Consider the following 144,179-nt stretch of genomic DNA (forward strand, 5'->3'; position numbering starts at 1 on the left):
TTAAAGGTTACCAAAACATTTCTGAACAATGTGTTGAATAGACAAGACTAAAACTGTGGTTTAGTTTCCTGAAAAGAATTCCTGACAAGCTAATTTGTTATAAAGTCCTTGATATCGCTGAGGGTAAGTGGAAAAAAATAAAGGACAAGTGTTTCCAATATGTATGTGGCTTTGCGCATTAGTTTTATTTGTTATCTTTGAGCGAGAAATGAAAAAAAAAAAAAAACCTAAATCAGAATCCTGGGTCATCATGGCCCTTGGGGTTGAGTGAGTTTCCAGGGTGGTTTTATTTTCCCTAGGTTTTTTAAGGTTATCGATTCTTCTTGTGGGCGAGCCTTATAACTAGTTTGTAAGAATAACAGTTTCTTGTGGGAACAAAACAGAACAAACAGGCAGCCGATAAAATAAAAAATTAAAAAAAAAAAAAAAAAGTGTTCTGGGCATTTTTCAGTTTTGTTCTCTGCAGTTCTTTAGGCTTAGCTGATTTTACAAAGGCCCTTGCTTGGGGGAGGGGTCTTGTTCTCAACCTCTTGGCCAGAGCCGCCCCCCAGTCCTCCAAAAGGGCTCAGGTGCAGAGTCACACTGTGTAGCTTTTTGGGGGAAAGGTGATGCCTTCCCACAATGTTACCCTTCTAGAGGTGTTAACATCACTTCCTGAGAACCTTGGCTACAGTTTAAACATTCAAACACACAGGTGATGATTCCCTCCCCCGCACCTAGGCACCCCCACACACAAGTTTCCTTGCGTCTGGTAGCAGTGATAACCACAATAATAATATTGTCATAAAAACCTCAACATAACAAACACTTATTCAGCACAAGGTGGCAAAAGCTTCTTCTAAGTTAGTGCTTGCTTCCTTCACCAACTTGTCCCAACTTGCTACTTGTTCTTGCTAGAAATGGGAACCTCGACAACATCTTCTGTGTTAGGAAATCTGTAGATCTCAGTGGTAAGGCAGGCAGAGCAGAACTGACTGGACACAGAACCGTGATTTTCAATGATTATATTCTGCCAACCCTCTCAGCATTCCCCAAAGCTCCTGATTCTAATTCCACTACTTAAAGCTACTGTAGTACAGGTGCCTCCCTGCCCAACTTCTGCAGAGGAACTCAAAGCCAAGGACGTGCTAGACCAAACCCAAGGGACTGTGAAATTTACCATGTCCACGGGACTATAGCTCTCCTGAATACTGATCTATTGATTCATTTTTATTAATTGCTACCATTATTAACTACCATTGCTACATTATTAAACATTGCTACCATTATTAACTACCATTGCTACATTATTAAACATTTTACACATTTTCCTATTCCCCTCTCACGGCAACTGTATGAGGTAGGTAATCTTATTACCCCATTTTCCAGGTGAGGAAACTAAGGTTAATTCATTTTCCAAGGGCACACGGCTAGCGAGCAGCAAAATACTTTAGAATTCTCTTCCTTTGTCCATTGGAGAAGCTCTTCATGCTACTAACAGAACTGTTACTAATCGTGACTACTCCATTCCTGGAATTAGAGTGTGTCAGATCTGAATTTAAGAGTAGACATGTGATGGGTGGACACCTGTATCACATACACAACCAGGGTTCCCAGCCTCTGTCTGACAAGCTCCTGTCCCCACCTCCCCTTGGCAGGCCCTGCATGGCATTTCTTTAGCACACACCATTGAGGGCTGGGAGGGCACATGGCTGCAGGCTCTGAGAGTGCTGTGGGCATTCCACCTCCCTCTGGGCCACTAAGGAGCATGAGCCAATGGTACTAACAAGGGGCATCTGGAATTTGTCCAATTTTACTCGCATCCTGTGTTGTTTGTGAATGAACCTAACTGGGGAAATGGAGACTGGAATCTCAGCTGTTCAACAAACAGTCCCTTCCCTTGGGTTTGCCAACCCATGGGGTCTTGGTCATTGTTACTTGGCCACCTTCATGGGAATCTTTGAGAGTTTCTCACTCTAGGTCACCAGCCAAGAGGAACTGGGAAACGTTCTACATCATCATACATCAGATATATGTGCTTGGAACTGGAACGAGAGAGGTCTCTTTCCAGAGGTCCTGGAATCACTGCATTTGGCTCCCGATGGGATAGGGATGGGAGCAGTCTTTATTCTTTGCAGCTCAGGAGTGTTTGGGGTTGGAGAATTTCTTTATGCTGCTCAGCATATAAAATATGAAGCCTACTACATATCTCTGAAAACAAACTGGGGAAAACACACTGGAAAAGAGATGAGGCAACTCAAGTCCACTTTGTAAGTATCACCTGCTTCAGGAGAAGGAGAAGGAAAGACAGAGACCTGCTCTTGAGGAACAAACCCAAAAAGCAAGGAGCTACTACCTTGAAACCATTAAGAGGTGCTCCTGCTCCAACGGAAAGGGGACGCAGGCCAGGCTGGTTTCAGGTTCCTCCTTGCTACATAGATAAATGGCCAAAGGAAACATTATCTAAGCAGTTTCACATCAAAGGCTACATGGCAAGCTGGTCTTCCTTTTAATCTGGCCAATAACCAAGTGAGAATGAGACAATGTGCGTGTTTAGAAGAGGGCTCATGCGGTTCTGGAGCGGACTTTCCCATGCTCTCATTCCCAGCCATCTCTGCCGAGGGGTGGTTGTTGTGCAAGACACTCGGCGCGGCACCGAGCCCGTGGACCTCATCATCACCCCACGCGGCGTCTGAACAATGTGTTGAATACACAGCACCGAAACTGGGAGAACGGTTGGAGTTGCATTCACCCCCCTGGCTCCCAGCCAGCTCGAGGAGGCACGAGTGGTCTGCCTCCAGGCCAGGAGTCCTATCTGAGAGTCAGGGTCTACCTGATGGCCTCAGAGCCGGGTGAGAGAGGACAGATTCCGGGGTCCTAGTAACTGATCAGCAAAGCAAGAGTCACTCTATTATGATTTTTTGTAGGTCAGAGCTGCGTGTGTGGCATGATGTCTCGGAGCAGCTGAAGAAACAGATAGTCCATGAGGTTTTGATCTGCTCACCGCACTGCGGGGTAGGCGGGCCGGAATGATCATCTCATGGATCCCACAAGGAAGGGGAAGGCCCCTCCCCAAGGGAAGTGACTTACCCAAAGACACACAGCGCACAAAGGCACTCCAAGTGATTAGTGCTGACCCCTTCTCTGGCCCTTGGAGGCGATGTGCTTTCCACTCTTGCCGCACCGCAAGTCAGGTGGGTCTGTCACTCCGGATGACCACCAAGAGGACAGGGAAAAGGGCCTCCAGGACCCTTCCACAAGGAGGAAGAGAGAGCAGAGCAGTGGGCCCCCAGTGGGGAGTTATAGCATTGGCCTGTGCCCTGTGCTCCCGTATCCGTGCCAGCGCCTGGTGTGAGAAATGTTCTGGGGGGAGGGAAGAGTAGGGGGCGCGCTTCTTAGGTCACTGGTCGGCAGCGCTGGCTCTTCCCTGACAAGCTCACGGCGACCCCTGTGAACAGTGACAGGACTTTGCGGAATGTGTATTTTCCAGTGTCGTTCTGGCCGCCTGTTTCCCACCTTTGTTTTCTTCTTTTCTCCTTCCGTTTTTAATTCATGCCATGTTGTTGTTTCTGTTATTCCTGTTACAGTTTAAGCATTGTGATTAACTTAAAATATTTGGGGGATGTTAGCCAACAACAATTAAAAAAGCAACCTAGAAAAACTAAGAAGTGACTTGTATAAATACATGTAACTGGCAATGAGCATTTCCATTCTGCCCCCACAGAGAATGCAGCCAACAGGGCAATTAAAGGCCCGAAAGATTTCCCCAGCAGTCCTGCTGTCCCTCCTCTCTGCACCTTCCCCAATCCTACCCATGTTTTGATGCTTATTCCAAGGCCAGTTTCCTCCTCCTGACCTCTGCCAGCTAATGAAACTCTAGTTTCTTCTAACTGAAGGTGTCGTGTATTGATGGGGAGCTCAAGTCCTCTCTCTTTCCATGGGGCTCTGGAAATTCAAAATCCGCTAATGCAGGGCTCCTCCAACGATCCCTGTCCTCTCAGCCTCTCAGCGGCCTGCCCTTCTTGAGCTCTCTGCCCTGGATTTCTGGGGGGTACCTCTGACAGGCTTTCCTCCCAGTTCTCTGCCCACCACGTCTATTTTTTTCACTCAGTTCCTCCTCCTCAGGACAGGAGGGATTTGCATTCTCTGTACAGACAGCCCTTGCTCTTATGGTCGTGGCCCTGTCCAGGCACCGGAGGCAGGTTTCAATTTCTTAACTCCATCTGCCAGATATCTGTCTGGGTCTGTCCAGATATCCCTCCATCACCCCCAAAATTACATGTCCAAAGCCAGAAGTCAAGATCTCTCCCTAGAACTCTGTTCCCTGTGTTCAGCTTCTCCGTTCCACTTCCTTCTCAGCCAGGCTTGAAGATATACTCATTTACGTTTCATTTGTTCATATTCAGTCATTGGGTTCTGGTGACATCCCCACTGGTTCCCTCTTCTCCAGCCTATGACCAGGCAGGGTCACACCGAACTCATCCTGTCATCAGTCTGCTTCTCCTGTTGTGACAGAAGCTGGACTGAGACCTGAAGGAAGAAGCAAGCAGCACTTGGAAACTTTGGAGGATCAGAGGTTTATTTAACACTGGTGGGGGCGGAGAAGAGTGATCTCCAAAGGTCTGAGCCCCGAGCACAAGCAGGGAGGGTAATTGACACCTTTCTACTTCTGCATACTTGGTACCTTTGGTGCGTGTGGGAAACAGGTAGGGAAGAAGAACCTGTAAGGGCTTTGAGACAGGGACTGGAAATTCCCTTGCTGGTTTGGTCAACTATCTTAGAGCACAGTTTTTTGCTTATCATCCCCCCCCCCCTTTGATGCCCCTTCAAACACCTAGTTCAAAGGACATCATTGTCATCTACTATGGGCCAACAGCCCTGCAAGGCTAATATCTGGATGGCGGTGTTTTCTATGAACTTTGCAATCCATCCTAAGGTTCCTTCCTAAGGTTGCCCAATAAGCAGTAACAGTAACAAGTTTCTGGGAGAAAGCCCAATCAGAAAGGGCAGTAGCGTAAAGTCTGACTCATTAGGTGAGGGGTATCTTACTGATGATAGCCAGGGACCATGACGAACAGACATTCATCAGTGGGTGGGGTCTCGCCAGAGGTGGAGCTGAAGTGGGTCCATAGGGTCTGGTTGGGCTTTCCACTGGTGTGATTCGTACTACTGGTGAGCCATCTTTACTCTACACTGGTGGGCCCGTGGGTTCACACCTGAGACCTTGAGGGCAGTAGGGGTAGTTAGAACAACTAACTAACTAGTGTGGTGCCCAGTCCACTGTGGTTTGAGGGGGTCCTTTCTAAAGCTTCTTGGAGATGTACCTTAAGAGTTTTCCCCAAGGATTGGAGGTATTGGGACTCATCTAAGTCTCCAATCTGTTCGAGGTCTCCTCTAAGCCTCCTTATTATAGGGGTGGCTGGCCATAGAGCCTTTGAGGTGAATTGTAGTGAGGTAGGTATACAGCCGTGAGAAGACTAATAATTTCCAATTTGCTCCATGAGCATGTTGGGCTAGGGAAGCATATTTAGAGTTGGTATAAATATTAATTCTTAAGACTCTGGCAATTGCCAAGCATGAGTAAACACTATAGCATACCCAGATTTTTATTTCCTTTTTCATAAAACTACTACCATCAGTAAACCAATTGTCATCTGTATTTTTGATTGGGGAATCTTTTAAATTGACTAGAATAAACAAGATCAATGACCTCCAACAGTTATGCTCTATAGAAGCACAATGTTCAGGTCCAGGTGCATGGGTAGCTGGGTTTAAAGTTTGACAGCTTTTGGGTGTTATTTTAAGCATTGCCTGGTATTTAATAAGTCTGCCTCCCATCTATTGGGGCCTTTGATCTCTCGTCTGGCTTAGGTAAACATTATTCAAAGACAATCAGAACTAAATTTAACATCCACAAAGGTGTGTTACTGAAACATATTTTTTTTCTCTGTAATAACCCTCATTTCCAGAGATAGCCAAATAAGATCAATTTGTTTGAAAATTTGTTTGAAAAATTGTTTGAAATTTTTGTTTGAAAAAATTGTTTGAAAATTGAAAAAAACTGTTTGAAAAACAAGTCCAGTTTTAACAGACAGCATCATTATTTATATAAGCTCAGCAAGAATGATTGACCATATAGATCTTTTAAAATCTGCTTTGCTGGAACTTCCATAAGGAATCTATAGGTCAAACATTTAGTAGCCTCTCCAGGCCAGAAGCCAAGCCAAGTACTTGCCATCAGACATGCCTGCAATGCCTGTAGCTTTAGGTGGCTTCGTCTTCATGATGTCCCCAATATGTCTTGAGGTTCCTTCAACTGCCAGGGAGTGACATTCTTTACTCACCTGGTGAGGCTGCTGGGAAGTCTGTAAGCAAAGTATCAAGCCAACATTTCCAAGGGACTTTATGGTTCCACATTTCATAAAGTCAATCTTAGTTCATTAAAACTGTTTGGTCGTATCTGAGTCTACATGTTTCTCAAATAAGACATTCCAGTCAAAGCCTTGGTAAAATAACCAATATTTTCAATGGTGTCCTGTTACAAGGAGAACAAATCCTTTTTTTTTTTTTTTTAAAGATTTTATTTATTTATTTGACAGAGAGAGAGATCACAAGTAGGCTGAGAGGCAGGCAAAGAGAGGGGGGTGGGTGGGAATCAGGCTCCCTGCTGAACAGAGAACCCGATGCTCGATCCCAGGACTCTGAGATCATGACCTGAGCCCAAGGCAGAGGCTTAACCCACTGAGCCACCCAGATGCCCCACAAGGAGAACAGATTCTTATTGAACTTACACAAAAAACTATGACTGCCATGGAAGAAAGAATACTTATTACTGAGACCTTTTGAATTTTAGAGGGTTCAGGTATAGAGAAAAGTTAAATGCTTCAATTTGTTTACAGATGAATACTTCATCACATTTTTTTAAAGTCACAGATATCTTAGGAGAACTTTTTCTTAATCTGGTAGAGTAAACATTAGAGACCAGCAATGTTTCCAACCAGAGTCACGACACTATAGTCATCCTTCCAGTTCATTAAGACCCATGTTACTGATTCTTTTTGAATGAAACTTTTGGTTAGTTCTGGAAATTTTTACTCATTTCGGTTTTGATCTTAAAGATACTGAATACCTGTTTTTGTCCTAAGTCCTGAACTTCCTTGAAGATGAAACTCATTTTGCAAGACAATAAGAACAATTATAAATGACAGAAACTCAGAAATAGACATTGCCAATGATCTAGCATGAGAGTTCACCATGATACAGCTGACGAGGAAGCTTAGTGATTCTGTAACACACAACGCTTCAATAGTCGGAACACTGAGTGATGCTCTTGTATTAGTACATTAAACTTTAGGAACTGCACACTACCTCCAGCATAGTTCTAGCACCCACCCAAATATAACCCAAGTCTTGTCATTTGTTTAACAGTACTTCCAGAGTGACTTAGCATACCAAATAAAAGGCCTCATAAGAAGACTTAACTTATAATTTAAATCTTGGGAAATTTGTTAAAACCTTATAAAGTCTTAAAGAAAATTCCCAAGTAGAATTAGGGATGTTAAAGACCTGATAAAGGCAAAACATAGAAACTGGTATTTGGGACAGCAAAGAGATAACAACTATTTACATTTTCTTATCAAGAGCACTCCAACAACTGGAGAAAACTTTGTCTTTTTGAACAGAGAGAAAACAAAATGTCAATCTTACAGCAATGTACTTTGAAACCCATTCATTTAACTCTTAGTCTGTCCAGACCACATCTGAAATTCTGTTCCAAAGTTTTCCCTCCACAAACCTTCTACGTCTTTCCTTTGCATTTAGATTTTGTCCCAAGCCATTTCTTTCCAAAGAACCATCTCATTTAGGACAAAATTACCTTCTTTTACCTTCAACAGAAATACGTTCCCATTCCTTATATCTTTTTTAAGTATCTCCTACTTTTGCGCATACAGAATTGTTTCCCTTATTTCCATCAGTCTCAGTTACAGTCAGCAAAGTTTTGCATTTTTGCACTCTTAGAAACCTTAGTTGCCAGTAAAAACTTAGTAACCACTTGTGAACTGTTACACCAAAATTCTTTAGATGGCAAATTTAGGAATCAGTTAAGCACAAAACATGTTTACCAACAGATTTAAATATCCTTACTTTCCCTGCAATAAGAAGTCAAAAGCACAAACCCATGTCTAGTTGTCAGTGTTCAGCATTTCATCTTATTTGGAAAAGACCAAGATGCCCAACGAATACCATTTACCTCCAAGCAAATCTTTAACGTTTCAGGTCATCAGAGACTTTGAAAGCTATCTTAATAATTACCCATGAACATTTTGATGAGACAATTAACCACCATTTTGGTCATCTTTTTGCTGACAAATTGCAACAGAGATAACTTGAGGTTATTTGACCTTCAGTAAACCTTGACAGAATAAAAGTTTTACATTTATTGCTGATAACTTAAAAGACATGACGGCTTAATTAAGCCCACAAATTTAACTTGGTTTAAATACTGAATTATGTTCCACCTGGATCCTTCCCATGGCCAATTTTCACCTGAGACACCTGGGGAAATCTGGAGTGGGCGGTGTTAGGTCCAGGGGGTGCCCTTCCTGCTCCTTGACAGTGAAGGGAGGAGCCACAGTGCCTGAGGCACCCAGGATGGTCTAGAAGCCAGTAATGCAGGCTGTGCCCAAGGTGGTGCAGAAACTGGAGTAGGGGGGATGGGGAGGCAGAAGAGACCAAGTGCTGCCAGAGGGCAGAGAAAGGGTTCCTGGTTCAGGAGCTCATCAGTTCCAACAGAGGAGCAGACTCCGTGTTTTCCCACCAACAAGGGAGGGGATAGGCAGTCCCTGTCGGGCCAGAGAAGACAGGGAATTTCCCGGAAACAGAGGGAGTTTCAGCAGCTGCTTGGGAATATTCCTTAAAGTCCCTGTCTTGAAGGACACCTGGGACCATGACCTGAGTGGAAGGCGGATGCTGAGCTGACTGAGCCCCCCACAGCCCCCCACCCTGTCTCTTAAACATAAGGATGAGAGCTCCTGTTATTTTACATTCTGTTTCTGTCTGGATCAGGTTTCCTTGGGCTGTCAGAGCTGCTAAATCAGCAATCTCCCCACAAAGGCCACTTGCTTAGAAGAAGCAGGAGCACTGTCTTCCTGCAGCTCAGCTTTAGGACCCGGGTCCAGAGGACTGCGGTCCCGTGCTTCCTGATGGGCGCATCCTTGTCCAGAGCTCATCTCCGCTGCTGTCCCTGATGCCCCGGGGTGGGGCGTCCCCAAAAGGCTTTGGTTCCTTACAGCCCTTGGGCTTTTTTACTTGGGTTACAAACAGGTCCTTCCCATTAGCACAGAATCGGACCCCTGGGGGCAGAGTTTGGGCTATCTGAAGCCAAGAATCAGCATATGGGAATTGGTCAGAGCACCTGGGAGTCCCGACCATAATTTTGTAAATGACCTGGACAGTGGTTGGGTCTTAGGGCCCCTCGGAGGGCCAGTTGGCCCATTCCAGTTCACGTAGTCTGCCAAAACGTTCTAGGAGACGTTTTTGATCCACGGTCTCCTGAGAATCCCTTCTTAAAATTTTTGAGCAAACATTCTAAGACCCTAGATTTTCTCTGCCCCAATTCCGTGGTGATGTTTCCCATGTGCAGTGGCGCAGAGACAGACAAAGGGTGGGTGCCCCTCCCAAGGAGAGACCAGTCTGATGCCTGCCTGTCCGCCCTCCTGGAGGAGACTTGGGTGCCGTTTAGCCGAAGCGAGTCCCAGACTGGGACCCAGACTGGTGCCCCGAAGGGGCTCACTATAGACCCTATGAGGTCCCCACGAAAGCAGGTTAGGACCCACGCGGACTCCGTAGTCTCAAGACCGTGGAGCCACAGAATCAGTCTGCCTGACAAGCCAGGTCAAACTGCACATTCACTCATGCGTTCACTCCAGAAGTTATTACAGTTCCTCCCCCCATTCCCACCCCCGGAGGCCCTACCTGGGAAACTTCTAGGAGGTCTCTGAGAGGTGCTAAGTCTTCCCTTCCACTCTGACAGGTGGGCCTGACTGGCTCCTGGGGCCCCAGGACTTACCGGGATCCAACGTGGGGACCGGGTCCTCACCTGTCAAGTCTCATTTGAGTCTGGAAGGACCAGCAGAGCTGGTGGGTCCCAGCCCACCTGGCAGGAGACTGCGGAAGTTTGGGTAGGGCGCACCTTCTCGGTTCTGACCCCTTCCGTCACTGTCCTACCATTGCCCCCAAACCAGTGGCAACAGGCCAGCCCAGTTGGGTTTCCGGGTCAGGGAACCAAATGTTAGGGACTGGGTCCTGACGGAAGAACAAAGCGGTACGGGGAGACTCTGGAGGATGGGAGGTTTGTTTAACACAGGAAGGCTCGGAGGAGAGTGATCTCCAAAGGTCTGACCCCTAGCACAAGCAGGGAGGGTAATTGACACGCTCCTACTTCCGCATACTTGGTACTTCCGGCGCTCACAGGAAGCGGGGTAGGGAAGAACAACCCGGAAGGGCTTTGAGACAGAGACTGGCGTTCCCTTGCTGGTTTGGTGGACCATCTTAGAGTACAGTTTTCCCCTTACCCCTGCCATCCACTTGGCTCCAGAACAGTAGGCTCTAAATGTTGCTTTGTTATTCTCCCATCCCCAAACCACTAGGGACCCACCCCCATTTTCTGTAACAGTACCAGGAAGCTCTGGCTGACTCCCGGGACCAAGGGCACTCTGAACACTTGCCCACGCGCAGTGCCCACCCAATCTCATGATCACATGACAATGCCGCCCCCCTCCCCCAATCTCTGGGCCTCTGCAGATAATGGTTTCCCCAGAGTGCCGGTTTCCTGCTCCCTTGCCTGTGGGAAATACATTCTGTCCTCAAGCCCAGTTCAAAATTCACCTCCTCTGTTAGCCTCTCCGATTGTCCTCTTTTCTTGGGCATCTTCCTATTTTATTGTGCAGTCCAGTGTATTCACTGTTTCTTTCTGTTCCTTAACCCCTATAATATTCTTGTCCTTTATTATCTAAAATGTTGTGATAAAGCATGAGATCACCAATATGAAGGCACTGAGGGTGTTTTGGAGGAAAAGGTACAATGGAAATCTCAGGGGTTAACAGTAAAAAAAAGACCCCAAATATATAGTGCCGATGGCAAATGATGGACTGTCTCTGGGTTAGTTTCATTAGTGACATCTGTAATGCTGCCATTGCCTTTATGTCGGTACCATAAAGGGATGAGGTTTGAGGGACTTTATGCTTTGAAGAACCATCAAATTATGTCTATTTTATGCTGGGTTCCTCTTTTCTATAAGCTCTACAATACCACCTGCCAGAGGACTTTTCAATGGTTACTCTATGCCCATCTCATTCTTGCTTTCTTCCTGGTGGCTCAAGCTAATGGACAGGAGGTAAAATCACAGGGAGCCCACATCTTCTGTTTCAGAGTACATCCCAGAGCCCTGAGGACTATATGTCCCAGGTTCACTTTGTTCCTCCAAGGGATGAAATAGCAGCCAGAGAGCAGTACGTTTCGCCTCAAGTCGGATTCCCTTTGTGGCCAACTCGTTAGTTTTTGCTTTGTCTCCCTGGACCAGGACTCAGGTGGAGATTCCAAGCATTGGAAGCAGGACATGTGCGGGTCTAGAGGGGAGAGACCGCTCCCCAGAAGCTCAACTCTGAAAATGCGGAGAAAGCAAACAAGCTCTGCCTGCTACTATAGTCACGACTTACAGCTTCCTTTTTGCAGCTGCAAAAAGAGGGCATCAGGTTGTCCGCTTTTGACTTCATCTCCCCATGGTAAATAAAAGTAAAGCTACTGCCAAGTGCCATCATCAATGCCAGTTCTGTTGTGTAGCCCACAACTCAGATGAGGCCCTAAACACTTCTTTATGTTTTAGCTGTCATGGAGGCTATTTTGAATTAAAACAGTCGTTTCATCAGTTTCCTACATGATTCTACTTGTTGGCTGCATAAAACCGCATGTGTACTCAAATTTTAAGCAGTGTCAGAAAACAAGGGTGTTGTTTACTGCGTTCTATAAAAATGCTTTCCCAGACTTCTGCTCAGTAACCAGAGAAAACCACACAGCTGAAAACCCCAGCAGCTGAGAGAAGGACCCAAGTGTGCTCAGTATGACGCGAAGATTTATAAACACAGCCACGTAATCCCAAGGAGTACACAATATAAATGCTTTATTGCTAGCACAGAGGTTTCTTTTTAAGTAAATTAAAAGAAATAAATCTTCATTTTCACATTCTATATTGCAGTTGAAAGGTAACTAGCTGGTTAATGGATATGTTCACTTGGACACACGCTAGAGGAGGAGAGCATGACATTCACATGGGAGAACTCAGAAGCGTGGTGTCTCTCGAGGCATCGGGCCACTGAGTGCACGGTTGTTCGTAAATAACAGCGGACGGAGATTTCCCTTAAACATCATGAATAGACGAGACTCATCAATAGAAAACCAGTGTGGTTAGAAAGCAGGAACCCATTACATAGAGAAGGCTATATGCGCCTTGCCCGTATTCCATTACTCTAGGTTATGGTTGGTACTTTTAAATAAATGATCTTCATCTAGGTTACAGGCTGGGTTGGATTCAGCAACTGGAAAGAGTGAAGGAGGAAAGGAAGCCGATGCTGTCCATCGGCTGCTGGATGCACTGGAAAGCAGAAGGAGAAGTGTTTGGCCGGAGGGGAAGGAGAGGGGCTGTTTTGTGCCTCCCCCCCTCGGGAGGCTTGTCGGGAGGGAAACCCACGTGTGGACGCGCCACTGGGCGTGGCGGTGGGGTGCTGGTGGAGGACGGCAAGCGCGGCACGCTGCAACTCTGCAAATGGCAACGGAACCTCCAGGCTGGGCCGGATTTTCCAAGGTTACTGCCAGTGCATTCAGGGCAATGATAGGCCAAAGTAACACCCAGAGCACTGGCAGGATCGGGTCTGGTGCAGTGTGTGTGTGTGTGGGGTGGGGGGGGCGGCCAGAAGCGGCTGCCGAGTCCAACTGCAGAGATAATTCACTTCCTACGAATTGTCAGCCAGTACTAGAAGTGAACTTATTTCTCCAAGGCCCCCAGCATTACCTGGTACCAAATTCTTGAGCTGACTCAATTCGTTTTGGGGTTGATTATTAAGAGCTTTGGAAAAAGATCTTATCAGTCTATGAAAAACAACCCCCCTTCCCACCCCTGCTGCCTTATTCCAGAATCACCCAGAAGACAGAACACACACGCACACCAACACACCCTAAAACCAAACGGCAAGCTCAGAAGCTGTGAACTACATGTGATCTCTGGGTCTGCATCTTTCCTGATCTTTCTCACTCGTGTCTTTTATGGATGTACGAAAGCCAGACTGGGTCAAGAACATCCCGAGCTCTCAGTTCTCGGTACATCTGCAGTGTACCAGCTCCTGGCAGTCTCAGTCTGGTCTGGCTCTAACTAAAACCATTTCATGTTTTGCTTTGAAGAAGTGGATAACATGAAATGGTAATTTGGCTGCAAACCCTTGGAAAATTGTTCCCGGCCCAAACATCTGCCCCAAATGAGCTCAGCTGAGATCTCCTTGGAGGGGTGGGAAGGGGGAGTGGTGGTGAGCAGGGAGAGCCTGGAAGGGGGAAAAATGGAGACAATGGAAAGATGACCTTTCCTCAGGAGGAAAGTTCCTTGTGATGAAAGACATCAGCCCATCGCTCCGGAAAGAGAGACTGTATGTTCCCGACAGTGACTCCTCCTGCCTGCTCCCCGCTTCCCCACTATTTGGTATCATTAAGGTGATCCCTTACGGGGTGCCAGGAGACTGTGCGCACATGCTCTGCTTTCCTTATGCAGTGACTGGCGTGGCCTACATGTCATTGTTTACATCTTTAAATAAGGACCGAGTATGGACTTTGGATTCCTGAGAGCCGGGCCCCCCAGGGAGAGCAGAGAGGGAGGGTCCTGCGGGCTGGCCTCCACCTTCCTCCTCAGCCTTCTTACGAGTTCTTCTGAGGGATCTTTACAGTCACGGTCTTCACCTCGGAGTACTCTCGCAAGCCGAACTCCCCCCTGGAAGGCAGAAGTAGGCAGTGTCAGACACCTGAGGCCGAGGCAGCCTGGCCTGAGTGATGGCAAGGGCCCCGAGAAGGAGCCGTTTAGCACCTGCTAACAGCAGGCCATGGGGTTCCCATGTCTCATGAGTGGACAGCCCAGCCCTCCTCTGAGAGGCAGAGAGGGCTGCTACCACGTCACGAGCAGTGACCGTTTCTTAAAGTCAAGGGCTGACCTGTCCTCACAACACGGCGCAGCAAGGGGCGGCAGCGTTCCCAACTACTCTGAGACGCAGGCACGCGTGTTAGCTTGAGCCCACGGTCACACAGACCCCAGACCATGCCCCTGGGGGTACACTGCGGACAGCAGAGGCCCAGGTCCAGGCCCCCGCTGTTGTGTCTCTACCAGTGGCAGTTATGGCTCTAGAGGACAATGGTGTGCTTTCCTCCTCTAAAAACCCACTCCTGCCACGAGACACCCCCTGATGTTTCTTTGTTCTAGTCACTCTTCCTGGCCACCTAGTCCACTTTAGCTGAAAGAAAAACCAGAGATTTCTAAGCTGGGATCCCCTCCCGTTTGTCCTAAATTCCTTTCCACTGGTCCTTAGACTTAACACATGGAAGTGGGGACCCAAAGACCTGGACAGGGAAGAGCATGGATCACCAGCAATGCCTCAAAAACCATCCTGATGCGGACTGCCCACAGCCCCACAGAGTCAGGGGAAAGAGGGAGGAAATCCAAGTAACTGACCGCAAAGGAAGTGGCCCCCGAGACTCTGCTTAAATGTTTATGGGGTGGGAGCTGGGTCCCCCGTCTCTGCAGGAGCCAGGAGATGCCGCCTTCCTAGCCCTCTGGACAGGCAGCGCTGGTCTCCAACCCTCAGGGGGCCGGGCTGCAGCCAAGCCTGGTGGCTGCCATGCTCCTTTCTTTCTTCTCTCTGTACCCTCTCCTCAGGTCACCTCAATTTCATTGCCCTTGCCCCCTTTTCTTTATTTCATTGTAAAGTCAAGCACTTTTTCCCAATTTTCTCTTTTAAAAATTGAACCCCCCCCCCCCCCCCCCGCAATTCTTTTTAAAGTCACTGGTCCATGAGGCTTTTCCTGGCTATCTCAGTAGGAGGAGCGCCTCCTGCCTCTGTGTTCACAGAGCACCTGGGCACCAGTTATCACAACACTGTCTCTCAGGAGGGGAGAAGGGCTGCCTGAGTGGCCGTCTCCACCCGAGGACTCAAGAGCTTACTGGTCCTGCCTCGTGCCCTCTAGCAAACCTCGTGTAGAGCCCACAGCTTCAGGCTCAGGCGGCCCTTATGGGAGGGAAAGAAGGAGGGAGGGCTTTCACCCGCCCTCCCCCTCCCTGGGTCCACCCAGTAGACATATCACCTCTCTCAGGAAAAAATAAAAGGACACTTGGAGATGTATTTGAGTAAGAAAATATTAATAAAGGCTGTCTTTCAAAACGGGCAAGTATGGGGCACCTGGGTGGCACAGTTGGTTAAGCAGCCAACTCTTGGTTTTGGATAGGTCATGAGCTCAAGCCCAGCGCTGGGGTCTACACTTGGTGTGGAGTCTGCTGGAGAATTTCTCTCCCTCTCCTCTTCCCCGCTGAATCCAAAATTAAATCAATCTTTTAAAAAGACCAAAACAATCATGTGTAAAATCTAACTGGGCTTTACAATCAAGACCTTCTGTGAGCCATTCATTTCGCTACCTTCCAGGAACCCTATGCTCTGCACAAACTTCCAATCACTTGGCCAGCAGCAGCTCTGAGCACCAAGGTCACCTAGGTTGTCATAACCATGCCATCCCCGCCAAGACATCAGAGGCAGCCAAGGAGAGAGCAGAGTATGTGTGCTCTTCTCTTATCTGCGTTGGCCATCTTTGCTTACGGGAATGAGAATCAATCCTGGACGGCCCCACTCAGTAGAAGGTTCCCTCATTAGCTCCCTCCAGTCCCTGAGTCTTTATTACCAGCTTAGCTCTGGCTCTTTCTGGACTCTTTCCTTCCTTGGGCAATTCTGAAAGTGTCTCTTCATCACGGACATCATCTGCCTCCTGTTTGAAGTGCGGCTCCTCCCTTCTGGTTTCCTGGCTTGCACACGCACATGGCGCAGACCCTGAACCATCTCCTCCCACTCAGATCTCTAAGTCGGGTTGAGGAGTGTTAAGGAAGCCTTACAGAGTCAGGAGTGTGGTGGTGTGGTTGCTTTCGAGTGTGAGTATTGGGTCCCGCAATCTCTGGGTGCGTGACGTGGAAAATCACCCTGCGCTGGGGGAGCTCCTCCCTTACGTCCTGTGCAGTCACCAGCCACCATGGTCGGCACACTGCCTGCTCCGAGAATGACGAGTGGCCTCGCATCTGCCGTAAAAGCAATGCTGGAGTTGGGGTCAGCAGGCCAGGCATCCCACTCAGCTCTGCCAGTACCTGGCACTGTGACTCCAGGCGAGCCTCCTCCTAGGGCCCGGGCATCTCTCAGACATCAGGAAACCTAAGACCATCCTTGGAGCTTGCTTACGTTGTGGACTCCTGACCATCCCCACCAAAGACTCTGCCTCAGTAGGTCTGGAGAGGAGCCTGGAGATGGTGATGCAGGTGGTTGTTTGGGTCACCCTTTGAGAAGCGCTGCTGGGATGTCTCTGAGGGCCCCCTGTTTAGATTCTCCTTCTAATTCACCACCTCATTCTTGGGGCTTTCTCTCCAATCTAGCTTAGTCCAGTTAAATCCCACAGTTACAGGAGAACCACACTACGGTGCAAACGCAGACACGCCTCTCCTGCTGCCCCCCAATCTCTCCATATGGTCGCCTGCTGGGCTCCACAGAGTGTCAGGGTGAAGACACATTCGGATGCCTGTGTTCCTGCTTCTGAGCCAGACTGGGTTATATTCTCTGCCACCAACCAAACCCAGCAGACCCGGGGCAAGGTAAGGTGCCTCCAGCCAGTCCCTGCAGAAAAATCACTCCTAAAACAAAGAGGGATTACTGTGTAGAATGTATATTTATTTCCCTGCTCTTTTCTTTGCCTTACAGCAACATTTCACAGAGCAGGGGCTCCAGACCACCTGCACCAGAACCATTCCAGAAACCTGTTAACAATGCAGATCCTCTGCCTTAGCCCAGATTTACTACAGCCAAATCTCCGAGAGTGGGTCCCCAGACAGGCACGCTTGGCAAGCCCTTCTGTCTGACCGCAGGTGACTTTCTGTGCATGTGCATGGTCTGTACATGCACATGGGCACACACACATGCACACACACACAGGCACACATGCATGTCTGTATGTGCACACGGGCACACACACATGCATGCCCGGGCACACAAGCACACACCGATGCTCTGCATGAACACACACACGCTCTGCACATATATATGAGCACACAGGCACAGATGCATGTGCATGCAAATTGGGAAGCCCTTATTTAAAATATTCCAATAATGTTTCTCATCTTCAAAACCTGTGTCCTCAGTTTTTAAAATGAGTTTTTTTAGAACCTCAGAACGTGAGGTTCTTTCTATGTGCTCCCTTTGTGACATTTATGTTATTGCTTGTCTCAGAGAGGCTTAAAAGAGGTAAGGGAGGGGATGGGAGGAGTGAAATGTGGAGAACTGGCTGCAGGGCCAGACTAAAGTGAGCTGCCCCCACCTCTGACCCTGGGAATCAGGCCAGCCCATCAGGCAACCTGTAGAGGGCAGCCCTCCACAGCGCTCTGTGGGGGAGAACTCCCGGGTTCCGACAGAGCCAGTTTCCAGAAAGTGCTGCTTCTCTTCTCTGTGCCTCTTAGAGGTGGGAAAAGGGACCAGAGCCACATGGAGTTTGCAAGGCCAGGAGATAAACAGTCCTGTCCAGAGGTGGGCAGGGGAGTTTCTGGGATTGCAGTAAGTGCGAATGAAGAGTGGGGGACCAGGATAGGGCAGGTGCTTTTATTTGAAGTCTTGTGACCACTCCAGGCCATTTAAGGAAGAAAAAAACATGTTTGGAGAGCAAGTAGGGACAAATTATCCAATGATTTAGACAAAATGAAGTGAGTCTCATCAAAGAGCCCTGTTGCCTAATTATTTTTAAACTGCACTGGGAAGGCCAAGTCACTACAGCACCAATGTGATAAGTGGAGAAAGACTGCTTTTCGGTCTCTTGGGCCACTGTTCTCCATGTGGTTCTGACACAGCCTAACTGTCTCCTGGACCGTCTCTCCAGGCAAGGGGAAGGTTGCTAATGCAGATAGACTGGACCTGGATAATGTCACAAGCCCAAACCCTGTCCATGCTGAGGACCCAGGGCGAGCCTGGGATGAGCTCCATCAGGCGGCAATTATTTACTGTATTTTATGCCTATGATTCACCCTCTTAATGATCTGTAACAAAACAGCAGGAGCAACATTCCCAGAGCCAGGGATTGTCCCAACATTTCAGAGACCAGGAAGGCCCAAACACAGAAGCAGGACACAGAATATCAAGTTAAACACATCCTGAAAGGTGGGAGCAGGAAGTGAAGGTCATATGTGAGTTAGGAAGAGACAGCTCTAAGTACACGAAACCTTTATAAAAGCTGAAAAGTACTAATAACTGAGCAAAGGGGATCCAGAGTGATTCTGGGTTCTGGCTGTAAAGCAAGTGGGAAGCACTGAAGGCCAGAAGCAAGACCCAAGCAAGAGCAACTTCCCCATGGCATTCCCAGCGACAGAATGGAAGTTGATGATTCGGGCTGAAATTCAGGTATCATTCTGCCATACTTCCAAAGAAATAAGGAAAAAGAAGGATCACCTATGTAACACTCATCTGCTTGACCTCTACATTTCTGGAGGTTTGCCAGACACTGCTGGGTAGCTGGAACACTGAATCCTACCGTTTTATCCTCAGGGCAAACCTTTGGGGTAGGTACTATAATTATTCCCATTGTGGAGATGAGGCTTAGAGAGATTAATGAGGCTTATTCCCATTTTAGAGAAACAGAGGCTTAGTGGGATTAAGTAATTGGTCCAAGGTTGCATAGGTATTAAGTGGTAGGATCACGATATGTATCTGAAGCCGTGTGACTCTAGAAACTCTGCTCTTAACCTCACTGCTATGCTTAATTTAAAAGGTTAATGGCTAAGAGCTAGAAATTACCCCCTGATGTATCTGAAGCATGTAAATCCTCTATGCTGGTCTTACAGGTTCCCTGTACTTTGTCCCAAATACCATCCTTATGTCTCCCACAATGCCTCTATGCCCTCTTTCTCCACTCCTACCTAGCTTTGCCCACCAACCCTGCAAATTATTCCCCTTTCTCCATCTACCCAAATGTTCCTCTCCTTTAAAGACCAATTCAGATCCCTATATTCGATCCTATCCAAAGGTTTCCCAGGCTTCTACAGCTCACGATGATCTCCCCCACCCCTGCACTCCTCTACGAATCAGTCTTCTCTGGAATTCTTCTACTTCTTTCAATGTTGTATATTTCATGTATCTAGCAAAATCTCAAGTGCTTTGATGAGCCATATATCATCCCCTACGAGCCAAGCACTCAATACTTCCTAGCAGACTGATCATGACCCGGCACTGGCTCACAAATGGACGCATTCAATAACGGCAGAGGGAATGGACATAAGAATATTTCCTCTTGGGCGTCACAGGATTTAAGAAACATGGAGCCAGCCCCCTTCAAGAGGAAGGAAAGTGGTTTATTTAGTTTGTTTTGTTTTGTTTTAAGAGAGAGTGAGTATGAGCAGGGGCAAGAGGCAGGGGTGGGAGAGGGAAGCAGAAGCAGAGGAAGAGAGAATCTCAAGCAGACTCCATGCTCAGTGAGGACCCCAATGTGGGGCTTGATCTCATGACCCTGAGATTATGACATGAACTGAAATCAAGAGTTGAACACTTAATTGACTGGACCACCCAGATGCCCCAGGGGGAAAATGTTTTCGTTTTTGTTTGTTTGTTTGTTTTTATTAGGGGAGTGTGTGTCAGCTCAGGAAGACCCCGGTTACCATCCACACTCTGAATGTTGCTCATTCCCATTTATATATGAAGGCTGTAAATAACATCTCCTTGACTATAGTTTTCCTCTGCTACATTCCCTTTTTCCAGGTCCTTCGCCTCTCAAGAGGACTCTGCCCAGCTCCAATTCTGTCCCTTCTGAGTCCTGCCCCAGGCCCCGCAGCTTCCTTGGCTGGATATCATTGAAAACACTGAAACCGACATTCAAATCTCACATCTGCCACTTACTGGCTCTGTGACCTGGGCAAGCTGCTTAGCTGGTCTAAGCCCCAGTTCCCCACCTGAACCAAGTGGGATGTGAAGGGGAAATGTATCTATCCCACTGAATCATTGTGAAACTCAAATCAGACAATGTTGGGAAAAAAGCTGATGTAAAGTCATATACAGAGTGGGCGTTCAATGAATGATTCCTATCACTGTTATTGTAAAGCCCTCATGATGGGTTTTCTTCCTCTAGTCTTTGCCAGGACATCCTCTACCTGCCAGAAATCTCAACCTTAAAACCTCAGCTATCTCCGCAGCTCCCATGGAACGTCTAAGCCCTGTGAGGCTGGTTTAAAACAACCTTTTCACCTGTGTCTTCAGCAAGCTCCCTCCAGTCATTCTATGTCCAAACCTTGCCGTCCCAGCCTCAGAGAACCTACAGGGGCTGAGGAGGTGATTTAGGGAGGGGCTTGGGCTTGTGTGAAAATGAAGGGCTACCAATATTTAGGCCCCAGAAACAACAGGAATGGGATTAAGGCAAGTTCTAGAGCTCACAGCTGCAGCAATTTTGCTATGGGGGAATGAAAAAAAGCAAGAAATCTGTATTTTACAGAAAGCCTCTTCCTTTTTTGAATGTCAGTTAAGGATTTTAAAATGTTGTGAGGCAAAATGAAACGTTTCTGCTGGCCAGATTTGCCGTTGGGCTGGCAGTTGGTGACCTCTGCTTCAAACACCCCAAACGCCCTGATGTTCTCTATTTGTTGTGCCTTCATGCCTTTGTTCCTGCTCTTCCCTCCACATGCAAGCACCGCCCCTAACACAGTGGAAAGTTATTTGCTCTGAGAAATCTTCTCTGATCCCCATCAGGCAAAATTGGTAGACTGTTTCCTCAGTACTTGCAAGATGTTTGGCACACTTCTATCAAGAAAGTAGCCCTGATTTCATGAAATAGATGGTACATTAATTTTTATCCACCCCCACGTAAGGGAAGGGAGTTGTGTTTTATCCGTCTTTGTGACACGTAGCACAGAGCTTCATTTGCAGAAGTATGTGCTCAACAACGTGTTTGTGGAATGAATGGGTGAGTCAGAGAGCTAAACAGTCGTGTGCATACTCCTCTAGGCTAGTATCTGCCATCCCAGTTTCTCTGTGGCCCCAGCAACTTTGGACACTTACATTTCTCTCCCATTTCCAGACATCTTGAATCCTCCAAAGGGGCTCTGGGCATTTAAGGCATTGTAACAATTGATCCTAAGAGAAGAAAACACAGTACCGTGAGTATGAACTCTGCTTGCACTGAAGTAGTCCCATCATCATAGTATTTCTTTAAAAGTTTCATTTTCTAATTCCCTTTCTTGCATATGAAATATTTATCATTTAAAATTGACTTTGATCTCCTGGCCTAGCCAGTAAGAAGTGCATATCCTTTCTCAGGGAAGGCTGCTTGCCTTCTGTCTTCCCCTTCCCCCCGGAAGGTAAGCTTCTGTCCCCTGTGTTCGAGATTATGAGGCCCCTACACCGCCAGTGGTGTGCGTTATGGCCAGAAGCCTGAGGCTGATTCTTATCTTACCAAACAGTCCCAGCCTGCATTGCCGAAGACACTGTGAGGGCCTTGTTGATGTCATTAGTGAAGACGGCTGCGACGAGTCCGAAGTCTGAGTTATTGGCTCTTTCAATAACTTCATCCATAGTCTTAAACCTCAGAATTTCCTGAACGGGGCCAAAGATCTGCAACAAAATGGTTTGCGCCATCATGGGGTGGGTGCTCTGCCACCCTTGACCTGCTCTGCATATTTCAAAGTTTACTCCACCTTCATTATTTAAATGACACTGACGTTTAGCAGCACAGAACTGTAAAATCACCCAGACTCTGCCTGAGTTGTTTAACTTTAGAGTTCATGTAGCGCCCCCTACCCTCCACCCTCTTATACGACCCCCAATTCCGCTGTTGGCACCAGGGCTGCTTTCTCTGTGATTTCCCCAGCCATTGCTGCCGAACTCAGAGCCACCCCTCTGGAGACACTGGCTGATGTGCTCTGGTCCCTCGCCCACACAAATGTGAGGTGGCTTGGATGCTTTCTGCTTCCCGGTGAACAGCTTAGGAACCCATGTTTAAAGGAACTAGCCAATGGGCAGTGTATTACTAAGGCCAATGTTCGGCTCTTATGATTGTTCTCTTGGCTAATATAATTGCAGTCGAGGATCATGTCACCTGCCTCCATCTAGCTTACTTGCTTTCTGATTTAACATTTTTTTTGAAAACGGGATTTGCACATCACTGTCACAGAATGTCTATCAAATATAAAGAGACCAAACCAGAATATCATCTACAAGAAATGTTCTGAGGGCGCCTGGGTGGCTCAGTGGGTTAAGCCTCTGCCTTCAGCTCAGGTCATGATCTCAGGGTTCTGGGATCAAGCACCACATCGGGCTCTCTGCTCAGCGGGGAGCCTGCTTCCCCCTCTCTCTCTGCCTGCCTCTCTGCTACTTGTGATCTCTCTTTCTCCCTGTCAAGTAAATAAATAAAAATCTTAAAAAAAAAAAAAAAAAAAGAAAAAAGAAAAAAAAGAAATGCTCTGGAAGCCATCCCAAGAAAGGCAAGGCTTCCATTAGAACTCCATGTTACCTCCTCCTTGGCAATGCGCATGTCGTCGGTGACGTTCGAAAACACCGTGGGCTCGATGAAAAACCCCTTCCGGCCCAGCCCTTTGCCTCCACATTCCAGCTTGGCACCCTCGGCCACGCCACTCTGGATGAGTTCCAGGATCTTGTTGTATTGTTTCTTATCAATCTACAAAAGAAATTTCCCATGACTCTGTGTAAAGTCCTCTATGAAAAGAGAAAGAAGTGTGTACTCAAGAATCTTTTGTGATTTTTTTCAAACTCCATTATATCTAGTCATGTCATAGGGAACTGCTGCCATTTAGCCTTTGTCCTCTGAAGAAATGGTGACTTTGCATGCTTTAACCCAATATATTGAAAATTCCATTAAAGGCCCTACACTGAGGATAGGGCCAAATCAGCAGTACCAGATACAGAATTAAGCAATGTTTCTAAATGATGGAGGAACTGGCTAACTGATTATTTGCAGTTTCTACATGGGGGAAAGCTGACTGCTCTAACCAAATGAACAGTTCCCCAAGTTGTACTGATACTAAAAAGATGAAAACAATGGGTAAGCTCTATGTTGCTTCAAATCCTACTGGAGTGTATTTTTAACGGAGCTCCTATTACACCTTCAGAGGAAGGGGTTAAGTATAAAGAGCAAGGACTAGCTTCCTACTCCATAAAATACGGTTAGTCTGGCCTCCCCCAAGTTGTAGTCATCGCTCCATTATGATGGCAAATACAAAAATCTAAATTCCACTTGAGTTTGAATTACTCGGCTGGAACATCAGTCATCTTTCAAATGGTCCCCAAACCTCAGAGATGCTGTTTCTTACCGGGAAGACCCATACACTAGAGATTCAGATGCAACCTGATCCCAATATCCTTTAAAAATTCCCAGACTCTGTCTAGTTTAGGATTCAACCAGAATTCTATCCAGAAACAAACCTTGATGATTGTGAAGAGCCTGCAGAGCCAAACAGTGTGGACTGCAAGGCCTTCTGTGGCCCTCTCCAGCACACCACACGAAGTATGCAGAATAAGAACTAACCACACAGCAGAGGGCCAAGTAGCTCTCTAACTCCTATGCATATGCGGGTCCTAAGTAGGTCAGGCTGGTGGAGATTCCTTAGCCACAGATGAATTGATAAAGGGTTTCTGAGAAAGAGAGATACCCTTTTTCCTTGCCCGTGGCATTTGTAGGGATGCCTTGAAGGCCAGTGGTTAGGACTGGGACTGGGTTTTCGGGTCAACCTCCTTCTGGTCACATGCAAGTCTTTCTTCAGAGCTAAAAGACTCCCAATTACCCTCAAAGTCCAAAGTATCCTTGAGGCAACTTTAATCCCTTAATGTTTCAGAGTTGACATTTAGAAAAGGAAAGGGAAGCACGAGGAATAAGCAATGTCTCACCAGCTACAATTCCAGCCACGAAGATGAGGCGGGAGGGAAAGGAGGGGGCGGGAGAAGGAAGTTGTCTCTGGGGCCCCAATAGAGAGTCTGGGGCTCGCCAGGGATTAAGAAAGGGAATGTTTATGATTTCCCTACCTGCGGTCCCTGCTCCGTGGTGGGATCGAAGGGACTCCCCACGATGCGCCTCTTGGCCCGCTCCACACTCCTTCTCACAAACTCCTCATAGATGGACTCCTCCACAAAGATGCGAGACCCGGCGGTGCAGCACTGACCTTGGTTAAAGAACACGCCCTGGTGGGCCTGCTCCACAGCGTAGTCCACTGCAAGAGAGAGAGTGGTGTCCTCAGTGTGGTTCACCCACGGAGGGCCCATCCATGCAGCCCCCTCCCCTCCCTCTGCCAGAACCCCAGGAGTAATGCCCCTCTCAGCCCACAACGTAATGGTGAGGAGGCAGCATGGGGGAAAGCATTGGATTGAGGAGACACCTTAGTTCAAGTTCTAACTAGATCCTGATGTGACTGGCTACGTGACCTTGAACTTGGATGACTTCACTTCTTTGAGTCTGTTTCTTCTTCTGTAGGAAGAGGGACTGGACCACACCATCTAGAACAGGAGTGTCAAGCTCCAAGGGCAAGGGCCTGGGCGAATAATGTAGTGGCATGAATCCGCCAGCTAGCAAAACGGTCTGATGGAGACTCAGAAGGAAAGCCACTGCATTTGGCTGTTGCTATGCATGAATGTAAGCCACTGGTTGCCAGATTCACAATTTCAAGAAAAAACAGAAATCAGGATTTTTCATGTACAGTGTTCATATTTTAAAGTGCTATGTGACATTTCGACAGGTAAACATATGTATGCCCTGCACTGGGTCTAGGGACTGCTAACTTGCAACTACTGATCTATAGAGAACCTTGTAGCTGTATGTTTAATTAGCATTATGGGGAATTAAATTGTAAAAGAAACGGATCTTCCTGAAAGACACCCAAATATCCTCTGCATTTACTGTAACTGTATAGCAGCACATTACTTTCATTTCAGAGCTTACACTTCAAGATACACTAGCGAATCTGGTGTGTGCTAACTGCTAAATGATGGAGTGAATCAATAGTCACTTATCAGTCCATCAGTCCTGTCAATGGAGGAACTACTCCTCATGAGAAACTTAGGTTTGACAGTTCTGATCTCTCTTGACAACCAGCATGAAGCTGATGCTGAACTCTTCACGGATTCCAAAGCTGGGGCTGGATGGCAAGCAATCTGCTTTCTGCTTTCTGACCTCCCAGTGGTGAAAGGGACAGCAGCTCAGTCTGGTGGGATGAGAGGGAGAAAAAGAGGGACCAGAAGAGATTTTGAATTTTGATTTCCTGGCAAGCTTTTCAAACCATAAAGACCATCCCTGTGCAGAATGGCTGAGAGGGCATCCTGCCTGAAGATATGGGGTTTCCTAAATTACTGCTCTACACCGCCAGAGGGTCCTACCTCCAAGGCGTAAACACCTGACTGAATGTGTGTCGTCATTCTGGCTGAAAGTCACGGACACCGCAGAGGATGGCGGGACTAATCAGACAAGGGGTTGTGGGTTTGGGAAAATGTGGCAAGACTAGTGAACTAGAAATTTTTTTTTCATGGACTACAAAGCCACCAGACACAGTCGAGTAGTTTCAGATTTCTAGAATCTAAGCAGAAGATATTTGTGGTGTTGGGAGGCTTAGACCATTGCCCTTCCCACCATGCAGCATGAAGCAGGCCTTCTCCTCTGCTACCCTGCCCTGTGGTACCACAGAGTCAAAGGGGCTCAGGAGTGTCTAGAAAACAAACTCTGCTCAGCTGTCAACCGGCAAGCCCTCTTCCCCAGTACTAAACCAGCTGCCCCTTGGGAGGAAGGGTCCAGGTTCTTCTACTTGAAGCTTCTTCTTAGCCTCACAGATCTTTTCCTTAGTGTCCTGTCAAAAGTGGAGATACAACAGAGAGCACCAAGAGGCAGTGTACAGGGACAGGGAAAAGATCTGTTGTTGACTTACAATCAGCATCAGCAAAAATAATATTGGGACTTTTCCCTCCAAGTTCCAGAGTTACTCGCTTCAAGTTACTTCTTCCAGCTGCTTCTTGGATAAGCTTTCCAACCTGAAAGAAAGGAAATGGAAGGAGGTTTTGCACACCTAGCAGCTAAGATGGCCCGTGGCCAAAGCCAACTGTAGGCAACGGTGAGAGGCAGCAAGGATGGATCTTGCAAGGCAAACCAGCCCCATGGATGATGCAGGAGTGGCTCCTGTGGTCAGCTTGGGTGGACAAGATACAAGTCAGCTGGGACACAATTTAATGTCTATGCCGAAGTGAGCTGGAAGACTGCTTTAGTTTTGCAAAGGGAAGAGCACTGAAAAGGGGGGTTAATCTGGAATCTTAATCATTGAAAGGTTTCTCTAAAGGCAACTGGCAAGCAAAATGTGACTAGAGGTTTTCCACCACTGTTATGTGGCTTTTAGCTTTGGACTCTGCTCTTCCCCTTACACCCACACCCACCCACCCACCCACCCACACATACACACACACACAACACAAGCCAACTGGCTCCACATGAAAGACGTGATGAATGTAAAACAAACTTCATGGATTTACAAAACTGCCAGGTATGACTTTAATCACTTGGTTCAAAGAAAATATGGATGTTACACCTTTGCCTCTACTTAGTTCTATAAGCAAGGGGAGTCCAGACAGCTGAGATCTGTCTGTATGTGTACAATGCCTATTGACTTAGAATCCAAACACACAAGAGGCTGGGCTGGAGATGGCATTTATCAATGTGTAAACTCGCATTTGTAAGGAAATTGGAAGTGTCAAAATGGAAACAGGGATGTACCACCTATAACCTCCCTTCGAGGAAGAACACATTGATTGCCTCGGTGAGTAGAAATGCTGCCAACTCCTTCAGAGTCGGCCTCAGATGAAGAGTTTTTCCTTGTTCAATAGATTCCCTACCCTGGGTGGCCTATCCACTGGTGGCAGGTGTATAAATACTCTCACTTTCAGCTCACCACGGCACAGCTCCAAAGGACCATCTGTGGTCCGCCATGCGGCCTGTTGTTGGCGGAAGCTACCAGGCCTGCATTGCAGTTCAGTTTCCTCTTGTGCCCCCTCCCCTTCAGCAGGGATCCCCCATACATAATCTGCATGGCAAACTCCATCTCAGCAACTGCTTCTGAAGAACTGAGCTGTCGCAGGTGCTACTCTGCTATAGGGTAGAGGTCCCGTTACAGAAAAGGCCAAGTCCCCTTAGAGCCCACATCGGCAGTTTGCTCTCATTGAGATGAAAAATGCAACCTTTGCCTGGAATCTTACTGAAAATAAAACATTTGAAAAGCTTGGAGAAGAGATGTGCTACATTTCAGCCCCTCCTGAACCTTGCTGAGATCCTCAAGTTGGGCTAGTAACTCCTCAAGGCTTCGTAGTCATGGTTGAAAGAAAAGGCTCCGGAGCCTGAAGTTCTACTGATTTTATCACTTACCAACTGTTTGACCTGGGGAAATTTATTAAACTTCTCTGAGCCTCAGTTCCCTCCTCTGTAAATGGGGCTAAAAATAGTATCTACTTCAGAATGCAGTTGTCCTGAAGATTAAGTGAGGGTACTTGGCCCTTACAACCCAGCCTGGTACACAGTAAGTACCCACACATGGTAACTATACGTGGGTGGCAGAAGCCGGGGCCCTTCTTCTTCCTCGTTCAATGCAGAGAAATAAAGCTGACTGTAAAAGGAGTTACTGCTGGGGCGCCTGGGTGGCTCAGTGGGTTAAAGCCTCTGCCTTCAGCTCAGGTCATGATCCCAGGGTCCTGGGATAGAGCCCTGCATCGGGCTCTCTGCTCAACAGGGAGCCTGTTTCCCCAGCTCTCTCTCTGCCTGCCTTTCTGCCTACTTGCAATCTCTGTCTGTCAAATAAATAAATAAAATCTTAAAAAAAAAAGAAAAGAAAAGAAAAAGGAGTTACTGCTGCTAGACTTTCCACGCAGGTCTCCCCCACGTCCCCCAAACTGCCTGTGCATATCAGCTGCTTCAGGAAAATACTGGGGAAATGTTCTGACTTCCCTCAGTCTCCAATATTACTCATTCACTGCATTCACTGGATTAAATGCTTTTAAGTTTTTATTATTATTCTCCCTCATGGCAAAAAAAAAAAAAAAAAAAAAAAAGTAGAAGATATACTTTCATTCTGAGGAAACCTGTGGCAGAAAGATAGTGATGTCTCTGAAAGAGCTAGAATTTCTAGAAACTAGAGAGTTTCTTAGTTTGCAGGACCATGCTAGTTTCCAAGGGGTAGAAAAATACTAACATGTAGCCCTAAAGATTACTGGGCAGGCATTAGTCCCCCAACCAGATGGCCCCTCTCCTGCCTTGCCAGCTTCTCTCGTCTGTCTTCTACCTCAAGGTAAACTCCTTGGGAAGACAAGCTAATAAAGATCTTGTTCCCAGGCAGACATCCTCCCTTCTCTCTCTTCTTCAGGAAGAAAATACACATATATGACGGAAAGGAGAATCTGGCTCCCTGTTCTGGCAAGAGAACAGCAGTCAGGTGAAAATTATGATTGAAGCCTGAGATCTTGAGTGAGAGTTTCGGGAAAACTGCACGCAAGGGCAGTTGGGAGAACAGCACTGTGGGGAGTCCCTGATCAGGTGGTCCCCCGAGACCACCAATTCTAAGGAATTCTAGGGTTCTTGGCTCTCTCTGCCCTGATGGAATCCGTATGAACTGAGGGTGACTCATCTTAAAGTCCAGGAAGATAAACAGGCAACTGCTTTCTCAAAAAAAGGCAATCACTGGAATTCACGAACTTATTGTTAGTTACAATTTTTAAAAAACTAACATTTACTGAGTCATTCTGTGCCAGACATGTGCATATTTGAGCTCATCTAGATCTCTTAAAAACCCTTCACAGCAGGTACTATCTCATTTTAAACGTGACCAAACTTAAGAGCTGGAGGTCAACTGGTCACTGGCAGGTGGGGGGCAGAGGCTGTCACATCCCAGGGAGATGAATGCCAGGGCACAAGGTGGGGGGGAGTCACTCCCTCAATGCCCCTCCCTTCCTCTCTTCCTGCTCCACTTCCTGCCTTTCTGTATATACTGAGCACCTACAGTGTGCCACACGCCACTAAAACCTTGTCCCTGAACTCCAAATTGATTTCAAAGTGACTGGGAATGTCACCTTTTGTAGATACAAATGATGGTCACATACCATCAGTGGCAAAACTAGCATTCCGATTTCTGATCAACATTGAGAAACAAACAAAAAGCACAGAGAAATTGCAGGTTTCACACACAATAAGATGCTGAATAAATGTTTGGGGTTCATAACGACAATGATGGCCCAGCTGGCATCAGGTTTTTGTTAGCCTTACTCCCTGCCATTAATCAAAAAAGTTCTAGGGGTTGGTGTGTTTTGCCACTGGGAATGTTGTCCAGTGATTATTTTCATGGCTATGGTAACTATACAAAAACCTCGCTCAGTCTATGGTCATCAGAGAATACCTAAGAATAATTTTTCCTGTGTCAGTGGTTTGCCAGCCTTTCCTTAGAAACCAAATTCATGCTAAACACTGCAAGGCAAATCTCAGATGAATAATGCCTTTCCTCTTCATCTTTGGAAGAAGGTCAAGTTGCAGCTCAGCCTCAAGAAACAACTGGATGTATGAGGCCATGGGAGAGCCATCCATCTGGAGGGGCCTCAGCACCCGACACTGAGAAGAACCCAGTTTTCACTGATCCCCTTCGTTCAACACACATTCCTGGTTCTCCTACTTAGTGCCAGGTGCAATGGGGGGCACAGGCCTGTACCAGGAGAAGACTGGCAGCTAAGAGGACTGCATTATAAACCTAGCAGGCGCTCAGGAAGTGAAGCTTTGAGAAGCTTGGAGAAAAAGCTGGGTCAGATTCAACATTAGATCCGAGCCGATGGAATTAGAGTTCTGCAATACTTTGTTACAAGCTAGAGTCTGAGGGTTCTGGTCCTTATGCACAGACCTGGGCTTTGGAGAATATACTACTGCTCATGAATTCTCTCTGTGAGAGGACTGAGGTTAAATGACCCCAGATGGGAGGCCTTCCTCATGATCACTCCCAAGGAGGGAAAGGAGATGGTGGAGAGAAGAGATACAACTCCGAGGGAGGAGATCCTTAATAGGGCAAAGTAATGCTTAAAAACAAAGAGTTCAAGTGAGAACTGACTCCATGTCGGCTTACAGAATATGATAGGTCCTGTGTGAATGAGACTAAAATACAGAGGCTTCCAGAATTCAAGTCTAAGGGGTTAGACAATTTCAGAAAGAATGAAATACAGGCACCACGCCAAGACCTGGGATTGACTGGCCCTCCCCAGATGGGAAAGCAGTGAGTGGTGTTCTCTGGGGACTCGGGCCCCTGGTCAGAAGGCGGGAGAGCTTGGAGACACAAACGGGACTTCAAGACACACAAGCTCTGGGAGAGGTTAAGAGTTAAGTCAATAGGATGCATGAAACGAAGTCCCATTCCCATAAAATAGGCAGCGTCTCCTGTCCTGTGGCCGACAACCTGGCGAATCAGGAGCATACTGTGGGCTTGGGACTGCAGTGGGGCCTGCAGGAGTCCGGAGACCGAGGACTCCCAACTGCGGCTTGGCTCTTAGCTCCTACTGCAATGTGGGAAAGCCGCTCTGGGGCCTTGAACCTCCGGTTCTTCACCGACACAATGAAGGCACAGGCCAAGCAGTTAATGTCCGTGGTACTCGAGCTGGCTGGAAGAGTTTAAAAAGACACATAGACGTCCTGGAGCCCCTGCTCGTTCTGAGAGTCTGTCCACAGTTCTGCATTCTTCTTGCTTATGGAGCAGAAGTAGCTTTCACACAAGTACCCAGCTGCACCGAACGATGGGACAACCTGAATTTTTTTTTTCCAGTTTCCTGCACAGAGCACAAGTGAAACCATTCCTGCCCTGTGGTTTCTTAACGTTGCAACCCCTGTAGTCCGCTGGATCTGTGTATCCCAAAGAGGCGCAAGAGGCGAAGTAGGGGGTCCCCCACACGTAATGGGACTGGCCTAGCTCTCGGCAGGAGTGCTGGCACACATAAACTCTGATACCCACCCTTGTTTTGAATAGGCTTCCAGACTGATATTAGGGGTATTCCTGGAAGAGCCACAATGGACAGGAGCACGTTCACGGCAGCACAGCCAGCGAAGGAAAGGCAGTTTGGTGCTTTGCAAGGGAAAGGGTTTGTTATATGGGACAAAGTAACACACGAAAGGCCTTCTGTGCACTCTTCGCGCTTTCCCATGTTGCTTCCTGAACAGAGTTTCTGAAGTTAGGTAAACTTTTCTTTTTATTAATTACTGAATTGTCCATATTAGATAAGTGCTTTCTCAGAAATATTACTTATTAATAATCACATGTATTAATAAGGGTGGATTCTTTCTCAGAGATATGCCGTGTTAAAAAAAAAAAAAAAAGAAAGAAACATCTCAGTAAACTGGTTGGAGATGCCTGATTTTTGGAATACATTTTCATTTCTTAAACCCCAAACAGATTGACTCTATGCTTTTTACCTCCTCTCCTTTCTTATTTTTCATTGTGCTTACTGGCTAACCATGATGGAAATAAGAATGCTGAAAATATGCATAATTGGCTATTTCTTGTCTTTCTGAAATATCTAGAAATAATAGCTCAAATCAGTCTGTTAAGATTTCCACCAGAAAGTAAAAGGACCAAGATATTTAATTTCAGTGTAACAGCAATTTCCAAACTTTGTCCAACTCAGCTTATGAAAGCCAATATGGTCGCTAACCACCAGTTCCCCCATCTCACACCGGCCTTTCCAGCCACATGAAACTACTTCCCTTTCTTTGTACAAGCTGTTTCATCTGCCTAAAATGCCCTTCTTCCCCTTGCTTGCTGATAAACTCATTTTTCCAGACCTGCTTCTGCTACTTCTGCTGTAAAGCTAGCTTTCCAGACCCACCTTCCCCAAAAGTCTGATCGATCCTCTGATCCAAAACAACTCTCACCCTGTTCTTCTCTAAGAGTTGTCTTCTAGACCAAATCTGTGAGCAGAGAGATGCTCTATCTGACACTCATATGGAAAATTGGTTGGGTAACTGCACCAGAACATGACACCTGTTCTCAAGGTCTCTAGAAATCAGAGACTAGGAGGGCTTTAGGGACACAAGTGAGCAATTGGAATATAGGATGCCTATGTCCAAGGTAGTTCTATTCTGCTACAACTCACAGAATAATCTTGGGTTTCCCTGTACTTATCTTTGGCTTAAATTTCATCTTTTTAATGAAGGGGGGATGACTTCATCTACTACTGGCTGAACAGTTTCTGGGACTTAAAAATTTTTTCTATGTCTAGGCTCTCCCTCCAGAGATTCTGATTATTTCACTCCAATTATTTTTAAAAGTTCCCCAGAGCATGCTTTTTTAAAAATGGATTTATTTATTTGAGAGAAATAACAAAATGAACAAAAGTGGGGAGAGGGAGAGAGAATCTCTAGCAGACTCTTCCCTGGGTGCAGAGCCCAATATGGGGCTCGATCTCATGACACTGAGATCAGGACCTGAGCCCAAACCAAAAGTCATATGGTTAACTGACTGTGCCACCTAGATGCCCCTGTCCCAGAACATTCTAATGCGCTGTTAGGGTTGAGAACCAAGAGATTCAAGAATCTTTAAGGGCATTTCTCCCACACTTGTCTCTCACCTTGCATCATTCATTTCTTCTCCTTTCTAGTTGTGCAACCTTCCTTTTTGCTAAGCACATACTGTGCACTGTTTGTTGTCACAAGCATTGTTTAATCTCCATGTTTCAGTGAGGCAAAACTGCCCCCATTTCACAGTTGAAAAAAAAAAAAAAAGTGACTCTGGGAGGTCCAGAAATGATTTGCTGATGGGCACCTGTGAAGAGGCGGAGCCAGTCCTGGACTCTGAACGCCCATTCCACGCCTCCAGTCCTTCCTGCCCATTACAGTTTCTCTCTGTGGCTCCTGCTTCTCTTATCCAGATGCCCTCCTGGGGGTTAGGTCCCCTCTGCTAGGATGAGAATCCCAACCCCGCTAACAGACAGGCCAGATCAGCTGTCTGGTACACTTAGCCGTCTGTCTGTTAACACATGGGACTCTCCCTCTCTATTTCAGATAAATAAAAAAGGCAAGATTTTGTTGCTTGGTTTGTTTTGATAGGAAGACACCTGGAGTACTCAAGTCAATGGTACGACATTTCCCATTCACCAGGTGAGCTGAATAAAGAGCTGGGCATCTTGGGACCTGCTCATTATCATCCCCAGCTCCCAGGAGGGGGACCCACTGCAGAATAAATAAACAATCTTGGCTAGCAGGCAGAGGCCACAGTAGACTTTTTCTTAATTCTCCAGTACTTGAGTTTTGACTTAAGTATTAAGAAAAGGAAAAAAAAGAGAATTTAAAACCTGTATATCCAGAGGCACTGACCCATCGAACTGGTATTTTTGGTTCAAGTTTTTAGATGGTTTGTTTGCTCGTGGACTCATACACCCTTAGGAAGAGGCCCATTAACTTTTTAAAAAAAGAGTGAAAACTCCAGCAGGCTGCTTCCCCCACCAACAGAGAGGTGGTGAGGCTATGAGAGAGTGAGAGTGAGAGAGAGAGCGAGCGAGCGCTGCCCCAATTTCTGCCTCCAGCAGCAGCAAGGGCGACAGCACCTTGCGACATGACATTCCTCCCACTTAGGAAGTGCGAGGAGAGCCCCCGGCTGCGTGAATGAGACGCAGTGCTAATACAGCTGTTAGCTACAAACATTTGCTTGGCACGAATCAGTCTGGACTCTCCTGTAGTTTGCTTTGATGGTCTCTCTACTATCTTGTTGACTAATGATGAAATCATGGTTTGTTCATCTAATTGAATAAAGAAAACACCACACCAAGCAAAGTGCAAACTGCCTTCCTGTCCTTGCTTGAGGTTGTTTATTGACTCTGTGTTTATAAGAGCCCTTTTATATTCACTTATTAAATATTTACATGCATCGCTTATGTACTTAGCTGTATAAGGAGAAATTAATCCGGTCTTTAATCTGAGGAACTGTTTGTTTTTCAAAGCCCTTTTGCTAAAGTAAAATGGAAAGCAGCCACCTCAAATAAGCTTCTTGTTACTGCTGCAGACATTCTGTGATGTCCCAGTGAGTCCCCTCTCCCTAGGGCAAGCAGATCAGGAGCCATGTTCTAATCTGTATTGAAGTGACATGTTTCCTCTGGAAGAATCTATACAGTTTCCCAAGGAGCTACAAAGTTAAACAACAATAGATGAATAAAGAAGTTAAAAAAAAAAAAAAACTGATGAAAGCAAGCTGAAAGGGAGTTTGAGAATTACACGATCATTTGATTTGCCCGTGAATATTCTCTACCCACCACCATTAATATGTGTAATTGTAAATTGGCCTTCATATTCTAGACAGGTGCTTCTTCCTCAGGTTTTCTATGGTCTATCAGTGATATCATTCTGAAGAAACTAGGAGATATTCCAGAGGCCCGAGGAGTGGTTCTCCTGCAAGTGAATGCCAGTCTCTCTAGGGAGAGAAAGAGCAAATAGAGACTGAGTTGGAAGAATTCAGGGAAATTTGCTCCATGCCCACTGCAATGGGCTGGCTGACTGCTCTGAGTACTCCTAAGGGCAAAACTCCTCACAGGGCCACCTTCCACCTCATTCTTGTTCTCAAATTCTCATCTCATCTCTCTCTCTCTCTCTCTCTCTCTGTTCCCTCCATTGAAGATCTGCATCTATGAAAATTTCATATTTAGTTTTCAATGATCTCCTGTTAAGATAAAGAATTTCCTATGTTATATAAAGTTACAGTAATAAAAGAAAATAGTGTGGTACTGGTGAAGGGACAGACACATGAGCAGTGGAACAAAACAGAACTAGAAAAAGACCCATACAAATAAGGACAGCTGCTTCCTGGGAAAGGCACAAAGCCAATTCAGCAGGAAAAAACTGTCTTTTCAAGAAATGGTGCTGGAACTCTTATTATCGACTTAAAAAAAAAAGAAAAGGAAAGAAGACTGGGGCACTTGGTTGGCTCAGTGGGTTGAGCCTCTCTGCCTTTGGCTCAGGTCATGATCTCAGGGTCCTGGGATTGAGCTCCCCGCATTGGCCTCTGCTCAGCAGGGAGCCTGCGTCCCCCTCCTCCTCTGCCTGCTTCTCTGCTAACTTGTGATCTCTCTCTTTCTCTGTCAAATAAATAAATAAGTAAAATCTTTAAAAATAAATAAATAATTTTTTAAAAAAAGAATTTAGTTCTTCGCCTTACAACATGCACAAAAATTAACTAAAAACAGATCAAAGACCTAAATGTTAAACATGAAACTAAAAAATTTCTAGAAGGGAGCATAAGAGAATATATTTGTGGTGTTAAGTTAGGTGAAAATTCCTTAGGCATGAAACTAAAAGCCTGATCCATAATTAAAAAATTAATGAATCAAATTGGATGTCATGAAAATTAAGAACTTCTGTTCTGCAAAAGACACCGTTAAGAGAACTAAAAGATAAGTCAAAGACTAGGAGAAAATATTTGCAAAGCACAATGGACTTGTATCCAGAATACACAAAGAACTTTAAAAATTCATCAATAAAACAACAAAACAGTAAAAAATGGATAAAGATTAAAACACACTTCATCAAAGAAGACCAACACACACATGAAAAGATGCTCACTATCACTCATTAAGAGGGAAACACAAATCAAATCCAAAATGGGATACCACTTCACACCTGTCAGAATGGCTAGCATCAAAAATACTAGACACAGCAAGGACATGGAGAAATGGCAACCCTTAGGCACTCTTGGTGGGAATATAAATTGATGCAATCATTATGAAAAACAGTGTGGAGGTTCCTAAAAAAATTAAAGATAGAACTACTGTATGATCCAACAATCCCACTTCTGGGTGCTTATCTGAAGAAAACAAAAACACTAACTGGAAAACATGTATCTGCACCCTCACTGCAGCCTTCTTTACTATAGCTAAGATATGGAAAAATCCTATGTGTCTATCAGTGGATGATTAGATTAAAAAATTGTGCATATATGTGAATAATGGAATATTATTCAGCCATAAAAATACCAAACTCTTGCTCTCTCTGACAACATGGATGAACTTCAAGGGCATTATGTTAAGTGAAATAAATCAGAGAGAGACAAATACTATATGAGTTCTCTTATATGTAGAATCTAAAATAATTATATTTTATATGTATGTGTATATATATATATATATACACATACAAACATATAATGCTTGCCATCAAAAGAAATATCAGATATGTGTGTGTAGGTACATATATATACACACAACATATGTGTGTGGTGTGTATATATATGTATACATATATGTAGATGTAGATGTTTGTATATATACCAAGTTCATAGATACAGAGACCAGACGGGTGACTGCCAGAAGCAGGGGGTGGGGAGTGGGAGAAAAGAGTAAATTGCTTTTGTTTTAGTTTAAATAAACTGAATTCTTAAAATGGGGGCTAACATATAATAAGTAAGTACTGGAAACAGCCTGTCTTTCAGGTTCTCCATCCGCAAAGCAAGTGCTATACTCTATGGCAGGACCACAGCTGTCAATATGTCTGCACTCAGTGTTTCAGAAATTAACATTATAGGGAGGAGGGCCAGAATCCAAAAGTAAAACATGTGCAATGGAAACACCACATAAAATCAACTACCTCTATATAATGCACACACATACACAGGTGATAAGATCCTAAGAATAAAGGGAAAGACCCTCAACTGATACACTGAGATCTATAAAATATTTAAATAAAATTATTAAAAAAAAAATTGAAGGAACCCACTTCACATGGTATGCTACATTGATCTATCTCATGACAAGGTTTGAACTGATTGTTACCCAATTTCAAACACCATTAAGGATAACATGTACAATGTCTGATTTCAACCCACAGTCCGGAAGACTCACTTGTAAGCTAGTAATGGGGCTACCATATTAACAGGATCTTCTGCAGGTGCTGTCTAGTTTAATGTTCACAACCACTTCATAAAGTAGTTGTCACTCTCCCCATTTCATAGAAAACAGACTCAGAAAGCTAATGAATAGGTGGAATTTGGTACTAATTATATATTTATGGAATAAATTTGTAGCAAAATGTTTTTAAATGGGCTTCTATAATTTTAAAAAACTTAAAATGTGGTGCATAGTCAAAAGTTCCCAAGCTATATATATATATATATATTGCCCTGGAGATACAAATGTAGTGAAAAGAAGGGCCATCTGTACCCCAATGTTCATAGCAGCAATGGCCACAATCACCAAATGGTGGAAAGAGCCAAGATGCCCTTCAACAGATGAACGGATAAAGAAGATATAGTCCATATATACAATGGAATATTATGCCTCCATCAGAAAGGATGAACTTTTGTAGCAACATGGACAAGACTGAGGAGATTATGCTAAGTGAAATAAATCAAGCAGAGAAAGTCAATTATCATATGGTTTCACTTACTGGTGAAGCATAAGGAATAACATGGAGGACGTTAGGAGAAGGAAAGAATTAAGTGAATTGGGGGAAATCAGAGGGGGAGATGAACCATGAGAGACTGTGGACTCTGAGAAACAAACTGAGGTTTTGGAGTGGTGGGGGGTGGGGGGATGGGTGAACCTGGTGGTGGGTATTAAGGAGGCCATGTATTGCATGGAGCACTGGGTATGGCGCATAAACAATGGACCTTGGAACACTGAAAAAATAAAATTAAATTTAAAAAGTTTTTTAAATCTCCACTATATTGAGATAATACTACACATTTATTAGAATGGCTAAAATTAAAAAGACCAATTATACCAAATGCTAGAGAAGATGTAGGGGAGCTGGAAATGTTATACATTGCTGGAAGGAATGTAAGATGGTACAGCCACTTTGGAAAACTGTTTGGCAGTTTCTTAATCTACCATATGATCCAGCCATTCCATTTCTAGGTAATACACACACACACACACACAGATGCACAAAAACTTGCACATGAAGTGTTCATAGGAAATTTTATTGATAATAGTTCCAAACTAGAAACCACCTAAATGTCCACGAGCAGCTGAATGTATGAACAAATTGTGATATATCCATAAAATGGAATATGGCTCAGCAATAAGGAGGAATGATTACCGAGATACACAACAAGGATGGATTTCAAAATTAATGTGTGAGTAAGAACAACCAGACAGAACGGGACATACAGCGTGTTTCTATTTACGTGAAATACAAAAAAAATGCAAATGATCTGCAATGGGAAAAAGCAGATCAGTGCCTGGGAATGGGAAGGGTGTGGAGGGAGAGAGGAGAGAGATAGCAAAGGGCCAGCAGGAAACTTCCAAGGGTGAGGGATATATTTGCTATCTGAACGTAGTAAGGGTTTCATGGGTAGATACATACATCAAGACATATCAAATTGTAAAATTTACTATATATCAATTACACCACAATAAAGCTGTCAATAAAGATATATTAAACAATGAAAGGGTTACTTTATCAGAGTAATTATGCCATTCATCTTTTTGTTTTCCTTTCTGGGCTGTTATTGGGGAAATTATATTGAATTTACTTGGCTATTTAAAATACGATTTGATGGTTTTAATTAAAGTAAAATGCATTAGGAATAAATCAATTAAATTTTAAGACAATTTGAGCTTGACAGGGAGAGAGAAGTAGTGATGAGATAAAAAAGAAACTTAAGGGAGAGCCAAGGTGGTGAAAATACAGAACAGATCAGAGGCCAAAGAACTAGAAAGAGGCAACATTTGAGATAATCAGACTCAGTAAGAACGAAGCACCACACTCACTAGAGAAGTAGACCAGTTCTCATTAACCTGCACGGATGGTAGAGCTCGCAGGGCAGATAACAGAAAGGAGGGTGCTCCGACAGCAGAAGCAGCATGCGCAAGGGGCAAGGTCACAGAACAGGAAGGCATGGCACATGCAGGGCTTTGCAGGTGGTCTGGGAAGGCTGGAGATAGGGGAAGGTGTGGGGCCAGCTCATGAACTGACCTGTCCATGAACTGGAGGAATCTGGACATCCAGGTGGAGGTGTCCACTCTGCAGTTAGAAAGCAGAAGTCTAAGCTCAAAAAAGAGGTCAGTAATTAGAGTGAACTATTCCAAGGAAATATTCTAAATGACATACCATCTTGTTTCCCTCATTGGATTATTTCATATTGATAAATGAAACATTAAAGGGACTGATTACGTTACTCCAGGTGAAAAATCTTTTGTACTGAAGGTCTTATAGGAAAGAAGAGTTGGAGCTTGTCAGTCATAACTATTGGTTTCTGAACTTGCCATTAACTACCTTTAATTAGTTAATGCTAAGTTCAGAAACCAATAGTTATCAGTGAATGACTGAAATGAACCTATACCCTCCCTGAGGAATAGTGCTTTTATGCAGAAAAGGGCAAAAGAAATTGCTTATAAGAAGAAAATCTGATCAGCTAAGCCTGGAGTGTAAAGTCTTCAATGAATCCATGAGTTGATTCTCTGGGCTTCACTGAACCACCTCTGCAGGGGTTACATAGGATAATTCCATGACCTTGGAGCTGTGCTAAGCCCGGAGAACCCTCTGCAGAACAGGTCTGAAGCACAGAAGAACTAGTAAAGAGAGGGAGGAGGACACTCATGAAGAACTTGGGGGATCTTCAACTCTCTGTGCTAGGGGAACCCCAAGGTCATTTGTCAAACAAGAAGTGACATAAGGGCATCTTAACTGGGGCCCAGCACATAGTAGAGAGTCCCAATGTTAACCGAATGAAAGGGGACTCTGAGTTCTAAGATTATCAAAGTCCTTTCTCTTGGGGAGCTGGCAAGCCCATGCAGGCCTTTCGGGGCTCCAGGGCTGCTCCAGGATCTAGGGAGGGGAGGAAGAAGAGTGTCATTAGCTACACACAGACGAAGTGGCAGAGGACTTGCTGTGGCAGAGGACTTGCTATGGCGCTTGTTCCTGAGGTGTAGCATGTGGAAATAAGAGAAGGCTTAGCTCTTTACAGGGGCATTGTGTGAGTGTCAGCTCACACAATAGAGAGAAATATAATCACAGCAGAACTGGCAATGAGTACCCCTGTGTTCCGCCAGGGTTTTCCTGATAACCAATGTTGCATAGTTCTGTAGTATGTGTGAGCTTTTGGAAAGGTTTGTAGACTTCTAAATAAAATATGGGCCCTTTGTACAAATCAAAACCACAGTGAGATACCACCTCACACCAGTCAGAATGGCTAAAATTAACAAGACAGGAAACAACAGGTGTTGGCGAGGATGCGGAGAAAAGGGAATCCTACTACACTGTTGGTGGGAATGCAAGCTGGTGCAGCCTCTCTGGAAAACAGCATGGAGGTTCCTCAAAAAGTTGAAAAAGAGCTACCTTAAGACCCAGCAATTGCACTACTGGGTATTTATTTACCCCAAAGATACAAATGTAATGATCCGAAAGGGCACCTGCACCCTAGTGTCTATAGCAGCAATGTCCACAATAGCCAAACTATGGAAAGAACATAGATGTCCATCAACAGATGAACGGATAAAGATGATGTATATACAATGGAATACTATGCAGCCATCAAAAAACAAAAAATCTTGACATTTGCATGACATGGATGGAACTAGAGGGTATTGTGCTAAGTGAAATAAGTCAATCAGAAAAAGACAATGATCATATGATCTCACTGATATGAGAAATTTAAGAGACAGGATGGGGGGCCATGGGGGGAAAGAAGGAAAAAAATGAAACAAGATGAGACTAGGGAGAGACAAACCATAAGAGACTCTAAATCTCAGGAAACAGAGGGTTGCTGGAGGGAAGAGGAAGAGAGGGAAGGGATAGGGAGGCTGGGATAGGCTACACATTGGGGAGGGTATGTGCTATGGTGAGTGCTGTGACCTGTGTAAGTCTGATGATTCACAGATCTGCATCCCTGAAGCAAATAATACATTATATGTTAGTAAAAAAAAATTATTTTATTTATAAAATAAAATATGGGCCCTTTTTGTTGTTTCTCTTTGAGAAATTATGAGTCTGTTTGGATATGATGGCTGTGCTAAACTGATTCTGAATTCACCTTTTCCCCTTCTGGTGCTTAGAAGAGATATGATCCCTGGAATGAACTTACAGACAGAGTGACACTGTGACATCTATCAGTTTACACAAATGTTCTCTCTGGCACAGGTTAACAAACTCAGAGTTGTAGCTGTTTTCTTAACCAGGCCTCGGAACACGTTCTGAAGTATGACCCAACTAGTCCAACTATGTATAAACCAGTGATTCCTACAAGTTAGTGAATATAAGATTCCCTAGAAAAACTTACTAAAATGAGAATTCCTGGGCCTTGTCTCCAGTGGTTCTGACTTAGAGGCTCTTGGGTGGTACCCAGGAATCTGTATTACACAAGCCCTTCCATCATCAGCTGCGACCCCCTCCCCAATTCCCACAGGAGAGGGAGTCCTTGAAGAACTACTGGAGAACATGGCAACCACGTTACACTTTGCTGCAAAGAAATTCTCCCTGAGCTGGGATTTGGTTCCAGCAAACACAGGTTGTGGGAGCGGCCCTTGCTCTCGGCTACAACGGAATCATACACAAGTTCTTTAATAGGTACCAAGTGTCCTCTTCAAGCACGCTCTCTAAATCAAGTACACTATGCCACTTAAAAAAAGAGGGGAAGATTTACAATCAGTTTATCCAAGCAAGTACCTGGGCAATCTTTCAAAAAAGTAAAATAGAACAACAAAAACACCCCCACATTTATTAGAAGACAAAAATATTTGTAAACTATTTATAAAACCCCTAAAACAAATGGAAAGTAAAACCACCAGAGGACAGCAGGAATTAGGAGTTACTCATAGCCCCTCTTACTAGAGGAAGAAACGAGGGGTCAGAAAGACTAAATAATTTGCCAAAGGAAACAGAACAGGAAATTTGGAACTTGACCCCAGGTTGGTTAAATCCAGCTCCTTCTATTCTACCCACTTTCCCAAGGATAAATTCTTCTATAAATTTTATTTAAAAACAAATAGGGGAGGTGAATCAAGAGAGACTATGGACTCTGAAAAACAATCTGAGGGGTTTGAAGTGGTGGGTATTATAGAGGGCACGGATTGCGTGGAGCACTGAGTGTGGTGAAAAAATAATGAATACTGTTTTTCTGAAAATAAATAAATTGATAGCTGTAATAAAAAAAAAAACAAATAGAAAACAATGACAGCTAATATTTACTGGTACTTTACTAAGAATCAGGCCCTGTCCTAAAAACGTTACTTATGTTAGATTATGTCTTCACAATCCATGAATTAGATACTTTCATCCCTTATTTTCAGGTAGGCATTCGAGGGCTAGAAGGATAAAATAATCACATGTACTGTGAACAAATCCACACCACTATTAAAGAGGGTGAAATTATGCCTAGTTTTCTGATATGGATCTAACATATCTTATTTAATCTTACTTTTAGTGTGACTTGAATACTGTGCTTGGAATTTCTTACCGAAAAAGTGATCTCGTTCTTTTGTTTTGTTTTACCCCCTTTGGTTTTTTTAAAGAGGCAAAGTATGGAGTTATGATGCAGTGTTCTTTCAAGCTTTCATTTAGCAAAAGAGGAGGACTTTAATTCCCTTTAAGAGGCTCTCAATAAAGGACTGAAAGAAATTAACTCAAGCTGAACGACATTAAATCTCTAAAATTCTTAAGGTAAAGAGTCTATGAGGAGGTCTTTGTGATAATGAGACTGACTGGACTGATTACTGATGGTTTGGCTCAGTGATTAACTTTGGGTTATGAGAAGCCACTGGATAGAGATAGAGATTAATCCGGCCTGAAGAAAAGGGAGAATAACATACTCTAAGGAGTAGAAAGATGATTTATGAGGAATAGGTACAGGATTAAACCTAATATTTTACCTAACTCTGGCACATCTTTGCGTCCTTTGAATGTGAACTACTCCCACTAGAACGCTGGGAATCCATGTTTCGCAGTCACTGAACATCTGCTATCCAGTGTTGGTTCCCTCTACCAAGTGTTCAGGGCACTAGGAAATCAAACACATACCAACTTCTTGATACGTCCTATCTGGCGTGATTTAGGTTCTTAGGGCTTTTCCCCCCACCCCATCTCTATAAGGCTTTTCACTTCCAAAGAGACTGTTAAGGATACACACTGATTTAGCATAAAATCTACAGTTCTGGAACTTCAATGCCTGTAAAATGTAGAGCTGTCTGAAATGACAGAAAAATGAAAACTGCCTTTGCTTTTGAGGGGCAAACACTGAAACCCAATGTCCTATTTTACAACCCAGCAAAACACGGATCGAGCTTTTTGAAAGTCCTTGTCCTTAATATCAGGCTTGGGAAACAATTCTGAGAACGGAATGGATTCCCGTATTTGTTGCTTATCTGCCAGTATCAAGCAACACATTACTCACAAGGGTCCTCACGTCTGGGGTTACTGTCCTCCAAGGCCTTTGTGTCCACTGGTCCCCATATCGCCACCATTTCATTCTCCCCCAAGACAAAAAAGGGAGACAGGCCTACGTTTCCACCAGTTGTGAATATGAAACATGGAATTAAGATGTAGAATTATCTTTTTCTTAAATATTCTTGTCTCTGAATGAAGTAGCTTTTCATTTAAACGTAAAATATCTTGAACTAATGACATCGTGATAGTGCTGTATGGTGGCCGATGGTAGGTACACTCATGCTGAGCCTAGCATAATCATCGCCTCTAGCTCTGAGATCTAGCCCCCCCGCCACCCGCCCAATGCAGTCCTTCCTCCTTCATGGGTCTAACAAATATTTATAATGCATGTTGACTACACATCAGATACTACTTGAGGTAGTGAGAAGAATGCCCAAGATAGACTCCCTAAAACCTCCATATATGGTCAGAAATTAAATAAATTTATAAGCTTACTGATCACGATCTATCCAATCTGAGGCAATGAGGACATGGACAAACTATGGGAATTAGAGATCTGCCTAATCAGAAGATGCCACAAAGACTTCTGCTTCTGGTCATGATGGAATAATGGCCCTGAAATTGGCTTCCCAATGTAAACAACTAGAAAAGTACGTGAAACAGCTTTCTTCAAACTGGTCAGCAGGCAGTACGGGACTGGGATCCTAGAAGAGAGAAATGAATAAGGGAAGCCTTTTTTGGCAAAAGACTTTCTCGATTGCAGCATGGGATGGGAAGATCAAAGTAGAACAGGGTGGTCTCACTAAACTGAGGAAAAAGACTGGAGTTCACAGAGGCTGTGTTGGCTTAAAGGTGAGGGGCTTAGTACCAGACAGAGAGAAGGAGGTCTGGAAATTGGCAAGGGGTTCCCCTTGAGTCTCTGGCTGAATGCTAAGCTGGGAATACATAGGATGAGAGTTCACGAGACTGGACAAAAAACAACGACCAGCCTGAATGACTGGGTCACCCGTCAATATAACTTGCCAATACGTGACTTTGTGACTTCAAAAAACCTATGGGACTGACACGTAAACGAAGAGATTTGCATGGCGCTCCTATACAAGAAATCAGTCTTGTGCAGAAGCACTCACCCTGATTTAGTACAGACAGATAATGTAACACCAAAGTTCCCAGAGTTTTTAGGAGGAAAGCAAAGTATTTAGAAAATCAATTTGAAATTTTAGCTGAAAGGATAGACAAGAATAGCTGACAGGTTTTGAAAACCAAATAAAAGGGTACCTTGCCTGCCATCTTGAAACATCTTTTTTTAAAAGACTGATTTATTCATTGTAGAGCAAAAGAGAGAGACAGAGAGCACGAGAGCAGAACGAGCGGCAGGGGAAAGAGAGAGGGGAAGCAGACTCCCCACTGAGTGGGGAGCCCGAAGTGGGGCTGGATCCCAGGACACTGAGAGCATGACCTGAGCAGAACCCAAGAGTTGGACACTTAACCAACTGAGCCACTTGAGAGCCCCTATTGCAACATTTTTTAAAACCTAGTAATTGAAGCAATCTGGCATTAGTGAAAGAAGAGATAAATAAAATTTTGAGTCCTAAAACAAAAACATGTTTATATGGAAATTTATCATATAATGTTAATGTTGTATTCAAATTAGCTGCAAAAGGATAGATTAGATTATTTAATAGTGTTGTACTAACTGAACACTCATTTATAAAAAAATAAACTTAGTCAATATCACTGATCATCAGGGAACTATAAATCAAAACCACAGTGAGATACCACCTCACACCAGTCAGAATGGCTAAAATTAACAACAGGGGAAGCAACAGGTGTTGGCGAGAATGAAGAGGAAGGGGAGTCCTCTTACACTGTTGGTGGGAATGCAATTTGGTACAACCACTCTGGAAAACAGTATGAAGATTCCTCAAAAGGTTAAAAATAGAGCTACCCTTGGGGCGCCTGGGTGGTTCAGTGGGTTAAAGCCTCTGCCTTTGGCTCAGGTCATGATCCCAGGGTCTTGGGATCGAGCCCCACACCGGGCTCTCTGCTGGACAGGGAGCTAGCTTCCTCCTCTCCCTGTTTGCTTCTTGGCCTACTTGTGATCTCTGTCCGTCAAATAAATAAATAAGCCTTTAAAATAAAAAATAGAGCTACCCTTGACCCAGCAATTTCACTACTAGGTATTTACCCACAGACTACAAAAATACTGATTTGAAGGGATATGCGCATCCCTACATAATTATCTACATTGGCATTATCTACAATAGCCAAACTATGGAAACAGCCCAGGTGTTTTAATTGAACTATGATTCAGAGATCCAAGAATATGCTATTCAACTATGAAATAAATGAAGATCTGTAAGTACTGACATATAAGGTGCTATATCTCATTTTATATATTATGATCTCGTTTTTATTAAAAAAAGATATTGTATGGCAGGAAGCCCTTAACTGGCTCAATCTGAACCACTGACTGGTTAATTTAATTAACTGATTTATTTTTGAGGAGGGAGCATGTATACAAATGTGGGAGAAGCAGAGAGAGGGGAGAGAAAGGAGAGAGAGAGGGAGGGAGAGAGAAAATCTTAAGCAGTCTCCATACCTAGCACGGAGCCGGATGCAGGACTAGATCTCACGACCCTAAGATCATGACCTGAGCCAAAGTCAAGAGTTGAAGGCTTAGGGGTGCCTGAGTTGCTCAGCGGGCTAAAGCCTCTTCCTTCAGCTCAGGTCATGATCTCAGGGTCCTGGGATCCAGCCCCGAGTCAGGCTCTCTGCTCAGCCTGGAGCCTGCTCCCCCCTCTCTGTCTGCCTGCTTCTCTGCCTACTTATGAATTCTCTCTCTGTCAAATAAATAAATAAAATCTTTAAAAAAAAAAACAAAAGAGTCAAAGGCTTAGAAATCAAGAGTCAAATGTTTAACCAAGTGAACCACGCAGGTGCCCCATGACTGGTTAATTTTGGAAAAAAAGGTTAAAGCAAGGAAAGATCCTTAAATATTTCATTTTAATTTAAAAAATATGTACATTCATTCTCTAGTCTTCGGATGTAGAACCAAGGACTTTTCTTTAATTATGGGTTTACCTTTCCTTTCTGATGAAACTATTCCCCTAAAATACTGTTTAAGATTTCTGGTTTCAGTTTCTTTAAAGCGGAGTGAAGACTTAAAAATATTTGCAAAGCCAGCCAGGTGCACATTCTATCTAGCTTTATGCTTTCCCCCAAGTTCTTATAATTGTCTTGCCCACTCCTCGTTGATTGCAGTTTTTTAGGCATCTAGCCCTTAGCAAATCTTTTCAAAGCACCGGACTCAGTTTAAATAGGAGCTATAATTTCCTTTCAGACCCATGTTTTGGTTTATATATTTCATTAAAACTGCAAATTACTGTAACAAGTACAACTAGAATAAGAGGTTTGGAAACAAGATTAACTCTTTACGAACATAAAACTCAAGAATCTCTAACTATAAATTAACACTCAGGTTTATTAACCAATCTCTTATGAAACTTTTTAACATGAGTCAATTTAAGTATCGTTAATTGTATCCACTGATATAGTCAAGCCCTTCTAGCCCAAGTGGTCGGGTGTGGGAGTCCCCAGCCTCTGGGTGGCTACAGAGACTTACAAAGGGGCTGAACTGCATGGACACGTGCTGCAAATGCAAACTACATGCCAGATTTCAAAGACTTTGTATTAAAAAGAGAATGTAAAATTCTGGGACAATGACTTGTTCCATTGATCCTGAGTTGAAATATTATTTTGGAAATACTAGATTAAATAACAGACATTGTTAAAATTACTTCCACTTGTTTTGAAACTTTTTAAATGGGGCTAATAGCGAATTTTAAGTTACAAGTGTTGCTCATTGTATTTCTGGGATGCAGCTCTGTTCTAGATGTGCAAAAATCCTTTGTTCAACAGGGAGGTCATCTGTGAAGTTCTACTTGAAACAATAAATCAGACCTTCTTTTTATCATCTCTGTTACTTGAATCCAAGACATTTAGAGTAGCCTTTCAGAATACATCTTTTTAAGCAGACTTACAATTTTTTATCAAGGGTCAATAAACAATGGCCCATGAGCCAAATTTGGCCTACTGTCTATCTTACTATGTCCTGCAAACTAAAAACTGTTATTGTGTTTTTAAATGATGGTGGGGGGGGGCAGGAGAATCAAAAGACGATGAATATTTGGGGATGTGAAAAAGTATGTGAAATTCAAATTTCAGTGTCTATAAACAAAGTCCGATGGGCCTGTGGCCAGGGTCCGCTAGCACCTTCCCCCAGGTCGCGGCCTCCTAGTTCACTAGGGTAGAGCGGAGTAGTCGCAGCAGAAATGAGAGTACTGCAAGGTCTCCAGCATTAACTCTCCGGCCTTTCCCGGAGAAGTCTGCTGACCCCTGCTCTTTCTCATCCCTTAAAGCTCAAGGGCATAGTTAGATGCCAGCTGCATCTACAGGATCTGGTGAAAGAGTGAGGAGAGAGAGAGCTGTGTTTCCATTTTCATCTCCACTACAGATGAGTCTGAATTTCCAGCTTCTTAACCCGCTTCTGCCATTAACGTCCTTGACTCGGAAAAGTGTTTTGAACCCCAGCTTCTGGGATTGATTTTTTGTTTGTTTGTTTTTTTGCTTCTGGGAAGTGTTCCTTTTATTTCGAAACATAATAGGGTGGGGTTTTTTGGTCTTTTTTTTTTCCCCCCAGGAGAGGTTTTCCACAGATGGCATCACGATAAACACTCCGAGACCCACACCACTGAAAGGACAACGCACAACTTGACTTCCACTGTCACAAGGGTTCTAGCTATGGCACCCATGCCGCCCCCTCTGAGGGCCTGGCACTCATTTCTCTTTCAGTGTCCCGCCTCTAGCGATAACACATCCTGCTTTCTTTCCAACCCTCTACTCACTCGCAGGACCGTTCCTCCTCCCACAGCTTCTTGGGTACCTACCTCCGTTGACCCTGTGAACGCAATCTTGTCTATACCAACGTGAGACGCTATTGCTGCCCCAGCCGTTGACCCGTATCCTGGCAAAATATTGATGACTCCCGGCGGAAAGCCAGCCTAACAAAACAGAATTGGAGGAAATGTGGCTTGTGAAGCTGATGAAGCACATTAAATCGGATATGCCCCAGTAGGCCCCAGCCACAAGGGGAGTGGGAGTCACTCCTAAAGGCGGTTTCCCTTACCTCCTTGATGAGGGCTCCCATGTAGAGCGCGCTGAGCGGCGTTTGTTCTGCAGGCTTAATAACTACTGTATTGCCACAGCAAAGAGCCGGAGCAATTTTCCAAGCAAACATCAGCAGGGGGAAGTTCCACTGAAAGGAAAAAACTCAAGGTTGATAAATGAAAAAATATTCCTCTACCACTTTGTTTTCAAGCTGGGGCTGCTCGGATTCCTCAGATGACTCCTCAACATAAATCTTGTCCCACCACAGAGCATAGATGTTTGGAGATTTTAATTCCTTCATGAAGAAGAGAACGGGACTGGCCTTGAAAATCTCGCCTTTTTTCTCGGTTCAGCAAATTACTGTATCCCAGTGACCCACCAAAAGAAATCTCCGGGTGAAAGGGAGTCTCTGTTTTTTGCTTTGTTTTGGTTGGGTTTTTCATTGTTGTCATTTTCTTCGTTTTTAAAACTAGACTTTGGTTCCAGGAAGTTCTTGGGCACGAAAACTTGTTCTTGCATTTGTGTTTTTACACCAGGAACTGCAGACAGGCTGGAGAGAACTCTTCAGTGTGAACAAGCTGGAGAAAACTCTGGATGTTAAGTCCATGTGTACTGGGAGGAAATCCCTTTCCTTCATATGCACGGACGGTCACAAAGCACACGATGACGACAAAAAAACCGCTTCGACTGATGAGTATGCAAAACTGTTCACTTATCTCCTTTCCATTGCAAAATAAACACATGGGATGCTGAGAAATATTGGGGAGTATCTGAATTCAAGACCTAAGATGGTTTCAACTGATTCTGAAAAGGATGTTGGGCTCGTATTGTCACATAAGCACAGGGATGAACCTGAGTACCATCAGGTGTCATTGATAATTTCATTAAGAAAGCAAGCAGAAATCCGGGTCCCCTGGCTCCAGCCCTTGACCCAATGTGTTTCTGCCTGAAGCATCTCAGCGGCCACCCGTAAAAGATTCTTACTGGCCTTGGCAAGCTTGCAAAAATATACAAGTGTCTTGCCTTCACCAAACACCCAATTTCTTTTCCCCTTGGTTGTTTATAAACTTGGGAGTCCACAGTGATGTTTTAATTCCATCTACAGTATATAAATCTTGGAGTGCGGTAATTGAGCCGGAGCTGGCTGACAAGTGGCTCTTGTCCTGTCGGTGAAAGCTGGAGCTCCAAGCTTGCCTCCGGGGAAGGGCAAGAAGAGGAGGGTTGAGTTCCCGCAGTGAAGGGGACAGACCTCACCCGGGGCCTGATCTACGGCAGATTTTCCTAGGTAGGTTAAGATCAGCAGAACTAAACCCAACCTCTCATTTTCTGTCTCATTCTCTAATAAATTTCACAGAAACCTGCAGCTTGTTGATCACTTAAAAAAATACTAATACCTCTCAAAAATCTTTGTATCCACCCCTCCCGCCCCCAAAGCCAAAGATGACTTCCTCCTATATTTTGGAAAGAGAACACTTCTTGTCTCTACTGTTTAAGAGTTGAATTTGAGCCTCCCCCGAAATCCTGCCAGAATGATTAGCTAGTACTGTTGGAAGATTCGATGATGTTTTATACAGTGCCAAGGCTGTGTATGAGAGAGGGGAAAAAAAGAATGTTTAATGTTCCAATCCAAACACTAAGCACTACATCTATTTCCCTTTACAAGACATACAACAGCCCGGCATGGTTTCAATTATGACCGTGACGTTAATTGTACTGCTGTGTCTTCTGTAGAGTCTTCTATCTAGATTCTTGTGAAAAGAAACAGTGGGAAAGAATGGGATTAAAAGACCATATAAAACAATATGCCTGGAAAGATGGTGAGTCATAGTTCTAAAAAATAAACAAGCAAATATAACAAAGCATTAATTTTCCATAAGCAGAACGGACATCCATAACCAAGGGCAGGTTATTAATACACTGGGCTTTGCTTTGCTTATTTTAATCATGAGAATTCCATGGCTTGAGAACTCAACTCCTGGTAACGGAGACGAAACCCTATTAACCTGTTCAAATAAGCATTTGAGGGGAGGCTGTTAAAGATACGTCAACAACATGATCTCAGTTTGTCCCCCACTCCCCACCCCCCCCTTAATGGAAAGCATACCTCACTGAGGTCCAGGTTTTATGTATCTTTAAGAGAACTGGTTCAAATGAAAACAAATAGGAGGCGTGAGGAGATTCACTCACCGGGATGATCTGTCCACACACGCCAATGGGTTCATGTCTGGTAAAGGTAAAATAATCTCCATCTGAAAGAAATGCCCACGGTCACTACCACAGAATTTGGATGAGAACAAAAAAATGTAGAGGGAGAATCTGGGGGGTGATGGAAAAACCAGAAGTAAAGTTAAGAAAACATCCTACTGAACCGTGTAGGAAAGCTGGTAGAAGAGCTTATCACTTGGCACAGGGTGTCTCCAGATAGGGCTCCTGAACACCCAGAGTACTGATGAGGGGCCCTCAAAGGTGAAATGAAGGACAAGTTTATGACACGAGAAGCAGTCTTGTGGGGAGGTGGAGGCAGGGGACAGGTGATGAGAGGAGGGGAGATGGGAACTGGAAAAACATAAATACTAAGTTTTACGTTAAGGGCTAAAATGATACTTCAATGTATCTCAACATTTTAAATAACTTTCTGAAGTATTAAAAAAAATACGAAGTAAATGCTGCTGGGTAAATTTTACATGGTAGGGAACTAGAAAAGGTGAGTCGTACAGTAAGATCTTTTTTATAGCTGAATCCAGGTGACAAAACATGCTTTCTGGCCACTGGGGGAACAGAGACATATCTGGGACTCTTTCAAGAAGGCAAAAGTCCTCTTTAAAAAAGATTCCATCAAAAACCCCAAAGTTTCCACTCAAATTAGCCATGAAAATAAGGACTACTTAATAATCTTATTTTCTCTATAAGAGGAATAGGCAATTGGAATAATTACCCAGGAAATTCAAACCAAAATTTTCTTTCGGAAAATACCATTATGTTTACCTGATTTTATTTTTTAATTTTTTTATACATGCATTATTTATTGAAACAGCCTATCATTAATGAATAGGTTGTTTCCAGTCTTTTGCTAATACAATGTTGCAATGAAATGTTTCATTTTTAGATACCTGTGCATATATATTTTTTATCTATTCCTTGAGGTGGAATTGCTGAATGAAAGCATACGTTCATATTGAATAGTAATAAATATTTTCGACCTGATGTCCCTAGGTATTGTATCAACTTGTACAGCCATCAACAATGTGTGATAGATTGTGTCAATAGCACTATTATTTTTTTATTTATTCAGACTTTGTTAGTTAACATGTAGCGCAATATTGGTTTCTCGAGTAGAATTCAGTGATCCATCACTTATTCACAACACCTGGTGCTGATCACAAGTGTCCTCTTTAATCCCCACCACCCAGCTAGCCCATCCCCCCACCACCCCGTCCATCAGCCCTGAGTTTGTTCTCCGTCATTAAGAGTCACTTATAGCTTATTTCCCTGTCTCGTTTTTTTCTTTTCCCCCTTCCCATATGTTCATGTTTTCTTTCTTAAATTCCACGTATGAGTGAGATCATATGGTCTCTTTCTCTGACTGATGTATTTTGCTTAGCATAATACTTCCTAGCTCCATCTGCATTGCTGCAAATGGCAAGATTTCATTCTTTTTGATGGCCGAATAATATTCCTATATATGATATGATAATATTTATATCGTGTTTTATTTGAATTATTTTAAACGGCTAATTGACATAACCAAAGAATGGTTTGTTCTTAGCATATGGCCCTACAATGCCAGTACTGGACAAAGTCTTTGCTTTTCCCTCAACTGCCAACTGGCCACTTCACACATATCTGTTTTCTATCTCAAAAGCTATCCCCCAGGAAAAGTGAAGACCCTTAGCTAATTCTCCTGAAGAACATTATTCTTAAGGATGAGGATGAAGTAGGGGCAGGAGGACTGTGTGGATTGGGGGAAGAGAAAGGATTTGGTTGTTTATCACTGTCTCTCAACACAATGAAGTCAGTCCTCTTTATCACAGAGAACTGTTTTAATTAAATTCAAATCTAGGCATTATAAAATAACTAAAGGTCTCTCTCTCTCCTGGACCTCTTCCCAGAATTCACAGCTATCTGTTACTGTGCATCTTTTCAAAGAACTTTCTTTTTCCACACACAAGGGTATGCTGCATTCTTTTATTTCTCCCCAGCTATTAAAAAAAATGTAAATGTAGTCATATTATTCAGTCTTCTGTATTTTTTCTTGATTTTTTTTCATATATACCTTACTTATTTTTTAAGCTGCTGAATGCTAGTTCACTGGCTTAACAAATATTTGTAACTACTATGAACTATCCTGAGGGACAGAGAGCTTGTCTTCCATTTAGGCAATTATAAATAGCGCTTTAGACATGATCATTTCACATTATTTTTGCGTATCTGTGGAATTTCATGATCAAAGTGTAAGTGCATTTCACATTTTGATAAATACTGCCAAATCATCCTTCAAAAAATTTACACAATTTATAATTCTAACGACAACATAGTATTCTTTCTCCCATCTTTTAACCCTGGGACTTTTCAAACATTTTAAGTTCAGTCAACCTGACAGGTGGAAAATGACTTGTTTTGATTTATGTTTCATGTTATATGGCATGAATATCTTCTCATGTTTACTGGATATTTTCAATTGTTTTATTCAGATTCATATCTTTTGCTCTTTTTCTACTGGGTTATTCAACTTTTTAGTCATTTGAAGAACTCTATGCATATACAGTAAGGATAGGTCTTTGTCACATGTATATGCAAAGTTTTTTCCTAATTTGGCTGCTCATCTCCAAATTTTGTTTTATGACCATGCTTTAAATAAAAGAAATTAGGAAACAGGTAGCATTCAACAACTGTAGGAAGGAAATTATTTTAGCATATATCCCTATTAAAACAAAAGTAGCCCAGATGTGGAAACTGTCCATAGGACGACAAGGAGAAGTCTGAGTAATACTTCAAAAATGAAATTAACTCTCTTAGCTTTATATGCAGACAACTAAAGACTTTTCATAGATACCATTCTTTACAAAAGTACAGATTCCTCTCTTTTTTCAACTTACAATCTCAGAAAAGGTTGTTGCTGTTGTTGTTGTTTTAACTATTAGTACCTTTTACTCCTTCACTTTGTGTGTATGTGCGGAAGATATAAATGGGATGTCAGGCTCTTCTTTTGGGAAGGTTTTTCATAAGGAGCAGTAACCCTGATCACAAGGCTAGATGGTATCATTTACACAGAAATCCTTCCCAACTCAACTGTAACTGGGCTAAGGTGTCGGCTGCAGGTGCATCATCATAGACGACAGAATCAGAATATCGTGTTAAGAAGGGGTGCAAACGGGCTGAGAAAAGGACGGGGATCTGAACTGAAGAAGACCGCAGGAGTTTACTGTGGCAGCACATGTGGGAAGCTGGAGCAGTTCCAGTGAAGCGTGTCCCCCTCTGTTCTAATGGCTCAAGAACTTAGTTATATTACATATATAATTTTATAGGTTCCTGAAGAAATGAAAGAGAAACAAAATGTAGGCAACATCTTATGAGGCTGACCTCATAAGGAACAGAACTGACTCTATAATTGTGTCCCAAGAGAAACAGAGTTATGGGGAATGGGCACTTCCTTGGATGAACTGTCCACAGATCTGACACTTAGCTAAAGCCTGGCAAAAAGAACAGACTGAAGAACCTTCTATCTCTACAGCTCCTCTAAGTGGGAAATAAAGAAATAAAGGATACTTTGGTGCTTGAACACTTCCCCCAAAGAATGTTGTGAGAAAGAAATAAAGGGGCTTGAGCTCAGTCTGTATTCTCATCTGGTTAGTGGAACATGATCCTGGACACCCCGAGTCTGACCAAGGGTGCCGGGCAAAGATGAGAGCTATGCCTTCTACGCATAGCCGTGGCTAGGGCTAATGGCACCACAGAGGTCCTTCAAGCTATGCTGACCCTACCCTGAATCCCATCCAGCTGCCCCAATAATGTTACCCAAATGTCAATCACTCAAGAGACAACTTCATCATGTTCACCACGTCCAAGTACATCACTTTCTCTGTTACTTAATAATTTGTTAAATCATCTTTTAGAAATACATAAAGAGCTACTTGTTAGCATCACCTTTAAAAAACTCTATGGAACAAGCAGTTTCATGAGCTAACAATATTTTCTTCAAGCCTAATAATCAAAATGAAGAATGTTCACTATTTACAGTGTAGAATAATCTAGCATGCTCCAGTGTCAAGTGGAGAGTGTACTGTGCTTCTCAAATTGAAATATGAATATGAAGCACCAGGAGGGCTTGTTAAAATGAAGGTTTTGGAACCAGAGAGTCTGAGGCAGGATCTGAGAGTCTGCATTTCTTCATGCTCCCAGGTGATATGTTGCTTCTGATCTAGGGACCACACTCCAAGTAGTGAGATGCAGAGGAACCGAAAGAACAAAGAGGGTCCCTGGGTATCACGAGAACCTAAAGCAACTTTACAGCTGCTGACTTCCTGTCTGTTTATTTTACTGTCTGCCTCTCTGATGACTCTACTGATGTGTCCCAAAAGAGTGTAAGTGTAGGAGAATCTGATGAACCTTTTAAATATTTTACAAATACTAAAAAAGAACAAAAATGTGTCTTTCCATAGAGCTTAACAAATGATTTTTACATTCTTATTTCATGCTCAAAACAATTCTATTTAAAAAATCGGGCAACAGTTATTATCAGTATTTTGTAAGTAGAGAAAAAAATGGCACAGAAAGGTTAAGTCTAGAGTGATCTAACCCGGTTAAATTGTGGCTTCTGGACTTGAATCTGGGTCATCAGACTTCAAGTTCACTGCCCTTCGAAATATTACTGAAGACTCTTCTGGGAATAGAGGGTTGGATCTGGGTGGATATCACAAACCACAGAATCAGAGTATGATGTCTAAGAGTGCCAAGGAAGGAAAAAGTGTTAACTGTTTTGTGAAGAGTGAAGATAATTGTTTGAGGATCTGTTGTGTGGACACAGAGAACTCACATAAACTTCAGTATCTAAGAAATGAAGGAAACACTGCAGAGCAACACCTCCTCCCCTCAGACGGGACACCCGGAACTGAGGGCTTCTCCCCTCTTCATGGTAGTAGAGTCAACCCCAAGGGGTAACAGAGAGTTCCTTCTCTCTCTCTTATATACCTAGATGCTACATAATGAGCACTCTTCTCTGCCTAAGTGAAACTTACAGCCAATTTTCACACCTTTTATGTTAATAATTCTATGTATATATGGCAAGATGACTTAAAAGGTATTCCCTTCATTGCTCTAGCATTGTGCTATAGAGGGCTTCAGACAGATATATAAAAAAAAATCTTGGGGATCCTGGGTGTCTCAGCTCAGCATCTGACTCCTGATTTCGGCTCAGGTCATGATCTCAAGGTTGTGAGACTGAGCCCTGTGTTGGGCTCCATGCTGGGCATGGAGCCCGCTTAATGTCCTCTCTCTCCCTCTGCACCACCAACCCCCAAGAAGAAAAAAAAGAAAGAAAAAGGAAAAAATCTCCACCCAAAGTCAGATAGTCTGTTTTAAGGTTATGCTGATCTTAGTGCTTCTTAAGAAATAAGAGATATTACAGGGAAAGTTCAGACTCAGCAAGAAAGGACTGTATTTGAGGAGAATACCAGAAAAATGTTCTGGATTCCAAATTCTGAGCCAACAAGTTAGATCATAACTATGGTGGAGAAAACTAAAGAAAAGGTAAGATACCAAAGCAGAAATACAAAATCACACCTGTGGGAATTTTATCTCTCAGCCTCTTTTCTTTTTCACTCAAAAAAAAAAAAAAAAAAAAAAAAAAAAAAAAAAAAAAAAAAAACAACCCAAAAAATACAGGGCAAAAGATACTGCTCTTGAAAGGAATTTTAGATCTACCCAGATCCAACTGCTCTGATGTCTTTTACATTTGAATTTTTACAACTCATGAAGAATATAAAAAATCTTACAATTAAATACATGATTATACCATGAATCTGGTTGACCTCTGGATCAAATTTTATTGAGCCATTTCTAGAATTATATTAAGAAAAGTCTTATCCCCTAGAAATGAGTAACAGAGTAACCCTTTTCTGTATCTGGGATGTATCAAGCCACTGTTCTATGTTCTTGATGGGAACCTGTCAAACTACACAGGAGAGACAGCAGTTACTTAATAGAACAACTTCATTATTTGAATTATTCTTCAGCGTTATCCTTGCTTCTTAAGGCAGATTTTATCATTGCTTGGAATACTTCTTTTTTTTTTTTCTAAACAGAATTTTTATTCTCATAGGAATACCGGCCAATACCAAGTTCAAGTCTCTACATGAACTTGAGTATGTTTAGACAATATGTCAATAAAATCAGAAAAATCTGTAATGTTCCAGAAATTGAGGGGAAATAATTCTAACATGGACCTCCAGAAATAGCTTCCAATTATAATACTAAGCATATTTCAAGAACTACAACAAGTTTTATATACTCACTAAAAGTGAGTTTATTAAGTAGCATAAAAATCTGTAACACAATTCAGTGAAGGGAATCTCTAGGCTGTGTTTTGAGGAGTTAGTAACCCTTGTGATGACCCCAGTGTTCAACAATTAGACCAGCTATACTGAGCTATTCCATTATGTCCCCTAGCAAATACCTATGTATTCCGACACTGAGCAGACCTCACTGAACACTGACAGCTGTAATGATAAACTCTTACATGCCTATGCAAACACTAAGACTTGATGTGTGCTAACGCTGTTCCTCCCCGACTCTGCTAGTAGCTTCCCAGAGGTGAGGTACATGTTCCTGAGTCAAGAAGACCTCCTAGCTCCACCACTACTCTTATCACGTGCGCTTGGGAAAAAAGTGACTTCTCCACCTCAGATTCCTTGTCTGAAAAATGAGTAGACTGGCCTTGGGACCCCTCAGGTCTTCCTTCATCCTAACTTCTCAAAGAGGTGTGAAGCAGGCTTCACAACCTCCTGTCACCAGCAATTCAGGTCCTACAAAGGATCCAGGTCAAGCAAACAGCTCCTCATTCTCGGTATGAGTGAATAGAAGACCTCACCATGCCCACTCTCTGTCAACAACACTAAGCTAGACTGAGCTCTCGAAGGCAATGCCTTGTGATTTGAGCCAATGTATGCATGTTTTTAGCTTATTCTTTAGTTCAAAAGGTAAATCTGAAAGGGGGTATAGTGGAAAAATAATTACATATGACCTGGGTAGATTGTTTAGCCTTTGCTATATGCTAATGTATCATAAAGCCATTTTCATGTCAGAATTCGGCTTAAAGCATGGATATTTTCCCTGCTTATATATCACACAATCAATAGAATCACTTGTTACATAGAAAAATCTTAAGTCAAGGAAATCGATTAACCTTCATTTCTCCCTCAGTAAACTGAAAACAAGCTTGGATCCTTCCTCCGTCACAAGGAGTCTGTGGACGTGAAAAGTGGCAGAAGATTTTGATATAGATTAAAAACAATCAAAATGGGGAAAATAATATTCCCCCTGCAGGGCTGCTATGAGGTTAGAGATAATTTAATGGGCACAAAGTGATCAATAAATCACAGTAATGGTTATTATTTATCAGCATAATTAGGAGGTGCCGTAGTAAAAGGGTCAAAGCTTAGGATTTATGCTCAGGAAGAACAGCTCCACTGAATAGCATGGCAGGAAATAAAAACCCGTGTTGTCAAGAGAACAACACTGAAAGCCTTGTGAATCACACCAATACTGCATAACTCCATGACAGTGTCCCACTGTGGGCCTTGCAGGAGAGGGAATGGGGAGGGCTGGGAGAAGTTCTCAATTCAGAGGGAGAAGCAGCTCTCTGGTAGAAGGCTCAAAGTGCTCATGCTGTAACCTGTTTCTCTTCTTCTCAAATATAAATATAAAGGGAGGCTACGGTTCAACCAGAAGGGAAAGAAGCACGTCCTTGCTCTAACAACTGATTATAGAATCAAAGTGCTTTCTTTTTTTTTTTTTAAGATTTTATTTATTTGTCAGAGAGAGACAGAGTGCACAAACAGGCAGAGTAGCAGGCAGAGGCAGAAGCAGGCTCCCCGCTGAGCAAGGAGCTCGATGTGAGACTCGATCCCAGGACTCTGGGATCATGACCCGAGCAGAAGGCAGCAGCTTAACCAGCTGAGCCACCCAGGCATCCTGTGAATCAAAGTGCTTTCTGTAAAATGCAGCTTTGACCAATCAAGGCATTTGTTTATTTAAAAGACTTTAGTGACTCACTACCTACCACTTTGGAATACAGCTTGTAGCATGCTTTACCCTGAGCCCCACCATCTTTTCCACCTGGCTATCTGGTCAGACCCACTGTCACACAGTACTGTCCTCCCTCCACGCTCTGCATAGGCTACTGTCACCACCCGTGATGGTCCAACCTCCCTTCTTCACTGAGCTGCCCTTCAGGGCTCATGCTGTACATACCCCTGCCTGTTCCAGGAAGCCTTAAGACCCAGTGATACCTCTCCTGCGGCATCCCATCAGACCTCATGCTTCTACAGCTGAATAAGCCACACTATATTGCAACTGCAATTGCAAAAATTGTCTACCTTGTTTTCTTTACTGTTCTTTGACCATCTTACTTACTCACCTTTGTATATCCAGCACTTTACATCATGGCCAGGACACATAGCAGGTGCTCAAAAACAAACAAAACACAACAAAACAAAAAAACCCGTCGAGTGAATGAATGCATGAAGGAAAGAGTGAATGACTGAGAAGCTTAAGTTGGTGCCTGGTAGAAGAGATGAAGAAAGAGTTCTTCCATTACAGGGCAGAACACCCTGCCTCCCTAAATGGGAAAGAGTGAAAGTGACAACAGCATAATTCTTCCTACTGTCTTTGGGTCTTGTCCTTCAGTGTCAGAGATACTAGGCTGGATGAACCATAGGATGTCCTTCAATGAAAACAAAGTAATCTTATATTTTGCAAAACAAAAAACAACAACAACCAAAAAAAAAAACAAAAAACAACAACCACAAAAAACTTTCTGGTTTACTTTTTATGGGTCACCAAATAGAACTGTGCTTTTCATCCCCCTATTTCCTCTGAAGCAACAGTTTGGTATTTGCTGATTCAGTGTCCAAGCCAACTTTACAGAACATAACTACCCTGAATAATAAGAATCAAAAGTCTATTAATCTAAAAATCTGCAGAGGATTAAAGATTTCACCAGGGTAACTGGCCTCTTCATCTTCCTGTCCTGCTGGACCAAGTCTCCGTAAGAAGAGGGTCTACAATGGCTTAGGCAGAAAGAGACCTGGGCTTGAATCTCAGGCCTGCCACTTACTGGCCATGTAACCTTGTTCAAGACACTAAACTCTTGCTCTCTCATTTTCCTATCTGTAAAATGGGTATAATACCTTTTAAAACCCAACCTGCTTCACAGGATCACACTCAGAATCACACAGGTCCTGTGTGTAAAAGAACATTTTACACAATCAAGTACTGTGCAGATATAAACTACATTATTCCTTTGTATTATAATTCTAAATGTAAAACCAGGGTATTTCACAAAGAAATGTATGTAACACAATAAAGACAGCAAGGTTAAAGACTAATAACCTTCCTATATTCCTGATTTCGGTGGGAAAAGCAAAGAATGCAGGGACAAAATGAAGCTCATGTTAAGTTACGGAGTTACAAAGGACAAACGTGAATGGACTGATTAAACACATTTGAGAATAAGTAAGTGACTAATAACTGCCCCCCTTCCCTGGCTTTCCTGTATCTTCCCTTCCCCCGGTTCAGTCCAGCTAGATTCCCTAAACCCTGAGCTAGCTGGAGGGGCAGAGGAGCTGAATTCTTAGCAGCCTACAGTCGAGAGCCGCTGTACCTACACCTGGAACAGAGAGCAGAGCGGCCAAGTTCACGTCTGCCTCCAGCCTTCCCTCACCTCCGGGAGGCACCGCAGCGAGATCTCTTCCATCTCAAATCCCCACTAGCCTCCCGACTCTCTGGAGCCTCCCTCACCTGGTATCCGTCTAAATGCACTTTAAGAAAAATTAGGGAAACTAAACATGAGTTAGGGTTTAAGAGAATGCCTCCCTTTTCTCCTTCGTGGGCTGAACACCATTTTGTGTGTAAACGTACTATGACAGCCTTTTCGAAATCCTGTACTTCTAACTCCTACATCAATGTCCTTACGATCTCCAAAGAGCATCAGATGAAAGCAGTGATGCCTATGCACCAAACACCTCTTGCCACATAAAGTAAAATAAAGCATCAAGCATCAGAGACTCCAGGAAATCTTTACCTAACAAGAGTGTTCTCTAAGAAAGCAAAAAACACCAAGACATTGTTAGGCCAAATAGAGATGTATGTATTCAGCCTTCTGTCGCACCTTACTTCTTAAGATGTTTGTAAATCATAAAAGATATTTAAATGCCCAAAAACGTATTTTGTTTTAGTAGTGAATTGGTGGGGGGAGGTAGGGAGAACAAAAAACCAAGGGCCTTTGGTCTCGGTCTTGTTTATTTACCTTTCTGCATTGACCCAGGAGAGAACAACCTAAAAAGGCTGACATGTGTTCTGTTTTTAACAAAGCTTTTCGTTCTCAGGACCCCCAACAGGCTTGCTCAGTAACCCTGCTCCACTCGGGCCATTCCCAAATCCAGCCCTTGGGGTTAGAGAGCAGGGGTTCTGTAAAATACTCAGAGCCAGGACTGCATGGAGAGCCTGACATTCCTGAGGAGCAACCTTCTCCAACCCGAGTGTGCCGAACAAGGAAAACCTCGGCATGGCAAGGAAGAGCGCCTAGGACAGCAAACCCATTTTCTAACGACTAACATTCCCTGGGCTGCCACCATTCATGGAGGTAATTTTAAAATAAACCTTTGCAGTCTCACCTTTGTCCCCTCTCCATGCTCACGGCGACTTCCCATCTCACCCCATGCCTGAGTGAAGGGTCATAGTAGACCTTTGCCTGGTGCTGGTGTCTGGATCCTCTCCTCGCTGCTCAAGGCCGAAAAGCCCCACCAGGCAGCCACGGGCCGCTGGTGAGCAGCAGAATCTCAGGCCCCAGCCCAGATCTCTTTCAGCAGAAACTGTGCTTGGGGAAGGTCCCAAGCAATACATACATACGCCAAAGTTTGAGAAACACCGCTCTAAGCCCTCCATCCACACGGCCAGCCAGCCTCCCCTTTTTCTGGCCAAGCAGCACTTTGCCTAGGAAGGCCCAGCCCTACTTTGCACACCTCCGACTGTACACGTGGAAATCGGGCTGTTTTCCAGAGCACAAAGGTAGAGTGCCTGGCTAAGCACTTAGCTGTCCCTAGGAGCCATGCCAAGAACACTTGTTTCCTTTCCTTACGTGTGTTTGCTGCTACCGGCATCTTCCTATCTACTTCAGCTGCTCCCTTTCCTCTCATGGTATCTTCTTCCCAGAATCTAACATGACCATAAAGCGAAGTGATTCGCCAGACCCTAATGTCAGAATTTCAGCTCTACAACTTAACTTGCCGGCAAGTCAGGAAAATTGCTTATCTTCACTAGGCCTCGGTTTCTTCCTCTGTCAGTGAGGATGCTAATAAGACTACCTTCCCCTTGGCGTTGCTAAGATCTCAGCCTGGCATTAGCTGTCACTGGCACCCGCTGCATGGGCTGGACCCTGTCCACTGATGAACTCTGTCTGGACACCTCCCTTCCCCTTTAGAGGACTACAGCACTGCAGACCAAGCCACACGACCCGGCAGCTCAGTCACTCTCCCATAGACGTCTTTGTTTCTTCTGTGGGTTTTAGCTCCTAACCTGGATCTTAAAAGAAAGAATGGTTACAGATTGTGAAAGGAATTCATGCTCATTATAGAAAATACAGACAAGTATAAAAAAGAGAAATAAATTATCCACCATCTCACCGCTAAGAGACTGTTGTTAACATTTTAGAGTACTTTCTTCCAAACCCATAGATTTCACATTTCAGGAGGGAAAGGACCAAGTCTTAATGTTCGTGGAATTATCCCTGACTTCCCCATGTCCAACACCCCTCTCGCTGCACCCCCAGCGCTCAACATTGTGACTGCCACGTCCACCTGCATCTTAGCTGAGTGCCAGGTGGGTGGAAGCGGCTTGCCACTGCATTTATGTGTAGACTGTCCACACACAGGAACAGGGATGCTGGCAGAGTTAGTGATGTGGTCTGTTCGGTTCTTCAGTTCAAGTTGCTGTGAGTGTGCCCTACCTGCTATGGGACAGCTGTTCGTGTTTGATGGTGAAAGTGTATTTCTGGTGAAGCCTCATGTTTCCTTTTCAATGTACTCAGATTTCACATACCTACAGGAATGGTCATCCCGTGAATTTTATCAGCCCAGCCTGCGTAATACCGAAGGGTTTTGATGACCCCCTGCAAATCCACATAAAAAGCTTGCAGGAACGGTTTGCCACCATTTAGGGATTCCATGGTCTGTAGGAAAAGAAATGGAGACAGTTTTCTAGTGATACAATAAATAATTTTTGGAGCAGAAGAAAAAAAGGAAGAGAGAAGATATGAATATGAATAACGTTGTATACGTGGCCAACCCCGACTTCCCAAATAAACAGATTTTTAGCACAGCTAATATAATTTAGCTTCTAGTAAAAACCACAATGAATATGCATGCACTCATTCTCGTGCCTGGTCGCTCCAGGAACCACTATCCCAATAATACATAAACACAACATTTTTTCAACTGTTGATAGAGAATATTCTGCCTGTCAAACCAGCGTCTGTTATTTAATGATCGGAGCTGCGTGGGGACTTTTTAGAGTCTACACCAGTAATCTGAATCCATAAAGAGAAGTGGGGACGTGGGCTTTTACACGACTGACGAGAATATAAAACGTTTTCCACCGCTGCCAAGATCCCTGCTGAGAAATGGAATATCCACAGTGCACAGCGAGTTTATTTATTACCATCAAATAAACAAGATCTCCTCCAGGGAAGCTCACACTTTAACAACTTCAGGGCTGGTTTTTTGTAAATATTTATGTTAACAACCATTACCTATTAATAGGGAAGTATCTGGTCCATTTAATAAAAATAGACATGGTGAGCAGTTGTAGATTATAAATGTTACTGTTTGAATGACATATTCCTAAACTGCTTAAATCTGTAGAAACAACTAAAAAATCCAAATGGACACACTGAAATGAGAAAAGAGTATTTCAACTTGAGAAATATCAAAGGCGTTACAAGTTTAACAAATTAAATAAGCAAATACATATGTTTATAATCTGCCGTCCTTCTCTGTAACCCCTTTTTACAACACACTGGAGTGAGAATGACTCGAGTGCTGACAAAAATAAAATGGAAATATTTTCCATTTGATGACATAAAAATACAATTACTTACAATGAAATTTACCCAGTTACTATGTGGAGAAGATGGGAATCATTTTAAGAGATCACATTACTTATCACTGTATATTGGTTCCTCTTTATTAAGGGGAATCAAATTATCTCCGTGTACTTTTTAGGACATGTATACACTCGTGAGATGGGCACTACATTCTCCATGCAGCCAGCACACGGCCAAGGTCTACACGGCACTGAGTGAAACAATCAATAACCAGAATCTGGGCCACCTATATCGTCCCAGTGAGCTTCTGACACCAGCCAAATTCACTTGTTTATTTTCAATTAATTATGTGTACTCGGATGAAGTATTAACTTTGCTCTCTGGTCAGGGACTTCCCTATATTTCAGAGGCTATTTCTTATTAAAACTTACTCCTCCCATGGTTCTGGAGTGTTTAAAAAGAGAAATCTCATTTAGGTATAAGGGCAAAAAGGAACTGATCAGTGAGATAGAACGTCAGAAAAAGAGCTGCACTTGAATTTCATGACATGAAAATGTAACTGCAGAAATGAACTATATCATTACCTGGTACATACTATTAGTAGAATTTGTAAATATTGGGTAGATTTCACTCAATTAAAAAGATACTTATAAACCATCAATGTGCTGCCCTCCCCCCAATCATTTACATGCGAGGAACTGTGCTGGGCTTATAAAAAAAGAAGTAAAATACAGTTTTTACTCGCACGAAGAAATTATAACCCAGTAAGAAGATAAGCATCTTTACCAGCATTCCTTCCCAAGTGTTCTGAAGAATTCAGTTTTGCACAATATTGACAGATTATCCAGAAAAATAGTGCTGAGTCTTAAGTGTACGTGTGAAGAACAGTGAGCAGGGCTTTCCAGGGTCTCTCATATACTCAGTGTCTTGGGAATATCTAAGAAGGAGTTACTTTACCATGGAACGCCTTTTTCACAAAATGCAGAAACACCTCATTGAAAGAGTTTTCCTTGAAGTACCATATTAGAAAATGTTTTTATAGAAAAGTAAATGTTATATACAGTCAGAGTTCCAGGATTCATTTGTGTTCCCATCCTATGGACAGATTCCTGATGGTTGGAGGAAAGAGCCAAGATGGAAGGGACATGAGGGAAGGAACGTTGTGCTCCCCTCCCCCAGAGCAAGCCCAGTTGTACCCTGCTTCCCTGGGCAGAGTGGAGGATGCAGCGTTTGTGGTTTGAATGTCTGACTGAACAAGGACGTCCTCATGTTAATGGATCACCTGCGGGTGATCGAGTTGGAGATCCCTGACATACGACACGGACTTTTCCCAAATGGTTCTGGTTTCCCAGAACTTTATATTCTCTAAGAAATCAACTTTTATTTTAAAAAGAGCAAAAACAAACACAGTAACCACTAGGTGAGAGAAACTTCTTTAGGTGAGAAATTGCATTAGTGAAAGAATGCTACTGTCCCTGGCTATCTCTCCTTTTTTTCTCTCCAGTTCTAGAACGTGGCAGAACAAAGGAAGCAGACATGTTTAAAAGGCCCTGTGCTTCTGAAGGACTCTCTTTAGTCAGAAGAGGTTAACTCTGGGGAGGTTTAAAAAAAAAAACAAAAACAAAAAACAGTCCTATTTGATTCTCAAAAGAATCATCTGGGATTGCTTTTCCACAGGCTTCCTGGTGACTCTCCTGTTGCTGAACCATTTTTGTTTTGTGTTGTTTGTCGAGGGTGGGATACAGTTGGAAAAGAAGGCAGAGAGGTCCTTAACAGTCATGGGAAGCTATGGTTTTGTTCTTCAAAATTCAATAAGAAGAGACACTCACTGGTCCTGCATTTGCCCATCTGATGCCAAAGCCTACCCCTCTCATTTTTTCTGTATTATGGACTCCTCAGCTTTTTCCACAGGTGGGCTTCAGAAAGACTAAGGAATCTGCATTTCAGTGGAATGGTAAATTCAGAGTAAAGACTTAATGTTTTGTGGGGGCTACTTACTGCAAGAACTGCCCTGTCTCGTTCCACCAAGTCTGCAAGCTTATCCAACAGACGGCCTCTCTCAGAAGCATCCATCCTTCTCCACACAGAACCAAGAGAGAAAGCCAGGCGGGCTGCCTGCACCGCTTTGTCTATGTCTGCCTGTTAGAGAGAGACAGGGAGAGAGAGGCACAACTCAGGAGAGATCACATTCCAAATAAAGAACCACCTGCTTTCAGGAAAAAGGTGATGAACAAATGTCAGTGCTGGTGTCTGGAGAGCATAAGCTTAGTGCTCCATTGTCTGAAGGCAATTATTTCAATATTTTGCTAAAAAAGGACATACCTTGTCTGCTTCTTGAACTTCACACACCTGCTCTCCTGTGGCTGGATTATAGACAGGGAACGCTCTCCCGCTCTCTGAGTTCTGCCACTCATTGTTAATAAAAATCTAAGGGGGCAGACAAAAGAAGGGGATCGGTGAGATGGGTGGTAGGAAGCCAACCAACAGCCAAGTATTATGGAAGTACCATGATAGTAATATTTGTTCACTGTGTTTAATGGCCTATAAGTGAAGTACAGAATTTGAAGTATTACCAGAGCCCCTTGAACAGCACTCAGCCCAGCATCTCTCGGAATTCAGGAATTTATTCTATGCTCAAGGTTTATTCTACCTCAAGGTTATCCAAAGATGAAAAGTAGTTCTTACCTTTAGTGAACCTCCAACCAGGGTGAGAGTCAAACAAAGATGGAAGGACAGAGTGTCCCATACATACACACAATACACTGAGGATAGTAAAATCACAGAACAAGCTAATAGTCATCAAGATTTAGATCCTAGTTTCTCTGTCAGAGGCGTAAGTAACTTCACAGGGGAACTTGAAGGCTGCTGGAATAAGTAAGCATTCACTTAATTTATAGTCAGATCCTGAACTGAGCAATGACTGAGCAAACTCATCAGTGAGCTAAACAAGTTACATGTGCAGATCCAAGTTAGACTGCTTTCCCTTTGCTGGGCAGGCTACACAGCTCAGCAAAGGGAAAAGGTCTTTCAGACTGATCTCTCACGGATTTCTTTCTTTCTTCCTTTTTTCAGAGAAACATTCTATTACTGGATTATTATTATTATAGAAGGATATGATAAAGGATACAGACAGACATGCAGATAACCATACGTAATAAATTTCATTTATATACAAGCACACATAAGTGTGTGTGTCTCATGGATTTCTTTAGACCATTGGTTTCCTTATTAAGGAAATGGAAACAATGAATTCTGGAACACTGAAAAGAAATTTTAAAAAATGAAAAATTTTATAAAAGGAAAGAGAGATTCTATCAAAATGGCAAAGAGACCAAAAGTTTAAAATACTATTCAAGTTAATATCTCAGAAGATTTCTAAGAAATGAGGTGAACAAAAAGAGAAAGTACAGGCAAAAAAAATGTAAAAATTTTTATTGATACTAAAGAGAGAAATCCAAACAAATATTTTTGGACTATGAAAAGCTCAAAGAACACAAAGATATTTTACCCTATAAAATTTGTCACCTGACAATGAAAGTTTCCAAACTTATGAGATATCAGTCGATTTAAAATAAACACAATGGGGGCGGCCTGAGTGGCTCAATGGGTTAAGCCTCTGCCTTCAGCTCACGTTGTGATCCCAGGATCCTGGGATCAAGCCCCACATTGGGCTCTCTGCTCAGCAGGGAGCCTGCTTCCCCCTTCTCTCTCTGCCTGCCTCTCTGCCTACTTGTGATCTCTCTCTCTCTACCAAATAAATCAAAAATAAAAAAATAAAATAAAATAAGCACAATGAAAAACTTATCTGGTACTGCCTACCATTTCGATAGTCACAGATGATGCTAATGAGGATATTATCTACAATTTTAAATACCAAGTTCTAGATTATTCTGAAACTTGATTTTCCATTGATTTGATTTAAAAAAAAAAAAAAAAAAAAAAGCCTGCGTTGAAGGAACCTTCTTTTCCTGAAGGTTTTCTTAAAGATTTTATTTATTTATTTATTTACTGAAAGCAGGAGTTGGGGGAGAGGCAGAGAGAGAAATCTTAAGCCGACTTCGCACAGCTCAAGGAGCCTAATGCAGGGCTCAGATCCAGGACTGTGATATGATGACCTGAGCTGAAATCAGAGTCGGATGGATGGTCAACAAACTGAGCCACCCGGGAGCCCCCTGAAGGCTTTTTAAGATACACGGGGAAAAAATTTAAGTCTGCCTAAGTACTTAATTCATATGTAACAAGTACAAACACAATGACCTAGTAATTTCATAACATTTTAAGTGTGCAATTTATAGACATGCTTCATGTAATATATTCGTTTATTCAATAAACCCTTAGTTATTTCTAAACACAAGACAATCAAAGATGACTAGCAGTTCCAGCCCCCCAGGGTCTTCCAGTCTCTCGTAGTTCATTAAATATTCCAACAACCCTAATGACAGGATTTTATTATCTCTACTGAAGATGGGAAAGTTGAGAGAAAGGGAGGTTAAGAGTCTGAGGAAGCAGGTTCTCACTGTGGCTCTGAGTCAGTCCTCTGCTCTCTCTACTACATCAAAGTTTGCAGGATTGCCCAGCCCAAAGAAATGCAACTAGTTAGTGGCCAAGCCTGAATCAGATCCATAGTTTTTGGACTCCTGGTCTGGCTCTCTTTCCACTCCGCTTATCAAACTTCTTAATAGTTCCCAGCTCATCAGATCTGTGTACTCCTTTGAAACACAATATGATCTCCGAGGAAACAAAGGGAAAAAAATTAAGAGATCAGTTTCGTTTCTAGATCATTGTCAGGTTTAAGGAAGAGGGGTCTTGTCACTATTTCTTGTTCCCTTTCTTCACAATTTGAATGAAACTTCTTAAACTTTTTAATCCACTTTATTTAACTTTGGTACCGAGCAGTTCTACCTAGATGTAAGAATTGATATTTCATGACTTTTTCGATTCTTAGAGGTCTTCCAAAGATCAAAAAGAAAAATTACTTTTTTTTTTTTTTTTTTAACAGGATGAAACTGATTCATTCTCTTACTGTTTTCATTCAGGTACATGGATCATCTTATCCATTTAGATACATGATATGACCTTAGTGATCTTTCCCTGTATCTTGAAATATTTTGCTGTTTCATCATCCTAGGAATCATCCCATTATCACTCATCATTTATTTCCAACCATGCTAAAAAAGAACAAAACAAAAAATTATGGCACTGTCAAGAAATGAATAAACACATCACAACTACCTCATCATCCTTCAGTTTTCTTATTGCGCTGTCCAAATGAATGGAGCATCTTTCAAAACCACATACAAAAAGTCTAGAGATATCATCTTTGTCATTCTTTTTTTAAAACATTTTATTTATTTATATGACAGACAGAGATCACAAGTAGGCAGAGAAGCAGGCAGAGAGAGAGGAAGGGAAGCAGGCTCTCTGCTCAGCAGATGTGAGGCTTGATCCCAGGACCCTGGGATCATGACCTGAGCTAAAGGCAGAGGCTTTAACTCACTGAGCCACCCAGATGCCCCTCTTTGTCATATTCTTTACACTTTTTATTGGAAAGCTAGGAATTCAGGAATTTTCATCCCAGCCCATGGTAAGAAAGAGAAGATTAACAGAGAGAGGTATTTCACAATTGTAGATGAGTCAGAAGACAAAGGCAAAGAGACAGACACATGGGAGACTCTATGGATGAGGGTAAAGTCAACAAAGCAAAATCTTGGACTATGAGTCTTTAAGATAAATCAGTAAATTTTCTTAAATTCAAGAATCAAAAAACAAACATAAATACACAGAGAAAATATGATATTCTAACTCATTCAATAATTATTTACTATTTTACAACAAGAACCTAGATGAACCTGATTTGCCAAAAGCACATGTGACAACTGCTTTAGCTTTTATGATATTTGTAGGTAAAATTTACTTGTATGATTCATATATAAACAAATGCTGAAGATAGGTGTATATATAAAAATGACTGAAAAACAGATATTATGTAGAAAAGAAAAATTTCATTGGATTGCTCAATCTGTTTATAAAACTAAAAAAGGGAACATTCTGTCATTATGGAACAAAAAGATAGCCATCCTCTTTTATACAGAATTATGAGCACTCAAAATTTCAATACTATTACATTGTGAAACTGCACATGCAAGAAGAACCAGAAGTAACAATAAGCTATAACCTATTAGAGGTGGGCTTAAAATCTGGAATCAGTATTTATGACACGAATATTTCCTATTTCATACATAGCTGATGAGCAGATAGTTACATTCGAAGGCCCTCGCCCATTTCAGGGCAATACCTCCAAACACCCAGGAAAATATGGAAGAAAAATTTGGTTTGCTATGTTTAAATTCTTATTTTATTGGTTTCACTATTTATTCTTACTTATGTAAATTTTTCATAAAATAATTTAAATTTAAAAAGCATAAAGAGTCCACTGGACCCAGAAGGTAAATGTGAGGATTATTCTCCCTGGTACACTGAAGGTGAAAATATTTGGTATTTTTATTTTTATTTTTTATTTTTTAAAGATTTTATTTATTTATTTGACAGAGATCACAAGTAGGCAGAGAGGCAGGCAGAGAGGGAGGGGGAAGCAGGCTCCCTGCTGAGCAGAGAGCCCAATATGGGGCTCTATCCCAGGACCCTGGGATCATGATCTGAGCTGAAGACAGAGGCTTTAACCCACTGAGCCACCCAGGCGCCCATATTTGGTATTTGTACTAGGTTATTCTTTTTTGAGACTGAGCCTTATGACAATTAAAAACAGGTACTGATAACTTTGTTGGTACATAGGCTAACAAATACCTCCAATACTTGAAGGTTTTCAGCTTCTTTTCAGCTTCTCAGCTTTTCAGCTTCAAAATTTCAAAAGTTTTGAGTACTGTCTAAGGTGTTCTTCTCCAACCAGGGATCATTGGAGAAATCGTTTATTTCAGGGCTGTAGTTGGAAAAACAGAGGATGATCCTGGAATACTGCAGTGCTGGAAATCAAGTACATACTCAAAAACTGATGGCAACATACCAAAAAGATACAAGAGCTGATGTGAAGGGGCTCCCATTGACCAAAACTGGGATAATTTAAGCAACAAAATAAATGATAGCAGGGGATTATCACTCACAGAATGAAAAAAAGGCATCCCAGAGCCCATAATTATAGAAATTTTTTAATGACTATGTAAGTGGGGGATAAGGAAAGCTCTAGTTCACAAAAGAATTCCCACTAATAGCTGTGAAGGAATGATGGAATTAGATAATCACCATTTGTCAAATACCACAGTAGTAATTGCTGGAGGCAAAAATCATCAATGGGTGGTAAAATCAGTGGATAAAAATATAATGAAAGACTGGATGTTTTTGTAGTCTCAAAGGATCTTCCCTCAAAATACTTAGTAATTACAAAGGGAAAATAGGTACTTTATGTTGAAGAAACTTAGCACGACAGCACCTTAAGCAAGAGACCAATGTTAATATCACTAGTAATGGGACAAATTGTTATTGACATTTTATCTGCTTATTTTAACAATAATTAGAAAGCTGTGTTGAAATCTCTTGCTTTGGTAGTGGATTTGTCAATATATCGCTTAGGGTCGTCATTTTTATCTTTATAGATTTTAGGTTATTTTTATTAGTGAATATAAGAGCATAACTGTTATGTCCTCTGGTTAAACAGAACCATTTATCAATATGAAGTGGTCCTCTTCATTACTAAAAAGAGCTTTGTGTCTTATAGCCTATTTTGTTTAATATTAGTAAAGCTACCTAAGCTCAATGTCCATTAACCACTCATATTTTCCATCCCCCCTTTTAAAATCTTTTAATGTAAAAATAGCTTTATTTTTTGTCAATGTGGGATATATTCTTCTAAACAATTTAAACTATACAAAAAAACAGAGAAAGTAGAAAATCACCTCAAATTTCATTATTCACAGACAACCAAAGTTCACACATTCATATCTCTAGGCCCAATACATATACATATATTAATAATATGTATATAATTTTATAAAACAAGATCATATCTGCATGAGTTTTACAACTTGCTATTAAAAACCTAACATGCTTACAGACATTTTTAATGGTTTCTTTATATTCCAATATGTATGTTTACATGTATATTAGATAGGGGACTGTGCAGGTTGCACGTATATGTGTAGCTTAATTTACTTACTCACTTGATCTTCTACTGAAAAATGCTTCTTCATTTCCATTCATCTACTTTTTTCTTTGTGTTGCATTTGGACTGTTTCTTCCATTTCTCTTTACCTGGGTCTAATCTGGTAATTTCAACGTCTATTTTTATTTCTAAAAGTTATGCTTTGTTCTTTTTCAAATCTGCCTGGACATGTTGTTTTGGTTTTAAAAATTAACACTTTGGGGTGCCTGGATGGCTCAGTGGGTTAAGCCTCTGCCTTTGGCTCAGGTCATGATCTCAGAGTCCTGGGATCAAGTCCCGCATCGGGCTCTCTGCTCAGTGGGGAGCCTGCTTCCTCCTCTCTCTCTCTCTCTCTGCCTATCTCTCTGTCAAATAAATAAATAAAAATCTTTTAAAAAATTAATACTTTAATATTTAGAACCATTCTGAATTTGTAGAATACTGAGCATATAGTACAGAGATGTCTCATATATCCCTATGTTCCCCTCCTCAGTTTCTTCTCTTTTTAATATCTAAAAGATATCTTTGATATCATTTATAATATCTTAGAGTGGTGCATTTGTCAGTTTATGGACTGGTATTGATATTTTATTAACTGATCTATAGTTTAAATTAGGCTTTACTCTTTGTGTTTTATACTTCTGTGAATTTTGAAAAATGTGTATCACATATCCACCACTGCAGTATAATACACAATAGTTTCTTCACTGCCCTAAAATCCTGTACTATCATCAATTCATCTCATCCTCTTCCAATAAACCCTTGATAAACACTTCTTTTTATTGTTGTTGTTTTACTGTCTCCATCAATTTACCTTTCCCAGAATGTCACATAATTAGAATCTCATAACAGGTAGCCTCTTCAAACTAGCTTTTTTTCACTTAGTAGTCTGCATTTAAGTTTCCTTCATATTTTTGTCATGGCTTGTTAGATTTTTTTTAAGGCTGATCATATTCAGTTGTATGGATATTCCAAAATTTATCTACTTACCTTTTAAAGGATATTTTGATTTCTGCCACTGTAGGGAAGTTATGGATAAAATTATTGTGTGCAGGTTTTTGTATGAACATGAAGTTTCAACTGATTTGAATAAATGCCTAGGAGTGTGATTGCTGGATTATGTAGTAAGATTGTTCTTAGATCTGTAAGAAACTGTCAAACTGTCTTCCAAAAGTGGAGTGTGTCATTTTGCATTCCCACCTGCAATGAATGAGAGCTTTTGTTGCTTCACATCCTCATCAACACTTGGTCTTGTCAGTTTTTAGGATTTTAACCACTCTGATGTGTGTGTGTGGTAGTTATCTTGTTGTTCTAGTTTGAAATTCCCTAATGACATATGATGCTGAAAATTGTTTCATATGCTTATTTGCTGTCTGTTTATCTTCTCTGCTGAGGTGTCTTAGATCTTTTGCCCATTGTTTGAGGTGTTTTCTTGCTGTTGAATTTTGAGAGTTGTTTGTATATTTTGGATACAAGTCCTTCATCAGATATGTGTTTTGTAAATATTTTCTCCCAGTTTATGGCTTGTCTTTTCATTCCCTTTCATAGTGTCTTTGCAGATTAAAAAAAAAAAGTTCTTCATTTTCATGGATCATGCTTTTGTTGTATCTAAAAACTCATTGCCAAACTCAAGGCCATCGATATTTTTTCCTATGTTATCTTTTAGGAGTTCTATTACATTTATGTAATAGTCAGTTTTGAGTTAATTTTGAGTTAATTTTCATGAAGGTGTAAAGTCAGTGTCCAGTTCATTTTTTGCATGTGAATATCTAGTCTTTCCAGTATCAGTTGTCAAAAAGACTATTCTTTGTCCATCATTGCCTTTGCTCCTTTGTCAAAGATCAGTTGACTATATTTATGTGCATTTATTTTTGGTCTCTCTACTCTATTCCATTAATCTATTTGTCTATTCTTTTGCCAACACACTGTCTTAATTACTATAGCCTCACAGAAATCCCTGAAGTTGGGTACCATAGATCCTACAACTTTCTTCTTCTCCTTCAATACCATTGGGTCTTTCACTTCTCTCTATAAACCTTAGAATTCGTTTGTCGATATTGACAAAGTATCTTATCATGATTTTGATTGGGACTGCATGAATCTACAAATCAAATTGGAAAGAAGTGACATCTTAATAATACTGAATATTCCAATCCATGGAATATCTTTCCATTTACTTAGATCTCCTTTGATTAATTTCATCAAGAGTTTTCCTTATAAAAATCTTACACATATTTTTTAGACTTATGCCTATGTAGTTCTCTTTTTTGTGGTAATATAAAGGTACTGTGTTTTGTATTTCAAATTCCAACTGTCCATTGCTGAGATATAGAAAAGCAAATGACTTTTTACATTAACCTTATATCTTGCATCATTTATTAGTTCCAGAAGGGTTTTTTATGGTTCTGAGTTTTGTTTTTGGTAAATTCTTAGGAATTTTCTACCTAGACAATCATGCCATCTCTGAACAAAGACAGTTTTATTTCTTCCTTCCCACTTTCTTTCCTTTTCTGGGCTAACTGTATTAGCCAGGACTCCTAGCACAATGTTGAAAAGGAGTGGCAAAAGGGAGGTTCTTGTTCCCAATCACAGACAGAGAGCATCTAATTTCTCATTAGGCATGATATTAGCTATAGGTTTTATGTAGATGTTTATCCCAGAGTTGAGGAAATTCCTCTTATTTTTAGTTTGTTGGGAGTTTTCACCATGAATGGGTGTTAGGTTTTGTCAAATGCTAATTCTAAATGTATAGATACTATCATAAGATCTTTTTCATTAACCTGTTGATGTGACAAATTGTATTAAATGATTTTTGAATTTTGAACCAGTCTTGTGTACCTGGAATAAATCTACATTGTTGTGGTGTATGTATTATTGGATTTTATGTGCCAATATTCTTTAGGGTTTTTGCATTTAGGATAATAAGAGGTACTGGTCTGTAATTTTTCTTTCCTGTAAATGTCGTTGTCTGGTTTTGGTACTAGAGTAATGCTGGCCATTATAAAATGAGTTGGGAAATGTTCCTTTTGCTTCCATTTTCTGTTAAGAAGATTGCAGAGAATTGGTATGTTAGTTATCAATGAAACCGTCTGGACCAGTGCTCTTTTTTTTTTTTTTTTGTAAGTTATTAATTACTAATTCAACTTCTTAAATTTGTATGGGCCCATCTAGGGTTAGCCAATAGGTGTTTCCATCCTCAGCTTCCACCATCAACTATTCCTTTGTGGTGTCATTTAGGTCAACCTCCCAAGAAGAGCTTCTGATTAGTTCCAGCACCTTTTTTTCAAGTGCCCCCAGATGTAAATTAAATGACTGTCCCTGGGTCCAAATACAGGAAACCAGGAAGAAGAAGGTCATGTAGTATAGTCTGAGACCATTAAAGGGCCAGGTCCTTGATCAGGATAATTTCTTTTTAAAAGGACTGTGGAGCAGCAGGTGACAAGTGATGAGTATCTCAGAGGAGTGGGTGCCAATTTAACAGGTGTTGAGATTTTAAGAATCTATTTTTTAAATGTCTTTGGTATTGCTATCAGAGTAATGATGGTTTCAAAGAGTAAAATGGAAAAGTATTCTCTTCCCTTTAATTTTTTGGGAGAGTCTCTGTAGAAGTAGCACTATATTGTCCTTAAATATTTGGAAGAATTCAGCTGTAAATGTATCTGGGCTTGGAGTTTTCTTTGTGAGAAGAGTTTTGGTTTTTTTTTAACCTATAAATTCGATTTCTTTAATAAATATAGCTATTGAAGTTATCTATTTCTCCTTGTGTGAGTTTTGGTAGAAAGCGCCTCTCAAGAAATTGACTCATTAGTTATCATATTTGTGGGCATACAGTTGCTCACAATATTCCTTTATTATCCTTTTAATGTTCATGATGGTCCCTCTTTCATTTCTGATATTAGTAATTTATGTCTTCTCTCTTTCTCTTTGTTAGACAGGCTAGATATTCATCAATTTTATTGACCTTTTCAAAGAACCAGCCCATGGTTTCATTGATTTTCCCTAATGTTTTCCTGTTTTCAGTTCCACTGATCTTTGGTATAATTTTTTATTATTTTTCTTCTGCTTGCTTTAGATTTACATTACTTTTCTTTTTCTAGTTTCCTAAGGTAGAAGCTTAGACTAATTTTTATTTTCTATATATACATAACACAATGCTATAAATTTTCCACTATATAGTGTTTTCATTGCATCCCACAAATTTGATTAGTTTTATTTTCATTTCATTTCTCTTGGGACTTATTCTTTGATGCATGTGTTATTTAGAAATGTGTTATTTAACCTCCAAATATTTTGGGATTTTCCAGTGATCTTCTGTTATTAATTTATGGTTTAATTCTATTGTGGACTGAGAGTATTTTTTATATGATTTCCACTCTTTTAAATTTGTTAAAGTATGTCTTATGGCCTAGACATGGTCTATCTTTGTGAATGCACCATTTGCACTTGAGAAGAATGCATATTTTGCTGCTGTTTGATGGAGGTTTAGTTTGCTGTTCTAAGAGCTGATATTATCATTCGCTTTTATAGAAAAGCTAGCTTTTGCATTTTCCTTTTGCCCCCAATTCATTTTAAGATCAGTGTTCTTTCAATTAATCAATGCATTAAAATTAATGTATGCACTAATAGTTTTGATTTCATGTTATAATAATATTTCATGTTATACCATGTAATAAAGCAAGAAAAAGAAATGAAAGGCAGGGGCGCCTAGGTGGCTCAGTGGGTTAAAGCCTCTGCCTTCGGCTCAAGTCATGATCTCAGGGTCCTGGGATCGAGCCCCGCATCAGGCTCTCTGCTCAGCGGGAAGCCTGCCTCTACCTCTCTCTCTGCCTGCCTCTCTGCCTACTTGTGATCTCTATCTGTCAAATGAGTAAATAAAATATTAAAAAAGAAAAAAAGAAATGAAAGGCAAAAAAGGTTGAAAAGGTAATATTGTCTTGTTTTTCAGACATGACTGACTGTATAGGAATTCCTAAGAAATCTACCAAAAAAAAAAAAAAATACTGAAGGTATAATTTAGCAAAGTGTCAGGATACAAGATCAATATATTATCAATAGATCATTGGAAAATGACATTTAAATGCATATATTTATACACATACATTAGTTTGTGCAAGATCTTGTTGCTTTGTGACAGAAGATCCCTCTAGAATATATAGTTTACTTTAATGCCAGAAGTGGAAACACTGGGCAGCAACTATTAATGCTTTAAATTATGTGAATTTAAAAAAAATAATCTAAGAAAGAGTCTAAAGAAGAGTTATGGTTCTTGGGTGCAATGTAACCATGTCACAAAATTGAAGGACCTGCAAAACTCTCTCCCTTCCAACCCTCCTCTGTAGAAACAGGTTTGACAGAAAAAAAAAAAAAAAAAAAAAAAAAAAAAGCAAGCTGGAACTAAGAAAGGAACAGCTCAGCAGAAATTTTTACAGAAAAAACTGCTAAATGTTTACTAAAAGCCTATTCTAGAGGCACCTGACAGGCCCAGTCAATGGAGCATGCAACTCTTGATCTCAGGATTGTGGGTTCGAACCCCACACTGGGTGTGGTGAGTGCCTAAAATTAAATGTTAAAAAAAAAGAAAAAAGAAAGAAAGAAAGAAAGCCTGTTCTAAACACAGAGTTGTTTGTAGGTACTACTGAAAACCCACAGAAGACTCTGGGCTTAGAGCAATGTACTTTGCTCTCTCCTGTCCTGGAACTTATAATCATGTTTCAAAGACAAGATTACTTTCTGAAAAGTTAAATTATGTAAGGTACTCTACAATTTATTGCCAAGATGAATGGTAGAGATAACCATGGCAGGAGCTGGCCTGAGACAAGGGAGATATCAGTGTGGGCTGACATGTTAGAAGAACACTTCAGGAAAACAAGAAATAATGAGGGAGTATGACCCAGGGTAGGGAACGGATAAAGTAGAAGAAAGAAACTCTATCCCTAATAAACGATTCAGCTGGCCTGATCAGCCCCTCCTCCTTGACTTCAGTTCCTCTTTGAAGATGATCTGATACCCTGGTTTAAGGAGGGTGACAGAGAAGGAAGAAATCAAAGTCCAGCTGCTCTCCTTCCCTCCAGGATTCCCTGTACCCGGCCAGCAGATCCAGGGCTTGAGGGCCCTGGGATCCCAGTCCCACGCTCTGCTGCAGGAAGGACTGTCTTCAGAGGAAGCAGGGTGCCTCCCAGCAAGCAAGCCCCCCAAACCACGAAGACCCACAGGGTACATAGGTTAGAAACTCATCAAGCTAGTCATAATCACAAACAGAAGGGAGATATGAGAGAAGATTCTTTCAAATGTTGTAAGTTGAAATGTTTAGAAAGAGTTGTGATTAAAAGGCATGAAAACTATGGCAGATTCTAGGAAGAAGAGGCTCTGAAAGGATAAGGAAACTAAATACTGAAAAAATAGTGTTAGAAAGCAAGTATTTTTTTAAAATACAGTTGTATTTAACGACTGTGAAAAATAAGCCTTAGGGATTTCCTACTAAGAAATGATGAACTGAGAAGGGAACAAAAGAGAAAGAGAAATGGAAGTAGAGGGAAAAGGAGAGGGTCCAAGAGGGAAAATAGAAAGAGCTAGAGCTCATTTCCTAGGAACGTTCCGGTAGTCAATATTTTGAACTATTAAATACTGGATAACTAGCTTTCTTTCCTTTTTCCTTTTCCTTTTTTGTCATGAAAATGCAGTTAGAAAAAAAGCAGTAAAGCCAGACCAGCCAGAAAACATACGCAGCGCGCGGTGGTAGAACAACGTGAGAGCCACAGACTCGTGTCATTAGAATCCTGCTCTTTGCAGACACGAATCATGTTCGTGGTTTTGGTCAACATTGCATTTTGCTAGTAGCCCACACAATGGGATTACCCTGTAGGCGAAGTGTGGTATTCTTGGGTAGCATAATCCTGCTATCCTAAGTATGTGTACTTGGGCCAAAGGGTTCTCAGAAGCCATGCAAACAAATGCAGAAATAAAGACAAGGAGTCCCAGGCAATCAGTAGGGACAACATTGTTGTAAAAAGTCTAGTCTAAACACAGATGAACTCTTGAGGGTAAGTCTCTTAAAAAACGGGTTTCCAGGCTCTCTTCCTATTAACACCCCCCCATCCCTGCAACCCTTCCTTTATCTCCCTCAATAGTATTCACGAAGCACCTATTCACTTCTAGGCATTGTGCCTACTAGTGTCTCCTTAGATTTCTAGATTTTCTTTCTTTTCCAGTCTGAGCAAATTATGTCTTTCAGGTTAAATATGTCTGCCCGTCTCCAGTCCAGGATGCCAAGAGTGCAAGAGGGCCAAAGGGGTTCTGGTGCCAGTCATTCCAAAAGACAAAGACCATCGCTTCCATGGAGTGCATCAAAACACACCCGAATAATTTTTTAAAGGGAAAAAAAATAAATCACTCCCATGATAGATTCACTCGGAGAGAACAGACTTGGCTAAAACAAACTCAATTATATATAATCAGTCCTACCTATTCTACTGCCCCATGATTCCCATATCTGAGAAGGCTCTTAACATCTGTTTTAGGAAAAAAATAGTACGAAACAGCCAACTGGTCTGAGCGGCCTTATCAGAGCCACGTTGAATTAGAGCATTTGTTACTCTGTTGAAGCAACATGTCTTGAAGGCCAAGTACACACCAATGTCAGTTGTGACATATTCCCGAATTACAAGAAACTTTTCTTGCCGTCAGCATGGTGGTAGAAGGCAGTGGGAATCGCTACTGGTAATGGTTAATGTTCATTTCTTCCTGTTCCACTTTCTATAAACAAGGTAATGCCTATACAAGCTCATTACTGTAAACTGAGCACATTTAAATTGGCAGTAAAACCAGAGTATTTACTCTAGTGCACATATAAAGTGCCTCATCCAATGTTTTGGAAATGTTTCAAGTTTTGAAACCAAGCAGCTGGCAGCTTTACAAGCCAAACCTTACACTTAAATCACTCACTCTGGAAGGGTTTTCGGTGTCCCGTGTCAGGTAGTACCATTCAGCAGACGTTCATTCCCCCACCCCTTGGATTCTTTTGCAATAAATTTGCATTCACAGGGCTCTTATAATTCTTCCAGCACCGCAGACTCCGATGGCTGTTGATTAAATGTATATATCCTGTGCATTTAATCTGACTTTCATTATGGCCACTTCGTAAAAATGCCACAGACGGGACAAGCGATGACACATAGCGAGAACCTGGAATCCCTGCAAAGCCTCAGATTAGGTTTTTTCTCCTTCTTTATTAATAGTGACCATTTTGTGGCCTAGCTCTAAATCAGCCAAAGTATTTGACAGCAAATGTTCCTATCTATGGATTATATATAACCTGTCCCACGCACCAGATGAAAAAGGGATAACCCTGGGAAAGGAAGGGCTTGCTTCCATGTAAATCATGTTACAAACTGGACAACACCCAGAGAGTTCATTGTTCAGCCTCAATTGTGAAGGCCATTCCCATTTACTATTCCCCTCGAATCGATGTTAATTAAGGCGGACTGAGACCATAAATCAGCCTGGGAGTTTTACAGTGTAATTCAGCATTAAGCATATATATTTAAATTAAAAGTAACTGATTAACCACTAGAGTTTTTCCAGAAGTGGCTGGGGCCATTTCTTTATAATGAAGACGTGTCATCTTTCATTTTTGTGACGAGAGGACATGAAAGAAATCCGTACTATCTTCTAAAAGGGGGAATTAAGGCTAGGAAGTGAGTCACAACACTGGTTATGGGGAGAGGGGAGCTGGAAAGAGAGAGGGAAAAGGAGGACAGCAGAGAAGAGCTGCATGTCAAGGAGAAGCAGGTGGCATCTTCTCTCCGTCTCCCTTCAAGTCCTTAACTCTTCCTCTAGCCCCGATCATTGGCGCCACACCTACCACATGTTAGGCTCCGTGCTGGGAATGGGGGTAGACAGGAAGAAGTAAGAATCAGCACATGCCCTTGGAATAAGGGTTTAGTCCTGTAGAGGGGAAGACTGTCACAGTAACCAGCTGTCACAACAACATTCACAAGTATTTGTGGAAGACCCACCATGGATATGCTTCCAAAACAATATAATTCATATTCCAACTCTAGGAAACACTAGACCAGTCATGTGTGTGCCTCAGAGAAACCCCACCAAAGAACCACACCTGCCTGACAGAAGCCAGGAGAACACCCTTGTGGAGGACAGGACCCAGGCTTCATCAGAAAAAGCACCGGCTCTGTGAACCCACAGCTGAAAAGGCAGGGTTGTCTGATGAGGGGGTCCTTCTTCAAGAGCCGTGCTAACAGAGTCCATCTGTACATGCCTCACTACACGGTGAACAGGAAAACAACCCGCAGAGAGAGAACCTGGAACAGGAATTTGTTTTAAGCCAAAGTGCGTGCATAACGCACAGGCAGTGAGTAATTCAGATATCAGCATCACTAGATGCCCACAGTATCCACAGCATTTTCACTTAATCTATGTCACAAACCTGCGATGTAGGTATTTTCCTTCCAGATGTGTAAATGAGGGCTCAGGTTACAAGTGCACGTTTATACTGCAAATAATTTACAGGGCAGAAAGTTGAACGTAGGTCTCTAAATGCTAACTACAAAGCTTTTCCATTCCTCTCAACATTATTGGTTCCCCACCCCCAACCCCACCCCTTGTCTCTGCTAAACTATAACTTTAAGTTAAAGATCTGTGTTCCTTAGGCCAAAAGCAAGAACACTGCCCATCAAGTCAGAATCGAAAACCCAACCAATCAAAAGAATAAAAGTTAACATGTGGTAAAAGTTAACATGTGAGTGCTTACTATGTTCCAGGCACTGTTCTAGACACTGTCCATGTATTAATTTATTTAATCCTCAATTTAATTGAGGATTATTATAAATTAATTAATTAATTTAATCCTCAAAATGATCCCATGCGATAGGTATTATCATTATCCCTGTTTTATAGAGGAGGAAGTTGAAGCTCAGAGATATGAGGAGCTCGCCCAGGGCTAGGCATGTGGTGGAACTGGGACTTAAAACCCACAGTCTGACATGCTGTGGGTCAAACTCAGCCTCAGCCCTGGACCCTGACGAGTGCCTGGGTGCAGTTTCCTTTGCTGCTGAGTGACCTCCCAGGGGACATTTGTGCTGTTCCAAAGTTAATATGCATGTTTCTTCCCAAGGGGTCGGTTCCTTCATAATCTGGTCCCAACCAGCCTTTCTGGTCTCATTTCTGGCCACCTCTCACCCAAGTATCTAAGCTGGAGTAACATCCACAACAGGATACCATTCCTGTAAGTGCAAAACAGCTCATGACAAAACAACACCGTGCTTCCCATCAAGGATGTGTCTATGTCTAGATACACAGTCGAGTGGTGTCTGTGGAGGAAACAAGACCGACCTTGCGTGTAGTGTGCCCTAAACTGAGGAGCACAAGGATATAAGGATATAAAACTGTAGACCAAAGTTCCTTCCCATGCCCCCTCTACTGAAATCACATCAAGCATGCTAGAAATTGTTATGAGTAAGGACCTTGGAGCCTGCTGTTCTTCCCTTCCTTCTTTACCTGACACATTAGGATTGTGGCCATCCTTCAAAATTCAGTTCAAATACTTGAGAAAGCTTTCCCAAATCCCTTCAGAGCTAACTGCTGGCTCTCTGACTTCCGCCTGTGTATCGTAGTGTCTTATCACACTTTACCCATGCCCCTTCCCCCAGACTGTTGGCTCCTTAAGGACAAACACCATGTCACTAGGTCATCTTTGTTTTTGTATCTCCAGGACCTAGAAAGAGAACAGTGAAATGGTAGTTGCTCAATAAATGTTTAGACGTATTTGTATTTCCCAAGAAGCAAATGCTTTCTTTCACAAAAACCAAAACTGTGTGTATTTTAATTCCAGGAGCCAGATCCCTGGACTCCTAGAACCATTTTCATCCATCCAGAGAATTAGGCCCCCACTTGGTACTGCATACTATCCCACTAATACTACATGCTTCCTTCTTGTCTGGATTGAGGCTATGACAATCAGTTTTCACCAGCACATGGTTCTGGGTAGACACTGCTACACTGAGATAATGGAGTTATTTACTCCCCTAAAAAGACCGCAGAGCCACAGGACCTTGTGAAACCTCTTTAGGAGAAAGGTGATTCAGAAGGAACCCCTTTCTCTGGCATCCTGGATAAGGACACCTGAGCTGTCATGAGTGATCTCAACTGCAAAGGGTCCTCATCTGACCATTACCGATTATGTAATGTGGTTGGTTATTCAAACTAACTAAGCCAAGGGGCTTCTTTGTAAGGGACATCACTTTAACAGCCTTATTTTCTCCTGCTGCCCTCAGTTTCACACTAACTGTTCAGCAAGTCTCCCAGGTCTCTAAGCCCTCAGCATCCGTGTCTATGACGGTCTCATTCTTGGTCACTGAAGACAGGCTAACCTAGGGCACTTATAATAAAATCTTCTATCCAGCCCCTTGACAGATGTTGATTAATCTTAATTGATCGATTAATCGATCACAGTATCTTCCAGTTGAACTTCTAAATACTTTCAACATGGCATGTTAGAAAGCTAGTGCCACCTGAATGGAAGATGTCTGCCCTAATGGCTTACAAGTTCTAGTGACTGGGTTCATCTGAGATACTGGGAATCCGAAAAGCATGGCCACCAGTGGGCGCTCAAGAGGAGTTTATTGGAAGTTCTGTGATACCACAGCCTTGTGTCTCTCCTCCTCCAAGCATATGCTGATGCTTCTAGAACCATTTCAACAACGTATCTCTGTGCCCATGGCACAGTCCATCCTCTGGGTTCAGAAATGGCGGTCTCCTTTTCCAGTTATGTCTAGTACTTGACCAAGCAACTGATGTACTAGAAAGACACCATTCTGAAAAAGAGAAATTCAGGTGGAAAAGAGTTCTACAACAGACATTTTACAACTTATGCAAGGTCAACACCGAGCACAGCTGGAAACTACCCACCTCCCCCAAAGCACTGGTTTTAGTGTCTTGTGAAACTATGCGGTATGCCACCATCATTACTTTAGCAGCCAAATCTCATTAAAAACACAATTTTTTAGATGCAATAATGAATGAATATCTTTTTCTTGGTCTAAACATAGTGAGTGGAGGTCCATGGGTTAGGAAGAGACAGATCCACAGAGCTGGAAGGGGTCTTGGATATAATCCACACAAATGAGAAATGTTACTAAGTAAACTTCTCAAAAGGAATCCAATTGACCTGCCCAAGGTCACACACCAGGCCAGTAGCAGAATAGAAACTAGAAACCCCATATCCTGATTCCATCCTAGTACGTTCTCTAAATTCAGTCTTTGCTGATGCTCCTACGCAAAGCGGATGTGATGGCTGCCCAGGTCACAGGAGTAATCCTCACTGCATTTCGTTCACAATGTCTTTTGAACAATTATTCAGCACAAGGAATGTTGCTTGAGTCCCTTTTTCCTTCAACACAATCAAGGCAAGTGACAGCAAAATAATTTTTCATTTCCTTTCTTGAAAGCTAAATGTGTTCGGGGAGCAGTGATGATTTCTTGTCCTAATGTGATTCTGCTTAGAGATGAGGTCCTGGGATATTTTCTGCAGTACCCACCCCCCTACCTCAGGAACAGAACAATGAATTTCTGCCAGAGGACAGGCAGCAGCCAGACTACTGTGATCTGCAGGTAGGAAATTATTTCTTGGGCTTATTAAAGAACAGTTTTGTGCTCTTACCACCACAGGGCTATGTTTGAGGTCCAGGATGGGTCCTTCAGAACCATCCTAATAACCTCCCACAGGACAGTTGGTCTTGGATGAGCAGAGGAGAAAGGGAATGACCAACCTTGACTGATTCAGGAGCTGGTAACAATTTCACTGCATCAAAGTGACTCTTTTTTCATGTGTTCCTTTCTCTGTAGAATCTAGGTACCCAAGGCTGAATAAGAAAAGGGCACCAAATGCCAAAGTCTTTATAAAATTGTCACAGCTGTTTGGCTCATGGTTCCTTTGCCCAGCTAAGGGAATTAAAGTAAAAATTCATAATGGCACTTTGTTAGGGACACTCTACACAGGCATTTGGGGGAAAATATCTGTAAGTATAATTTCCTCCTGTAAACAATTCATGGTATCCTAGATTCTGGGCAAGAAACGTTATACAGTTCCCTATCTCAGAAATGTTATCCCCTTCCTGATGGAATGTGTTTCAGAACTCTAACAAGTACAATACTCCACCGCAACAAAGGCTTCTGCCCAACAGAAGAGTCCTATCCCAAATCTGAAAGGAACAGGTATCTCAGGGTCCAAGTGGGGAGGTTTGAAATGTGAACGGGGTATGCACTGTGACTCTGGATTGAAACAATAAGGACCATAAAGACAGGCTGCTTGAAAGCCAACTCAAGGTGACTAGGTTGGTTTACACATTTTTTTTTTTTTTTCAAATGAGACCATCAGGATAACAAAGCTTTTCTCCCCAAGACAAGTGCAGAGACTGATGTTGCTTAACATATGCAATCACTGTGGCAGAGTGTTATGAGGGCTGTGTTCGTATGTCAAACAGAGCAGAAAAGTAAGGAAATCCACTGATGACTGAGGTGATTAATCTTGCATGTATTCTGTTATCTTCCTTGTAGAACCAACCAGAATAGAGTTATGGGAGCTGGAAGATCCCCATGTAAATAAAGACCAGTCTGCCTTTTACCACTTACACAATCCTGAGCCCTCTTAAATAGACTTTCAAACTCTTGGAGCTTTGTTCGCTTCTCTGTAAGAACAGAAATAAGGCCCATTTACCTTGCAGGGCTGTTGTACAATTAAGTGAGATAAAATGTGAGTGTGCCTAAAGCTTAGCTCACTAAGATGGAAGCTTCTTCCTTCTCTAAGTTCCTTGTAAAAAAAGCTCTCTTGGCTTCGTTTGGTTTACCCTGTACTCTAACATAGCACTTGATAAGCAGCCAGTGTTCAAGAGATATAATAAATCCTATTACCAGGAAAAGAAATGAAGATGGAGCAAGGAATTCAGATGGGCTGTCCACATGGATCCGAGTCACCTAAAAGTGGCTTTATGTTGTTTTATAAATCTCAGCAGTTACCTGGATAGAGATTCAAAACGGTGAATTCAGCCACGCAAGCCAAGCCATATCACTTGGCCACTTTTGCAGCAGGAAGATAATCAAGGACAAATCAGGCTTGCCATACTTTTCAGCCCACAGCAAAGTGGCTGTGACAATACAGAGAGGCTGCCGTGAATTTTCTAATTGGGGAATGGAAACCCCCATGGAATTCCAAAGCAGCAGGCATTAATAGGAGTTAGGTGTAAATAATTTCCTATCCTCAATGAATCTTTGACATAAAGCTGCCATGTTTTATTTCCATAATAAAATGTTTTGTTTTTTTAATAGTAAATGCTTCAAATGATTTGTATTAAACCCTGCAGTGGATTGTGCCTTGGAGAATTGAATTTTGCTCAGCTTGCCACGTAAACTGCTTTGGGCTCATCAAACGAGAGTACCAGATAGCAAATCAATAACCAGACAGATCTGTCTACAGAAAAAAGTTCCATTACTTTTAATTAAGCAGTACAAAGAAGTAATTTAAGGACCTGTCATATGTTCGTTATCTCCTTTTACATGACTACTCTATTGTTTCTACTGATGTACTCTAATTGAAAGGGAGCTGCGGACAACACGGATCACACGGCACTACCATTTAACTGTACAGAATTAAATTTCTCTTGTAATCCAGAATTGTACTGATGCTCACCTCAGAGCACTACTCTGCGAAGCTGGTAGCCTTTACATACTATAATCAAAGGCGAAAAGGTTATTTTTAACTCTGATTAAAAAATATCCCCATCTTATTTTACTTCTAATTAAGAGGCTACCTATGAAAGTAAAAGAATGAAGCCAATGTTTAGATCGTTTATGGGCAAGAACCTTCTGTTGAACTAGGTAGTTAGGGCAAAAGTGATTCTGTTGACTTCTGTTCTTTGCTTTGCTTCACGCCAAAACATCTGGCTAAAAAGTGGAAAAACACCCAAATGGCATTGGAGAGGAAAACACCTAGATGATTGATTGTGTTTTTCACTTTAAAGTCGGGGTTTTGATATTATAGAGACACGGCCTCGGTTCAATAGGTGTAATCTCTTACTGGCAAAAGCATGGTTTTACAAAGCTTGCTTTGACAAGGATTAATTTATCAATTCTAACTTTAAGTCAATTAACTATTTCAAATAATGGTCCCAATATTGTATGCTTCGAACCCCACTTACCCTGAGTCTTAGCCTGAAAGGCAAGAATAGGGAAAAGTCTTCACTAGAAAAGACGGCAAACTAGACTTTCCAAGTATGCAGACAGCACAAGGTCAAAAGAACAGAGAAATGAGAGACAACATTTAAAAACAGCTTTAAACTATTAATCCAAAGTGATTGTGTCAGAGTGTTTAAAAATGAAGGTTGTATGCGCAGCCCATTACACTAATGTGCAATGATTACATGACTTGTGTTAGTGTTGTAAACAGAAGGAAGTTAGGACCTCAGCAACTCTAGGTAGCGAAGATCCACCCGGCTTTTCCTGTATCCATCTAACCTCAAGGTCTGTTTCTGAAAGTGAAAGGCCACTGATGAGAGTCCAGAGACAAAAGGTCATTCATTAGTCATGTTCCCAGAGGACAGTTCAGTTTGGGCAGCCTTCAGGGGACAAGGTTAGATCTGAACAAACTGGGAGGTATGGTAAGCGGTGGGGGAGGCTGGCCTCTTTTCCTAAGAAGGCTGCCTGGACGGTTCAGATTAAAGGGCTCCGGGGTAATTCCAGGGACCTGTGATTCAGATCAGGGAAGACCTAGATAGAGTTCCATTTGACTCTGGATTCCAAAGGGCATGGCAAGATATTTCTACCACAGAACAAAATGGTCTAGTTTTCCCAGTCCTTTATCAAATGACCATTTGGCTAGTACATAGTCAAACTAGGAAGTCCTTCCTTTAGGTCTTGTTTAACCACAAAAATGGACAAAAGTATCCTAAAATCAAGTTCTGCCTCCGCACTATTCCCATACCATATATATATACCTATGTGTAGAAAGATTACTAGATGGTATGACTTGGTATGCCCTTAAAACTTTCTGTGGCTCAATTTTCTCATTTATAAAATAAGATAATAAAACCACCTCACCCAGTGGATGTACGAATTTTTTGGACTACTGAAAAGTCTGCAATAGTGTGTACTCAAACTTTTAACTGATTCAGATTCTGAATGTAAGCAACCAATTCAAGGCACTTGATTAGTGCTCTTAAAAAGCTAGTCACTGCTTGTTCTGTGTTTGCTTGTTTACACATTCATTTACTCTTCTCATTGCGAGTAACTGAGTCCCCTCTGACAAGCCATCGAGCAGGGCAAAAAGATGGGGGAAGAAGGTAAAGATGTTGTGAAGGCCAACCAGCATAGGAGCCGGTCTCTGCGAGTTTTTGATTGCTCCTCTCTTCTGACTCTCCCATGAGGACAGGGCAATGCAGGCTGGTTCAGACACACCCGGGTTGCCCGGCCCTGAGAGGGTCTGAGCAGTGGGCTGGGAAACATGCTCTGAGAAGAGGAGATTCAGCAGAGGGCTTTAAGGCCCTCCTGTCAGTCTTGAGAAAGCGGAATGTAACATGATTTCTTTTGTCTTCTGCTTAGAAACAAATGTTCCTTTGCCTATCTTCCCTAGGTTTAATTAGTCTTCTGTCTTTCTCAGAATTCAGCCTGTTCATTTGCAAATGGAAGACATCAGAAAGGCTAGTGACTGTGGGTGTAGGTGTTGGGGGGGAAGGAGGATGAAGTGTTTATTTTCAAAGCCACAGGGGTCCCCATTTGAAAAAGCACCCAGCTTATCTCAATGTTTTTGTTTGTATGATTTTGAATTAAAAGGTTGGAGCAATTCATTTAGGAGATTAAGCTGTCTTTACAATGGGCCTAGTTGCCCTATTTACTCACTAGTGTTGCTAGGGTTTTAGAAAAAAGTCTTTCTACTATACTCTTCATTATTCCGGTGCAAGAATTTTTAAAGATTCATTAAGTCTTTGATTTTTATTGCCAATTAATTTTACATTAAGGTGATATTTATTTGCTGGTCACAGATAAAAATCACAAGTCATCTGTATAACGGTTTAGGTTTGCCAGCTTTAGCAAATGAAAAAATACACGATGCCCAATAAAATATGAATCTCAGAAAAACAATTAAATTTCAGTGTAAGTATGTCCCAAGTCACTGGCAAATCATGGGGCATTCTTATATTTAAAAAGTATTCGCTATTTACCTAAAATTCAAATTTAACTAGACGCTGTATATTTTATCTGGCAATCCGACCAGGTTTTCATGGATGTTGTGCACGCTCCAAGAATGCCAAGTGGAAACTGGGAGAAATTCCATTTCATTATTTCATTATTACACTTAAACGTGCTCCTTGCAGAGTTGAAGTACTTCATCAATCGGAATAATACTACCTAGTTTATGAGCAGATAAACAGAGACCTCAGGAAATCAACTGAACTTTGACTATAGGATGAGACCTACTTCTAACCACCAAAGCCCATTCACTTAGGGTAGTTTTTCTCATTACAAAAAAGTAAAACACAAAAGGGACAACTGGTATGTTTGGTTGAATTAGATCTTCATGTCATGAACTACTACATTTAAATGCCAGTATCATCTTTCATTTATGTTACAAAGCAAACATCCTGTGTAAAGAGAGGCTGAAATACCCCAGCGTATATCCTAACGTTGAAGAGGCCTTTGAAACAATAAATGTGTGATTTCTCCACAGGAGACTCAACATTTGCTTGTGACAGTAAACAAAAAGCAAGCTGAATTTTATATAGCACGATCATTTTCATGTATCTGTTGATATAGTTAGATGAAGAGAGGGATTATTGGACTTTTTCTTTTAATTAAAATTAAAATTATTGCCCTTGACTCAAACGTTAGCAAATGCTTTCAAACATAATTCTGTGTTGTAAATGATTAAATTCTTCCTCCCTCTCCACCATTACAAATATGCAAAAAAGTCTGTGTGATACTCTTCATTTAAAAGGAACTGGATTGCAGTATTTACAACAGTTCATTCCTAAAACCCCTGAATTAATAAAATGTGATGATGAACTAATAAGTCTAATTGTGCATACCCAACACAGTCAATTTCATTACCCTAAAGTCACATCTAATATCTAGAAAGAAAAGTTTTTTGGCAGACCTCAAATCACCTTAATTTTTCATTTTTTTTTCTTTCTTTTTAAAATAGACACCTTCTCCACAAAGGGGAAAAGAAAAGAGACATCAGATGAAAAGCTCAAATGAACCTGCAACTGACTGAGCAAGAAATCTATTTGTCATTTAAACAAAATATTAGAAAAACCTTGCGAGGACTTGATTTTGAAATAATCTCATGCTCAAGGGAAGTCTGGCTAAGAAACACCACCGAAAGCTGCCACTTGACCCGGAATTCCTCTACAAGAAAAACTAGCCATAAGTACATGTGAGACCTTATATGAGAAACTGCCGGAATGTCAACTTCATTTGCAGCGGCCCCATATGGCCTGATCGCTCTCCCTGGCATGATAAATCACTGGCAGAATCCTTACCTTCCTACGTTTGATCTCTGCTCAGCAAGATGTGGTTTTGATGTGAAGAACTCCAGATCTCTTAGGTCAGAGACAAATAGCAGTGGCACTGACCTGCAAAGCGCTAAGTCTCTATTAGACTCAAGTGAAAAGCCGAAGGCCCCAGACAAGCATCCTCGCCACAGAGTTTGCCCGACCCAGCGTGGTTTTCATGAGCTTACACTGACAGAAAACCTGCCGGGGTGGGTTGGAGGAAAAATGTCAACAAATCTTTTCTTTCTACCATCATGACCAGGGTGCTAACACGTTCCCTACAATTTAAAGAAGGAATTCTCTTGGGAGTCACTGCTCCAAAATTTCTTGTACTGTAAGTCTTTAACAAACACATTTTCTATTTCTGGTGGATCTTTATGACATGGTTAAATCACTCATTCACGGAAAGAGAATCATTAACAGATTTCTGTGGATGGCTTTCTGGCAATTATAAGGACATCCTTGGGAAAATACTTGAAACACAGTTTTGACCAAAAATTGGGGTCCCAGAAAGACTGCAAGGAAGACGTACAAACAAGTTCAGTGTTTTCCTTCTGATCCTCATAATCCCAGGTTTGAGCCCAGGAAATGAAAGAATTCTGAAGAGTCAGGCTGGGGATCAAAAAAACCTTACAGCTCTTCCAATCCAAGCTTTTTATAAGTAGATAGGTTCATAAATAAGCATCTTATTCTGCCTTATCACCTTATAAGTAATAAAACTGATGTCCAGGGAATTTAAGTAACTAACTCAGTATCACCATAGCATTTTCATATCTCCAGAGCCAATATAGAAGAAAGTACTCAATAAGTTATCAAATAATCTATTCACTCAATTCCACAAATCTATATTGCGTGCCTCCACATACAAGGTACGCATATGCTGGGACCCGTCTGCCGCCTCATTCACTTCTCTATCATACACCCTATAGATTTTCTAGTTCAAAGGAAAGGGTAGGTAAGTGGGACTGAAGGAGGGGAGTTTTTCATCCTAAAGTGTGTGTGTGTGTGTGTGTGTGTGTGTGTGTGTGTGTGTTGCTCTCACTCTAAGAGAGTTATTTATTTCAAAACACTCTACCTGGAATTCACTTTCTGGTCCTGGCATTTTGTCTATCACTAAGTATGCAAATGAAATCAGACAGTTTTCTTTTCTAGGACTCATATTCCTTAACTCATTCATTCAAACACAAAGATGTGTGGACCATACTATGTGTCAAAACCATCATGATAATTAGCTTTTATGAAAATACAAATCTAGGAAGAAAACTAGTCTAGGCATAAAGCAGTGATTGGATCCCTTGCTTTGGCATTATCAAACACACAAATTATTCAGCAGTAGTAATAAAGATCTGAAACCAACCTAAAACACACACACACACGCACACACATTTGAAAGGCTTCTTGCAACAAGTTCAGAAGCTATTTATTATAAAGATAACAACCAAATCGTTCCAAGAATTGTAAGACTCAAATGAGTATGAAACTTTAGTTGGCTGAAATGATGAAGAGTAAGCAAAGAGAGGGCTGAGAAAGCAACGAGAGGGCTATCCTTTTAACAGCTGCATTATTTCAACAGCCGCCTCCTTGATACCACTCACAATTAGAAGCACTCATAAATAAGCCCCTCGTTAGCTCTCTGTACAACTAAGTTGGTGACTTTGCAAATGTTCATTTAAAGCAAAGTTTCAGTTTTTTTTTCTTTTTTACCTAAATGTAGTTTATATACCTGTCTTTGTACGTACATGTCTATACTCAATGTTGAACAATACTCTCTCTCCTTAATTCAGATCATCAAGAATTCCAGAAACCACTGATTTGTGTACTTCTTTTCCAAGCCTTCTTTTTTTTCTCTGTTGGAATCCCTGGTAATGATACCAGAATGTGGGCAAACCTCATTAGTCTCCCTGCTGTTTACAAGACAGGATTTATGCTCAATGTGCTGAACACAATGACACACATCACTGAATGGCTAGAACTACCACCCAGGCTCTAATCTGAGAAATTTTTCACTCAGTACAAATACCTATCAGCATGGAGAAACATGGAAGAACAATTACAGCCAACACATGTAGTCTTTTAAGAGTACACCAATAAATACCCATTTGTGAAGGTTAATTTAATGCAACCCAGGCTGTTATCTAGAATAGCGTATGTCACCAATTCAATCCATTAAGTAATTACTAAATTCTCAGGAGGGCTCACAGAAGTCAAATGTGGTTATTCCAGGTTCATTGCTTCTGGTGTCCCAAAGGACCGTGCAGGCCAACAGCTGGGAGAGCTGACTACAAAGGTTCCCAAGCAGAACTAGGCATTTTATGAAAACAGGTAAATGAATCTGACCAAGGAACGAGGGTCATCAAAGGCCAGCCTGACAGAAATACTTAGGGAGGGGGAAGAGAAGCAGAAGAAATACTCTGGGAAGAGAAGAGAGAAAGATGGAAAAGGTGAGAAGAAGGAATACCTCTGACTGAGAAGGAGAGGAGTAAGAGCAATGTGTTCTCTCTAACGGTGAAGACAGAGAAAGCTGAGGACTTTCCGATCTGGCTTCAAGGAGACAACTTGTTAGCAGATTCCTGAGGTAGGATTTTTGAGCCATTCACAATAAAACATTAATTGTGCATCCCAACTACCCCCCTCCTGGCACCTCCTGGCACCAACTCTGGTAAAGTAGAGAGAGTGTATGAATTTCTGGGGCCCATTCTCTATTTCTCTATTCTGCATCCCCAGTGAGGCCGCATACAACAGACGAATCTACTGTGGTAAGCCTTCATGAGAAATGAGGGCTCCTAAAAGGCAACGTGGAGCATAGCCCCTGACTCTTCTGGCATGCATCTCTCCCACAAAGGTTATAGTCAAGTTACACTAAATGATGGCCAATGGAGGGAGAGGAAGCACTAGAAAGAATGTGAAATATATTCACTTTTAACGGTCCCAAACATACTCACTCCCAAATAGATCTAAAGAACCATAACAAAGGAAAGCACTTGATGAATGGGGGGGGGGAATAAATATATATATAGATAGATAGATAGATAGATAGATAGCAGGACTTACTAAAGGCAGTGTGCGGCTACCCAGCCAGTGGGAAATCCAAGAACAGTTCTTTATCATAGCCTAAAGCAGAGCTTTAGGCCAACAGTTCAAATTGTGCTTGTTCCTGTTGTATGAGCAGAGAAGGAAGAAGACTGAGTCTTGGAACTGCCATCTACTAGCTATCAAGCCCAGAGAATTTATTTAACTATATGCTTGATTTTCTCACTTATAAAGTGAGAAGATTAATGTAACATTCACATCATAGAACTGCTGTAATTATTAAATGTAATCACATGTGAAAAGCACTTTGAAAATTTTCATATAAATATTAAAAAGAACTATTAGTGGCCAATAATGACAATAAAGTGTAACAAGTATTCATTTCACTGTAAGTCACTGAGGTAGATGCTTCAGAAATACTAAAATGAGTAAGAGTTTATAATCTAGTACCATTTAGGAGGAGGAAATTACACAGAAAAATATAATCATACAAGGCAAAAATTGTACCATCTAAGAGTTGTGCAAACAAGTTATATAGGCATTCAGAGAATACAGAGGTTCATCCAAAAAAAAAAAAAAAAAAAAGTGCGGGGCCAACTCTGTCAGGTATTACATAAGCAATATGTACAAAAGGGCCAGATTCAGTTTTAAGGTTGGAGAATTTCATTCTTCCTCGGTAGCCTTTTCAGAGCCAGGGGTACACATGCACAGATCAGTGACTTATGAAATCCAAACACAAAAGTGAATGTGCAACACCCACTCTGAGTTTCAAACACAGTAAGTTAAATCATTAATGAAATACAAAGTAATGTCATTTTCAAGCTTGGTGCTAAGGAATAATTTAAATTCTCTAAACTAACAGGATGAAGCACCATATTGAACTAGTTATTCAAGAAAAAGGTGTATTGGAAATTCTTTTTCACATTGTATTAGTCGTCATCCCTCTAGTTGTTCTCCAATCCTATATAAACAAATAGCACACAGTGAAGAATTTACCTATCTACCTGGTAATGCTCCTTCAAAAAATGAGTGGGGTGTGTGTGAGAGAGACAGAAAAGAGAGAGAGGGGACAGTAGCTAACATTCAAGCACTTACTCTGTTCTAGGTAATACAAGAAAGGTAAGGAAATAAGTCTCGACATGGAAAACTTATAATGATCATATTATCCTAAAGTTTTACACAAGGACTCCTTAAAGATAGGTTTATAGAATGCACTATTGTTCTTAGTTTAGGAAAACCAACACGTACCAAAGTCATCATCCACCAAGTAGGACGGGCTTCTGATATTTTCCCATTACGGAGAAGACCAGGCTTAGAGAAAAACCACATATTCTGAATCTCATAATCTCATTCCAAAATTGCATGGAATACAATTTTGAATAATTCTTTACATATTAATATCATTTTATTTTTCCTATACATTTGTTTTTCCTATACAGCATTTGTCCTTAAGATTTACGTGTATTCTTACACATATACAAATACCAATTATAGGTGGATTAAAACACAATAAGAAAGATAGGTTTTTTAATAATGAAAGTAAACCTTCAGAAGACTATATAAAAGTACACCTTGAGAAACTCGGAATAAAGATGGATTTCTTTAAAAAGACACCAAAAGCACTAAACATGAAGAAAAGATAGGGACACCTGGGTGGCTCAGTTGCTTAAGTGTCTGCTTTCAGCTCAGGTCAGGATTGAGCCCCACATCAGGCTCCCTGCTCAGGGATAGGGGGTGGGGAGCCCGTTTCTCCTTCTCCTTCTGCCATTCCCCCTGCTTGTGCTCTCTGGCTCTCTTTTTAAATAAAAAAAGAGAAATATTCCTATTTGCATTTAAAACCATATGGCATTATGCTTAAAAAGGAAGAGGAAGAAAAGACACAAGGGGCAGAAATTTTTCACATGGTACCTAACTGTCAAAAAATTATAATCCCAAGTACATAAAAATTGCTATAAGTCAGTAAAAATACACCCATATGCAAACAGAAATGAACAAATGATACACTAGCCTGTTCACAAAGGAGGACAGCCAAATGGCCAATAAACATATGGAAAGATACTAAATCTCGCAAGAAATCAACACAATGCAAATTAAAATGGCAATGAGATACCATTTCACACAGATTGACCAAATTTAAGAAGTCTGAGAACTCCTAGCATAGGTGAAGATGGAGAGTAGCAGGAGCTGTGATAGACTGCTGGTGGCAGCGGAAACTAGCATAACAGTGTCGGACAGAAATTTGCAATCCCTAATGAAGATGTAGATCCACATACCCTGTGAGCTGGCAAAACCACCTTTCAGTATACACCTTAGAAAAGCCTCTCACCCAGGCGCCTAAGGAAATATGCTTAGGAATCTTTAATGCAGCATTACTGTAACAGCAAAATGCTGGAAGTACTTTAAATGTCACTAGCAGAATGAACAAAAAATTGTGATACATTCAAAGAATGGGATCTGACAATGAATGAGTGAATGATGAGGAATGAACTGCAAATACATCCAATAACATGGAGGAATCTTGAAAACATGCTATGCAAACAAAGCAAATTGTAGCACGGTGCCATCTATATAAAAAAATCAATGTGCAAAACTAGAGTATATATTGTTTATGAATACATATAGATATATAGGCACGTAAACCTATGGGAAAGATAAATATCTCTGAGGAAGGAAAAGGGAAGAAATGAGAGGAAGGTCACAGGTGGTGCTTTGGTATATTTCTTTCAAAAAAAATAGCAACAAATACTGCCAAATGTTAAGAACTAACAAAACTGGGTACAGGAACAAAACATGTTGGTTGTGTTATTCTCTATAATCTTCCGTGTGATTGAAACGTTTCATTTCCTGTCACATAGGTCTAACAATACAGTGTGCTGCTGGTTTGCGGAGCCTGAAGCCTCTCTTTCCCTTCTGAATGCTCACACAGCTTGTAGGATGATCGTCTCAAGCACCTGCTCATCTCCTGTTACACACCACAGTTAGAGTGGCGCAGGTCCTCACCCCACATCCAAGTGGGAACCCTCCCCAGCCTCTTCAGGGAAGGGCCCACATCTCTAGATCTTTTCATGCCCCAACAGTGACTAACAGTGCTTTGTACACAAGTGGCCCAAATAACTGTCAGATGAGTAAGCAAATAAATAAATTCAAGTAAGCAAAAGGGTAGCTCTGGCTGTACAAATAAAAATGACCTCAAGATACTAAACTGAGATACCCTTCCCTGTGAAAATCAAATTATATTGATATGAAGGGTATCAGACTCTAAAACATAGATGGGAAACCAGAGTTCACTGCTTTCGGGTGTGCTCAGGAATTTAACCAGTCATACTGATTCCGGGTCTCCTCCCCCAAAAGGATTCTGGGCAAAAGTCCAATTTTCACACCTAGGGAAATAAGACTTTATGTTATCCTCTGTAGACTTCTATAGACACTTCATAATTTTGTCTTATCAGGCAAGGTCTTCTTGTGTCCCCCTTTTCCTTCCCACCATAAACACTCCATCATTACACACGTATCAGCCCATAGATTAGGTGAATGTATTGGTTATGGGAACTGGGGAAAGAATGAGCTTTTTTCTGTCTGTTACTTGGTTTACTTAAATCCACAATATTTAGTAAGATCCACTTACTTGAAGGTAGGTTTCATCATATCTGTGAGAAGAGCCCGTAATTTATACCATTTTTTGGACTAAGTTTAATCTTTAAGAAATCCCTAGAAATGACCTGAGACAAAAAACTCTAAGAGTCACTGGACGTAAGATCAGAAGATGTAGGCTAGAGGAATGAAAAGAATGCATGAGAAAATTATAAAAATATAATCTTTAATTATTTTGAAATTTTCTCCCTATATTTTTATTTATTTATTTATTTTTAAACATTTTATTTATTTGACAGAGAGGGATCACAAGTAGGCAGAAAGGCAGGCAGAGAGAGAGGAGGAAGCAGGCTTTCCACAGAGCAGAGAGCCTGATGTGGGGCTCAATCCCAGGACCCTGGGATCATGACCTGAGCCGAAGGCAGAGGCTTTAACCCACTGAGCCACCCAGATGGCCCTCTCCCTATATTTTAAAATCAAAACTGAAAAATGTTTGGAAACCCCTAATATCCTAAATTCTTCGCAAATAAGAGACAGGTGTGTCCAGTTTTAGCTGGACAATAGGTTTTATCTTTCCAGAGATCTAGGGCTAAATCAACTGTTACTCTGGCTCTCCAAAGGTCAGCATATGATGAGGAAAGGAAACAGAGCAGCTAACTACTTCTGGAGGTAACAGAGCTGAACTGAAGTAAGAAGCAAGCTTCCTTCTATAATAAAAATTAGAATGTTCACTCACAGACATTCTAATTTTTAACCACATTCTACAGAGGTCAATAAAGCCCTGTGTTTAGCCCCAGGGAAATTTTGTTGAGAGCCCAGCAAAGTCTAGGTGGTGAAAGCACCCAATTATTATTCCAACTGGAATTTTCAAAGGTTGGAAGTATTTCCAAATCATGTGACCCAACAGAGACATGCTGTAAATAAACTCATTAAGGGTTCAGATTTTGAAGGGAAACATTTTAAACATTATTTCATCTTAAAGGCCAACAAACGAACAATGTAGAAATGCCAGAGGTAAGAAATTCTCAATTTGGATACTCTCATGTATCTGAAAGGTAAAATGGAATGGAGCTTAAAGATCTATTTGGAAAGGCAATTAAAAATTATCCAAAGTGGGGTGCTAGGGGTGGCTCAAAGTTGGTTAAGAGCCTGAACTCTTGATTTTGGCTCAGGTCAGGATCTCAGGGTCGTGAGATGGAGCCATGTGTCCAGCTCCATGCTCAGCATGAAATCTGCTTGAGATTCTCTCTTTCCTTCTCTCTCTCTCTCTCAAAATAAATAAGTTCTTTTAAAAAACTATCCAAAGTGACATTATGGCAATCGCTTTTATAATACATCAGATGTGGTGTCTGAGGGGAAATGACTGGCTTTGCGATGATCCGTCACAGCAAATAAAAAAGTTAGTGAAATGCTAGAAGGGCTTTCAAAATAATCACTGCATGGTGGTTTTACTTTCTGGAAGGTGAAGTGCCCCAACACTGAGCAGTGAACACCAATTAAAATCTGTTTCATTTTAAATTATATGAACTAGGATCCTTTCCCCCTTCTAAAAGGCATATATATCTTCCGAGAATGTCCTCAAATGCTGCTATACCTCCCAGATTTATGTGCCGAAGACTTGGCAACATCTTTGCCCAAACTGCTTAACATGCCAGAAATGGCTGCTGGCCATTTGACACTTAGGACTGGCCACTTGGGTGTGCTGAGGCACATTAATGCCAAATTTTGGCACAAATGTCAGGTATCTAGTTTGATTATCAAAATACTGGCGGGGTGCCTGGGTGGCTCAGTGGGTTAAAGCCTCTGCCTTCGGCTCAGGTCATGATCTCAGGGTCCTGGGATCGAGCCCCGCATCGGCCTCTCTGCTCAGCAGGAAGCCTGCTTCTACTTCTCTCTCTGCCTGCCTCTCTGCCTACTTGTGATCTCTATCTGTCAAATGAATAAATAAAATCTTTTTAAAAAAAAAAAAAAAGAACAAAATACTGGCTAAGAAATTGTTTAATTCAGTGACTTCTTAATAAAGAGAAGATCTAAGTAGGGAAATCTCCAAGGGATCTCATTTGATGAAAATCCAATGTAAATATACAAAGGATCCATATCTTCCCAGAATATTAAACTCTTACAACTAATTAAGATAATACACAATGGCCTGTTTTATAAGATTTTATTGACTGTACAATTCCGATCTTTCTTAAAATGGGCCTTGGTTCATCCATGGCTTCAAATGTAAAAATGAAATGGAGTTAGCCCTTGGCTGAATGTCAACCTATGGACTTTCGCCCAGTTATTCATGTAGTCCCGACAACAACCCGATAAGGTAGCTACTATTATCTCCCATCTGGGAAATGGAGCAATTGTCAATTACATTGACAGTAGGAGACCACAACCATAGCTTGCTTACTATTGCGTCTCCGGGCCGGGGGCACAGCCAGCACTGTGTGCTGAGTGGGCGTTGACAGCCCACACAGCTAATAAGTACATGTTTGACCAAGGTTTGAACAAAGTCCGAGCCTTTCTTTTTAAAATCAAGGGCTTAGGAACTTTTTCTAAAATGTAGGCCATATGATCTCTGTTGCAACTACTTGACTCTACCATGTAGTCCAAGAGCAGTTCCACGCTAATATGCAGCTGAATGGGTGCGGCCTTGTGCCAATAAATCTTTATTTACAACATGAGGCAGATCATCTGCAGTTTGCTAACCGCTGCAAGCTGTGACTAAGATAATTAAAAAAGACAAAAATATACATCATCTTTCTATTTCATTATCAGCTAAGAAAGACTTGAGACAGAACTGCATATGTTGGTATGTGAGACGATTTTGGTCCGGTCCATGGTCTGACCACCGAGTGTGGGTAATGAAACAGAGAATGTACTATGCATGCCTGGCTTCTCTTCAGCCTGGCTACAAGAAAATCAAACCTCACCAAACAGGCTCCTTGGATGATCTTCTACCGTCAAATAGAAAAACTATCATTCCTTATTTTATAGAGGTGGAAGACTGGATTGTCTTAGCAAATGATGATTCCCAGTGGTAGCATAAGACTGTACAGTAGAAGGCATCAGGATCCTAGGAGAGTTATCTAATTCAAGCCCTATAATTAAGATGGTTAGCTTCTCTAGTTTAAATGGCAATGACACAAACATCAAAAAGCTATACAATTATGAAAAAGTATTCTTTGAAAATCTGAGGTTCCTATAAACATGGAAGTGTGATTTACAATTTATGATCAAGACAATCTTGATTAGAGGTTTGGAAACAACTAGACCCACACCATCTTTTAAGAAATAATCCCTGGGATAGGCAAGAGTCTTGCCCTAGACCTAACAGCAACAACAATAACAAAAATTCAAAGGCACATCAAAAATAGTAATTTAAAGTCAGGGAATCAAAAGCCATGGATGTAGCTACTTCTTAAGAAGAGTGGACCAGCACGTTTTCCCCTCTTTGCAATAGAAGCAACACAAAGAATAATGATTTAAACTCCTTCTCTCAAAAAACCATGCCAAAACAAAACAAAAATCCAAAAACAAAACAAAAAAACAACTATGTGACTATTAGGAAAAACAAAACATACGGTGAAGCAAGTTCCAGCAGTTTTTTAAAAGTCAAGGCCAAGGTCTTCCTTATCAATTATTTCTACCTTTTCCTATTCTCTCTCTTTCAAAAGGTTTTGCAAGGATCAAATAAGATACACATCAAAGTGCTAAGTAAACCATTAGGCCCCATAAACAATGTAAGTGGCATTATACATTTTATTATCATTATTGTTATTACACTGAACCACTGCCATGCTGACAATTTTTGGTACTCAATCTTTCTAATAAGGCCCTAACCTCCTAGAAGGCAAATGCCCAACTAGTATAACAGAGAGCACTGTTGTTAGAAATACTAACAACACACTCGCATGCCACTCAAACAGCTTTTGGACTGAATTGAAATTGACCCCAGAAAACAGCAGATGTTCAATACAAAGTTTTTAAATGAACAAACAAATAAACAAATAGTAGTTACTCAACACACATGAGCTCTGATTTTCAGTTGATTTCCTTTATTTTTTTCTCTTCTAGTTACTAGGTCAGCACTCCATAAATGTTCGCTTCCTCCCTCTGTTCTCGCTCCCCACAGCATCAGATGCTGGAAGAAAACACAACCTCTTATGTTACTGTTAGTTAAAGGCATAAATGGCCACCAAGAAAACACTCAACACCAAGACAGCACAATGTGTGTGTGTGTGTGTGTGTGTGTGTGTGTGTATGTGTGTGTGTAACAGGGAGGAACCACTGGAGCCAGAGAAATGATAGAGACAATAGAGAAAGTACGGGGGGGGGGGGGGGGGAGATAAAGACCGAAAGATTCCAAAGACCTTCTGGGAATCTGGAAGAAATCTCCCCTGCAGTTAGGGGCAGTCAGTAAAGTGCTAGCCTTGATTTTACAATGTGTGAACTCCTATAATATATTCAGCCATACGAAGTTTTAAAAACCAGACTGATGAAAGAGAAACAATTCTGAAAAGCTTTAATTCATAAAAACACAGCTAAAAGCAATCAGATTCCTGCAATAGCTGATAAGCAGTCTTCTCAGAATACAAGCAAGAGAGCACATATTCTCTTGGCTTCAAAGTGGTCCCCTTGCTACTTCTTGCTGGTGGACTTAGCACTCTTTCTTGAATAACACAGACTTTGAAAACCACCACCACCACCACCATATTTCTTAGTAAGGAATCATTTTTAAACCTTGGGATCTAATTCACTGCATTAAGGAAACCAAATCAGACATATGCCAAAGTTGGTACTGCCATTGATCCTTAGTTAGTCTAAAATGAACTTCAGAGGGGGAGGCTTATTTTTAAAAAGAAACATAACTGCATGAAAGCCAATATAGGAGCACAGCTTTACCCCTTTCAGCATCCATGGAGACCAAACTGTAATTCTGGAGTATTTTCACTGGACCTTTGACAATGGTGTAACTTTTATTTCTGATGCTCTCCCCCATTCCCCTATTTATAAAAAATGCAAAAATACTTTTAGAAGAATAGTGAAAAATACAGGAAAATACAATATCAAAGTTTTCTGAATGTACGCTACTTGAAATTCTCATAATCTGACCACTTACACGTAGGTAAGTGGTCAGTGACTTTATGTTGATGCCCAAAACACATTTAAAAAGCCTGTTATAATATCCTTCCCTAAAGATGCATTTGTTTAAGAAGCCAAAAATAATGAAGGACCCATCTTGTTTACCTTGTACTATTTTGTGAGACAAACACCGTATTTGTTTATGTGTTACTCAACAAGCCCTCCAGCATAGTAATTTCTAAGTCATTACTCTTTTAAAAATTCCTGATGAATAAAGGTACTATTGCTCTAAAGGACGAAGTGTCCATTCTTTTTCATTCTTCTGTTTCAAATTACCAATACTCCTCACGTCTGATCATAAGTGAATTTTTAGAAACGTTTCCACTAATCTTATTTTCCTCTTAAGCAACAATCATTACCCGTTACCCTCAGCTACCAAGAGAGCAGCTTCTGCTCTTCACGTTAAAAAAGCTGCTCGCCCATGACGCTTGTCTCAGAAAATTTAGAAGTCTCGCTAAAAAGCTAAGGAGGAAAGCTGCTGGAAATGTTCACAGATACCTGATTTAACAAGGTTCTGTGAAAAGAGCTTGCCTTTAGATTAGCATTACTCAATGTTTACGAGGGTTGTTTGTCAAGCCAAAAATAAGGTGCCTCCTCCCCACAAATTAAAGAGTCAAGTTACAATCCATTATTTCATTTCTGATTGTTTTTCTTTGTAATAAGTGGGAAAGTGGATACTGGATAAAAGTCTCTCCGGAGCTAAAAGACTCCACATTAAAGGCTTCAATTAGCTATAAATCAGTTGTCTTTCCTACTGGGGGAGAACAAGAGAAAAAGAGAGCAAGGGTAGTTGGAGAAAAAGAAAACTGGAAGAGCTTCCAAATTAAATTCCAAGATACCTACTGCATACCTAAAACTCCTTTCTCCGGCTGGGAGGAAAAGCCAAACAAAAGTTAAGACTTAACTGGAACCCTCCTAAATATGAGAGTTCGGTCCTGTCTCACGGGTAGATCTTGGATCTTAAGACCTTTAAAGAGAGGCTGATGAGGTTAGGGACCCTCATAAAACAAAACGTTTATGCTGTACACTTTCCCTGCTTGTTCCCAAACCCAGATATGTGCCCCGCGTTGGCACTATTGTTATGCAAACAGTGTCTAAATGGCTGTAACCATTAACGACCTCCCATTAAAATGGCTTTCAAAAATTTGTCACACCATCTAAAAAAGCTAACAGGTACATCAAACCCATCATAAATCGGGCGTTCAGAACACGAATCATTTTGAATTGTATTCTAAAACTAACACAAGGAAAATTTCAATATTCGGATTTAAAAAAAAAAAAACTTCTCTTTCGATCATTAAGCCAGAACCAATTTACTTTTTGACAAATTTAGTTTATCTTGTACTAAGCATGATAAAGTTGTAATAAACAACGTTAACCCTCTTGTGTGCGCGCAGTGTGTGTTTAATCGTGAGAAATTTGGGGTAGAAATCAACTGAAAGGATAGAAAAATTAAACAAGAGAACTGTAAAATGAACTCCAGGGAACATGACTTTAAATCCCATCTATCTCTTCCCCACTCCATGCTTTAACGTTATAATCACCCCCGTGTGTCTAATCAATATACTTTTTCTATGTGGAATTCGTAGTAAGTACATTCACTTTCCATTAAGATAGGGAATGCATATGCTTTTCTATGTGGTGCTAACAGCAACAGATATTCCTGCTTGGCAGACCCAAGATGTCAGAGTTCGTTATAAGAAATGCTTGCTTTTCAGTCCGAAGGCGAGCCCGTTCATTTGCACACTTTTAGAGAGTTCCCGAGTTTTCCGGGACAACTGCCACTGCCTACAACATTCGAACGAAACGCCGGTACCGGAGCCGCCCGTCGCCGGCAGCCAGGTTTCCGCGCAATCTGCAAAGGCGGCCGGAGCGCCGCGCGCCGGGTCAGTTCCTCCGGGAAAGCCGCTCCGCACGCGCGGGCTCCTGAGGACCGAGCGGGACGCGCAGCCCAGCGGCCCCTGAAGGCGCGGAACCGCCGGGAGGAGCGGCCGGGCTGCGTGGCCCACCTGGCGGGAACCCTTCCTCCCCACTTGAGGAGTCGAAGCCGGGCCGACGCCTTGCCCGAGGCAGTCCGGACCCCGAGAATCGGCTCCGAAGGCAGCGGCAGGCGCGGAATGGGCAAGGAGCCGTTGACCGCGACCCCCGGCGCCGAGCTTCAGGTTGGGGCGAGTCCCCGAGGCGTCCCCGGACCCCCGCAGGCCTTCGGATGCCCCCAACCCCGAGGACGGGGGGCGTCCCTCCGCTGCGCGGGGATGACAGGCAGGCCGCGGCCACCCCGGCCCCTTGACCCCGTCACGCCGCCCTCGCCCCCTCACAGATCATGGACAGGAAGGAAGGTTCTAGAAAGCCTCGGCGGACGGCAGGTCTTCGCCGGCCGCTTACCTTAGTGTACTTGATTTCGAGGTTGGGCGTGGGCGATGGCAAGAGGTGCAGGGACGCCATGAGGGCGGCGGGGTCAGCCTTCACCTCGCCGGGCATCTCTATCTTACTGGAAGTCATGGTGGCGGGCCGAGGTCTCGCTCGCCCGCGGCGTGGGCTGTGCGCGCGGTCCGCGGGCCGGGGGCGCGCTCGCCTGTATATAGGCAGGTGTCAAGCTGGGGCTTTTCTTATTGGACGTGAGGGCCGAGGCGCGGGGGGCTGGTCCATCCTACCTAGGACGCCCGGGCGCAGCCCGGATTTACATAAAGCCCGCCGCCCGCGCCGCGCGGCCCGTTCGCTCGGCACCCACGGTCAAGTGTGGCCGGCGACACCCGGGCCCACGCCCACCCGGCTGCCGGCCTCGACGGCCAGAGCCGGAACCCGCGACGCGACCGCGCAGGGCTCGGAGAGCGGGACCGGCCTCGCCCCGGCACGGGCGGCAGCGGCGGCGGGGGGCGCACCTTAGAGGATGGCGGGCGCGGGTCGTGGCCCCAGAAGCGGAGCGGGCGGGGGGCTGATGCGGTGTTAGCGAAGGAAGCTTCCGGGGCGCGGAGGGCGGCTCTTGGGACGCCGAGCGGGCTCGGCTACGGATGGGGCGGGTCTGGGGCCCCTCCCACCCGCGTCTCCGGCCCAGCCGGACACGCGTTCCTCTTCTCTCCCCGAGACCCGGGGGGCGCCCTCAGCTCTCCTTCCAGGGCCGGGCGGCCCGGCACACGCCCACTCCCCACCGCGGAGTCCGAGGCGCGCCACGGCCGCAGGGTCCGGGACGGCTAGTGATGAGTGCGAGTCCTTCGACCCACGCTCAAAATTAAGTATCCCCGCAAGGCGGCCCTCGCCCGGCTTCTCCCGCCCAGCTGCTGCCCTCTGCCGGCTGGGACCGCCCCGGGCGGTCTGAGCTGCGCCCCAGGATGCGGGCCTTGGGTCCTTACAGGCTCTTAGGAGTTGCATGTTTCATCGGCCCGTCTCTCTTCTTGGATCCCCCTTCCGGCCCTTAACTCCTCGCCCCCAAATAACACAATGATATATTTGCTTTGCTTTTCTGTTGTTCTTCACGTCCAGAGCTATCATTCCACCAGACATAGGGCTCCTCATATGGCTGCCCCTTAGGGATTGAGCTTCCCCACCTATACCCCCCTAATTTAGTTGTTCATGTAGCTCCAACCGGCTTTCTTCTAGTTTGTGGGACCCTAGAGGTAGGTGTACGTCCAGAACCCAGAGATCCCCTCCCAGGATGGGCTTTGGGCTGGGTGGTCCAAATCTGGGCTTCAGACAAAAAGACCTTTATAGGTCACTTCTCTTCACTCCCAGTGTAAGATTGACAGGGCCCTTCTAATTCATATCTTTAATGCCATATTCAGAGCCCTTACAACCTCACTTCTCCAGATGTTAAGGGTCAGTCAGAAGAGATCTTGCCTTAGATACTTTCCCTTACCAAAAATACCTAATACTCAGTGCCTGGGAAATAACCAAACAGACAAAAATATTCCATTTTAGTATTAGGTCTGTAGAAATAAATTCCAGCCTCTCAGAACCAAAGTGACTACCCGAGGTTACCTAAGTGAATTACCTCAGCTTTAGGCAATAGAAAGATCTCAATTCACAAGGGGATCGCTATGGCCAAAAATTGTGTTCTAGTAAGAGGCTATGTCCATGAGATACAGGTGTTTTTGTTGTTGTTATTGTTTGTTTGTTTTAAGCCTTGGAGAGTTGGAGATATAATTGAGGAATAAAAAAATAAATAAATAAAGTCCCAGAGTTAGTTCGGGAGAAAGGGAGAAGATAGCAGCAAGAGGGAATCAATGGCGCTAGGGGAAAAATTCTGCCAACATGTTTTGTAAGGCACAGTACTGGAGACTGGGTTACAAGTAAGGTGGGCAGCCCTTATCATCAGCAAGCTGTAATCCCCTCCCCACAGGGAGGTAGATCACTGACTATGAGGTGCTGTGGGGAAAAGTTACAACAGATCATCAACCACATGATCTGGGGCTCCACTAAGGAAGAGGTCAGTTCTCTGGGAACGCTGGCCTTTGAGTTGGGCCTTAAAAGGAGAGGCGAGGCATCCACGGGGGAGGAAAGGACAGAGTAGAGAGTAGAGCCGTAGATCAAAGGCATATAAATTTGAGGGGGACATCAATGTGACTGGAAGAGCAGCAGATGAGTCTGGCAAAGCAGTTGACTCAGTTTGTAAGGACCTTAATTCTGGAGACACTGAGAAGCCATCCAAAAATTCCGAGCATGAGAAAAGGGAAATCTGTATAAATTAGACTGATAAATGAATATTGTCAGGAAAGGCTCTCCACAAACTGTAAATTATTGAGCTATATTCTTCTCCAAGCATAAGACAGGGTTGTCCTCCCTTGACCCACCTCTTGCTTGCTAACTCCGGCTCTAGCACCATGCCTGGAAAAATCTCTCCCAGGGAAGGAGCAGTATGATGGAACCATTAACATTCGTTACACAGTGACGTAGAGCAAATAAAGAGATTCCCTCTTTTCCAGGGAGGAAAAGGAGAATCTCTTAGCTTGTCCTCATAAACGGCTCCAAAGGTCTAGTGCATTTTTTGGGGGGGGGGGGAAGGTGTCCTATTCAAGATGGGGGACAAGATTGAACAGAAAAGAACAGTGAATAATAATGACTTCTTTAGTCTATATTTTCTTCATTTCTGTTCACAGGACTTACTCTGCTGCTATTTCCTTGTAAGGCTGCAGGACCCCTCTTCTCACATTTTTAGTCTTTCCTTCGCTTCTCTTTCTTTACTTCTCTTGTCTTCTCTTTGTCCTACTATTTTCTCATTTCCTGTATGGATTTCACCATGGTTAAAGTGGCCATCTTCCCCACAACTACCTTCAGATGTCTAGCATTTTGAAATTCACCCTTTTCCGTGATTTGGTGAAGAAACATTTTTTCCCACCCTTATAATGTTTCCTTCTCCCACCCTCTCCCATCTGTAATTATTTATTGTTTAGGATACATCTTGTTTATAAAACCCCTTGCACAAGGGAACACAAGCTATGGCGTGCTCTATTTCCTTGTGAAAACAATTTATTAGGCCTGGTGGAGCCAATATCCTGCAGTTGTAGAGGAGAAAAATAAATTCTTGCCTCATATTTCCTCACCTAAATAACAGAATGCAAAGTTGTAATTTTAAGGCATCTGCTTTATGTGGAGTTAGATTTTTTTTTTAAGGTATGAAACTATAGCAGCCTGGGCTTATGTTTAGTTTGCACTTATGGGGGAACGAATTGAGAAACATGCTTTAGAAAATCAAACTGTTCAAAGAAACTGTTCCTCCCAACCAAGGAACACTTGGTTTTGACAAGGACTATGTCCAGCTTGAACTGTAGGCTTCCGTGTTCAAGTGCTGTTTCAGCCTCAGGTGGCCTTGTTAATTGCCTTCCTGTTCCCATTACTAACCATGCTGACAGCCCACCTTTTCTAACAGATATACTTGCATTTTAATTTATCTGCAAAAATAAATCACACATTATAGCGTTTCTCTCTTCCGGGTTAATTGAATCAGTTCCTTAAATGTCCCTAAGTCTAATGATTTAAAAGGAGCACATTGTTTGAAATATTTAAAAAATTAGGGCCCTTGGGTTGTATGCGGAATGATCTCAGTGCTTATTTCAGATATAAGTGTTTCCTAATGATCTCATTCATCTCAAACGGGATATGTTCAGCTACTTCATTTAAAATGTTTCCTGAAAACTCTAACAGGAAAATATACTTTGCACAAAGTATGTTTATAGAGAGATGGTATTTAATTTATTAACAAAAGCTTATAAAGAGTATTACATGTTTTTTTTTTTATCCAGAAATGCTTAATGAAGTATTTTGGACTCACTCTGAAAACTTCTATAAAACAAATTCACTTATATTTTTATTTAACGTGAATATTAACTTTTTATTTAGGATCTAAACACTCATTTAATTATCCTGTTCCTTCCAACATCTAGAAGAAAAGAGGCAGAGATTGTGGCATTTATTAACCATAAAAATTCTCTACATATTAAGTCCCTCATACCTTAGTGTGGCCTCTGGTCACTGTATTCTATGAAAAGGGGGGTATTTATGGTTGCAGGGATTAGATTCCTAATTGGTTATGACTCCAAAAATAATGTTTTCATACAAAACACAGTTCTTTCCTTTTAAAATATATCCTCTACTTTTTGGGAGCACCGAGAGACTGTTTTGAAAGTGGAAATGAAATTTCTCTTTGTTGGAAAGCCCAGTTCCACCTCATATATGTTTTAGAGGCTTCAATCTAGGGGCAGAGATGAGCTCCAGCCTTCATCAATAGTCACACTTAACAGGCACAGGGAAGAATTAAAATCCCAGCTATGCAGCCTTGTCTGCCAGGCCTGAGAAAAAAGGCATTAGCTCCCCCTGCAGTTGATGGCATGTATGTGCAAACGAACATGAAATTGACTACTGTCAAAAAGCAATAGGTTGTATGTAGTGTATTTTATCTGCTACTGTTTGGAGATATTACAGTTTTAAATTGAATTTAAAGACTGAAGAGGAGAAAAATAACCAAATGCAGGTAAATTTCAAACTACAGTTAATTTAGGAGAGGGAATTTCATTAAAAAATTTTTTTTGACTTTTAGGAAAAGAATGATCATGCTTATTAGCCAAGTTTAGCACAGAAAGTCAAGTGCTTAGACCCCTACAGTCCTGCTTACATAGGAGTCCAGAGCATGTGCTACCCCTGAGCCACACATGGGTGTGTCTCAGATTGGGAGCAACTATTTTTATCATGGTGGGTAAGGAAGGGTTACTTAAAAAAAAAAAAAAAAAGAACTCCTTTGGCATGTAACTAAGTTTGCCTTTCTATTTTCCTTTCATGTTCCTTAATTTGCAGTTTCCCTTTCACTTGTAAAATTCTTCACGTCAACATGTGACTCTTAACTACTGCTACTTACTTTAGGGACCTCCCATTCTTAAACCCAAGCTCCTTCCCCACGTCCTCTTCTGCTCTTAGGCTGTCAGTCATCCAAAGGGTCTTTCTTCAGATGGAATGGTTGCATGAACTTTGAGGATATTTGGGACAGGGATCCATATCCATGTTCCCCAGAAGACGAGGCTCATTGGACAGTTACCGTCTCCCTCTTACATGCTAGAATGAGCCACTGAAAATCTCCTCTCTTTAGATGTCTTGACAACAGAGGGCGAGTGCCACTTCTTTCTTCTCAATCACAGAGTTCTAGCTGTGAAAGACACAGGGCAAAACTGGGAGGTGTTCAGAGTCGGGATACTGACATCCAGTGTGGACACCCTGCCCCAGACTGCAGAGGACAGGTCTCCTGCTTCAGGCACACATACTCCCCCTTTCAGGGTGTCTGTGACTCCCTGACTACTGGCACTAAACACAGACTTTGTCATCTCTCTACCGGTGAGACTAGCTACTGGTGAAACAGCTATTCCCGACACTCTATTAGGAGCCAAGCATTGAGGTAGAGTCTCTGAAGAACAAAAAAGAAGTGTGTGGATTGACGTGAAGCTAGTCAAGGGCCGAATGAGACAGGTAAGAAGTCAGAAGATGCAAAACACAATGAAAGCGAAGGGCTGGGGAGGACCAAGCACAACCTGTTGGCAAATCCCTTTGTCAGCATTTCCATGGGCCTCACGTTCTTCTAGGAGCTATGGCAAATCTCCCAAAACATGGCCCCCAAAAGAGCTCCTTTGACATCTTTTAGTGTAAAGCCCGCTAATGTGATTGGAGAGGTTAGCTATTTCTATGATTGCAACGCCCAAAAGCAAATACTCAAGAGCTGAGGTTCCTCCCACTTCCCAAATCCAAGTTAAATGTTCTCAAGTATAAGACCGTCTGATACAGACCTAGCCAGAACAGAATGTAGAGAGACCAAGGGCAGATGAATTTTTTCCTTCACTTAGGAAGAAAGAAAGCATTAAGGATGACATTAGGTCTTATTTCTAATGCTTACATACCTACCATGGATTGATATTGCCACCTTACTCCTGCTTACTTGGGGAGACCAGACACACAATTATAATTGGAAGCTGGATCATTCCATGCGTTTCTGGAGCCTTAAAAAATATGAAGGCCTGGTTCTACTTCTGAAGACTTCAATTAGTCTCACGTAGCGCCCAAGGCACTGCTATATAATTTTTAAGATTTTTAAAATTTATTTGACACAGAGAGAGAGATCACAAGTAGGCAGAGAGGCAGGCAGAGAGAGAGGTAGAAGCAGGCTCCCCGTTGAGCAGAGAGCCCAATGCGGGACTCAATCCCAGGACCCTGAGATCATGACCGGAGCCAAAGGCAAAGGCTTAACCCACTGAGCCACCTAGGCGCCCCAGCACTCTTATTTTTAACAAAGCTTCCTGGTGTCTATAAAACACATCCTATTTTGAAAACCACTGGTTAATCCCCAGAAAGTTAACTCTGGAGTTCCTTGAGTCCACTCTGGCTTGGAAGAGTGGATTCCCTGCTTCCTACTCTGTAGTGCTCTTGGATTCGCAATTTTTAATTTACTATTTGAAAAACACATCAAGCCTCAAATGGATTGACCTTTCTGCTAATGTATTTCACCTAAATTAGCAGAGGCAATTAACTAATTTATATCGGAATTGTGCACTTTCCAGTTCACATTTATCAACTCTTAAATGCTTGATCTGGTGTTGCAGTTTAAATTTTTTATTATTACCCTTTAAATCTGAAGAAATGTCTTACATCTAATTAGCCAAACTTACATATTCAATTAATAGATTCATTATGGGCTAATGAATATGGAGGCAGCACGAGGGCAACATCTGCTTGCCAGTTGAAAGGACTCAAACTTTTCTGCCATGAAAAAAGAAAAATCTGTCATATAACTAAAACAGCTTGAACCTTCAGTTTTCGGATTTCTGCATACTGTAATGCCTGTGAGGAGTTTCAGGGGCCTGCTAACACAGGAAAGACAACATGTTGTCCAGAGATAACTGCCTTTCCAGAGAAATACAAGAATCAGATTTGCAAAAGAAATACACTTCAGCAGACCCTTTTCAACATAAAATCCATATAGGTCTAGATTTTCACCTCAAATTATTGAGGTTTTACTAACTTGCATTTTTTCATGAAAAATGCTTAAGAAAATAAACTCAATGGAAAAATTAACATCACAAATGAAACAAAATCTTCACCTTGCTGTCATAAACTTTAGGATCTTTCCAAACTCATGTGACTTTATAGATTTAAAGATATGACCAGACATTACCTTGGGAACTGGATATTTCAGTAATCAGTTATATTTGGAATCTAGGTAATTCAGAGACCTAAAATGAGTTTCCATAATATTTTCAACTATTGAAATCCTGGGTTTTTATTTCTCTGGCTATGAAAAAAGAAGACATTTTTGGTAATCATGAAAAAACCATGAGTTTCCGGAAAGGTGGCTGAGAGCTAGAATTCATGTGAAAGACTCTTTTTAGAGGTGGTAAGATCATGAGGGAAATAATCAGAAATCCCTGGTCCCCAGTCAGAAAAAGAATTAAACAAGCGACTTTGGACTCAGGTCTGTGATGTGACAGTAAGAGTATTTCAGGACACATGCACGCTAGGATACTGGGTCATTTTAAGTCTTTTTTCTTTTTTCATTTTAGATGCCTTACATTCAAGCCGACACGGGAATTATGAAAAGACCACATCTCTTACTTTCAATGATACAAGTGCGCAGTCCCCAAATCCTTGCTACATCATCAACTGCACATTTGTCAAATATTTTTAAAATGAATTACTGTGGTATTCCTTATATCTATTACTGATGGCCTCTTAGGTGCCTTGCACTGGGCAGACTCCCTGGGGGTATGACAAAGAAAACTATAAGGTCTGGTCACACCTCAAGGAATTAATAATTTGATGCTTATAAGAAAAATCTCTATAATTGACAACACATAGACCCAGATCCACAAGATTTACTGCATTTTAAGGTCAGTTTATCCTCTTTGGTATCTGAAAAACAGCCCCTGCACAAGTAAATTTTCCCCCATGCTGCTCCCAGTAGAAGCAGAGGGAAAAGAGAAAAAAATAAAAGGCCCCTGGTCTGCTCAGGGGGCCTGGAGGGAGAAAACGTAAGCAATATTTGAGTCAGAGGGATGTCTGCCCTAATACCCTAGCTATTGAGGGCCCTGAAGTTACAAATACAAAAAGAGCCAATTCAATAAAAATACCCAGGAACCCAGGTCCTTCGAGATCTGGCTTTCAGGGTTAGTCAGCCCTCAACAGAGAACTCCTGTCACCATTAACACAGTTCAGACCCCGACCTCATCTCTTGTCCTGTGTCCTGAAAACAAAAGAGTATTCGAGTGCTCCAAGATTAGCGCATGAAGCATTGTCCTCACAAGCAAGCACACAGGGAGGGTCTGAGCAGTGCTAGCATGGAGGTGAGGAAAAGGGCCAATGAGGGACGCCTGGGTGGTTCAGTGGGTTAAAGACTCTGCCTTCAGCTCAGGTCATGATCCCAGGATCCTGGGATCAAGCCCCGCATCCGGCTCTCTCTGCTCCGTGGGTCGCCTGGAAAAAAAAAAAGAAAAGGGCAAATGAGCTAACTTACCAAGTCCTCTCTCTCAGCATGAATGTGACAGGCTTCCAATGTGGGAGCATTGTTGCCTGAGAGTGCCAAGTGGCCATTTTCTTGCTTCTCTTCATATTCCAATAGATGGTTTCTGCGTGTAGTCACAAATGAACATGGGGTTCTTATCAGTTGTATGCATTAACTGGGGAACATTTTACAATATCAAACAACTTGTAATACTCCAAAACATGTATGCATGTGGGTCACGACATAACATACATTAAGTGTAATACTGATCCTTTAACATGGCAACTAGCTGGATATTAAGCTCTAGAATTTCTAACAGTTTTATTTTTTTTTTAATTTTTAATTCCAGTATAGTTAACACACAGGGTCATATTAGTTGCAGGTGCACTAATAGTATAGTGATTCAACACTCCCATACATCAGCCAGTGCTCATCACAACAAGTGCACCCCTTCATTCCCGCCACCTGTTTCACCCATCCTGTCCCGCCTCCCCTCTGGTAACCATCAGTTTGTTCTCTAGAGTTAAGAGTCTGTTTCTTCGTTTGTTTCTCTATCTCTCTCTCTCTCTTTTCCCCCCTTTGTTCATTTGTTTCATTTATTAAATTCCACATAGAAGTGAAGTCCTATGGTATTTGTCTTTGACTGACTTATTTCACTTAGCATAATATTTCCTAGCTCCATCCGTGTCATTGCCAATGGCAAGAGTTCTTTCTTTTTTATGGCTGAATAATATTCCATGGTGTATATACCACATCTTATTTATCCATTCATGTATTGACGGACACTTGAGCTGCTTCCATAATTTGGTTATTGTAAATAATGCTGTTATTAAAAAATTAAAAAATAATGCTGTTATAAACATATAAACATAGAGGTACATGTATCCCTTTAAATTGTTTTTGTATTTTTTGGGCAAATATCGAGTAGTGTGATTACTGGATCATAGGGTTGTTCTATTTTTAACTTTTAAGGAAGCTCCATTCTGTTTTCCACATTGGCTGCACCAGTTTGCAATCCCACCAGTAGTGCAAGAGGGTTCCACAACCTCACCAACACTTGTTTCTTATGTTTTTGATAGGTGTGAGGTGATAACTCATTGTAGTTTTAATTTGCACTTCCCTGATGATGAATGATGTTAGCATCTTTTCATGTGTCTGTTGGCCATCTCTGTGTCTCTGGAGAAATGTCTGTTAATTTCTTCTGCCCATTTTTAAATTGGATTATTTGGTTTTTTAGGGTGTTGAGTTTTATAAGTTCTATATAGATTTTGGCTACTAACCCTTTATTGAATATGTCATGTGCAAACATCTCCCATTTTATAGGTTGCCTTTTAGTTTTGTTGATTATTTCCTTAGTTGTGCAGAAGCTTTTTAATTTGGGTGCCTGGGTGGCTCCGTCATTTAAGCTCCTGCCTTCTGCTTGGGTCATGATTCCAGAGTCCTGGGATAGAGCCCCACATCAGTCTACCTGCTCTGCAGGGACCCTGCTTTTTCGTCTCCTCCCCAACCTCTCCCCTTGCTTTCTCTCTCTTGCTCATTTTCTCTCTCAAATAAATAAATGATATCTTTTTAAAATCTTATTTTGATGTAGTCCCTATAGTTTATTTTTGCTTTTATTTCCCTTACCTAAGGAGACACCTCTAGAAAAATGTTGCCACAGATGATGTCAGAGATGTTACTGCCTGTGCTCTCTTCTGAGATTTTTATGGTTTCAGGTTTCACATTTAGGTCTTTAATTGATTTTGAATTTATTTTTGTGTATGGTGTAAGAAAGGGGTCCCATTTCATTATTTTCCATGTAGCATTATTTTCTAGTTTCATTCCTTCGCATGTTACTGTCCAGTTTTCCCAACACCATTTGGTAAAGAGACTGTCTTTTTCCCATTGAATGTGCTTTCTGCTTTGTCAAAGATTAATTGACCATATAATTGTGGGTTTATTTATGGGTGTTGTATTCTGTTCCATTGATCTAGAGTCTATTTTTGTGCCAGTACATACTCTTTTGGTTACTATAGCTTTGTAATACAATTTGAAGTCTGGAATTGTGATACCTCTAGATTTGCTTTTCTTTTTCAAAATTGTTTTGGCAATTCAAGGTCTTTTGTGGATCTATATAAATTTCAGGATTTTTTTGTTCTAGTACTGTTAAAAATGGTGTTAGTATTTTTTTAGGGATTGAATTAAATATGTAGATTGCTTTGGGTAGTTTAAACATTTTAACAATATTTGTTCTTCCAAACCACAAGCATGGAATGCCTTTTCATTTCTTTGTGTCATCTTCAATTTCTTTCATCAATGTACACATCTTTCACCATTTTGGTTAGGTTTATTTTTAGGTATCTTATTATTTTTTGGTGCAATTGTAAATGGAATTGTTTGCTTAATTTCTCTTTCTACTGCTTCCTCATTAGTGTATAGAAATGCAACACACTTCTGCATATTGATATTTGTTTTCTGTGACCTTACTGAATTCATTATCAGTTCTAGGAGTTTTTGGTGGAGTCTTTAGGGTTTTGCACATATAGTATCAGAAAGTATTTCTTCCTTACAAAGTTGGTTATTTATTTTTGTTGTCTGATTGCTGTGACTAGGACTTTCAGTACTAGGTTGAATAAAAGTGCTGAGGGTAGACATCCTTGTCTTGTTCCTGACCTTAGAGGAAAAGCTCTCAGTTTTTCCCCTTTGAGTATGATGTTAGCTGTGGGTTTTTCATATCTGGCCATTATTAAGTTGAGTCTAACAGTTTTATTTTTATAAAAGTATTTTATGAGATGTAATTATATTTTTAAAAACTGGGTAATTTTGGGGGCGCCTGGGTGGCTTAGTGGGTTAAGCCACTGCCTTCGGCTCAGGTCATGATCTCGGGGTCCTAGGATCGAGTCCCGCGTCGGGCTCTCTGCTCAGCAGGGAGCCTGCTTCCTCTCTCTCTCTCTCTCTGCCTGCCTCTCCATCTACTTGTGATTTCTCTCTGTCAAATAAATAAATAAAAAATCTTTAAAACAAAAAACAAAAAACAAAAAAAAAACTAGGTAATTTTATTTAAATTTGATACTCATTAATTAAATTTTAATTTCTATTTTGATTTTTCAGTAGAAAATTTTAATTAGTTTAGAAAAATAACTTTGAAAGTATCTATGAGAAATTTTTTAAAACTTTCCATTTTTATTTAACTCACATTTCTGATGAAATACAGTCAAATTTTTACACTTCAAATATAATTCCTTCTTAAAAGAAACTTTAAATCATTGCTATCAATATCATCAAATTATGTGAAAATCTTTATTAAAACAATACAGTGATTTTGACGAAACAAAGGGCAAAAGTTGCATTTTGTGTTCTGTGGAATATATATATAATTACAAACCACGCTGGTCTCTATTTCATTAGTTACCCACACGTTGCTGGCATGTCAACAGAACACTAATACAGATACAATATGTCTATGTTTACTGCAGAATTAATTATAATAGCCAAGAGATGGAAACAACACAACTGACTATTAATAGATGAAGGGATGAATGAATAATATGTGGTGTGTATATAATGGAATATTACTCAGCCATAAAAAGAATGAGATCTTGCCATTTGTAATAACACATGGATGGATCTAGAGAGTTTCTGATAATGAAATTCAGGAGCCTTGATATTTTGCTTTCAGTCAAATAAAATGTATAGCTTTACATATTTAAAAATTTTGCTGTCATTAAGTTCTACTTGTTAAAGCAGAAAAGAATTATATATTTAACAATTTCTAAGCTTAGTTAAAAATTATAAAATATTTAAATGTATGGTATTTGGGTCTCCACTTGTCCCCTTTTCTGGACCTCACACATGTTAGGGGTTGGCCCACATTATAAAGAGCTGCTTTTCTCCAGGGGCTTAAGAGATTGATGTTTCTTTGTGTTCTGATTCCTTATGACTGCTCAGAGATCTTCCGCTAATTGGCAACTGTTTTCTTTTGTTGACTATCCTGTGATACTTCCCTTGCATATTTTTAAACTTTTCTCTGAAAAGGCATGTAAAGTATTTCCAGAAGCATTGTCTGAATTTGAACTGAATATGTTAACTGCCTTTTTAGTTATAAGTGGTTTTCATGCAACAGGTTGAATCACCTTTACTGAGGTTTTCTCTATCTCATGATAATTTTTTTTTCTATATTCCCCATGCTGTACTTCTCATCTCCATTACTTATTTATTGTATAACTGGAAGTTTTTACCTCTTGATCACCATCACCTATTTCACCTCTCCCCGCCCCCAAATTCCCCTCCAGCAACCACCGGTTTGTTCCTTGTATTTGAGTCTGCTGGTTTGTTGCTGCTGTTGTTTGGTTATTCTTGTTTTTTAGATTCCACATGTAAGTGAAATTATATGATATTTGTCTTTCTCTGTCTGATTTATTTCGCTTAACTTTATATGCTTTCTAGATCCATCCATGTTATCACAAATGGCAAGAGCTGATTCTTTTTTTATGGCTGAGTAATATCTTTTAGAATTTTCTCTACATAAATACCCAGTAGTGGAATTACTGGATCATATGGTATTTCTATTTTTAATTTTTTGAGGAACCTCTATCCTGTTTTCCATAGTAGCTGCACCAATTTACATTCCCACCAACAGTGCCCAAGGGTTCTCTATTCTCCATGTCCTTGTCAACATTTGTTATTTCTTGTCTTTTTGATATTAATCATTCTGGTAGGTATGCAGGGATATTTCACTGTGGTTTTTGTTACATTTCCTTGATGATTGGTGATATTGAGCATCTTTACATTTGTCTGTTGGCCATCTGAATGTCTTCTTTGGAAAATTGACTATTCAAGTCCTCTGCCCATTTCAAAATCAGATTATTTGAGGGGGGGGGTTGGTGTTGAGTTTTATAAATTTTTCATGTATTCTGGATAGTAACCCCTCTGGGATATATCATTTGCTAATATCTTCTCCCATTTGTTAGGCTGCATTGCTGTTTCATTGATGGTTTCCTTTGCTGTGCAAAAGTTTTGATTTTGGTATTTATTTTCATGATAATTTTTGTTTGTTTACCTTATTTCAGTATGGAAAGGGCACTGGATCAGGATTCAGGAAACCTAAATTCTGTTCCTGAATATTCCCTTACTCACTATGCTTTAGCCATTGAAAGGTCTCCTGCTTCCCCCAGTAGAAATGTTTATACTAGTGTGAACATATCCTCATGAGAAAGTGTCAAAGTTTGTATTAGCAGATCAGCCTTTTTTTTTTAAACTGCAAAGGAAAACAATGTCAATTTTCTAAGTTACAAAACAATTCCCAAAACTGTGGAATAGGGAATTAGGATATGCTTGGGCTAAACAAGTTATGGTATCTGTGAAATATGATTATTACATTACATCTTCATAATCCAACAAAAATAACTACAGCACTCAGGGCTATAAAGATACATAACCGTTGCCTCAGGTGAAAGCTCTGTGTTCAAGCCAGCAGGGAGCGTAGTGGTGCTCTAACAGGTGTACAGTGCTACAGAGATCAGAAGAGAAAGTTGTTATGTCTCCACGGGAACCAGAAGATGGCATCTGAGCTGTACCTACATGGTAAGGCACAGAGGCAAGATCGTGCAGATAGGGTGGCGGGAAGACTGGAGCAAATTTTGGAAAAGTGTAACATACCTCTAGACCAATGGTAAGGATAGAGCCTAGACAATAAACTAAGCAATCAATTTAGTAGAACAGGGAGCTAAAGTATTTCTTTCTTTCTTTCTCTCTCTCTCTCTCTCTCTCTCTCTCACATACACACACACACACACACACACACACACACACACACAAACCTCTTTACATGAGGATATTACCTGGGTTAGATAGATGGTAGCAAATTCTAGAGAAGTATGATGTGTAAGTTATTGCCATTCAACACTGTAAATAGCCAGGCGAAAGCAGAAAAAGTTTCAGAAGGTCTATGCATGAATCAAAGGATTCCCAGATATGAAGGAAATTCCTAGGGTCCCAGGAGGGGGAGGCAAGGTGATGAAAACGAAAGGGTTGTGAGATGCCTGGAAGTGTTGTTAAGAGGGTGGTAAGAGTCACTCCCACCTCACTGGCTGCAGTACCTTGTAAGTTATAGGCTGGTGTCTGTGTTAACCCTCTCCTCACCAACTTCTGTACCTTCTAGCTCACTACCATTCTCTTTGTCCTGTCCTTTCTCTCCACCTCTATGCTACTGCATTGGTCCGGCTCCTCCCCATTTCTTGAATAGCAGCCTAGAAGGCTGACACTTGTAGTGTCCTCACCTCTTCACTGCCTCAGTGAGTCCTTGCTCTCAACCTTCTCTTCTCCAGATACCTAGAAATGGTTTTGTTGTCGTCAACCCTACTTTGACTGAGGTGGTGTTTTGATTTCACCAGGCACTTGTACTATCCAGCTTTTTCTCTCTTTATCTCTCTAAGGCTTAAAAGAGTAAATTATTTCAGGCAGCAGTAGAAATAGAAAAAAAAAATTGCACTAGAAGATCAAGGAAGCCACCTTGCCCTTGAAATGATAATTTTTCAAAGGTTGCCTTAAAAATTTCCTTCAGCCATGAAACTCACATTTAATTAGTGGGGGACCTTGTTTTAAGTAAGCACTGCGTTGAATATTTGGCAACCAGAAGAGAACAGGGAAATATGCAAATAATAATAATAATAATAATAGTAATAGTAATAATAAATAACAGGGCTTGGTCTTTTTCTTTGACTTGCTCACAGTCTGGTGAGAATGAAAAGTCAACCAGAAAATACTGTAAGACAGAGATATGTTTAACATACCTAGGTAAGTTTAACATACATAGGATCCTAGGGAACAGAATATTTAACCTTCTCTGGGCTAAGACAAGGAGGCTTTACAGAGATGCTACTGTTGAATTTGGACTTGAACTGTGGGAAGGTTTCTCCTAGGGAGTTAATATGGAGAAGAAAGGACATTTCAAATATAAGAAATAGCATAAACAAGGGTACAGAGGCATGGAAAAGTTTGCCATGTTCAAAGAAAAAAAAAAGCTAAGCAAAACAGAAGGTCAGTATGGAAAGTGTAGAGTGAGTGGCAAGGAGTAGAAGGAAGGGTTGCTGAAAGGGTAGGTGGGAGGTGAGGGTCTACCATGTGGCACAGTGTATTTTTCAAGTGATACCGTTTCTCAAAATGACTTCATCAGTATGTGTACCATCCCACAGGATCTACAATCCTCCATCCAGAGGCGAGGTCTTAGTTCTGTCTCCTCGAACCTGAGCTACCTTTATAACCTCCCTGACCAATAGGATGTGGCAGGAGTGAAGCTGCCTGGCTTCCAAGACTGCTTCTAAGGCTATTTCATAGAAGACCCTATGGCTTTCCCCATCCGCCTTCCTTCCCTCTCCTCCTGCCTCTCTCCCTCTCTTTCTGGACCCTTGTCTTTGGAAGTCAGCAAGTTTTTGAGGAAGGTCAGGTCTAATGGAGGAGCCAAGTGTGGGTATTCTGGCCCCTGGCCCTAGCCGGTCCCCAGATGTGAGATGAACAGGACTTTCCAGATGACTCTGGGCACTGAGTCTTCTGGCAGGGCCCCAGACATCGCAAGCAGTAACAAACCATCCATGCTATATTCTGCCTGAATTTCTACCCATAGTGACCCAAGAGACAATAAATGATTATTATCATTTTAATCCACTTGGTTTTTAAGCCAGGGAAGGTGTTTTCATCAAGGAGGTGACATAAGAACTGCAAATTTTAGAAAGATAGACCTGGTGCGATATGGAAATAGGATGGTGGGGGAAGGGGTGGTTTAGAGGCTGGAAAAACAGTTAGGAGGCTATTGCAGTTATCCAGACCAGAAAGAATGGTAGGGCAGGAAAGCATTTTTGATTTTTTAGGCAAATGTTTCTAATTTTAGTTTGGTTTAGGAACTGTCTTACTTTTCTGTACCCAAATGGCCACAGTCAGTAAGGACAGCAAAATGCTTGAGCTCTCTCCTTGATCCTGGTCTTTTTCTCTCCTTTCTTATATCCAGATCCTAGAAATTTAGAGTCTATTTTCCTGGTGTCCCCATTCCTTCCTAATGATGTCTAGTGGCCAACAGCCCACTCCTCCTAGCTGATGTCTTCTTGCCTTCTCTCCGGGTATGAAGATCATGCTGCCAGTCTTATAATCTCGGGTTTCTGCTGCCTCCAGCTCAAGGGCATCTGGGTTTAGAGGAAAGCTTAGTCCTAGAGGTCTATAGGGGGCATGGGAGGACATGTTTAGGGGAAAGAGGATCTCAACTGTTGGGGAAGTAGTGCCTGGCTTTTTCAATTTAGATGAGTGAAATAAAGATAATCCTGAGACTTGCATGATTTATGACTTATAATAAATGATTTATACTACTGAGTACTATTTTGACACCAAAGATGACTGTAAATACCGAAGGAGTAATGATGTGTTTTTAAATATATACGGTGTTGGCCATACAGTGTTCACTGTATAATATCATTCACCACTCAAAGAAATACTCTTTAACCATTGTCAGTTGTCAAATACATATTGTAGAATGTGAAATCTAAGAGATATTTAGAAAAACAATACAGGCCAAAATAAAAGGAACTAAAATTTTTCTTGCACTTCATTTATGCCTCATTCTTCCTGCTAAATATTAGACTCATCTCTAAATTTACCTAGAGGTAGTTGGCAATAATATCTTAAGTGAGCTGTCATGCAATTTTATTCATTTTGTTAACATTTTTGTTTCAAATTTTTCAGAATTCCCCTATTGAGAAATTTCTTTCTGCTGGGATCATTCATATTCACAACCTTACTCAATCCTTGCATTAAGCTAATGCAAAGTATTATTTTCTATGTATTTTATAGTTAGGGAAACTTTCCTGATTCTTTTTTTTTTTAAGATTTTATTTATTTATTTGAGAGAGAGAGCACAGCAGTGGGAAAGGGAGAGGGAGAAGCAGGTAGGGCTCGATCCCAGGACCCTGGGATCATGACCTGAGCCAAAGGCAGAGGCTTTAACCCACTGAGCCACCTGGGCACCCCAGCTTTCCTGATTCTAAGTTAAGCTACATGCTCAAGGTTAAATGGCTCTCAGTAATAAAGCAGAGCCCTGATGCTAGGTATTTTAGCTTCCAAATTCAGAATTCTTTTCTTTTCTCTCTTTAAAAGATTTTTATTTATTTGACAGAGACACAGTGAGAGAGGGAACACAAGCAGGGGGAGTGTAAGAGGGAGAAGCAGGCTTCCTGTGGAGCAGGGAGTCCAATGCGGGGCTCGAGCCCAAGACCCTGGGATCATGACCTGAGCCAGAGGCAGATGCTTAACTACTGAACTACCCAGGCGCCCCTCAGATTGCTTTTCACTGTGTACCAGAAAGTATGATGGACTGAGGCCATATCTTTACAATGGCTGTCATCAAAGGCAACTGCTTTTGTTGGTTATGATCACTTAATTTGTTTTTCTCCACACAGCAACAAATCGACAGTTCATACCTAAATGGTTGGTTGGATGCTCAGCTCTGGGCTGCAATGCCCTCTAATATATGGTCATTTTCACCAGCCCTAGATAGGAGCTGTGGTCTCTCACTAGTATTATGTAAATCCCCAGAATTTCCCAGGGATGTTGTTCCTGGCCATTGGAGACCTGCATAGACTGCTGGTTGAAGTATGATAGCTTGTAAAATCCTCTTGGGCATTCAGCTGGATTTCTGGGAAGGTATGTGAGAAATAAAGCCACCCCAAGAGCCCCCTCTGTGACTTGTCATTGACCTGCCAGGTGCTGCTATACTGACGGTGGAACCCAGAAAGTGGATCTGTTGGAAAATGCCAAGATTGATCAGAGTATTTTCCCTGGGTTTACTCTGAAAATTTTTGACCATTGAACTTGAAAATAGCTGTAACGGCTTTTTCAAGGAAGCAGTCAGTAGAAGACTGGAGCAGAGAGGAGAGAGGGAGGGTGGAAGGAGCAAGCTAAGCTAAGCTAAGCTGGAAGGGCAAGAAAACTAGGTTCACATCTCTTAGATCAGTCAGCCCTGGAGGCATCGGAGGTTGACGTGAAGGGACATGCTCCTGTGGGGATGGGTGTAATCAAATAGCTCTAATCATCCTGTTGCTCATTTGCAAGTGGTTTTTCTCAAAAAAAAAAAAAAAAAAAAAAAAAAAAAAGTCATTGACATGAGGAGAGGGAGGTGCAACCAGGGCAAGGGGGAGTGGAGTCAATGCAGTTCAGTATCAGCCATCTTCAAAACTATCTTGTCTGATTTCCTGTTTTCCCAGAATGCATTGCTGTCACTCCTTTTTCTCCTCGCAAAGTAGCCTTCCAGTTTGATCAGGAATACTTAACACTTCCTCACCTTCTCTTTAAGATTTTATACCCTTAGGGATGCTTGGGTGGCTCAGTCAGCTAAATGTCTGCCTTGGGCTCCAGTGATGATCCCAGCGTCCTGGATCAAGCTCTGTTCGAGGTCAGGCTCCCTGCTCAGTGGGGAGTCTGGTTCTCCCTCTGCCTCTGGATGGGCATTCTTTTTTTTTTTTTTCTTTTTTAAGATTTAATTTATTTATTTGACAGACAGAGATCACAAGTAGGCAGGAAGGCAAGGAAGAGAGAGAGAGGGAGAAGCAGGCTCCCTGCCGAGCAGAGAGCCCAATGCAGGACTCGATCCCAGGACGCTGGGAGAGCCGAAGGCAGAGGCCCTTACCCACTGAGCCACCCAGGCGCCCCTCATATTAGGAATTTTTTAAAAAATCTTTTTATTATGGAAATTTTCGAATCTACACAGAAGGTAAAGGAGAATGCTAACAAACCCCAATGTACCCATTACCCACTATTGGTGTTATTTAACTGGTTCCCCTCTCTCCTGCATTTCCTGTAAACTGGTGGTTGGCTCTAGAGGCTTGATTATGTTCATGTCCAAATTTTATAGACAAGAATGCTTCATAAAGGGTGCAGAGTTAGCAGTCTTTTGAGAATGGCTAATGATGTCTTTTCACTATTTTACTATCAATCTCAAAGGTCTTCCTCTGCCACAAACCCAGGCATATAGTGATCATCATGGTAGTTCCATTCACTGGACCACAGAACTCCTTTAGCTTACATTGCCATTGAACATGGCTGTATTGTTTTGTTGTTGTTTATTTTTTTTAAGATTTTATTTATTTATTTGACAGAGAGATCACAAGTAGGCAGAGAGGCTGGCAGAGAGAGAGAGAGGGGGAAGAGGTTCCCTGTTGAGCAGAGAGCCTGACACAGGGCTCGATCCCAGTACCCTGAAATCATGACCTGAGCTGAAGGCAGAGGCTTAACCCACTGTTTTTGTTTTTGTTTTTGTTTTTATAAAAGGCTATGATCTAGTACAGTTTTGGGAACTATGATGCCCCTAACTCTAGTGAACCAATTACTTTTGTTAGTCACTCTCCATTTACCACCTCTACATAGGTATTTAGTTAGAGGTAGTATTGAGTCACAATATATTTAAAAAGAAGAGTCATTGTCTCAAATTAAATATGATAGAAAGGGGTGGCTGCATGGCTCCATCTTTTGAGCATCCAACTCTAGATTTCCGCTTAGGTCATAATTTCATGATCCTGTGATCAAACCTTGTAATGGGTTCCACACTCAGTGTAGAGTCTGCTTGTCGCTCTCCCTCTGCTCCTTCCTTGACTCATGCTTTCTCTATTTTTCTCAAGTAAATAAATAAAACCTTTAAAAATATATGATCGGAATTAGTCAGAAGACAATAATTATCTTCTTTATGGTCATACCCCAAATTAAAAATAACTGAAGTTTTGGATTCTCAATAATTTAGAATCCCAAAATAGCTCTACCGTAATTGTCTAGATATTCTTTTGAAACATTGAGTCATTCACATGATTTCCCTCGAGTAGGTTCACAGATATATATTTATACAGCCCTACTTTGAGTAAGTCAAGTTACTCAAAGGTGTAGTAAAGTGTAGCAAGGTGCTACAAGATAAGAGATAGTTTCTGCCCTCAAAGACTAAGTTTGGTAGGGAAGACAGTGAGTACATACATATTTATAATGTAAAGTATGTGTTGTAAGAGTGACAAAAACAAAGCATGTATAAATTTAGTTTAGAAAGGTTATGCGAAAGTTTTTGGTGGCATTTGAGATGAGCTGTGAAGATTTGGAAGGTTTTGTTTGGTCCTTGAAAGATGGAAAATGGTAGCTTTGGTAGGAATGGAACATATGAAAAAAGATCTAATAATCCAGGCTTGGGGATGCCTGGTTGGCTCAGTTGGTTCAGCATCTGCCTTTGTCTCAGGTCATGATCTGAGTGTCCTGGGATCGAGTCCTGCATGGGGCTCCTTGCTCAGCAGGGAGCCTGCTTCTCTCTCTGCCCACTGCTCCCTTACTTGTGCTGTCTCTCTCCCTGACAAATAAATAAAATCTTTTTAAAAAGTAAAAATAAAATAAAGATCCAGGCTTGAAATCACTGAATATGGTTTGCCTCCAGTTAAAAAGATAAGCAGAGGGGCACCTGGGTGACTCAGTCTATTAAGTGTCTAGGTCTTGATTTTGGCTCAGATCATGATCTCATGGGTCGTGAGATAGAACCCCTCGTCAGGCTCAGTGTGCCTAGTGGGAAGTCTGCTCCTCTCTTCCTTCCTCTCCCTCTTCCTCTGCCCTGCCCCCTACTCATGCTCTCTCTCTCTAAAAACAAATAAATCTTTAAAAAAAGAGAGAGAGAAAGAGAGACAAGCAGACATTGAGACAGAAAAACAAATCCATACCTTTCTTTATTTCTCTCTCCCTCTCCCTTCTTTCCTTCCTTCCTTCTTCAGAAGGTAACAGAAAAACCATTAAAGTACTATGACATACAGTGATGTCAAAGCCAAAAGAAGGAAAAGTTTTAAGATGAAGGGAAGCCCCATTAGTCACAATAGCCAAAAATTAAAACAACTTAAATGTTCATCAACTAATGAATGAATAAACATACGTGGTATATCTGTACGATGGCATATTGCTCAACCGTAAAAAGGAATGAAGGGCTATTACCCATTACAATATGAATGAAACTTGAAAACATGCTAAGTGAAAGAAGCCAGTCACAAAGGACTACATAGGAGGTTTTATTTACATAAACTGTCTGAAATAGACAAATCCATAGAGGCAGAAAGCAGATAATGGTTGCCTAGGCCTTGGAGGCAGGTGGAGGGACTGGAGGTGGACAACTAGAGAGTGGCGTTTCTTTTGGGGTAATGAAGTGTTCTAAATGGATTGTGACGATCCAGTGCTCGCTTCGGCAGCACATATACTAAAATTGGATTGTGACGATCCATGCACAACTCTGTGAACACACTAAGAGTCATTGGATTGCATACTTTATTTGAATGAATTATATGGTATGTGAGTTAGAGCTCAGTCTAGCTGTTTAAGAAAAAAAAATAATGAAGGGAGTGGTCCATTGTGCCACTTTCTACAGGAAGGTCAAGGAGAATGAATACTGAGTAAGGCTATAGAATTTGATGATTAAATGTTCATTGGTGACCTTAGAATTTGATGATTCAAAGTTCACTGGTGACCTTTAAAGGGGAATTACTTCTTGAAATGTGGGAGTTGAAGTGGGTGGGTGAAGAGGAAGTGGAAGTAGACTTGCCTTTTAAGATATTTGACCATACAGGGTGAGCCATAGGACATGACTGCTTCAACTTCCCCCTACTCACCCTCATCATTTAATTTTTAAAAATCATCTCATTAATATTAGTTATTTCTAAAGAAAACCATTCTTTTGGGCTGGGGCTTAGCTTTTACTTTAATTCTTGAGCTTATTTTCTACTCTCGGTCTCAAAATCTTGCCTCATTTATTGTGTTCTTGCTCAGTTTAATCCTAAGGAAGAATCATACAAATCCAAGTTATGGGACATTCTATAAGGTAAATCGGTCTGTCATGATTAAAAGTGTCAAGATCAAGACAGTCCAGAAAAATTGAGGAACCCTTCCTAATTGGAGGAGACTGAAGAATTAGTGTGATAACTAGATGTGACACATGATTCTAGACTGGCTTTTTCTGTTATAAATATTGGGACAATTGCTGAGACATGAATGGGGTCTGATGATTAGGTAATAGCAATCTATCAATGTTAACCTCCTGATTTTGATAGTTGTATCATGTCTACATGGAACAATGTCCTTGTGTGTAGGCAACACTAGGGTAAATGGAAGTGATGGAGCATCACTTGGCAACTTACTACAAAGAGTTCAGGGATGCAGTTTTTTGTATAATTCTTGTAACTTTCTGTATATTGGAGATTGTTTCAAAAATATAAATATAAATATCACTGTGAAGTAAAAAATAAGCTGAGCCTGTAAAGATCATCCTCCCAGCAATCTGCATAAGTAAGCACAAATCCTTCCTGAAGAAACAAAAGTTTAGGATCGGTCTCAAAGAATTCCCACTTGCGAAGTCATAGTTAAAATCATAGGACACAAGAGAATAAGTTATCAGAAAAAGCCAGCAGAAACAATACACAACATAATTAAAACCATAAAGACTTCAGATATTGAGTTAGCAACAAATACAAAATTCATTTTTAATATGTATTGAAAACATGTGTAACACACTTTACGAGGTAGAAAGAAGATTTGAAAATATACAGGAGACTATAAAAACAGCCAAGAAGACTTGAGGGGTAAAAAAAAGAGCCAAATAGGAATGCTAGAAAATAAAAATATGATCAAAAGTAAAAATTTTAAATTTGATATTACAGAAAAGATTAGAGTTCAAGAGAGAGCTAATGAACTTGAATATAGTGACAAAGAACATTTCCTGAGTATAGTTCAAGGAGATAAAAGGATGGAAAATATGAAGGAGGTAAAGATCCACAGAGGCTAGATTGTGAAGGAATAATTAATGTATGATTGGAGTTTCAGAGAGGAATATGAGAATTGGGAAGAGTCAGTATTTGAAGAGCCATGAGATTGAGAATTTTCCCAGAATTGTTGAAAGATAATCAACAGTTGCCCACCCCTCCCCCCCAAATCAAAAATCATCTGGCAAATACCAAAGAGAAACTGTTTTTTATCTAATATGGCATCACCCTTATATAAATGAGAGATATTTAATATTCATTGTTTAGAAGACTGAATATTGTAAATATGACAATTTAGCCCACATGATTAACATACTCAATGCAATACCAATGAAAATCCCAACAGCAATTTCTATGGAACTTAATAGACTGGGTCTAAAAGGTATGAGGAAATACAAAATACCCAGGAGATCAAAGATACTCTTAAAAATGAACTACTTGGGAGAACTTGCTCTACCATGCATCAAGATTTATAATAAAGCTAAAATAATTAAGTTAGTGTGACAGTTGTTCAGGGATAAAGAAATAGAACACTGGAATGAATATAGAGCCCAGAAACAGATCTTTGTGAGTACTGACAGAGGGCACACATGGAAGTGGGGAAAAAGAAAGATTTTTTAAACAAATGGGACTGAAACAGTTATCTATCCAGATGAGGAAAATGAAGTTAGATTTCTACCTGACACCATACAGAAAAATCATTACTAGATGATTAAAAATCTAATATAAAAGGCAAAGTTAGAATTCTCTAAGAAGATTAAATAGAAGAGTATCTTCATGACCTTAGGATATGGGAAGGATTTTTTTTAAAAAACAGGGTATTAAAAAAACCACAAAAGAAAAGACTGATAAGTTAGATTCCATTTAAAGTTAAGAACTTTGAGTTATTAATTTTGCGTTTAAAATGTTATAGTCTCTTTCTTAAAGAAGGCACCCAAATTATGTATCTTCACATGCCCACAAAACCTGCATTCACATCTAGTCCTTTCAAGCAATACCTTCTTCATTTACTAAGCATAATTTATTCCCAAGACAATATTCTAGATATAGACCTTTTCTATTTTCTCCTTCACTTTTATGTTTGTAATAATTTCATTAAGAAATTTCTCTTCTGGAACCCAAGAAGGATACCATAGTCTCTTTATAATAAAAACTGCTATTCTTTTTGATTTGTTCATGAATATAATTTAATGATAGACAATTTTATAGAAGAAACCAGATCTCAGACCATGGTCACAGCTGACAAATCAAACAAAATCAGGGCCAACTTGAGAGCACTTGAACCTCTGAACAAACTACGTAATTCTAAAAGCCTTATTCATTCACCACTACTTCTCTTGTGCCTAGCAACAGTTCAAACACAAAGGGGCTTATCTGGTTCTTCCTAAATGGGCATGCAAGAAACTCACACGTTAGTGCTTTGTAGCCCAAGTAGAACTATCTTTACAGTCTAAAGTCATGGTTGCTAGCTTTGCTGATAAACCAAATAAAAGCAATGAACATTGTTCTATAAACCAATGCCTAAAACACCTGTACCGTGAAGCTCTGCCTATTTTGAGGTGAAATTTTCCTGAAGCTCTATGACATAGTTCCCAATAACCTAATCCTTGTTCCAGCTGGGCTGAAGCTGAAATGAATCTGTGTAGGCCAAAGTCATACCTACCTAGGTCATAGGAAGATTCATATACTACATGCACTTAATAAGGCCATGCTGTCCCCCTCCAGGTATAAATAACTACATAGTTACAAAAACTTGCCAACCTACAAATTCCCTCAAACTGTCAAAGGTAAAAGCCATGTGACTTCAACCCCTGAAGTCTCCTTTCCCCACATGGATGTCCCCAGAAGCCTCAACAACTATGTGATATTTTAGACTTCACAGTATCAGTTCTTAAGCCTTATATAAACAACTAATTGGATAAGTGTGTTGGGTATATAAATATAGGTCTCCTTTTCTGCCTGTTTGCTTGAATCAACTAGAATCAACTAGAAATGCCCTTATTTGTCATTCTGCATTATTTTTATTTGTGTGTATGGTTTGCCTTTTCAATCTAAAGATTCAATTTTTCATTTATTTTAGAGACATTTAAAATGTTCTCTGAGAACTCTTTTATCTCCATCTTATTTTGGGGGTTTTCTAATCGAGATAGCAATTATCTTTATATTGGATTATCTCCTTTGTTTCCTTCTAATTGCTTCCCCCCCCACCCCCTTTTTTTTTGGCTTGTTTGTTTCTTTTTGGTTCACTCCGAATAGTTCAAAACTCCTGGTCTCCATAACTGTAATATAATAAATTTGTTTCAAGCCATGAAGTTTGTGGTAATTTGCTATAGTAATTAGGGGAAGTGAGCACACACACCATCCACCAGGGCCCATCCTCCTGGTGGGGGGGGGTTTGGGGAGGAGCACCACTTCTGTGGATGCCAGCTGACTCCCCCAAACCCTACTCAATGCCCTGGATGATGGCAAATCCTGCAGTGCCCACAACATTTGCTAGGGCTCTATGGTGACTGGGTAGAACACCAGCTGTCGTGGCTTTTGGTTCACTTTTAGGAAGGCTCCTGACTTTTTGCTACAGTACCCTCCTTACAAATTGTGGAGACTATTCGTGAAGATCCTTAGGATTGAATTCGCTCACTTTCTCCCTTCACTAGGCCTCCAAGAGGTAAGGGCCGGGCTAGAGCCACACTGGACTGCCTCTCCATGTTTTCTTTAGTAATATTTGCTGAGTGTTGTACTCCTTCCCTGATTGGTTGCTTTCATGAACCTTTGACCCTTCATTTTTAGTTAATTTCCTAAGGAATTGTGGGAGAAAAATGAGTGATCTTATTTTAGTCCACCGGGTTCACCTGGAAGTCTTCACTGTGGTTTTTAAGTTTTCATCTCCATGCATTTATTTCTTGATCTCAGAAATTCCTTCTTTTACTCTTATGTCATCTTGAAATTGTGAATTAGAAATTATCCAAAGTTATCTTCTTATTTTAGATAAGAAGCTAATTTTTTTAATTTTTAAAAATTAGCTATTTTTTTTAAAATTGTGTTATTTTTTAAAAAAATAAAAAAAATTTTTTTAAAGTCTCATAAAAATTAGCTAATTTAAAAAAAAATTAGCTAATTTTTTTATGAGACATTTGCTCCTATTACATAAAGCATTTTTTTAAAAAGAGCACAATCTTTTCATATGCCTGGTGGTTTTATTTTGTTTTCTATTAACATATCCTTAAAGATGCTATATTTGTCCAAACTTATCCTTGGACAGATATAAAGGAAAAATAAAGAATTTTAAATTTTCATCTTTTCTCTTTATCATTCTAAATATATAGCACCCTAGGGAAGGTTTAGGAAGAGAGCTGGTGCCCAGTGCATTTCAGAAGAAAGCTTTGCTATGGCAGCCAAGAATTAAGCATGCCAGGGCCTCTGTTTGGAAGGTTAATGAATAAATGTGCTGCCACCTACTCCCTCCAGGTGCTTCCTCTAAACAAAAGCTAGACTGTATATTCTTTGAGCATATGAACTATGGCATATGCATTCACCACCTGTCCTCACCACTGAGTATTTTATGGATTTCCATCAAAGTGTCCTTTTCAGTCTAGTCACTTACTTGTTTGAAAAAAAAATTAGAAGTTCCCTCTCATTAAAAACAAACAAACAAAAAAACCCTGCATCTCTTAAGGGTGAGTGGAATTTTTACAAAAACAGGACCATGAAACAATAAGAAACAGTGGAAAGTGACTAACCACATTACTTTTCATTTCTTCTTTTCCCATTAGCACCTCAGATTGGCCTGTAGACTCCATTCATTCACTCAGTATTTATAGGCCTAAGAGCCTGGTTATGTATTGGGCACAAAGAACTCAAAGACAAGTAACATGAACTCCTGGTAAGATAGTGGTTGGATCCTGGATGGTCAATGAGATGTAAATATTATAAAAATAAATCTACACTAGACATTTAAAGAGGGTGGCCTTCAAATATTAGATACTGTAGAGGATTTTTGCTAATTAGAGTTGATAATAGGACTAGATTAAGCAAAGGCCAACCTTTGACTTTCCTTTTGTAGAAATCAGCAGTCAGCCCTCAGGTCATTCAAAGGCTTAGCAGACTGAATTTGTTCAAAAGAGCTGAAATCACTTGGGAGGAGGATTCTGCTCTAGCGTGTGAGAAGCAGAGTCCCCAAGGAAGTAGTGGCAATGAAGTGCTTCCATTGACAGCAGTGGCAGCAGAAGGAGACAGGGCTTTGGGGCACATGTAGTCCTAGTGGGGGAAGTTGTGATGAAGGTAACAAGAGTAAGCTGCCTCCAAACGCACCAGGAAGAAGGGTCACAGACCATTCTGTGACTCCTAAGTGGGTCAAGTCATATATCTTTGCCATTGAGCCCAAGACAGGCATGGTATGAACAAATCAATGTTCCATTCCTAAGGGAACTCAAATACGCCTCCTTATTAATCCCACCCCTTGATCCTAGTCCTGCCTCTGGAGCCATCTGCTTTGTCTTCCACATCAAAGCCCCTTATACATTCAAAGACAGTTGTCATGTCCCACTCTATTCTTTTCTCCAGAATACACCTGGGCAGTTCTTCAGACTCTAATCAATAATTTTCAGGTCACCTTCCTCTGCAGATACTTTAATTTTGTCAGTTCCTAAGTCAGTTCCACTTCTCTTTCAGTTCATGTTGGAAAGAGGTAGTCAGCCTTTGGTTTAGTCTCCAAACATGGTTCCATTTTAGGGTTTATCTATTTGTTTCATTATTTGTGCTATGAATCTAAGTGTTTCAGGACCTTGACATGGGTTCTACTCAATTTGATTAGTTGTCTCTCTTTTTGTTGATGATATTTGGGTGATTACTCAAGGGAGACTAATATAAACAGTTTAGAAACTTAAGCTTCTTGGGTCAGAGGTGCAATTTCCTGCCAGGTGTATGAACATGGGTGTTGGCCAAAAATAAGAATTTGGATGTACATACATTAAATTGGCATGGGCTTGCTCTTCTTGATTTGGAATTTGAAATGGGTATTGTTGTCATTTTGTTTTTTTTTTATCAGGACCATTGTGTTTCTTCTAATCCTCTTAACTCTCTGTGCCCCTGCAAACTCACTCATTCAATTTCAGGAATTAAAGAAGGAACCAGAAATCAAAGTGATGGCTAGAAATCTGAATGGTTTACATTCTTTAAGATAATTTAGTAGTATGATATGAGATACGCAAAACATGTGCTGGCAAGTTCTTTTTGTAACAGTGGGCATTTTTCAAAGTTGTAAATGACAGTAATATGTTGTAAGCAGGTTCCCCTTTCCCCACATCCTTGCCAACATTTGTTGCTTCCTGTCTTATTAATTTTAGCCATTCTGACTGGTGTGACGTGGTATCTCACTGTGGTTTTGATTTGTGTGGAAATGAAGTGATTTTTTAAAGCCTTCTTTTTATGAAGCTCATTAGAACGCTAATTGAAAATCTCAACTCATCAACCTAAAAGGTTGAGTCCAATAACAAGTTTAGACACTGCTTTTGTTGTTAAAAAAAAGTCTAGTATGACTCCCCCTGCAGAAGTAGTCAAGAGAGCTCATGTTTTGCAGTTATTGGTGGTTTATTTTGTATTTTGCATCTTTGTATTTTAGAAGTTGTGGAGAGGCTTTGTCTCTCTCTCTTTTTTTTTTTTTTTTTTTTTTTTTGCAATAATTGTTGATCATGGAGTTTGGGTTTTTCTGTCTAGTCATTCTCTCTGTTTTTATGTGGTGAATTGGAAAGATAAAAGTTATGTGTTAGCTACTTTAAGTGTGCTAAATTTTGGGCCAGGATCCTAAGAAAAAGTTGGCTATCAGGAGAAATAAACTGTAGCTTCTACTATCCAAGAGCTTACAGTTTAATAAAGGAGACAGAGGGGTGCCTGGGTGGCTCAGCCCTTAAGCATCTGCCTTTGGCTCGGGTCATGATCCCCAGAGTCTTGGGATCGAGGCCCTTTGGGCTCCCTGCTCAGCAGGAAGCCTGCTTCTCCTTCTCCCACTTGTCCTGCTTGTGTTCCCTCTCTTGCCGTATCTCGTATCTCTCTCTGTCAAATAAATAAGTAAAATCTTAAAAAAAAAAAAAAAAAGGCAGAGAAGCCCAAGGCAATTAGGATGTGTGGTGCCAATGGCTCTGTGTGCATGTATTTGTATGCAAAAAGAGAATCCCCTCACTTTGTGAAATAGAGGGGAGGAGACCTGGTCCAGTCCTCTGGAAAAGCTAACATTAGAGCCTAGTTTTGAAGGACAGTTGGAAGTTAAATAGGATGACGGAGTCAGGGAAGCTTTTCTGCACCAAAGAAATTGCATGGGCAAAGGTGTGGGAGCTGGAGATGACACGGCATGGCTGGGTACCATGTATTAAACAATGGCTGTGTCGGAACCTTGAGCGGGATTCCTGAAGGAAGTGAAAATATGTGAGCCGAGAACAATAAGTGAGCTCCTAAGCTAGTTCATGAAGCCTGAGGTTGTAAGCTGAGGGAAAAGATTAAGCTGGACAGGCATCACTTAGAGATAGAGGAGAGCTGTGTGTTATTGTCTCACACGATGCCTTTCTCTGCCGTATTGCTTAGAGAAATCACTCCACCTCTGACCTCCACCTTGACCCCTACCTGCCCTTTGTAAATAAATAAGCCCCTGTGGTCTCTACTAATCTTGGGACATCCAGCTTGTTTGTTTATGGGTTCGCTTTTCAGATTTTGCCCCAACTTCTGCACATTCTCTGGCTCCGGCCTCTTTATGACCACCGGTTCCCTTTGGGAAATCTGTTCACTCCTGGCTGTCCCATCCTCGCTCATCAGATCTGACTCAAGGACAACTTCCTACCTGGCTCCTGGAATCTTTACAGCCCTCATTAATTTATTCTTTTGCTCATATATTAATCTTAGTAAGCCCTTAAAATGTTCTAATGAGATGAATAATAAATTCTCGGTCAGTTTGAAATCCCTCCTAATGCAGATACTGAGATGAGGATTAGGGTACAGTTAGTTTACTTGTGGGGTGATCCCAGGGAATATAAGGGATAAGATCATGGAAAGCCATGACAGGGAAAGGATGAAAGCCGGTAAAGTGTACATTACTGAATGAGTGATCAGTGTGGACAACCGTGGCTGAATCCCTCCGTGAATCCTCTTTGGAACTATGTAGAACATGCCTCAGAATTGTTCTATCAAGGGCCAGGAAGCTGGGGTATTTAGCCATAGATTTCTCTCACTCATTGGTTGGTTGAGGTTTTTCTGCTGAAAGCAATACATCCTTGGCATTCCGGCTCTGCAGAGCAGAGCAAATTCCCTTGGCAAAGGGGAAAGCCCTTAGTCAGCAAAGCAGATCAACATAAGCCTTGAGGTAGGGAGATGTCAGTGTGCACAGTAGCTGTCAGCTGTACCTTCAGGGAAGGGTAGCAAAAGGGTCATAGGGCAAGGCATCAGCATCATCTGCTGCATAGTCTTTGCTCTGAAACCTTTCACAGGGTTTCTTTGCATAGTGTGAGGCCACATTATGTGGCCACATTATGTGGCCTCATTCAAAGGAATGAGAGTAGAGGAAATAGGGAGGGTTCAGGAGTGCTGGTCACGTTCCCTTGTCTCAGCGATGCAGCCAGGAAATGGAACGTAGAAGAATGAGTCATTGGAAATAGAGTCACAAAGGAAACTGGGTTCTCAGAGGAAAGACAGTTTGCAGTTAGAGCCAAGAAGAGAAGCAAATGGAGAAGGTGAAGGTGGAAGGGTCCTGTTATCAACCAGGGGATTTTCCCGGAGTTCTGAAGAGAATTGTACAAGAATTTGTCCAGCCACTTTAACCAAACCTATCTCCAGTTGATAGAAAGAGGAAAAGATAAACTGGGTGTGTTTTCAACTAGCTATAAATAAACAACACCTGATTTTGTACTAAAAATAATCCCCCCTCTTCGAACTTTTCTAAATTATGCCTTCTTTCCATCCCTTATAGGGGAAAAAACCTGTGAAACATCCCCTGGGCTTTTAAATATCAGAGGTTGAAATAAAAATGGTTTCATTAGTTGAATAAAATTCTTTTAAAAATTCTTATCCATCAAGCTTTTTTCTTTGCGTATGTCACATGATGGACCGTATTTCAGAACAGTTACTGTTGGGTAGTGGAGAAAGGACCAGATAGAAGGACACAGTGTATTTGTGGTTAGGTAGAGGTGGAAGGGGTAGAAGGAGCTCTTCTTTTTTTTTTTTTTAATTTATTTTTATTAATTTCTTTTCAGAGTAACAGAATTCATTGTTTATGCACTACACCCAGTGCTCCGTGCAATACGTGGCCTCCATAAGCTCCTCTCGGTGTTTTGAGGAATGTAAAAGAAACTTCTGCCCTTAGAATACTTGCTCATCCTCAGCTAGAGATAATTCATGATTATAGTTTTGGTCAACAATGACTCTATGGCTTCATAAAGGAAAACATTATGGATGATAAATGACATGAAGGAAAAAAGTCTTTGATAAAAAGGAAGGAAATTACAGTGATGGGGAGGACTGAGTCATGAGGTTAGGTGTAGCAGTTGAACAACATGAGCAGAGGCAGAGCTGGGAATAATAATGCATTCTTAGGAGAATGATTTTGAGTGTCTCATATTGCGGAACATTGGGGATTAGATTAGAGAGATCAATTGGGGCCCACTGGCTAATAGCCTTGAATGCTGTACTCAGAAAGTATATTAATCTGATAGGTAAGTGGAAGTCATTGTAAATTTATGCAGAAGATGGCAAGATGAGAGTGATGTTTGAGAAATATTTTTGTGAGTAGTTAAAGAAGCCAGTTAAGATAGCTTATTGGGGGCATTAACTCCTGTGGTAAATTGAATAATGACCCCCAAATCTTTCTAATATTCTAATGCCCAGAACCTGTGAATGTTATCTTATATGGCAAAAAGGACTTTGCAAGTGTGATTAATTAAGTTAAGGGTCTCGAGAGGGCGAGAATATCCTGGATTACTTGAGTGGCCCAATGTAATCAAAAGAGTCAATCTAATAGGGAGGTAGGAGATCAGCACAAGTAACAGCAGATATGGCTGCAGAAGCAAGAGGTTGGAGAGATGCAAGGAAGGGGCCACAAGCCACAGGGTGCAGGTGGCTTGTAGAAATTTTAAAAAGCAAGAACATAGCCTCCAGAAAAAAAAGCACCTCTGCCAACTTTGATTTCAGACTTGTCTCTTGTCTCTTCCAGAACTGTAGGAGAATAAATTTTGGTTTTTTAGGCCCATGAATTTTTGATAATTTGTCTTAGTGATAATAGCAAGCCAGCATGTTTCCCTTTGAAAGACTGATGAAAACTTATTTTACTTAGAAAAATGCATGTATGTCCTAAAGCAGAATACACAATCTTTTCTTTTTATAAAGATGCATTCATTTATTTAAAGATTCATTTATTTATTTTGAGAGAGAGAGAGCATGCAGAATGAGGGTCAGAGGGAGAGGGAGAGAGTGAATCTCCAGAAGACTGCCCTCTGAGCATGGAGCCCAGTGTGGAGTTCAATCTCACAAACCCAAAATCATGACCTAAGCCAAAACTGAGTTAGATGCTTAACTGACTGAACTACCCAGGTGCCCTGAATACACATTCTTTTTAAGTGCATGTAGGACATGCTCCAGAATAGATCACACACTAGGTCACAAATCAGGCCTCAACAAGTACAAAAAGACTGAGATCATACCATGCATATTTTCTGACGACAATGCTATAAAATTTGAAGTCAACCACAAGAAAAAAATTGGAAAGATCATAAATACATGGAGGTTAAACAGCATGCTTCTAAAGAATGAATGGGTCAACCAGGAAATCAAAGAAAAAATTTTAAAAATACATAGAAATAAATGAAAATGAAAATATGACAGTTCAAAACCTTTGAGATGCAGTAAAAGCAATCATCAGAGGGAACTATATAGCAATACAGAGCTATCTCAAGAAGCAAGAAAAATCTCAAACAACCTAACACCTAAAGGAGCTAGAAAAAGAACAATAAATGAAGCCTAAAGCCAGTGGCAGAAGGCAAATAATAAAGAAAAGAGCAGAAATAAATGATATAGAAACTAAAAATAAAATAAAATAAAATAAAACAGATCAATGAAACCAGGAGCTGGTTCTTTGAAAAAAAAAAAAAATAATAAAATTAATAGACCCTTTGCCAGGCTTATTAAAAAGAAAAGAGAAAGGACCCAAATAAATAAAAATCATAAATGAGAGAGGAGAAATAACAACCAACACCACAGAAATATAAACAATTATAAGAGAATATTATGAAAAATTACATGCCAACAAATTGGTCAACCTGGAAGAAATGCATAAATTCCTAGAAACATATAAACTACCAAAACTGAAACAGAAAGAAATAGAAAACTTGAACAGACCGATAACCAACAAAGAAATTAAATCAGTAATCAAAAATCTCCCAACAAACAAAAGTCCAGGGCTAGATGGCTTCACAGGGGAATTCTACCAAACATTTAAAGAAGAATTAATACCTCTTCTCAAACCATTCCAAAAAAACAGAAATGGAAGAAAACTTCCAATTCAGTCTATGAGGCCAGCATTGCCCTGATGCAAAAACCAGGCAAAAACTCCACTAAAAAGAAGTATAGGCCAATATTGCTCATGAACATGGATGCAAAAATTCTCAATAAAATACTATCAAATCGAATCCAACAATACACCAAAAGAATCATTCACCATGATCAAGTGGGATTTATTCCTGGGATGCAAGGGTGGTTCAATATTTGCAAATCAATCAACATGATACACCATATCAATAAAAGAAAGGATAAGAACCATATGAAACTTTCAATTGAGATAGAAGCATTTGACAAAGTACAACAGTCATTCATGATAAAAACCCTCAACAAAGTAGGGTTAGAGGGAACATACCTCAACATCATAAAGGCCATATGAAATACCCACAGCTAATATCATCCTCAGTGGGGAATGACTGAGAGCTTTTCCTCTATGACCAGGAACAAGACAAGGATGTCCATTCTCATGATTGTTATTTAACATAGTACCGGAAGTCTAGCTTCAGCAGTAAGACAACAGAAAGAAATAAAAGGCATCCAAATTTGTAAAGAAGAAGAATTCGTCATCTGCTATATGCAGATGACATGATAGTCTATATAGAAAACCTAAAATATTCCACCAAAAAATTGCTAGAACTTATCTACAAATTTTAGTAAAGTCTCAGGATACAAAATCAACATACAAAAATCTATTACATTTCTATACACCAATAATGAAGCAGCAAAAAGAGAAATCAAGGAATCAATCCCATTTACAATTGCACCAAAAACCATAAGATACCTACGAATAAACCTAACCAAAAAGGTAAAAGATCTGTACTCTGGAAACTATAAAACACTGATGGAAGAAATTGAAGTGCACACACACACACACACACACACACACACACACAATTGAAAAACATTCCGTGCTCATGGATTGAAAGAATAAATATTGTTAAAATGTTTATATTACCCAAAGCAATCCATACATTTAGTATAATCTCTGTCAAAATACCACCAACATTTTTCACAGAGCTAGAACAATCAATGCTAAAATTTGTGTGAACCCATAAAAGACCCTGAATAGCCAAAGGAATCTTGAAAAAGAAAAGCAAAGCTGAAGGTATCACAATGCTAGACTTAAATTATGTTACAAAGCTGTAGTGATTGAGACTGTATGATATCGGCACAAAAACAGACACATAAATCAATAGAGCAGAATAGAAAATCCAGAAATGAACCCACACTTAATAGTAGATTAATCTTCTACAAAGCAAGAAAGAATATCCAGTGGAAAAGAGACAGTCTCTTTGACAAAGGGCGTTGGGAAACCTGGACACCAATATGCAGAAGAATGAAACTGGATGACTTTCTTACACCATACACAAAAATCAATTCAAAAATGGTTAAAGACCTAAATGTGAGACAAGAAACCATCAAAATCCTAGAGGAGAACACAGGCAGCAACCTCTCTGACCTCAGTCACAGCAACTTCTTCCTAGATATATCTCCTGGGACAAAGGAAACAAAAGCAAAAATAAACTATTGGGATTTCAACAAATAAAAATCTTCTGCACAGCAAAGGTAAAAATCAACAAAACTAAAAGGCAACCTATGGAATGGGAAAAGATATTTGCAAAGGACATATCTGATAAAAGGTTAGTATCCAAAATATATAAAGAACTGATAAAACTCAGCACCCAAAAAACAAATAACCCAGTTAAAAAATGGTCAGAAGGCATGAATAGACAGTTTTCTGAAAACATCCAGATGGCCAACAGACACATGAAAATATCTTCCAACATCTCTCGGCATCAGGAAAATAAAGATCGAAACTACAGTGAGTTATCGCCTCATACCAATCAGGATGGCTAATATTAACAACACAGGAAGCAACAGGTGTTGTCAAGGATATGGGGAATGGGGAGCCCTCTTACACTGTTGGTGGGAATACAAACTGGAGCAGCCACTCTGGGAAACAGCATGGAGGTTCCTCAAAAGGTTAAAAACAGAGCTACCCTATGATCCAGCAATGGCACTACTAGGTATTTACCCAAAAGATAAAAAAAAATACTGATTTGAAAGGATATATGCATCCTGATGTTTATAGCAGCATTGTCAACAATAGCCAAATCATGGAGAAAGCCCGGATATCCATAAACTAATGAATGGATAAAGAAGATGTGGTACACACACACACACACACACACACACACACACACACACAGGAATATTACTCAGCTATCAAGAAGAATGAAATCTTGCCTGTTGGAATGATGTTGGTGGAGCTAGAGAGTATAAAGCTAAGTGAAATAAGTGAGTCAGAGAAAGACACATATGATATGATTTCACTCATGTGGAATTTAAGAAACAAAATAAATGAACATGGGGGTGGGAAGAGAGGGAGGCCAACCAAGAAACAGACTCTTAACTATAGAGATCAAACCAAGGGTTGATGGAGGGAGGTAGAAGAGGATAGACTAGATGGGTGTTGGGCATTAAAGGGGGCACTTGTGATGAGCACCAGGTGTTCTATGTAAGCGATGGATCACTAAATTCTAAACCTGATACTAATATTACACCGTATGTTAACTAACTGGAGTTTAAATAAAAACTTGAAAAAAAAAGAAAAATGCATGTGTATGCACACCAGCACATCGGTATTTTTTAAAAAATAATTTCAGGGGTTTTACAGACCCATTAGAGCTTATGTGTTGACTTTCTAGGGGGTGTTTTGTTCTTAGGTTGAAAGCTCTGGAGCTCATAGATTATGTTGATACCTCATACAATAATGAAAAGGCTTTGAGCTATGACAGTGAGACAGGAAAAGATGATATAAATGTACAAGCAACTATGGTAGAAGGTTAGGCATGCAGTCAAAGGACAAACATACATGGAAGGTGACTCAAAGACTGTAAATCTGAGAGACCAAGAGAATGAAGATATGTTAACAAGGTATGGAGAAGGTGGAAAGACAAGAAAGTTTGCCCAGAAGTTATGGGGGAACACCCATGATACAGAGTCTGAAAGAGGACTTCAACTACCTCCATTCTGACCTCAGTCTGTACTTTCTAATTGATTAAGTAAGTTCTTCTTTCCAGCTTACCTCTTAATGAAGACAAAAGACCCTGCGGGCAAAGCATCCCCTGAGGGGAACTGAAACTATCCCCTCAAGCAATAATGACTGTCCTGAGCCAGCAATACCCTGCAAAACTAACGCCAAGACAGGGATTGACCTGACCTGTACTGCCCACCTGCACGTACCCACAAACCTCTGTCCCACATTGTCCTTACATAAGCCTGGAAGTATTTTTGGAACTTTGGAGAAGGTCTTCGAGATGCTAGTTTGCTGTCTTCCTGGTGCTGGCCTCACAGAATAAATTCCTTTCTGGTTTCGCCACTGCTCATTGCTCCACCTCTGGATTTTGTCAGCAGCTGGGGCTGAACCTGATCTACTTGTGACCCCCAGAGCCAAGCACTCTGGCACCCATGGGCTCCAGTTACAAGCCTGCCCTTTGGCACCAATATCCAAGTTCCTAGTTTATCTCAGGACTTAGGATCTCCACGGGGAGCATTTATGTGTGTGGAACACCCAGAAGCCAGACTCAGGCTCAAGGGAGCACCCCAGGACAGAGTTTTGGGGACAGCTTCCTTAGCCAGGAATTGAGTAGAGCTGAAAAGATATGGGCTAACCATGAGTAGAGCTGAAAAGATATGGGCTAACCACCATGGAAGATACCATGAAAGCCTCATGGCCACGAGGAGGATGCCCTCAATATGTAGCCACCAATTCCTCTAAAAGATATGCTGACTCCTACCTGGCAGTCTACCCCAGAACCAATCCTGTCCAAAGCAGGAGGGGAATTCAGAACTCTAGGTTAAGAATTGATTAACTCTATGATGAGTAAATTGGTTCCAATTCCTTCCACGGATACATAGAAACAGAGGGCCAGTCAGACAGAAAAGTTCAGTTCATTGGTTCCCGTTAAGATAAGGAATCCTGAATTGGAGCCAAAATAACAATAGGAATAATAGAGGCAAAAGAAATAAATAAAATGCAGGACAACCTAGTGCCAAAAAGTACAACCAGGGCTGTCCCAAGATGTTCTGGGCATCTGGCCTGAACTGATCTTGGACAATGAGACCTGTATCATTAATTGGGGAGTCAATATGAAGGTACCTCTACAATATGCACACAACTTAAGGAAAGGATCACTCTGAATTTTATGAAGACAACAGAACATTCTGGAAAAAGCATGGGTTCTGAAACTAGGAATACCTTGGTTCAAATCAGGGCTCCTCCAGTTGTTACCCATCCCAGGAAAATGTCCTAAGGCCAGGAAGCCCAGTTTCCTCATCTTTAGAACTCCAAAAACAATACCTTCCTTTACAAGGATATTGTCAGCATTATGTGTGGTAATATTCATAAAGCAATTTGTGTGGTACCTGGCACATAAAAAGTACTCCGTAAGTGGTGGCTGTTGTCACTAAGATTAGACACCTGCACAGTTGTGTACCCTGGAAATGGTATGCAAATGTGAGTGCGCTGTTTAATCTAATCTAGTCCTGGATCAAATCAAGAGGGTGTTACTCTGAAACTATAACCCACTCAATTGTATTGTGAAACATCTCAGGTCATTGTGCTGTCCTAAAGGAAGAGGGCTGCTTGGAATACAGAAAAAGTATAGATGAAGAGCAGAAACAAGTATTGTGTGCTTCCTGTGTGCCCTATGGATGGTGTTATATAAAATAATTCATTTACTCCTCAAAACAGTCCTCTGAGGTATGAGCTATTATAATCCCCTTCCTACACATGAGGAAGCTGAGGTGCAAAGCAGCTAATAACTTGCCCAAAGTACCACACCTATTGAATGGTGACAGGAAAATAGAAACTCAAGCTCTCTTAACTCCAGGGCCTACACATTCAACCCCATAATCTACTCTCTCTCTGCCTCAAAAGAAAGAATGGTTTCCAGAATTGCTAATGGAGTCCTAACCAAGGGACACATGTTCCCAATTCCTCCCACAGATACATAGAAGCAGTAGAAACAAGCACCTGAATCAGGATATTTTCTGAAGTCTCTCCAGGGAAAAGTAATAAGGAGGAGGGTGCTAGGATATGGGTTGAAGAAGGATTCTGGTTGCTGGAACCAGGTAAATTCAGTGCCAAGAGTTATGTGAAGGACAGAAGCCAAGGGCGAATGTCAGGTTGAAAACCAGGAACCATCTCAGGAAATATCAATCCCAAATCAGTAGAACTGAAAGATGAAAACCTGGTTGAGGAAAGGGGATTATGAAAAGAAGCCAACAAGATGCAGTCATCAGAATTAGGTGAATCTGGAGC

The 144,179-nt window shown here is 41.4% G+C and overlaps 1 protein-coding gene across 1 annotated transcript; it reads right to left on the reverse strand.

Annotated features, from left to right (window-relative positions):
* Positions 1 to 12,140: 12,140 nt before the first annotated feature.
* Positions 12,141 to 105,768, reverse strand: ALDH1A2 (aldehyde dehydrogenase 1 family member A2). Its single transcript, XM_059180623.1, has 14 exons — positions 105,466 to 105,768; positions 104,969 to 105,158; positions 66,440 to 66,544; positions 66,116 to 66,256; positions 63,115 to 63,244; positions 50,989 to 51,050; positions 48,821 to 48,949; positions 48,582 to 48,695; positions 26,201 to 26,303; positions 24,315 to 24,499; positions 22,789 to 22,953; positions 21,733 to 21,890; positions 21,339 to 21,413; positions 12,141 to 14,008 (listed from the first exon to the last, which is right to left on the reverse strand). The coding sequence occupies exons 2-14, from the start codon at positions 105,083 to 105,085 to the stop codon at positions 13,936 to 13,938; spliced, it is 1,557 nt and encodes a 518-aa protein (XP_059036606.1). The 5' UTR covers positions 105,086 to 105,158; positions 105,466 to 105,768; the 3' UTR covers positions 12,141 to 13,935.
* Positions 105,769 to 144,179: the final 38,411 nt, after the last annotated feature.

The sequence above is a fragment of the Mustela lutreola genome, chromosome 7 (genome assembly GCF_030435805.1).
Source record: "Mustela lutreola isolate mMusLut2 chromosome 7, mMusLut2.pri, whole genome shotgun sequence".
NCBI lineage: Eukaryota > Metazoa > Chordata > Mammalia > Carnivora > Mustelidae > Mustela > Mustela lutreola.

Excerpts from the sequence above, each read along its gene's own strand:
- ALDH1A2 (XM_059180623.1), bottom strand. The coding sequence starts at position 105,085 with ATGACTTCCAGTAAGATAGAGATGCCCGGCGAGGTGAAGGCTGACCCC. Across the intron at positions 48,950-50,988 it reads TGTGTGGACAGATCATCCCG|TGGAACTTCCCCCTGCTGAT; the intron begins GTGAGTGAATCT and ends TTTTCCTTTCAG. Across the intron at positions 14,009-21,338 it reads TCTGGAAATGGGAGAGAAAT|GGGGGAGTTCGGCTTGCGAG; the intron begins GTAAGTGTCCAA and ends TCTGCCTTCCAG.